This window comes from Mixophyes fleayi, chromosome 2 (assembly GCF_038048845.1).
Source record: "Mixophyes fleayi isolate aMixFle1 chromosome 2, aMixFle1.hap1, whole genome shotgun sequence".
Lineage (NCBI taxonomy): Eukaryota > Metazoa > Chordata > Amphibia > Anura > Limnodynastidae > Mixophyes > Mixophyes fleayi.
This window is the reverse complement of record NC_134403.1, coordinates 194,344,042-194,488,220: the sequence shown is the minus strand read 5'-3', so window position 1 is coordinate 194,488,220 and position 144,179 is coordinate 194,344,042. Positions and strand designations below refer to the sequence as shown.

General features: G+C 40.0%; 3 protein-coding genes and 1 long non-coding RNA gene across 5 annotated transcripts; 1 reads left to right on the top strand and 3 right to left on the bottom strand.

Moving 5' to 3' along the window:
- Positions 1 to 27,089: 27,089 nt before the first annotated feature.
- On the bottom strand, positions 27,090 to 56,652 carry S100PBP (S100P binding protein). Of its 2 annotated transcripts, XM_075195240.1 has the most exons (6): positions 56,539 to 56,652; positions 54,343 to 55,751; positions 48,086 to 48,183; positions 41,812 to 41,912; positions 32,333 to 32,417; positions 27,090 to 27,506 (listed from the first exon to the last, which is right to left on the bottom strand). In XM_075195240.1, the coding sequence occupies exons 2-6, from the start codon at positions 55,726 to 55,728 to the stop codon at positions 27,356 to 27,358; spliced, it is 1,821 nt and encodes a 606-aa protein (XP_075051341.1). In that variant the 5' UTR covers positions 55,729 to 55,751; positions 56,539 to 56,652; the 3' UTR covers positions 27,090 to 27,355. The 2 variants fall into 2 exon arrangements, with proteins under 2 accessions (XP_075051341.1, XP_075051342.1); XM_075195241.1 differs by lacking the exon at positions 32,333 to 32,417 and having other exon boundaries at positions 27,363 to 27,506.
- A 2-nt stretch (positions 56,653 to 56,654) lies between these two features.
- On the top strand, positions 56,655 to 74,288 carry YARS1 (tyrosyl-tRNA synthetase 1). Its single transcript, XM_075195242.1, has 14 exons — positions 56,655 to 56,758; positions 59,135 to 59,245; positions 61,289 to 61,435; positions 61,643 to 61,818; positions 63,128 to 63,257; positions 63,358 to 63,438; positions 68,093 to 68,185; positions 68,709 to 68,844; positions 68,941 to 69,026; positions 69,756 to 69,891; positions 70,443 to 70,540; positions 73,194 to 73,387; positions 73,685 to 73,826; positions 73,958 to 74,288. Exons 2-14 carry the CDS (start codon positions 59,189 to 59,191, stop codon positions 74,066 to 74,068), a joined length of 1,587 nt encoding a protein of 528 aa, XP_075051343.1. The 5' UTR covers positions 56,655 to 56,758; positions 59,135 to 59,188; the 3' UTR covers positions 74,069 to 74,288.
- A 45-nt stretch (positions 74,289 to 74,333) lies between these two features.
- Positions 74,334 to 101,249, bottom strand: NHSL3 (NHS like 3). The gene is made up of 7 exons (XM_075195239.1): positions 100,794 to 101,249; positions 88,478 to 88,627; positions 87,862 to 87,911; positions 82,268 to 82,376; positions 79,667 to 79,783; positions 76,399 to 79,227; positions 74,334 to 76,253 (listed from the first exon to the last, which is right to left on the bottom strand). Exons 1-7 carry the CDS (start codon positions 100,966 to 100,968, stop codon positions 76,249 to 76,251), a joined length of 3,435 nt encoding a protein of 1,144 aa, XP_075051340.1. The 5' UTR covers positions 100,969 to 101,249; the 3' UTR covers positions 74,334 to 76,248.
- Positions 101,250 to 115,496: 14,247 nt separating this feature from the next.
- Positions 115,497 to 116,875, bottom strand: LOC142140274 (uncharacterized). The gene is made up of 2 exons (XR_012688368.1): positions 116,778 to 116,875; positions 115,497 to 115,779 (listed from the first exon to the last, which is right to left on the bottom strand). It is a non-coding gene; the product is annotated as an uncharacterized LOC142140274 (long non-coding RNA).
- Positions 116,876 to 144,179: the final 27,304 nt, after the last annotated feature.

The window sequence follows — 144,179 nt, the reverse complement described above, 5'->3', positions numbered from 1 at the left end:
CAGATTCTGGCGAGCCCTTTGTAAAACCTTGGGCATACGATTAGCACTCTCATCTTCTTACCATCCACAATCCAATGGACAAACCGAACGTGTCAATCAAGATCTTGAGACTTTTATAAGGATATTTTCATCAGCCAATCAAGACAACTGGGTAGAGTTACTCCCTTGGGCTGAGTTCGCCCATAACAACATGTACCATGAGTCATCATCCAAAACTCCATTCTTTGTGGTCTACGGTCACCATCCGTCTTTTCCGGAATTTCCTGCCCTCCCGCCCACCCAAGTTCCTGCGGTGGAGACTGTTTGTCAGACCTTTAAAAATATCTGGTCTCAGGTTAGAACCTGTTTGAAGAAGACATCTGTCAAATATAAATCTTTCGCTGATAAGAAGAGGCGGGCTATTCCACCACTAAAAATTGGAGATCGTGTCTGGTTATCCACAAAAAATATTCGTTTGAAGGTTCCATCCATGAAATTCGCCCCTCGTTTTATTGGTCCATATAGGATCATTCAAGTTATCAATCCAGTATGTGTGAAACTTCTTCTTCCTAAGAGTCTTCGGATTTCTAATGCCTTCCATGTATCTTTGCTCAAACCTCTTATTATCAACCGTTTTTCAACTCCTCCCTCAGCTCCGCAGCCAGTTCAAGTCCATCAGGAGGAGGATTTTGAGATTACCGAGGTACTAGATGCAAAAATTTCGCGAGGAGTCCTCCACTTCCTCGTTCATTGGAAGGGCTTTGGTCCTGAGGAGCGCTCTTGGATCAAAGCTGAAGATCTTAATGCTCCTGCCCTTTTGAAGAAGTTTTACTCCAAAAATCCGGACAAGCCCGGTTCCAGGCGTTCTGTGCCCACCTTTAAAAGGGGGGGTACTGTCACTCACCGGACCGTGAGTGCCTCTTCCCGGACATTTAGGAACCGTGGCCGTCCACCTTCCTGAGGGTCTGCGCATGCGCAGCCCTTTTCTATACTTCAGTGTATACCCCTTTAACTTAATTGGCAGATCAGGCAACCTCCCTATATTAAGCACCTGTGGTCACTACCACGTTGCCTGATCTTGGAGTCTCATTCCTCATGAGTCTCTGAAGGTGTTCCTGTATTACTTGTGTATTCAGTGCTGCTGATTCCTGTGGTTTCCAAACCACTTCTACTACTGTGGTTCCATACCACTTCTACCATCAACTTTATCATCATGACTGTTTGCTGATTCCTATCCGCTGCCTCCGTGCACTACAGTCTTCTACACCACTTCAACGTTATTTTATATCAATGTGACTGTTTGCTCATTGCTATCCGCTGCCTCCGTGCACTCCAGCTTTTACCTCACTCACCTGCTTCTCATCAAGTCTGTTTGCTGATTTCTATCCGCTGCCTCTGTGCACTACAGTCTCCTGCTTGCAACTCGCCTGTGTTCAACATCGTGACTGCCAGCTGACTACTATCCGCTGCCTCTGTGCACTACAGTCTCCTGCTTGCAACTCGCCTGTGTTCAACATCGTGACTGCCAGCTGATTACTATCCGCTGCCTCCGTGCACTACACTCTCATCTCATCTTTGCTGTGGCTTCCTCGAGACTGCCGCTTTTCATTACCATCTGCTACACTTCGTGATCTACAGCTCCTGCCCTGCGCTGCACTCCTGTTTCCCATCGCTGTTGGTTCCTGTGGTTGCTACTGGTTACCTCCGTGTGCCGCTGAGTCCTGCCGCTGTGGTCAGCGCTATCGTCCATCTCCTGCTGATCCACTCTCCACGCCTTCACGTGTTCCACTGGCCTCTACCCTCCTGTCAGCATTGGATTTGTATCTCTTCTACTACCCTCTGCTGGATCATCTCCATTCTCCTGGGTTTCCTATGAGTCCAGTTCCACGTGTTGCTGACTCCTGTGGATTCGTGTCCCTGTCGGTCTACTCACCTGTGCGCTGCACCTGCTAGACCGCTGCTTCTCCTATCCAGGGACTTCCTATCCAGTCGGTCTCCAGCCGCTCAGGTACCGCTGCAATCCCATCTGACTGCTACTGCTGAACCACGGTATGCATACTTCTCATTGACTGTGCTGTGTATTGCATATCTTGCTGGACTGTGTTTGGTTCTCTCTGGAGTCTGCTATCCGCTGAGTCTATTGCCATCATTGACTGTGTTATCATTGTGCTGGACTACTTCAAGAGACTTTCTAGATTGCAGACCTGATCAGTCATTTACATATATATATACCTATATGGTGCATATTACTGTGGATCGTGTATAAGGTGCCTGTGTATATCCTGTGTTGCAGTCTTCCCCCGTGCACCTCCTCACATATATATGCAGTGGTACAACTTGCTGATGTCAGACCACTGATCCCTGTTTCCGGTATCACCTGTTCCATTATCCTCTCACATAGCAGTGGTACAACTTGCTACCGCAGACCACTGACTACCTGGATACCTCCACTTGGATTCCATTCCTTCACTCAGACAGCGGTACAACTTGCTACCCGCAGACCGCTGACTCTCATCACCTCCTTGTTTCTGTTGGACATTCCTCCTCACTATAGCAGTGGTACAACTTGCTATCGCAGACCACTGACTACCTTCACGTGTCCTTGTCCATACAGTTCCTTGTGTATCATTACTTCATTATTACCAGTGTTGCTAGTCATAGACTTTCCTGAGCATCTCATCGGTCATCATTTCATGTTCCGTGATCACCCAGCTACCAGAGTACCCTATTACCATCTACATTGCTCTGGTAAGCCTACCATCTGGTGATCCCTGGGTAAAGACTCCTAGTGCCCGTGACATGGTTATCATCGTGGGATCAAGTTCCGTGTGCCCCGTGTATTCTCTGCATTCCATTCATCTCCTCGTGTCCCTCCTCACATATATATAGCAGTGGCACAACTTGCTGAACGCAGACCACTGACTCCTGTTTCCCATTGGCACCAGTTTCAAGTATCCTCTCACATAAGCAGTGGTACAACTTGCTGTACGCAGACCACTGACTTCCCCGTTACCTACTTGCACCTGGAATCCATTCCTTCACTATAGACAGTGGTACAACTTGCTATACGCAGACCACTGACTTTCACTACCTCCTCTCTACTCCTGGACATTCCTCCTCACATAAGCAGTGGTACAACTTGCTGTACGCAGACCACTGACTTCCCCGTTACCTACTTGCACCTGGAATCCATTCCTTCACTATAGACAGTGGTACAACTTGCTATACGCAGACCACTGACTTTCACTACCTCCTCTCTACTCCTGGACATTCCTCCTCACTATAGCAGTGGTACAACTTGCTGTACGCAGACCACTGACTCTCCTCACATTTACTTGTCCATCTGGTTCCGCGTGTACATACATCTAGTCATTACCAGTTGCTGCTAGTCATAGACTTTCCTTGAGCATTCTCTCACCATCTGCCGATTCTCCTGTTCCGTTGTCACCCTGCTACCAGAGGACCATAGTACCAGCTATATTACTCTGGTAAGAACATCATCTGGTGATACCCTGGGCAAAGACTCCTAGTGCCCGTGACAGCGACAGAGTCAAGTGCAGCGGAAAGAGTGCGATTGTAAAATGAAACAGCCTTATCAGGGCAAGAAAGAGTTGTGATGGGGGAGAGGAGCGAGCCCAGGGAGGAGGAGAAACTGGTAGGATCAACTGTGTCAAGATTACGCCTAGTGAGAGTAACCTTGGGGGACGGGGATGATGAGAGGGGTGGAGAGATGCTAAAAGAGAGGAGATGGTGGTCCGAGAGAGGAAAAGGTGAATTAATGAGGTCAGAGACAGTACCGAGGTGTGCAAAAAACAGATCTAGGGAGTGGCCACTGCGGTGGGAGTGAGAGGAGGTCCATTGAGAGAGACCAAGGGAGGAGGAGAGGGAGAGACGTTTGGAGGCAGCAGGGTCTGAGGGATTGTCTATAGGGATATTAAAGTCCCCCAAGATGAGGGAAGGTCAGAGGAGAGAAAGTGAGGGAGCCAGGTGGCAAAGTGATCAAGAAATTGGGAGACAGACCCAGGAGGACGGTGGATAACAGCAACACGGAGGTGGACTGGGTGGAATAGGCGGATAGAGTGTACCTAATAGGAGGAAAAAGAGAGGGAGGGTTCAGGGGGAAGAACCCAAAAAGAACAGCAGGAGGAGAGAAGTATGACAACGCCACCACCTTGCCGTTCCCCATGTCTGGGTGTGTGGGAGAAGGACAAGCCCCCGAAAGAGAGAGCAGCTGGAGAGGTAGTGTCCTCAGGGGATAGCCAGGTTTCAGTGATGGCATGCAGGTTGAAGGATCTAGAGATAAAGAGATCATGGATAGAGGTCAATTTGTTACAGACTGATCTGGCATTCCAGAGACCACAGGATAGTGGAAGGGAGGGAAGAGGAGAGATGTGGATGAGATTGTAGGGGTTGCTCCTCTGCAAGGGTAAGTATGATAAGAAGCGAGGGGAATGACAGGAAGAGAGGGTTGGAATTGGACGAGATGCAGAAATAAGAGGGGATTTGTCAGCAGACAGGAGATGAGGGGCATGGGAGCAAGAGGTAGGAGAGGAGTGGAGATGGGGCAGATAAGGAGTTTATGAATGGGAGAGGCAGAAGGTAGGAGTGACGTGAGGGAGAAGATTAGCTGGGGGGAAAGAGAGGGAGGTGGTAGGTAGGAGCAGACTGACGCTGAGAGAAGAGCAGTGAAGGGGACAAGAGGGAAAGGGTGTGAGTGGGGAAAGGGAGGAGAGAGGAAAAGATGGAAGAGAGGGCAGCATGTTAGATCAGGGGCCCAGAGGCACAGAAGAGAAGAGAGGAGTAGGAAGTGAGAGGGGGGAGTGAGGAGGAGGAAGAATATGGAAAGGTTGGACATGGGAAGCAGGGAGATAGAGGGAGAGGACAGAAGTGAGAGAGGAGTAAATCATGATAACGCTAGAGAAGGTGTGGAATAGACAGTAGAAAGAATTCAGAAATCAAGAATGGTAAGGGCTTACAAGTGGAGTGAGGAAATGGTGAGAGCACAAGAGGTGAGTAAAATGAAAGAATGCAAAGGTAGAAGGAGAGAAAAGAGGGAGAAGAGATGTAAAGTAAGAAAAAAGAAGCAGAAAGGACAGCAGAGATACCAGATGGGTGTGTTTATAAAAAACAGTTAGATTAGACAGTGACATCAGGCATGATTGGAAGGCAATAGTATAACATATGGCATAATACAAGGTGCACTGAGCTGGTTATACAAGTCCACAGGACAAATATGTGTGTGTATATATATATATATATATATATATATATATATATATTAGTATAATTAGGAGGCACTCACAGGACTTTTCCAGATTATTAAAGTATTTATTCCATGAAAAATTGATCAATGTCTCAGGCTCCACACAGCCCTTTGTCAAGTCTTGATAAAGGGCTGTGTGGAGCTTCCTAATTATACTATTTTTTACATTCATGTTATTGGAGTTCCTGCACCCAGGCTGCAGAAATATCTACAAACGTGAGTGCCTTTCCTGTTATGTGGTTTATATATATATATATATATATATATATATATATATATATATATATATATATATAAATTGTAACCGCCCCACCCTCCTCTCAGCACCCCTGGGCGCCATCTCAATAATCAAGTCATATGATCCTCCTCCCAAATCATCAGCCAGCCTCAGAGCTAGACACCCTGAGCTAGTTCCTACTTTAATTGAGTATCTATATCTGTCCCCCTTTCATAGTGCAACCCACGCCCAGGCTGGCTAGAGCTGGGCTTTTGCCTCTATGGAACCCCACCCAGAGATTAGTTAATGTGGTTCAGGGGGAATTGTGAAATGTGCTTTAACACTCTCTGGGGCCTATTTTGATCAAGTCTAAATCAATACAAAAATGGCTGTTTTTCCATTGTTTTGTTAATTATTACTATAAGGGGTAGTTAACATTAGTCTAAAGCAGGAGATATCAGATAATTCTCCTGTGTTAGAAAAATTATCACAGAATACAGTAGTCCCCATTATTCTCAATTGTAACTGTGTTCTGAACCTATTTACCAAGCCCTGAAAAGCTTATTTTTTGGATCTTGTCCCTGATTGCTAATCTTCAGATGGCATTAGCAGTTCCAGCCTATGGGCAAAGCATTGTCAGAGGGAGAATCTAATCCCTCCTCACGGTAGCTTGTCCTCCACCCCCTAACTAAAATGACACCGTGCATGCGCTAATCTAAGGTCGTGCATGAACAGTAAAGACTGGGCCAGAAACCGGAGTTGTCAGTTAATGTCAATGCCAGGACAGCCTCTTATCGGATGCGCTGTCCTGGGATGATATTTTCAAAAATAGACCAGAAATCCCATCCCTTAATTAATCCTGAAAGCAACGATAAGAGATGATAATTTCCAGGAAGCATTGCCTTGGGTTATAAATAGGCCCTTTGTCTCTTTCACTGTTGTAGGGTGAGATACTTGTGAAAGCTTTGAAAACCAATGTGTTAAAAATGGCGAGGGAGAGAATTTATGCTATTCTAAATAAACCCATGAGAGTTGTTCTAGACCACTCTAGAACTTGGGAGAGCATCATTGCCTGGTATTATTATTATCTTTAATTTATACGGCGTCACAAAGGGTCCACAGCGCCAAACATAACATACCAAAAACTGTGAGCCATGACACAACATGATACAAAAATATATACACAGACACAGGTAACATGGTAATGCAAATCAAATTATTACTGGGACAATAAGTGAAAGTGATGGTAGAAATCAGCGAGAAGTAGGCCGAAGCTTAAGAAAATAGGGCTAGGGAAGCAGGCCCACAGGTACAGAGGATGATGGAATAGTAAAAGGCGCACACAAGAAAAGAGGGCCCTGCTCCTGAGAGCTTATAACAGCTTGAAAATAGCTGCAGTTGTAGAGTTTTTGTTTGCGTCTGTAGGGGTTGGGTACGTTTTAACGATCGTTATAAATCCGACATCGCTATTGCCACCAAAAAAACCCAAAAACAATGGTAAAGCGTCTTGAAAATAATCAAAATTTAAAGCGCCAATGTGGGGACAACTAACGTTAAGTGTTTAAACACTTAACCTCACATAGTCGCTTTAAATTTTTAGTGACAGACGTCATGATGACGTCGAGCTGCATTGCCGGTCAGTTTTCCAATTGCTTGCTGTCATTTTGCTGCTTTCTTCGGTGATCTCCAGCGTCTTCTTGAAGTTAAGTCTGATTATTTTCAAGTCGCTTTTTCATTGTTTCTGGGTTTTTTTGGAAGCATTAACGATGTCGGAATGGTGGTAATCGGAAAAACGATTACCTCCGGTCTGTAGAGAATAGCATCAGCTAACTTTTCTTACTTCTCTCCCAGACAAACTGGCTGCTGCTTAGTTGGAGCTACACACATTTGTTTAGCATATAATATGCAAATTTGTACTACGCATGCTCGGGGGTTTTCATGGGGTCCCCTGAAAAAGCCACATCCATTGCAAGTTTATGACAGGCTGGGCTGGTGACACTACAACAGAAAAACCCGCAGCATGTGGTCCTCTTGCCATAATCTTTCACTCACTTAAACTTTTCCCTAAGGGAAAAAAAATTGTGGGCTCCTCCCCCAGGTAAAACAGCCCCTTGTAGTAGCACAAGAACTCTTCTCAACACTTGCAAAAATATACTGTTAAATAAAAACAATGGCACTGTGAAAAAAGAATTTATTTAAAAAAAAAATACCTTCCCCACCCAACAAAATAATGATGAGGAGGATGATGATACGCTTAATGTGAGGGTGCTAGTCAGATATTCCTTTTTTTGGTGAAGCTATACTTTTGTCCCATCACACTAGATTTGGGAGTCATTATGAACCCAATTTAACAGTCTACAAAATACTTGATAATGAATGATGTTGCTTTATACATTCAGATGCATTTTACATACTATGATAAGTTGCATTTATCTTAAGATGTCATTGAGTATAGATGGGGGTGTGGTAATTTAGGGCAAGCAATTTGAGTAATTCATTTTTAAATGAGAGAGTTCACTAATTCCTTGAACACGATTATAAGGTTGAGAATTGAAACCACTGGCTTTGTGATTACTGCTAAAAGATTGTCTATAAACAAAATCTAAACAGAATCTAACTGCATTATACCACATTAAGTGCCCCAAAAGAATGCAGCTCAATTATCTAAAACATGCCACTACACTTATAAACAAAAATATTGAAATGAAATATAGATAAATTATAAGCGCTTTCTCCGTTTATACATGAATGAACAGTCAAATTCAAAAAGCAATAAAATGCCAAACAAGCCTGAAATATAAAATGTCCAATGTATCTCACAACAAAGTCCCAATATGTATCTCAGAGTCCTCATTTTCTCTTGAGACATTCTTCAGTACAGGTAAAAAAAAATCTTTCTTTAGCAATGCAATCAGATTGCACTCTGAAATTTACATAAACACATAAAAAGAAAAAAAAAGAAGAAAACTTTAGTGCAATAAAATTCTTAAAATATGTGACTTTAAACCAACAAGTGAATGAATTTCTGTTTCCATTCAGAAAGATTCTTTCTCAAGGCATATGGGGGAGAATCTGAAGCCCAAAGTATTTGCCAATACGTGATATTCAAAAATTGTAATAAAAGAAACTTTTAATAAATAAAACTTAAAATCATATTTAAACACATTGTAAGATGTGGATACATGTTATAAAAACAAATTGCATGCAAGTCTTCCATGACAGGCAAAAATACAGGCAATAACATATCCAAACAACAACTCCATTACTCCTTTAGTTGATTTCTCATTAGGCAGCAGAACATATCTTTAATCAAGACAAACATAAATTTGTTTGCCAAAATGATCCAATTAAAAAGTAAACCCTGAAGAAACATGCATGGTTAACACTTGAGCAGATTAGCTATTATATATTAAATAAATGAATCACAATTGGAAAATCAGAAATAACATGCACAGTCTTATAACACAAGCACTGATCGTAACACTTGCAGTATACTGCAGAACGTGATTTAAAATCTGTTTGAATTAGAGATGAGCCAAAATATTTTTCCTGCATCAAAAAACAGGTATATAATAAAAATAGGCATTGTACCCCTCAAAATTTAAGGATATATAACAGCTAAAATCACATGTATAGTTGACGCTTAATCAGGTTTGTAGGATAAAACCAACCGTATAACAAATGTGCTAATCGTAATAATAATAGAAATATAATGCAAGACATGATAACTGAGCTGTTTAAATTACAGATGATACAAAGAAAGGGGTACTCAAAAACATTGTTGGAAACTGCTGTTAGACAAGCACAGACTACAGACAGAGAGATAAGGAATCGCAGGTGCAGCAATAGCGCCCGAAGAGGAATAAGGGAGGATGGTCGCTAGGCGGCCCCAGGCAAGTGGCTTGAATAGGGGTGCAGATAACGAAGTTCTTCCTATTTTGTTACACCTGAGCAGTGCAGGTAGCCACTCAGGGAAAAGAGGGGGCGAGACAGGAGGCAGGACAAGGTGAGGGTAGTTAAAGGAGAGGGGGAAGGAAGTTTATTATACATAGTTTTTCAGTCCCCTACAGTACATGCAGGTATTTCTTTAAAAATAAATAAATAAAAATAAAATGTAAAATATAAAAATATATATTGTATATTAAGCACTTGACATGTGTAATCTTTGTTAATAGTTGACAAGTAATGTTGTCGTCATTGTATGCTTTGTAAATATAATTTATTGCTCAAATTGCTTTGTCACAGTTGGAAGGGCGGGAAAGCGGCGACCAAGGCATAGAAAGGGGGGAGCCAGCAGGGCCGAGCAGTATCACCCAGGGTAGACGGCCGCACGCCTGGTTCCAGCTTTAACGGTTGGGCCAATACGGGCGGCGTACCTGGTTTCAGCAATTTATGCCAAGGTGCTGGTCTCTAGAGGATGTTGTTGCGGTGCCTACATGGTAGGCAGAAGCCGCCCTATTTTTCCAGATGGAACTGGAAAAAATGGTACATTTTATTAGCCTTGCATGTTCCTTGTCTGTCAAATACAAGTTTGGAAGTGTTCATTTTAACAATATTTATCCTCCCTAGCCAGGAAAAGTCACTGGAACGCCATTAACAGAGCAACACACGTAATATGGAAAATAGAGGCCCAAAGTTCACTAGCAGCAAATCCATGTTATCTTTGATACGTGTAGGGTGCCAGGTGAAGAGGAAGGCATGTAGAATAATGTGGAGGGAGGAACGGAAAGGGTCAAAGCTATTGATTTAGAGTATTTAAGTTGAAAGTTGAAAGTTAAAAAATAAATAAATTTTAACATCAGGTTTAGAAGGGAGATTACAGGATTGTTATTAATAGCCAACAAATCATCGACAAAAAGAGCTAGTTTGTGGTTAGTCCACCCCCACCTGGACACCGAGATATCAGGGTTGTTCCTTATCGAGTTAGCTAGGGCCTCCATGCACAAGACAAAAACCAATGGGGATAAAGGGCAGCCATGTCTAGTACCATTGCAAATGTGAAAGGGATCTGAAAGGAAGCCTTTGATTTTAATTCTAGCTCTGGGATCAGTATATAAAGGAGGACCTAATCTCAAGTGCTCCAGCACACCTTAAAGAAACAACCAATCTACCCTGTCGAACGCCTTTTTCGACATCCATCAACAGATGTAGGGCAGGAGTGCATGATTTGCCAGCAGAGTATATCAAGTCAATCATCTTAGTGGTGTTGTCCTGAGCCTCACGGCCTGGAATGAAACCAACCTGATCTCTATGAATTAGTGATGGTAAGAAGAGCTTAAAGCAATTTTCGATCATTTTTGCAGACAATTTCAGCAAGGAATTTGGTCTATAGCTGTTGCACTGAGATGGATCCTTCCTCTCTTTTGGAATGATCATGACATGTGCCTATAATGACGGCTGGGCGAAGCCTACTTAGCCAATATCTCCTTAACGGCCCTCAGGAGTAGGGGGTTCAACTTTGATCCAAAGGATTAATAATACCTTATGGAGAAACTTTTAACTGAGGGGGTGGACGAAATTGGTGCTTCCACATCTGATAAGGTGAAAGGTTCAACTAGGGTATCTCTAGCGTCTTCAGAAATTTTGTGGAAATTGCAATGTTGAAGGTAATCAGCTATTGGCTTCACTTTGCTTTTTAATGAAGGAACCCAATTGGTTAAGTTTACCACTAAGACACACGGGCCTTCCAAACGACTACTTTGGATACATCAATGGTGAACTCCAACTGAAATTTGCAACAAGGGTCTTGAAGAAGTAGTTTGTTCAGTCTCCACGTCCCTTGTTCAGAGCAGCTGTCGCTGTGAGATAGATGGGTGCATGGTTAGACCATATCATTTAACCTATAATCGCTACATCCTATACCAAATGTAAATATTTGTGATTGACAAACAAATAATCTATTCTAGAGTAGGCAGAGTGGGGATAGGATAAAGGTATAATCTCAGTCGAATGAATGCAGAAGGTGCCAGGAGTCAGCCAGCTGGATGCTGTGGAAAGTATGTCTTACCAGTCCATGCATTTGCTTCTGTTGTCTCGGGCACTACCAGAAGTGTAAACAAGAGGTTCAATTGCCAAGATCAGGTAACCACTCAAGATCCCAATACTCTCCACACAAGTTTCCAACAACTCCAGAACTCACACAGCCTGAGCTAGACAAGACTGGAAGAATCCTTACAAAGGGTTTCCACAGATGTGGAACCTGTGTTGCATGATAGGACAAAAAATTTACTATCAATCATTTTATAACTTGCCATAATAGCAATATTATACAAGGTATATCTCCATGAATGTGAATGCAACCTATATTATGGTGATTGGGTGAACACCTGAATAACATCAAAAAAGGGATGGAAAACCCTCTGTATCATGTCATTTGGTAAAGTCCATAATTATTCTGTACAATCTCTAAAAAAAAATTTAGGCATAGACAAGAATAACAACTGGAAATATAAGGACAGGCAGGTTAGGCTTGCTAAAAGTTAAATGGATACATAAATTAAAAACATTACATCTGGAGTTTCTTAATCAGGATTTTGAAATTAAATGGCCCCAGTTGTTGTTTAGTGGCTATATATTCTTAAATTTTGAGTGATCTATGCCTATTTTATATCATATGGCTATTTTATGATGCAGTAGAAATGTACATATATAGCTTTACTTGAATCATCTGTCATTTAAATAGCTAATTTGAACAGCTCATTAATCGTGTCTTAGAGTATATTTCAATTATTATGATTACCACATTTGTTATACGGTTGGCTTTTTCCTACAAACCTACTTAAGCCTCAACTCTGCATGTGATTTTAGCTGTTATAATATCCTTAAATTTTGAGGGTTCAATGCCTGTTTATATTATATGTCCATTTTATGATGCAGGAAAAATAGGCATATATAGTTCCATATATTTTATTTCATCTGTAATTCAAACAGATTTTAAATCATGTTCTTTAGTATGTTGCAAGTGTTACGGTCAACGCATTTGTTATAAGATTGTTTTGATCCAACATATCTGTTTAAGTGTCAATTATGTTTCTTATTCCTGATTTTTCAATTGCGATTAATTTATGTTATATATGATTTGCTTAACTTAGCTAATCTGCTCAAGTGTTAACCATGCATGTTACTTCAGATTGTAGCTTTTAATTGGATCATTTTGACAAATTTAGGTTCGCCTTTATTACACATATGGTTTGAGCTTTAATAAGAGGTCAATTAAAGGAGTAATGGACTTGTAGTTCAGATAAATTATTTTCTGTAATGGAAGATCTGTTATGCATGCAATTTGTATTTATAACATGTATCCACGTTAAAATTTTATTCAATATGCTTTTAAAGTTTTATTTATTAGATGTTTCTTTTATTACAATTTTTGATTATTATTGGCTATTACTGAACAAATAATTTGGGCTTTAGCCCCTCCCCCTATATGCCTTGAGAAAGATTATTTCTGAATCAAAACGCGTTGTAGGCTACATGTGGATTTCATAGCTCCTTAATATCCATTGAACCGATAAAGCTTCTCTTCCTACAGTGTATATCATCCCGGGTAAGGTACCTTATTCTGACACTGGAAATGTCGGCACATGTCGACAGGCTGAATGCCGACACTTCTATTGCGCTGACAGGTTGACAATGTCGCCAATCACAATGATTGATGACATTGGGCCTGATTCATTAAGGATCTTAAATGAAGAGGATCCTTATTTCAGTCTCCTGGACAAAACCATGTCAAATGCAAGGGGTGCAAATGAGTGTTCTGTTTTACACATAAGTTAAATACTGACTGTTTTTTCATGTAACACACACATATCAACTTTAAATTTCAGTGTACAAATAAGCTATCAAGTATTTGTGTGTTACATGAAAAAAACAGTCAGTATTTAACTTATGTGCAAAACAGAACACTCATTTGCACCCCTTGCATTTAACATGGTTTTGTCCAGGAGACTGAAATAAGGATCCTCTTCATTTAAGATCCTTAATGAATCAGGCCCATTGTGATTAGCGACAGTCACAATGTCGCCAATCACAATGCCGACATTGAAAGAGCAATGGTGTTGGGTCCGGGAGATATAGCCGTCAGACCCGGCGGCATTGGTATTTCAATGTCGGTATTGTGATTGGCGACATTGCGAATGTCGCCAATCACGCTATCGACATTGTCAACCTGTCAGCACAATGGAAGTGTTGGCATTTAGCCTGTCGACATCTTCATGTGGACAAGTGCCGACATTTCCAGTGCCTGAATTATGACACCACAATCGTCCCGGGTTTCATCATAGCTCCTGTGGATATTAGAAGTGCAGTCTTTCCATCTGATCTCTGGTAGGAGGCTCTCTTGTAAAGAAAAGGATATTTTAATGTTTTTTCAGTGTATAATATATGGTCACTTAATGTGAGTGCATTGGAAACATTTCTTTTTTAATGTGTTAACAATAAAAAAAACAATAAAAAAAAGTTATTATGCTAAGATTGCTTTCCTTTTTCCTTACTACATTTGAGATGAATTAATTAATTGAGGAGGGCTCGTGTGGGATAAGAACAACTAATAATTGTGTTGTAGATTTTGTTTAAGAGATGCAATCATTAAAAGCTGAGCTACATGCCTAATATAAGTAACCTTTAGTGTGAGTGCATTAACAATAGGGAGCACTGTTGTTGGTGTAAGACACAATTGGCAGCTCGTTCACTTGTTGGTTTAAAGTCACATATTTATAAAATTTTAATGCACTATATTTTTCCTTTTTTTTCCCCTATGTGTTCGGAATGTGAGCTGATTGCATTGCTAAAGAATTTTTTTTTTTCACCTGTACTGAAGAATACCTTATGAGAATTTAGGACTCCAAGATACATATTGAGATATTTTTGTGATATACATTGGACATTTTATTTTTCGTGTTTATTTTTCACATTGTTTGATCTTTTTTTTCTTTATTTGAGCATGTTCATTTATGTTTACACAGCGGAAGAGCATATAATTTATTTATATTCTTTTAAAAAATTCTGTCTACAGAGCCATTTACACCTTAGTCCTGGCTCTGGGGTTCTTGTTGAGGGCAAGGATTCCATTTAGAGAATTTTCACCTAATCCCATGTGTTTTAGCAAGCACAACAGGGAATGCCAGTCTACCCTGTCGAACAGTTTCTTGGCATCTGTGGACAACAGTAAAGCCAGCCTCCCTGAATGGGACATTTTGTGGATCACATCAATTAATTTCAAGAAGTTGTCTTTCGTTTCTCTGCCAGATACAAAACCCATGTGTTCTGAGTGGAACAATCTTTGTAGCAACGTCTTGAGACAATTGGCAATTCATTTTGGAAAAAGCATTACATCAATATTAATAAGCGAGATAAGTCTATTACTAGGACAGTGGGAGGAATCATTGTCCTCCTTAGAGATGATTGAAACATGGGTCTCCATTAATTGATGAGAGAAGTTGGCTTTTTCTGATATTTCGTTAAAGGCCTTTCAAGCTTGAAAAAGTCCGCCTGGACGGACGAAACGCGTCGCTGCTTGTCATTTTTTCTACCTACGGAATACCCACTACTGAGTATTAGCTCTGTTTAGCCTCATCTACTGGGAAGACATTTGATACAACTTGATACATTGTCTTCAGAGGCTCTTACGTACATTGTGTCCTTAAGAGGAATATATCCACAATCAACTGTGTTTCAATCCGGACGGATTTAGGTGGTGCGCACCACAGAAGACACATCGTGGAGTCTCCACTCATCTGAACCGCTTGTGTGGCGGGACGGGAACTTGGATCTATATTTCCCTTTACGGGTAAGATCTGGATGTTTCATTTATATGTTAGCCTGACTCATATATTGGCATAATGAACACCACCAACAGCGGATTGCTCCACTACTAATGTATTTCAGCTATTTACTATGGAGCTTTATATTTGAACATACCGCTTAACTCGTGGGAACTTGTCATCTCATTTCACAAACAGTATCGGGCGCAACCAAGTTGCTTCATTCATATCGGTATACAGAGCTCTTACTCCTATGGTCATTTGGACATTCCGTTATACATTAGCCTCTGGCTCTTTGTTGTGATATCTTTTACATCCTCAATATAGATTCATATTAGCTATAGATACACGAGTAATTTGGGAATCTATCTGTTGTTATAACTTTATTATTATTATTTTTTTATATATTATGTATTTATCTACTGTTGGAGTAAACATATATATATTTACCCATTGAGCCAATTTGTTTGTTTACTTTCATGTATCAGTATTTTCAATGGAACATCTTATGCGCAATCTATAGAGGGAGGCCGCCTGATTAGGGCAGGACAGGGTGGAAAGGGGAGAGAGGAGAGTTTCGAGAGAAGAGGATAGAATAGCAGGATCAAGGGTGTCGAGATCGCGCCTGGACCGGGTAGATTTGGGTAGGGGGAGGGGTGTAGGAGTAGAGGAGAGAGAGAATGAGAGGAGATGGTGGTCCGAGAGTGGAAAGGGGGAGATAGAGAAGTCGGACAGACTGCAACGGTGGGAGAAGACAAGGTCAAGGGAGTGACCAAGGCAGTGGGTAGAAGAGGAGGTCCATTGGGAGAGGCCAAGGGAGGAAGAAAGGGCAAGGAGTTTGACGGAAGCAGGGTCGGGGGGTTGTCAATAGGGATATTGAAGTCGCCAAGGATAATGGAGGGGATGTCAGAGGAGAGGTGGTGTGGGAGCCAGGCAGCAAAGTTGTCAAGGAAAAGGGAGGAGGGCCCAGGGGGACGGTATATGACAGAGACGCGGAGATGGATGGGGTAGAAGAGACGGATAGAGTGGACTTCAAAAGAGGAGAAGGAGAGGGAGGGTTCAGGAGGAATGAGTCTGAAAGTACAGGTGGAGGATAGGAGTATGCCCACTCCACCGCCTGGGCGGTCTCCAGGTCTGGCGGAGTGGGTGAAGGAGAGGCCGCCATAGGAGGGAGCGGCAGGGGAGGCAGTGTCGGAATCGGTGAGCCAGGATTCGGTAATGGCAAGAAGGTTAAGAGAGTTAGATAAGAAGAGGTCATGGATAGAGGGGAGTTTGTTGCGGACGGATCTAGCATTCCAGAGGGCACAGGAGAAAGGGAGGGAGGGGAGAGGGGAGATGGGGATAAGGTTGGCAAGGTTAGCGGTGCGCGGGGGAGTGCGGGGACAGGAGCGTGAAGTTGGGCGAGGTGAGAGTATGGGTATGGCAAGTGAACAGGGAGGCATGGTGAGGTGAGGGAGGGGTGGGGGAGGAGTGGAAGAAGTAGGGGGGACCGAAGAATCGTCTGAAGCAGAGGGGCGGGAGAGGAGGACAGGGGGAGTCAGAAGGTAGACAAGACGAATTGAAGTTTTTTCACTGCACAACAATCCCCAAACACTCTTTCTGAATGGTGACATTCCCCACCTCTTGGTTCAGTGGATTTCTGCTCAATTAGGCCAAAGAATGCTACTGTCCATCCAGCCCCCATGGCTGAGTACCCCTGTGAAGCATCAGTTGGATCCATGCATCAATGGAGAGATATTAGACCAGTTCACTCGGAAGTCTTTTGATTAGTTAAGATTTCACAGGGGAAACTTTCTCTGCTAAATATCCCTAGCACCATGTCTGCTACTTGTTCCACAGTAATCATGGACAGAGCCACAGCCTAAGGAAACTGTGTGGCATAATCCACCATGGAGCGTATTTATCTATTTCCATTTCTACTGGCCAAAGGCAGGGGATCTACAATTTGTATAGTCATTTGCTGAAAAGGTTTTCCAACTATTGGAAAGGACCTGACACCTTTCCTGTAGAGCTTGTCGCGCTCACAGGTACTCAGATGTCCCCAGGTCTTAGCTCTAGCGCAGTGTAAGCTTATGAGCAATATCGCAGCAAGGAAATAGGAGGTGACAGATAGGATGGTAGCGGATAGTCAGAGGCATGCCGAGGTCAGGGGTCCGGAATAGATAGGGTAATCAAAAAGAGGGAAAAGGTCAGGGCTTGCAGCGAGCAACAAAATCCAGAAAACAAGCCAGAGGTCAGAGCAATCCGCGTACAATCAGAATCCAGAACAAGCCAAGGGTCAGTAACAGGTAATCAATCAGAAGACAGCAGTCAATACAAAGAATATCAGCAATCCACAGGGATAAACACTATAACCGGCAGGGAGGCTAAGCCCTCCCTGCCTTATATACATAGGGAGACCAATGGAAAGGAGAGGGGCACAGATGAAAAAAATCAGCCTCAGAAGGCTGTTAATTGAAACAATACATGCGCACGTGCCAGGTTGCCTCAACATACTGGGACAAAGCGCTAAGGAACAGCGTGTCCCGGCCGTTGCTTAGGTGATGGTCGGGACATAGCGAAAATGATGTCCTGGTCATCAAGGCAATGGCCAGGGTACGGATGAGGCACCGCTGTAGCTCGTAACAGTATTCCCACCTTGAGGAGGGGTTAAGGAACCCCGACATCTGGGTTTTCCAGGGAATCATTTGAGTAGCTTATTTGCATGCAGATGTTTCTGAGGTACCCAAGAACGTTTTTTCGGGCCATACTCCTTCCAGTGCACCAAAAAGTGAACTTGGCCCTGGACTCTCTTGGAGTCAACAATCTTTTCAACAATGAACTCCTGATGCCCACTGACTTCAGCAGGATGAGGTCTGTGAATTCAATGAGGCCTGACTTTATGAGACAAAGAAAAAGGTTTGAGGAGTAAACAATGAAAGGTATTCAGGATTCTGTGAGAACATGTGAGATTCAGCCTGAAAGCCATAGGATTGATTTGCTTAATGATGAAAAATGGTCTAATAAACTGGGGAGCGAGTTTCCTGCAAGGGTTGATGAAGTTTAATATTTCGTGTAGAGAGCCAAACTCTGTCTCCAACTTTAAATGGACATTGTCTGTGGTGCAGATCAGCAAAACATTTAGATCTGAACGTAGTTTGCTTGAGGTCATGTGCACCTTCTTCCAAATCTGGGTGAGCCAAATGGCAGTACTGTAAACATTTGACGAACTTGAGGGCACTAATGAGGCCAAGGAGCTAGCTTCAGGATGGAAGCCGAAGTTGCAGATAAAGGGAGACACCCATGTAGATGAATGACAGGAATTATTGTAGCCAAACTCTGCCCATGGGAGAAGGGTAGTCCAGTTATTTTGTAATTTAGAGACATAAAGGTGGAGAAATTGTTCTAGAGGTTTATTTACCCTTTGAGTTTTACAATTAGACTGTGGGTGATATGTGGAGGACAGAATGAGCTTGATTCCGAGCAGAGTACAAAATGATTTCCAGATGGTAGCAACAAACTGGGAGCCACAGTCAGATATGATATTGACAGGGAGTCCATGAAGCCGGAAAATATGCTGTGTAAACAAAGAGACCAAAGTTCTTGAACATGGTAGTTCAGCTAGTGGTATGAAGTGGGCCATTTTATTGAATCAGTCCACGGTTACCCAGATGGTGCTGTAGCTGGAAGACCTGGGAAGATCTACAATAAAGTCCATTAGCAAGTGCATCCAGGGTCTCCCCGGAATGGAAAGAGGCATATGTGGTCCTGCCAGATAACTATGAGCAGATTTGTTCCTGACGCAGACCTCACAGGAAAGAACTCCCTAGCGTCAGCAGACAAGGAAAGCCACGACACCACACGAGACAGTCTTGGACATTCCAGGATGACCACAGGTTCTGCAAACATGAGCCTCAATAAGAACCGCTCTTCGAAGGTGGTCAGGAACAAATAGACTGTCAGCAGGAGTCTCAGGAGGTGCCAAATGCTGGAGCTGGTGAAGTGTCATACCCAAATCTTGAGTGAGGCCATAAACAATAGCAGAAGCTGGGATTATAGACAAGGGATTGGCAGACGAGGACTGAGAGGATATGAAACTGAGTGATAAGGTGTCAGCCTTGTTATCCTTGGAACCTGGACGGTATGTGATGTTGAAGTTGAAGCAGGTGAAGAAGAGAGCCCATCTGACTTGCCTACAGTTCAGTTTTAGCAGATTAAATGTATTGGAGACTCTTGTGGTCTGTAAAGAATGTAATCAGATGTGTATGCCTTCCAACCAGTGCCATTCCTCAAAAGCCCATTTGATGGTGAGTAACTCACAGTTACCTACATCATAATTGGCTTCTGCAGGGGTAAATTTCCAGGAAAGATAAGCACAGAGACGCAGTCTCTGATCCTAAGGGTCCTTTTGGAAAATGATAGCACCTGTCCCCTCATCTGAAGCGTCCACTTCAATTTCAAAGAGCACTTCAGGTGCTAGGGACAGGAGCATTACTGGGCAACCCCACAGGAACACATCTGTTCCAATTGCCACTGTAATTCTGGTAATGCAACCCTAAAATACAACAGCAGGATCAACAAGGTCGCTGTTCACCAAATTGATTGAGGTCCCCAAGTCTCTCATTCGGAAAATAATATACACAAGGAGAACAGCAACGATAATAGAAATAATTGCATGCAGCAACTTATTTCTTCCGAGGGGCAGGCTGGGCCGGATCTAAAATTACTATTTTGGGCCAGTGCATGAACCGGGGAGCATTACTAGGCAACCCCACATGGTCTAACTGGCTGGAAATCTACTGCATTACTAGGGGACATGGTATTACTAGGAGACATGGTATTACTAGGGGACATGGTATCGAAAATTACTATTTTGGGCCAGTGCATGAACTGGCCCTAGTTGGAATATGCATCATGCTAGGAACAGGAGCATTCCTGGGCAACCCCACATGGTCTAACTGGCTGGAAATCTTCTGCATTACTAGGGGATATGGTATTACTAGGGGACATGGTATCAAAAATTACTATTTTGGGCCAGTGCATGAACCGGCCCAGTTGGAATATGCATCATGCTAGGGACAGGAGCATTACTGGGCAACCCCACATGGTCTAACTGGCTGTGTCACGGGCACTAGGAGTCTTGCCCAGGATTTCACCAGTTGACTATGCTTACCAGAGAGGCAGAGTTTGCACAGCGGTCCTCTGGCAGCAGGGTGAATAGTGGAACGTATATAACAGCAGATGGAGAGAGGATGCCAATGGAAATGATGATAGTCAGTGACTTGCAGCTATACTGGTAAATGAGTCAGCGACTTGCAGCTATATTGGTAGATGAGTCAGCGACTTGCATCTATAGTGGAAAGGCAGGTTTGAATCACGGAGACCAGGTTGGACGTGAGCAGGTGAAGGAAGGTAACAGAAGAGTCAGTGGTCTGCGTACAGCAAGTTGTACCACTGCTATGTTGAGAAGACTTGTCCAGGTGCAGGTAGGTAGCGGGGAAGTCAGTGGTCTGCGTACAGCAAGTTGTACCACTGCTATGGTGAGAAGACTTGTCCAGGTGCAGGTAGGTAGCGGGGTAGTCAGTGGTCTGCGTACAGCAAGTTGTACCACTGCTATAGTGAGAACACTTGTCCAGGTGCAGGTAGGTAGCGGGGAAGTCAGTGGTCTGCGTACAGCAAGTTGTACCACTGCTATGGTGAGGAGTAATACAGGTGCGGATGAGTGGAAGCATGCAAAGAGTCAATAATGGTATGAAGACACTGAGAGCACAGAGGAACTTGATCCAAACAGATATGCAGCGTTGACAGCTAATAGTCTATAACGGTATGTATACCGCTGCTGAGTAGAGAGGCTTGCACAGAGCGGATATGAGGGATAATAACTGATAGTCAATCACAAGTATGCATATCACTGCTGAGTCGAGAAGTTTGTTCCAAACAGATATGCAGCGTAACAACAAATAGTCTATAGCGGGTATGGATACCGCTGCAGGGTAGAGAAGCTTGTCCTAGGCGGATATGCAAGGTAACAGTTGATAGTCAATAACAAGTAAGCATACCACTGATGAGTAGAGAAGCTTGTCCACGAGAATATGCAGGCACAGCAGGGACGCTGAACGGCTGTAGCGGGTATGGGAACCGCAGGTGAGCAGGGCAGGTAATCAGAAGCCAGCTGAGGACATGAGCAGGATACAGGAGACTGTAGCGGGTATGAGAACCGCTGATGAGCAGAGCAGGTAATCCAGGAGCCAGCTGAAGACACGAGTAGGATACAGGAATCAATAGCGGGTATGGAAACCACCGATGAGTAGCACAGGTAATCAGCAGGAAGCTAAAGACACTAGTAGTACACAGGAGATACCTTCAGAGACTCACAGGGAATGAGACTCAAGATCAGGCAACGAGGTAATGAGCACAGGTGCCTTAAATAGGGAGAGGTGCCTGATCCACCAATGAGATTTAAAACAAAGGTCATAAGTTCTTGGATGCTGCGCATGCGCAGTGCATCAAGATGGCGGATGGCCGCGGCTCAGGACAGGTGCCAGCAGGAAAACTAGGGAACCACGCACCAGCGCAGAGGCACTCACGGTCCGGTGAGTGACAGGCTGGAAATCTTCTGCATTACTAGGGAACATGGTATCTACAGAGACCAAGAGCATGCTGGTTCATTCTGGTTTTCTGGCAGCATGAGTTTTTTTCTCTGGGTGAGTGCTGGTGGTGTACCTCCTAAAGATAGGATAGTTTGATTCCGATAATTTGATTCTGGGTAATGGGTTAATGTCTGCATCCTTTGGCCAAGCTGTTTCCACAGGAATACATCTGTTCCAATTGCCACTGTAATTCTGGTAATGCAACACTAGAATACAAGAGCAGGTTCAACAAGGTCGGTGTTCACCAAATTGATTGAGGTCCCCAAGTCTCTCATTCGTTTTCTCCTCAGGGGTCCCATCTCTGACTTACCTCCTTTGGAAAATAATATACACAAGGAGAACAGCAATGATAATAGAAATGGCTGCACTCTGTGTGAGCCCGCAGGATTACTCAAACTTATCTTTAATACTTATGTGTATTACCTCATCTAGTTGTTAGTTGATTCTGTATTCGGCGCTGGAATCTGTGGCGCCTTACAAATAAATAAATAATAATAATCACGTATATCTATGTGGATATGGAAACACATCAAGCTATATAGATCAGTGGATCTCAATCTTTGTATGTTTCCCCGGTTTTTTTCACATTGCATTTTACTGGAACACAAAGGAGGTGCATGTTTTGTCCAGGCACAGAATTTTCAGCACACGCTTACTATGTTACAATGAAAAGGGTGCCATTGCAAACATTTTTTTTAGGCTGTAGAGCAAATACTGCATTGCTCTTGCATGACGCACACACATATTGGTCAGCTCTAATTTTATGCTGCATTTTAAAGTTGCACATTGGGACTTACGTCCAACTCTAAGTGAGCCCCTGCGTGTTTGTATTATATATAGTTTTTTATATTTATTTACAATCAATTTACTATGTGTGTGTATACATTTATATAAGTTATTAAAATTAGAACATAAATATAAAGGAATTAATTTACAATAATATATAAAGAAAATCAGAAAAAATTGTCTTCTATAAACAAAGCTTGTTTTAGCTCATAGCTATTACCATGTTTGAAACTTTAGTTGTGCTATAAACAATGACACATTACTTTGTGATAGACATTTTATCTGTGCATGTCTATCTTCTTCCTAACTGCACTGGCACATCTTAAATGACCTTTAATATCTAGTTTCTCCTATTTTATGCTAAGGTTACCTTGTAATAGTAATATGAGGATTAAACATTGTGGTATATATATCTGGGTCAAACTCTCTCTTGTGGTTTCTGCACTCAATGTTCTCTTCATAACCTACTTGATATAGTAACAGTGCATCCTCATGGGGTGATAAGTATGCATTGTCCTAAATGAAACTTTGTCAATATGCAGGTGTGTGCACATATTGCATTATATGCATATGTAAGTTACTGATGGAATTAAAAACCGTAAAAATCATGCTCCATTTCTCCTTAATTAGTAAAACTATTTTCAAGATGCCATAGAAAACTTAAAAAAAAAAAAAAAATCAATAGCAGCAGTAACATACACTGTTATTCTAAACAGCCATGAAAATAATGTGGAGCTACATCTGAAAAAAAAAAAATGTGTTTAGCGGAGGGTAACCCGTTTCCTTTCCTTGGATATCCAAACAGCTCTGGCTAAATCAGGAATTTAATCTGAAATTGCTCACAGCAAGAATATTTCTGTGCAAGTCCAACGCACGTTTAGTCTTTAGTAGACTTTTATCAATGAATGGACAGGCCTCTTAGCTTATATATGCCTGTTTACAATCAAACTTTTACCAAAATAAACGATCTGTCACAAACTTACCAGCTCCACACTCCTGTGCTGCCAATTCTTCGGCCTCTGTGTACAGTTCAGCACTTCCTGGTTCAGGAGGGGGGTCACATGATCATGGCTGGGGGGCGGCATATACAACCTGCAGAGTATATAAAGCTCGCCTTGACACTGCAGCCTTGTCAGAGCAAGTTTCCACTTGGCATCTGTCTCTTCCTGTGTATTCTTGTGCTGCATTCTGGCGTTTCCCTGTGTATGACCTTTTGGCTTTAGACCTCTGCTTCTGGGCATCCACTCTGCTGCCTATGCTCCTGTGTATCCGAACCAAATTTCCATAATGACCACTTTGCTGTCTGTGCTCCTGTGTATCCAACTCGGCTATCTATACTGACTACTCTGCTGTCTGTGCTCCAGTGTACCCGACCTGGCAGCTGTGTGCGGTTTCTTCAATGTATTCAACCCGGTGTTCCACTGATTACAAACTACGATTCTTCTGAGTGTGCTATACCACTTCAGCTAACTAAATCCTACTTTGCCTTACTGTACTACTTTACCGCTAGAGCCTGCTCTCCCTGGTCCAGCCTTGGTCTCTTACTAAACGTCTATCATCTATCACGTCAGTGTTCTAACCTAAGCCATCAGGTAGTAAAAATCCATCCCGCCTTGCGTTGGTTCTTGGTAAAGACCGGGGGGTACATTAAGCTCTGCACCTTGGGAAGCCTAGTGCTCCCACTGACTGATAGAAAACTCCTGAGAATCACAACACCATCATTATGCAATTTCTGTGCGCTCAGTATATACAACTGTCCACGTACAGATCTATCCTTTCTATTCCTATTCAGTCCAAGTGTTGAGTGTCAGGATCAATAACCAATTTTACCACAGATGTGGTCAAACAGTGGCCAAATGAGACACAATCCAAATAACTGTGTCTGACAGGGACCATTTAGTGCAATCAAAAGATAGAGGACATCTGCCTTTACCTTTCGGCCGCATTTACCAACTTTCCTAATGACGATCTGATCAACTGCAATCAATGTATCAATCAATTTTAGGACACACAATTGCCTGAAATCGGCATTAGAAATAGCATCGCCTACCTTGAGAGAATTACAGCTCCTAGTTAGCTAAGTCGGAGATAGCAAAACTCATATTCCAGTAAAATTTTTTAACCATTTATGATATATTTGAACAAATGCCTCATATACGGGGATTTAAAAAAAAAAAAAAAAAAAAATGCTTTACTTTTTCTTTTAATTTAGTTGCACTTTAAATGTAGGGCTCTGCATGTGTTAGATTACATGCATTACATAAAAAAAAAAGTGTGGTGAAAAACATTTTATTTCACTATAAAATTCCCTTTACTGGTGACCTATTAATGTCTAGGTGCTATATAAATAAATGATAACAATAATAAATGACACAGCTGATAGCATGATCTTTATAATACTTCCCCCAGCAGTTTAAATGATTTTCTAGGACAACCAATGTAAAAATTGAAGAGAAGCCAGGAGGTTGGATACACTCTCATATAGTAAATGAAGAAGAGACTTATGTTCCCAAAAATGTTATATTTGAATATACAGCAAAAAATGCAATTTTGACTTTACTGCCCCACAACCTAATGAGGGTAGTGTTTATAACATGCTTCTCTTTGATGCAGAATGGATATTCACCATTTCTTTATAAGTCTACTCCATTACATGTAGACATTGCTAGGTTAATGCAGGTGTATGTAGAAAAGAGTAAATAATCAGAAGCCTTTTAATAGAGTAAAAACAAAGAATTTTTGTACTCTATTCTATTATATTCTGAGAGTTTTCACCACTGGAAGTGCTAAATATTTACTACTACTTGCATGTTGCAAATGACTACTCCGCTCTTCAGCCTCAAAGTGTGTTTGTGAATGACACTGATTGCGTCTAGATACATTATGTATTAGAAAAGAGAACAATACCAGTTAGAAAGGTCTGTTGCTGTGGCTGAAAAATATTGCCAAGGAAACATTGTGTGCGCAGCACACATTTCTAGGGTGTGTTTAGGCTTAACGCTACGAAATGTATGACTGAAACAATCTATTTTAGGGCACAGACCTCAAATGTATACAATTCTAAATATGTTACACAGTACACACTTATGTGTATGTATAGTGTGTATATCAGAGTTTATATTATCCTGGACCGGATTAATCCATGAACTGGTTTTTCAGACTCTAGATAATCTGTTAGGATTACAGTATATCTGAACTCAGATTTTATATCAATATTAAACCATCAGTGGTATAGAGGGGGATGGGTCAAGCAAGGACACCAGGTCACCTCTATGCTTGAGTGAAGCATACAATGCAGAATGACATGCGTCATTATATGCCGACTAAGATTTGTAGTATATTTCTGTTAAATATAAACAATTCACATAGCTGCTTGTTACAATATGTTGGCTTGTCTTTCACATTTCATTAATGAGTGGCTGACAAACCACCTGCTAAAATTCTGTTTTCCTCAAGCATACTGTGTTTCCATACTACAACCATCCCTAGTATGCAATTATTGCACACCAAGAGACAGAATGTCCTAGTGACAGCTATGTGCTGTCACATTGTAGTTGCAATTTGCATGCTGTATGCACTTAAGTAAGATTGTATAACATCATTCTGAGCCTGAGATTGGGGAGGGCAGATGTGCAGCATTGGAGGTGATACAAATGCAGGTGCCAATCCCCTGGGGACAGATGGCATGGACAGATTGGCACAAGCAAGTGGTATTCATATTGAACTGAAGCCACAGAAAATCACCCAGATGTGTTCCTAGAGAGGCTATAAGAGTACTAAAGCAAATGACATACACCAATAACTTGATCTTTCTTCCAAAAGTATTAGAAAACTTACCTTATTGAACACCCCAATTTTAGGTATTAGACTGTATTAACTGATTTGGCCACTTATTTTGATTAGATTTATACTTAAGAAAGCAACAGTATAAGCCCTTCTCTGCAAAGAGTGCATTTTTAAATGTCAATGGGGGAGCCCCTCCCTCATTATGTGATACAGTTTTTAGTGTCACTTTGAAAACGGCACAGTCCATGATATTCTGAATATTCTACTTTGTATTATTCCCCCACCCTCTCCAGAGTGGTACATTCATAGTAATCATGCATTTTTCTTTTAATCCGACATGAAGTGGGTGGGAAAGCAGTGAGGGACACTGATCTACATCAAACTCAATTCCAATTTATAAATCTTCCCTTAAACCGACATAATCCGCAGGCTGGGACCAAGCCCAACACAGGAGAGCGAAAAAGGTAGAAAGAGACAAACGGATGATGGGTGAGGAACAAAAAAAAGAAAAGGGGACAGATGGGGTAGTGAACTGGAAAATTAAATAACAATAACATAAGATACCGACACAAATAATGATGGTGTAGAATACCAGAATAATACACAGAACAGTACATAACAAAGTGACCAAATACAAGGAAATATGGGAAAAAGAAAAGATGCAGACATAACTGTGAAAATGTACATTTATTATAACTGAACCAAGGAGATAACCAACGCAAACATAAAAATCCTGGTTAACGACAATAAAAGGAAAAACATGGGGCTTAATATATAAAACTGCCCCAAATTTTCATAGTTATTAAGGCATTTGTTAGAACTCAAAACATTATGGCAGGTGCCAGTTACTGGTCATGTAAACACTTCTCCAGAGTGGATGAACAACACAATAGTAAATACAAAAACAAAAAACTAAATTCACATTTTTCAGTCATTAAGAACCAAAAGGGAGAACTTCAGGAACTGAGCTTCTGTGGAATGTAGCTGGTAAGTCCTGAAAGCGTGGCTTAGAACCTCCATTTTTTGTCACCCATTGATTTAAGTGGTAACGTTTAGATGGCTTCTTTCCCGACCGAGGATAATTCCTAAAAAACATTATTATTAATATTAATTAATTATTAATATTTCTGAATCCTGCAAGTAATGCTGAAATTGTAAAAATAAAAATAAAAAATGTGTATACAGGTCCATTTGTTTGTTGGGAGTATCAAAGCACATTTAAAAGGCTTTAAAAATGCATGTTAAACTCAAAATTAATGCCCAATCGTAGAACGTCTTAAATTCAATCAACTTACAACAATTATTCCGAAAGTGTGTGCGATTTTTCAAGCTGTAAGTCTTCTTATGACAGAAGGTATTTACATTCTCATAAGTAACAACTAGCATTATTCTACAGGGCCAAGTAGTAACAACCGGTGCTTTTTAGGTCATAGAACTCACCGGAACGGAGTTCCAGCACCTATTTTCAACGGATTTTTCAAGTTTTAAAAGTACCTTTTGAACATTTGATGTTTGGTTTACAAGGACTTGAATTGCCCTGTCGAGCGTAGCAGGTCGGCGGCAAAATTATTAAAACAGTGCACGCGGGCTGCTTGTGTGTCGAGTTCGATACATGCGTACTTTGTCCATGCTAGTTGTAACGGCACTGCTCGGCTTGTGGCGCTGCTCAGCTTGTGATTGGTCATGTGGTCGCGCGAAGTGCTTACTGCGGGCGGCAACAGTTATGTTTCGTTACACAACTGACGTGTATGAGTGTGTGTACAGTGATTGACTAAGTGATGCGAGTTCTGGCACCTTTTTTTGCTTACAAAAAAAGCACTGGTTACAACTTAAGCATCTTTTTTTAATTTCTCTTTGCTGCTTCTATTAGCTGGTGATACCACCAAATCCAGGTCCTCCACCAAATGTCTGCCAACGAAAATCTGTTTGCAAGACGTATCTTACGTGAAATAGTTCTTCTCATGCTCCAAAAACAACCTTATGCTAATGAATGCAATTACATGCAATTCATGTTCAAAAGCAAATGACCCTTACGACTGCCTACAACTTGAAGGGCGGAATGAGCTTGGGAAGGGGCGACCATATGTAGTCAACATACAGGAAGGATGTGCCGAGGGGGTTCCGATTCAAATCCTGGGTTTCTTGTAAGTATGCTTGTTTCAGCAGAAGAACTGGCATCAGTTACAGATCAGGGGGTAAATGTATCAAGCTGAGAGTTTTCCGGCGGGTTTGAAAAACCAATCAGATTCCAATCAGATTCTAGCTATCATTTATTAAGTACATTCTACAAAATGACAGCTAGAATCTGATTGGTTGCTATAGGCAACATCTCCACTTTTCAAACCCGCCAGAAAACTCTCAGCTTGATACATTTACCCCCTGGTGTAAGTGCAGACTGATAGTGATGACTGTGATGGCATAGTCTTTGTTTGAAAGACTAGCTAGCACAGAGCATGTGCCTGCAACTAAAATAGACAATAAAAACGCTTTGCATGTACAGTATGCATTAAGAACATCTTGATTTATGTCTTGAATGTAAAAAAAAAAAAAAAAAATTAAATCTATTTTTTTTGCCAACCATATTTTAATTAAGGATTATACTGCATAATTCATTTATTTTATAACATAATTTTTTTTAGATGTGTTCTGCTGTGACGTTATATTACACATATGCTTGTGCGTATACTGCACTCTGTTCTTGCCTGTTAACATATGGCAGGTAATGTTTAAACAGAGCGTACTTACACCCAGATTCAGATCGAAACGCATCTTGAGATCCGCTTGGATTTGAAAACGGCAAAAATATGTTCCAAGTTTTGTGCTGTGCGTTTTGGTTTTTTTAACCGCAAGTTGCGTGCGGACTTGTATCAGGCCTTATATTCACCATCTAGGCCTCAACACTATCAAATTACCAAACCCATTAAATGTAATCTGTTACGGGAAGGGTAATCAAGCCTGTCTTGTTTGTTCACTTTCCATCTTCCTTGCTTGCCGCTGTCATGCCTGATGCCGAACTGTTTCTGTATGCCATGCGATTTGCTGTCTTATTTGCATCCACACATTGATTATTCTGCTTATCTCTGTCCATGTATGCATACTGTTCTTATGTATGTCTTTTTTTCTATTGCATGATTTGTCATGTACTTTGTACTATGTATTATTTCATTTATAAGTGTGTACTCTGTTCATTCCCCTATGTACGGCACTGTGGACACTTTACAACACCGTATAAATAAAAATAATAGTGACAAATTATCCCAAATTCCTAGTGTGAGGTTTAGACATGAAAATCAATCTTCAGTTGCTTTTACTGACAAACAATGGATATTTCTGCTATAAGAAAGTTCTTACTGCACTGTTTATAGCCTCCTTCAAGACGCTCTATGATTACACTGTTAAGTACACTTCACCTAGATTGATTGTCAGTTAGATGTTATTATAGAATATAGAAAGTATATGTGACAGGTTAGCTAAATCTGTCATGTGTCTTATCTCTCAACAGTTTGTTTGGGGTTCAATCTTACCATCAGTATCATGCCATAATCAGTCTATGCTCACCAGTTTCTTCATGGTGCAATACCAAGGAAGTCTGGCCTGGGTTTCTACTAATCTAGGCCTCAAAGGACTGTAGCACTGACTCCAGCTGCTCCCTGATAAAGGCACCTAGTTGTTCTTTTCTAAACACTTCCTCTATAACACCTTCATCTTTGGCATCAGAGAGGCCAGGTAGTAGATCACTTCCTGGTTCCTCCATTAGAAAGCAGCAAATCTCAGCTACCGACTCCACATACTCGCGGTATTACATGGTAGGCCGCCACCTACTATCGCTATCGAATGTAACTCATGTGTTTTAAGACAATGTATGGTCCAGCCCAGGCAACCTGGAGATTGTTCTGATGTGTCGACATCAAAACAAGCAACTTCTGCTGAACCTCTTGGAGCTTTAATAACTACTCTAACAGAGAGAAATCCTAGGTTGCTAGCTGCTCTTTCCAAAACTTCCCGAAAAGAGGTTGAAAAACTCCTGGAAAACTATATGGCCTCTGTGGAGGATCCGGAAGGTTATCACAGGTACCTCACTGGGTTTTCTACTGGGTTATCCTCTGTTGCTGTCAACTTCATCCACCTCTAACCTGTGTTGTTCATCCAAGCATATGAGCTACTATTTCATCTTGTAGACACAGGATTTTGAGTTTGTGAATCCAGGAAGTGTCATTACAAGCCTGTCCTGCCCTCTCCCATGGGACCCCATGCATGAGGGGCACATCTGGAATCACAGCACTCTGGTTCTTATGGACACCTCTGTATATATTTGTATTTACACTCTGTTCACAGCACCATTTTTTAACCCTTTCAGCACTCGTAGCACCAGGTATGATTTTATCATGGTGCCTCAATGCCACACATTGCAAACAAACTATAATACATTTACTTTAATATACATTCTTAAACTGTACTGTACATACATCTTTGAACCCTCAGTGTATCACATTGAAGGTTATCCCATTCGCTGTCGCTTTTCTGGCGATTCACTTTTCTGGTACAACGTCCACATGTGGGGCACGGGGGGCCAAACTATTATTGTTTTCGATAAGGATTTTAACAAAAATAATTTTAAAGTAAAGTTACACTACAGCAGCCACTAATCCATATCTTGCACTCATGAGTTTAAACAAGATTATAACAAGCTGAGTGATGTTTACTGTGTCCATGCTACCAAGCAACTGGTTCTGGGTGCTTGGTAGGTGAATGACTAGCAACGATTTGACATTAATACATACTTGTAAGTTAATTGGCTTTTGACAACAATGGACCTTAGTATGTGTGGTAGAGAATTGCTATGCTAGGAAGGAAGTGCTTCTCAAACAGTCACTCTGCTATTCTAGCAGACATAGTTGCCTAGTATAAATGCACTGTTTGGATTGGTGAAGTGATACACAGGTGCAGTACCAGTGATGTCACAGCAACTCAAATAATTGCCGTTTCAGTTTTCTAACCTTCATCAGACTCTAAAAGATCAATTTCCTAAAAAGATGTTGGAGTGGAGTGAGCCACAAGTAGTGGAGTCGATATATATATATATATATATATATATATATATATATATATATATATATATATATATATATATATATATATATATAGTCTCCCACTTAACTTCCTACCTTTTTCTGCCTCTTCCCCCTCCCCTGACTCTGCCCCGTTCCCCCTTCTCTCCCTCTCATCCCTGTGTCTCTCTGTCTGTCTACCCCTCCCCTTAGATTGTACGCTCCCTTGAGCAGGGCCATCTCTCCTCCTGTTTCCTTCACTTCTAACTCTGCTCTCCAGCTACCTTTCCCCCCACCCCTCTGGGGGTCTCCCCGTCATCCGTGCCCTTCCTCTTGGGCTCCAGCGCTTGCTGGTCTTCCCTCCCCCTCTCTCTAGCTGTGCTTTGAGCTTACTGAGTTACTGTGCTTATTGTTTACTGTACCGTGCTGTCCCACCTTGTATTGTACTTGTTTGTCCCTGTACGGCGCTACGGACACTTTGTGGCGCCCTATAAATAAAAATTAATAATATATATATATATATATATATATTTATTTTTTTTAAAAGACCTGAAGGGGAACAGCAAGTTAACAGTGAACAATGAATTTTGACTTCATTGTTCATATTAAAACTATAACATTCTGCAGTTTAGTGGTCCATTAGCTTGTCACTCTGTGTATGGGAGAATGCTGGTTAATATAAATTAGCTCTGAGGATTCAAATACCTTTGGTTATAGGAAGGGTTGCTCTTTGGCTTATTTCCATTCCTCTTACCATTTCCACAGTATGGAGAATGTTTATAAGCATTTCCTATAATTGCAAGACGCAATCATTTCCAAGGCACACATAAATATGTTGAAAAATAAATTTTTGTCCTACATACCTCCTGGTAAAATTAGATGTATGCTGCCAGTTCTGATTGTGTTTGTTGATCTGGTTTAATAATGAAGCCAGCTCATAACGGGGATCTGTAAACAGTTGCAGGAATAGTCAGAGAGATTAATGTAAACACCTACAATAAAGAGAATTTAGGGAACACCATGGTGCTACAGCTCCCACTGCAAACTAAATAAGTTCTTAGTACAAGACAGATCGAGGTCTTCACCTATAGCAAGCCACCTTTCCTGTAGAGCGTGATATGCTCACAGATACTTGGATGCCAGCCAAGTCTTGCCCTAAGAGTAGTAAAAACTTATCTTAGTAACCAAGTAGCAATAGGGGAAGGAGGCTGGGAGTACTAGTACACCAGGCGGTGTACACAGGGTAACCAGTACAAATGGCCGAGGGCAGGCAGCAAGCAGGAAGGTCAAGGTCTAGGTAGAAGGTCATGGCAGGCAGCAAGCAAGGAACATCCAAATAACAAGCCAATGGGTCAAGACAGGCAGCAGACAAGGATAATCCAGGAACAAGTAGGGTCAGGCAACAGGTAGACAAATAGCAGGATAGCAGCAACACAGCAGTCAAATGTAATGCAGGGTAAAAATGCAATAAATAACAGGTAGGCTACCCGGACCAAGAGGGCTTCCTAGGGGGCAAGTCCTTCCCCCTCACAGTAATAGGTGATTGCAGTCATAATACAGAGTGTCTCGGCTGCCTAGCACACAGCTTGGACGAAAGAGGTAGAACAGCGTCCTGACTGCTAGGCAACATTCAAGATAGAAGAGACAGTGGCTGCTCAACATCCAGGCTCTGGTAATTGTTTGAAAAAAAGCATTGTTTAGTCTTTACGCATGTACATTTTTTGCAGGAATCCACAATCTCTCCTCAGGTACATAGTCCTTCTAGTAAAATAAAAACAAAAAAGAAACAAAAAAGATATTGGTAAAGGAATTGCAGGCATTGTTGTAAGCAAATTCAGCCCATGGTAAGTATTCCACCCAGTTATTGTGAAATTTAGAAATATAAACACCGTAGATACTGCTCCAATACGCAGAGGACAGGCTGTGATTGATTCTCAATAAGGAACAAAAGGATCTCGAAAACTAAGCAACAAGTTGAGATCCTCTATCAGACTATATATCAAAGGGCAGCCCATGGAGTCTGAACACATGTTGGATGAAAAAAAAAGGCCAGCAATTTAGCATTAGGTAATTTGGTGATGGAAACAAAATGGGCCATCTTGCTGAACCCATAAACATAGACCCATATGGTATTGTGACAAGTTGCAATGGGTAATTCAATAATAAAATACATGGAAATATGGGTCAAGGGTTTATTGGGTACAGGCAGAAGCAAAAGCTGTCCGGAATGAACATTCCTAGGGGATTTATTTCTGGCACATATCTCACAAGACAGGACAAATCCATCTTCATACATGGCCACCACACAGATGAGACAAGTTTCTGTGTTTTAGCAATTTCAGAATGACCTGAGAGATTGCAAGAATGGAGCTCAGACAGCAGTGCTTTCCTAAGACCAGCAGAAACAAATGGAAAATGAACAGGTGTTTCAGGAGGGGCTTGATCTTGCCTTTGAGACAATTGAGTAGATAGATCCTGTGTGAGCCCTGCTAAAATGGAAGTAGCAGGAATAATTGGCAATAGAACAGACTCAGGATTATGAAGGAAGCTTCAGGATAGAGCATTGGCTTTAAGAGCCAGACCTAAATGCAATAATGAGGTTGAATTGTATAGAGAATAGTTCCCAACGTGCTCATCTTGAATTTAGTTTTTTAGCTGACAATATGCAGCAAGTTTTTGTGATCTGTAATGACTGTAATGGCATGACTGACGCCTTCTAACCAGGGCCTCCAGTCTTCGAGGGCCAATTTTATGGCAAGGAGTTCCGGGATACCACCATCATAGGTAGATTCAGCAGATTAAAATTTTCAAAAAAGAAAGGCTGAGTTATTTAACCTCTTATAAACAGGATCAACTTGGGAAAGGATGGCTCCAACACAGACATCAGAAGCTACCACTTCCACGATAAAAGGTAGTTCAGGTTTGGGATGACGAAGCACTAGAGCAGAGATAAATGCTCATTTTAACACAGCGAAAGATTCCAAGACTTGGGAGTCCAGTTCATAGTGTCAGTCCCCTTTTTGGTCAAGGCAGTGATAAGTGTAACAATGATTTGGAATGATCGAACAAATCTTCTGTAGTAATTGGCAAATCCTAGAAACCTCTAGATTGCTTTTAAGTTGGTGGGTTGTACCAAATCTAGCGTGGCCTGGAGCTTACTAGGATCCATAGAGAACCTTTGAGGGGAGATAATGTATTCAAGAAAGGCAATCTTAGCATCTTTAAATTTGGATTTATCTAGTTTACAAATAACTGATGATTCTGAAATTTCTAAAGGACTTTCTCAACATGAAGCCGAAGTAATTCTAGACATGAAAAATAGATCAGACTATCAACTAGATACACATCAGCAGATTTGCCTAGTAAGCCTTGAAGAACGTCTTTGAATAATTCATGAAAGACTGCAGGAGCTTGTAGAGATCAAAAGGGCATAATCAGATATTCATAATGTCCAGATTACATATTGAATGCAGTCTTCCACTTATCTCTCATTTTATACATATTTAATTATATGCTCCACAAAGGTCTATTTTGGAAAAAATGGTAGCTCCCTTGAGCTGATCAAACAAGACTGAGATCAATGGCAAAGGATTCTTGATGGTAATTTTATTCAGACCCCCTAAAAGCAATACAAAAAGTCAGTGACTCCCTTTTTTTTTTTTTTAGAGACCAAGAAAAATCCTGCTCCAGCATGTGACCTAGAAGGCCATATGAAGCCTTTACTGCAAGGTTCTCCTGGATATACTCTTTCATGGCCTTAATTTCAGAACAAGACAAAGAATAAAGTCTCCCTTTAGGCAACTTGGCCCCTGAAACGGTCATAGTTCTGATGCGAAGCTAGAGTGTCAGCTGCTTTTTTGGAGAATACATCAAGGAATTCATGATAAGGATGAGTAAGAGTTGGAGGGACAGGTTGGAGTATCCGTATGGTTAAAGAAACAAACTAGGTAGAACAAGTAGAACCCCAATGAATAATTCCGCCTTCAGCCCAGCAAATAAGAGTCTTGTTCAAAATCTGTCCACATACAAGGGGATTACCATCAAGACCACAAGCAGCGGTAATTGGATCCATATTGAGGAAAGGAATTTTAAAGACTTTAGTTAGACCAATGTTCAAAAAGTTTGCCGCTGCTCCACATTCCAGAACGTCAGCGACGTCAAAAGCTTGATCACAAAAACAAAACAAGCAGGAACTAAAAGAGAGATTCTAGAAGAGACCAGTTGTATGCCCAAGTGGACCTTTTCCAAATCCACTAGGCTTGGTCATTTCCCAGCTTATTGGGACAGGTGCTGGCCATATGACCCCGACATCCACAGTATAAACAGACACAAAGAGCATATCCTGGACTTTTCTTCCTGGGAAAGTCTGTAGGCCCTCAACTGCATGGATTCAGTGAAATTATCTGCAATAGGAGTGGAGGTAAAAGATTAAGTAAATGCACCTTCTGTCTCCATCTTCCTTTCTTTAATGCACCTATTGATTTTAACTGCTAGGTGCATTAATTTCTCCAAAGTTTCAGAGGCAGGGTACTAGACTAGGGAATATTTGATTTCTTTTGTGAGCCCCAACCGGAATTGGAAGCACAGAGCTGAATCATTCCAGTCACTGTCTGCAGACCAGCTTTTCTTAGTAACCAGGTAGCGATGGGTATTGGAGGCTGGGAGTAGTAGCACACCAGGCAGTATACACTGGGTAACCAATAGCGATGCAAATGGTGTTGGACAAGCAGCTAACAGAAAGGTCAAGGTTTAGCTAGGAGGTCAGAAAAGGAGCAAGGAAGGTCCAAATAACAAGCCAAGGAATCGAGACAGCGAGCAGACAAGGAGAATCCAGGAACCAGCAGGATAAGGCAACAGGTAGACAAAGAGCTTAGCCTCCAACAGGGAGGCTAGGCCCTCCCTGCGTTTAAACCCATGAGGACCAAATCAGAGGGCTTCCTAGGAGGCAAGCCCCCCCCCCTTCCCCTCACAGTAATAGGTGATTGCAGTCACAACAGTGTCTCGGCTGCTAGACAAAAGCAGAGCCAGAAGAGACATGGTGAGCTGCTACGAACAGTGCGGCTGCTCCAAGGTGGAAGGTAAGTACACTAGTGTGAGCAGTAGCTATTATTGCGGCGGCTCCTAACACATGGTTTGTTATTAGGAATCTAATTGATTTTTCACCGCACCAAGCTTTTAACCCCTTAAAGATGAATTACATAACTAATGTTTTAATCGTATAGGGGAGGTGCTCCACTACTATGTATCAACAATTTATTATTGGAAAAAGAGAGAAAGAAAGGAAGGAGTAGTATATTGTGTGCACTCTTTTATACAAATGGTTGTAATATATAATGGTATTATAAAAACAAATAAACTTTATTGTTGATTATATTAAAAATTGTCACAGCGAAATATTAAAAATGATGAATGACATGTTGAAACCTATAATAATTCAGTTAAAAGGTAGATGACTACCAAGCTGGCTTGCTGCTATGAATTGATGTAGTTAGCGGTAAACGAGTATATAACAGTACACTCAATTGGTATGGATCTATAACTAGGAGTTCCTATAATGGGTCTCTGCTGCTAAGGTATCAGCAGGGATCCATGAATAAGGTTAATAAACAAAACTTGGTGTCTATAAACCAATTTACTAGTTGTCACTTAGATAGGTTTTAGCTTAATAATATATGAAAGCTAAAAACTTGTAATTATCTATCCAGTGTGTAGTTATAAAGGGCTGGTTCCTAACTATTCCTGATGAATTCAGCCTAATATATGGCTGGTAACGGAACCTCAATCCCTTAATTGGTGTCTATAAACCAAATTACTAGTTGTCACTTTAATAGGTTTAGCTTAATGATATATGAGAGCTGAAAACTTGTCTATCCAGTGTGTAATTGTAAAAGGCTGGTTCCTAATGCTCCTGATAGATTCAGCCTGATATCTGGCTGCTAATGGAACCTGATGCTAATCTCCTAGCTAACAGTGTACTACCTATCTACCTGTATTAATATAGTAGTAAAAATAGAGCAGCAAGCTCAGCGTAACGCCGACGCGCGTTTCGCTTCTGAGCTTTGACAAGGCAACCCGATGGACAGTTGTGGTAGGCTCTTTAAAGGGGAAATTCCCGCCCCTTACGTGACGTACATAGATCAGCTGAGCCAAGAATTCAAAGGCTCGTTATTTCTATGAGTCTGTGAATGGTGCTTTGTGTCACATGATACATCATGTGATCCTATGACGTTATTTGTTAGTATCACCATGGAGATAAGGGCTTGTTATAGGATTATTCAGCTGGTTTTCCGTATCAGCCACAATAAGATATTTGGGAATTGCATAAAGTATGACTTTAACTTTAACATTGTGTTTGTTATATGGGCCATATATCGGAGGGCTTTAATAGTTGAAGATAATAATACTATTTATCCGATATCGCTCATATGTTGTGTTAATTGAGTCATTCACAAGACAACCAGGTAAGTAGTTAGCATTTCAAAAAACATAGTGGATCTAATTGCTTGTCAATGACAAGTAGAAATGTGATATTTTAAAAATTAAATCTGAATTACTATAAGTTCCATATTGTAATATATAGTCATGTTATATTTGCAGTATATTAAAAGTGGGTATTAATAGCTTCACTTTAATTATAATTGCTATAGTTCACCTTATATTTATTACATGATCTTAATATCCTGAAAAAATGAACATTGAATTAGTCAAAAATGTAGAACAATGTGACTAGTGCAAAACATATTAAAAATGTGATAATAACATTATTCATTGTGTATTTATTGTGTTTATTAATGTTATTATTTATTTTTCATTTTTACTTTTTTGTGTATTAGTATATATTTTTCTGTTATTTATTGTGCATATGATATTAATTTTATATTTTATGTGTTCGATTTTTTATTTGTTGTTTTTTATTTTTTATTGTTTATTTTGTTTTTTTATATATATTTTATTTGTTATTTTTTATATTATATTTAATTCTATAAGTGAATAGTGCTGATTGAAAAATAAAATAAAAATAAACTGTGCAAAAACCAAAACATAAGTGATACTAGATATCTAGGTTAAGACTGATCCAGCAACTCTAGCTGATACAGATACATACATATTGAGGTGCTTAGGTAATCAACAACACTAAATATGTGAATTTAGTTCTGTGGTTATTATTAATTCAAAATCCAGTAAAGTTAAATATATTGGACCCAAATTTTAGGGTTTGAATTATTGCTTGTACTTTTAATCAGGTAAACACCATGTAATTACTATTATCATTTAAACCATTGGGAATGAGGCTTCCCATCAAGAAGATTTTTTTGGTTTCATGTTTAAGGAGCTCAGTTTGTATATCCCCCCCCCTAAGACCAAGATTTATCTGTTCCATTGCATATGTCTTAAGGTGTTTGGGATCATGATTATGATGTTGTAAGAAATGTTTGGCTACTGTAGTCAAAGGTCTCATATTGGTTCTATCCTTAATAGCATTCCGTATATTCCCCACGTGTTCAAGAATTCTCTTTTTGAACGGTCTGCTGGTCATTCCTATGTATTTCAGCTTACATGGGCATGTTAGACAGTATATCACGTTAGGTTAACCTAACGTGATATACTGTCTAACATGCCCATGTAAGCTGAAATACATAGGAATGACCAGCAGACCGTTCAAAAAGAGAATTCTTGAACACGTGGGGAATATACGGAATGCTATTAAGGATAGAACCAATATGAGACCTTTGACTACAGTAGCCAAACATTTCTTACAACATCATAATCATGATCCCAAACACCTTAAGACATATGCAATGGAACAGATAAATCTTGGTCTTAGGGGGGGGGATATACAAACTGAGCTCCTTAAACATGAAACCAAAAAAATCTTCTTGATGGGAAGCCTCATTCCCAATGGTTTAAATGATAATAGTAATTACATGGTGTTTACCTGATTAAAAGTACAAGCAATAATTCAAACCCTAAAATTTGGGTCCAATATATTTAACTTTACTGGATTTTGAATTAATAATAACCACAGAACTAAATTCACATATTTAGTGTTGTTGATTACCTAAGCACCTCAATATGTATGTATCTGTATCAGCTAGAGTTGCTGGATCAGTCTTAACCTAGATATCTAGTATCACTTATGTTTTGGTTTTTGCACAGTTTATTTTTATTTTATTTTTCAATCAGCACTATTCACTTATAGAATTAAATATAATATAAAAAATAACAAATAAAATATATATAAAAAAACAAAATAAACAATAAAAAATAAAAAACAACAAATAAAAAATCGAACACATAAAATATAAAATTAATATCATATGCACAATAAATAACAGAAAAATATATACTAATACACAAAAAAGTAAAAATGAAAAATAAATAATAACATTAATAAACACAATAAATACACAATGAATAATGTTATTATCACATTTTTAATATGTTTTGCACTAGTCACATTGTTCTACATTTTTGACTAATTCAATGTTCATTTTTTCAGGATATTAAGATCATGTAATAAATATAAGGTGAACTATAGCAATTATAATTAAAGTGAAGCTATTAATACCCACTTTTAATATACTGCAAATATAACATGACTATATATTACAATATGGAACTTATAGTAATTCAGATTTAATTTTTAAAATATCACATTTCTACTTGTCATTGACAAGCAATTAGATCCACTATGTTTTTTGAAATGCTAACTACTTACCTGGTTGTCTTGTGAATGACTCAATTAACACAACATATGAGCGATATCGGATAAATAGTATTATTATCTTCAACTATTAAAGCCCTCCGATATATGGCCCATATAACAAACACAATGTTAAAGTTAAAGTCATACTTTATGCAATTCCCAAATATCTTATTGTGGCTGATACGGAAAACCAGCTGAATAATCCTATAACAAGCCCTTATCTCCATGGTGATACTAACAAATAACGTCATAGGATCACATGATGTATCATGTGACACAAAGCACCATTCACAGACTCATAGAAATAACGAGCCTTTGAATTCTTGGCTCAGCTGATCTATGTACGTCACGTAAGGGGCGGGAATTTCCCCTTTAAAGAGCCTACCACAACTGTCCATCGGGTTGCCTTGTCAAAGCTCAGAAGCGAAACGCGCGTCGGCGTTACGCTGAGCTTGCTGCTCTATTTTTACTACTATATTAATACAGGTAGATAGGTAGTACACTGTTAGCTAGGAGATTAGCATCAGGTTCCATTAGCAGCCAGATATCAGGCTGAATCTATCAGGAGCATTAGGAACCAGCCTTTTACAATTACACACTGGATAGACAAGTTTTCAGCTCTCATATATCATTAAGCTAAACCTATTAAAGTGACAACTAGTAATTTGGTTTATAGACACCAATTAAGGGATTGAGGTTCCGTTACCAGCCATATATTAGGCTGAATTCATCAGGAATAGTTAGGAACCAGCCCTTTATAACTACACACTGGATAGATAATTACAAGTTTTTAGCTTTCATATATTATTAAGCTAAAACCTATCTAAGTGACAACTAGTAAATTGGTTTATAGACACCAAGTTTTGTTTATTAACCTTATTCATGGATCCCTGCTGATACCTTAGCAGCAGAGACCCATTATAGGAACTCCTAGTTATAGATCCATACCAATTGAGTGTACTGTTATATACTCGTTTACCGCTAACTACATCAATTCATAGCAGCAAGCCAGCTTGGTAGTCATCTACCTTTTAACTGAATTATTATAGGTTTCAACATGTCATTCATCATTTTTAATATTTCGCTGTGACAATTTTTAATATAATCAACAATAAAGTTTATTTGTTTTTATAATACCATTATATATTACAACCATTTGTATAAAAGAGTGCACACAATATACTACTCCTTCCTTTCTTTCTCTCTTTTTCCAATAATAAATTGTTATTAGGAATATAAGTGGCAATTGTAATCAGCATTGCAGTAACCGGTAAACAACATCAAGGCAACACTATGGCAAAGCAATGCTATGGTAGAGCAGTACAATGGCAAAGGTAATGCAGTACAATAATAGTAGAGATAAGAGTGAGAGTGAATCAGGATAAGAGGAAGGAAATTTATAATTAACAAGTAACAATGTCCATCCAGTGCAATTTACTATTTATCAAATTGCAAAACATTTTTGACATGTTTAAATAATTAGCAATGATGCATACAAACATGTTTTACACAGCAATCCATTAATACATGCACACAGATTAATTTGTTTCCCAGCATGGGCAATACATTTTTGTACTATGCATACATTTGAGCAACAGCTTGCATACAACCTTATGCATTGGATGGGTTACTTACCTTCCCAATTGTTCACTCCCTCCGATTCCCGAATGTGTATCAAAACTTGATCACAGTAATTGTTTTTATTTGCCTCCAACTCAAAATGGGATATAAACTGTCTGAAATACATAAATAGTAAAATAGCCAAGAGAGCATAAAGAGAGTACATAACCTAAAAAAAAAAGGGTAATCAGAATTGCATTGGATATACTGTAGAATGCACTCATGGAACCATGTGTGTGTGGCAGGGAATTTAGATTGTGAGCTCCAATGGGGCAGGAGCCGATTTGAATTATTTCATATTCTCTATACAGTGTTGCGTAAAATGGAAAAATATTATGTACTTAGGTTAAATCTCTTTCTCTGAATATGTCTGAGGGACACTGCTACCATAGGGTTGTATGTGGGGAGCCTGGGAGTTGGCAGTTAAGTTAATAAATTTGTTTATACTTGGTGACTAAACTCCTCCCCTCTGCAATCCCTCCTAGCCTCAGTGTAATACAAAAGCCCAAAAGGAAGGGAACTAAAACAACTAAGACCAATCAGTAGAAGAACAGAAGGGAGGGAACGCAGTGTCCCACATATGGATTGAGAAAAAGAGATGTAACATAAGTCCTCCTTTCTCATTCATACTATCTGTGGGACACTGCTACCATGGGGACTTTCTAAAGCAGCCCATTAAAAGGAGGGAATGCTCTGATAATTCAGCAAGCAACACTGTGGGCTAAAAACGTTAAGTGGGCCCTGGCTTGACACCTTACATCAAGGTCTTAATCAAGGAACTCCACGTGGAAACCATACTTCAGCTGAACCCGAGGCGATAAGGAAATTGTTAGTAAAGAACAACATAGTGTCAGGCCTCCTCCTGGAACCACTGCAGGAACCATGGACCGAATCCTTAGAGGGGACAAACATCTCGCCCATTCACAAACCTCTGTCTTTACGGAGGAAGGCAAAGAAGGTGAGCAGATACTGGAACGGTCAGGGACTCACCTGCAATCTTCTGTGGAAAGTGAGAACCAAGAATAGGGGGTAGATGTGTGAAGGACTAATACTCTCACCTCCCCATGGAGCCCCTACACACCCTATGTAAGCCATGGGCCACGTTCACTTTTTTGGATGAGAATCTCCATAATAGTCAGAAGCCAGCAATAACGATCCCGATCAAGAAGGATAGCAGAGGATGATCACGGCTGGAAGGGAGGCCCCAAGGAAGAAGGACTGTGTTAAGCCAAAAGACCTCTCCACCACAAACACAGCATGATTAGAATATTGTATCCTGATCCAATGGCCCCTACTTGAAGTCATAAGAATTCTAAACAGATTCTCCTCTATAGACCCTCCGTATATTCAGGGGAATCTGCATAGTGAAAGGAACGGTTCTCCCCTTCAGGACTTCCACTACATGAACATAACAGTCACCTCAACAGTAGGGACTCTGGTCCTGAACAGATTACAGGTCGTGGTGACCGTACCAAGGCACCCTGAGATGTATATTGGGTAAATCCACTGCCGGCACAGCCTTTGAAGATCTGCATAGAGACGATCCCTTTCCCTGCAGGCCCATTGCGACAGAAGTCCACCCAATAGACTAAGCTGTAATTGAACACCCTCATGCATTGCTGGTCCTGTCCTCTGTTGACGTATGCCACGACCCTGGCATATTCAGACCAAAGGAGGACTGGAATTCTTCAAGAATGACCAAGCCTCCCCTGCTGGGACAGTAAAGTTACACTTTGGTCCAACCCGTGAATGTAGAACCCTCTCAAAGATCAGGTTCCTTAAGTCGGATACGGAGCCTCCCCTAGACAAAGGACACTGCTCTCCAGCCTATAGGCCGGCATTGGTGTCACCATGTACCGTGTGCCTATGGCCAAGGCATTGTCTGTCTAGAAATGGTCCTGTAAGGGGCACTCATTTAAGAAGGGCCTCCTCTTGATACGAGTTTGAAAACTTAGCATCTTGTCTACCCAGTTGAGAGTGAAAACCGATCCTTTGCTTACCAGATCCCCTGGAAGGAGTAGGATGTAAACTCCCTTCAGGGAGAATCACAAAGTAGAATACCATTCCCTAAGAAACCGCCTGTCCCCCAGAACACACTCCGGCCGAACACCTTGGCCTTGGTATCACAAACGATTTCCATTCTCGGTGAGGGAACCAACTGGAATGGAGGGAGATAGAACGGTCACTCATGTAGTCACATACCTTGAAGCCCAGGTAGGAAGCCGTTACGCAGGTTGAACTTGCCTTGATAATGTCATCCAGTGCTGACAAAGACCAGCCGAGGCGAAGATAGGAGGCTACCGTTGCTGTGGTCTCTGTAAGACCGTGGCTCACATGAAAGGCCAGACTACAGAAGAGAGGGCCTTGCTGTAAACAGGGAAGAGGTTGAAAAGACATCCAGATGGAGCTGTACTGTTCTAGGCAAAATCGCCTAATGCTGGGAGCCAGGGACTCCTGTGGTTTATATACCCGTTCTTACCTACTGGTACAGGCCACACTTGGAAGTAACCTAATATAAGAAGTGGAGTAAAAGTCCTGGGAGTACTGCCATACCAGGTCAGAGCCAGGGGTAGCCAGAGCAAGCTCTTCTACCCTCTCCATGTATTATCAGTCCTGTTCCTAATCTGTTCCCAGATTGAAAGAACGGAGACCACAGTATATCTGAACCCATGGTTCAAGAAGAGATACAGGATTAGGGCATGTAGGGAGAGTGTGGGACTGACCAGCCTATCTGACTAGGGATGTTGATTTGTTGTAGTATCCCGAGTAGTAGAGTTGGTATGTAGTCAAGTAGGATCCAACCCAAGCTCTTGACACCCTCCGGAAGCAAGGTCTCTAGGTGCCTCCTATGAAAAAGAAAATTATCCCCGGGGATCGTCCATGGCCGAAGAGGCTGCTTCTGAACTACCAAACCTTTGTCAGATTGACCACCCCGGGGGGGAGTCAGTCTCCGAGCCAGAGTTTGTTCAGAACATCTATCGGGAGGAGGGTACTCGTCTCCCTTGGGCTACTATTGAATGTATGTCAGTTTCTGATCCTGTAGTCTGCAACCATTTACAGACACATAAAGAAATAAGGTTGCGTTCTGCGTCACTGCCGTAAGCACCAGATTTCAGTGGTACAATATTTCAACTCAGCATGGGATAAGGGTAATAGTGTTATTACCCTTATGCTTATAATTTTTTTTTTTGTATGTTTCCAATTAGGTAAGGACCTAGGCTTGGAGGTCTGCCACAACCAGATCCACAAGTGTTTGTACCAGAATCCTCCATACTTTTCTTCAGACCTTTTGTCGATGACAGAATTCAGGGACAGGCCCGAGGGGACCCCTGACACTTACGTTCGTGGAGTCCGTGTGGGTAAAACCAGGAACCAGAACAACCGGCTTATGGCCTCCCCTAACTATGGAGCGATGGGGTTCTACTGGGCGGAACCCCGCTGACACGTGACCAAGCAGACGCAGGCCCGGATCTAATATAGGGACCGGTACCTGTTCACTTTTGAGTGGAGTACGGAAATGGAAAGGGCCCCGGCACTAGCTTGTATCACGACTGGGCCGCAAGTAGCTGAACATGTGTCACTACTGACTGTGTCCGCTCAATTGAGCACACTGATTATATATATTAAAATATAATGATATTTATACACACACACACACATCTGGGGTGGCGTGCTACCCTGGATTAACTTCAATGGGTAAGCCCCCCTAGTCTTCACCGGGTCCTTAGTCCACATCAGGAGTCTTATATTTACATTGTCAACATTAAATCATTTTACCCAGGCACTCTATAGTAGCCACTGTTCATGTAACCAGGTAACTGCAGCACCGATCCAGTTCCTTTTGTTTTATATACCTTAGCAGACAACACTGTTATAAAAGGGGCAGAATGAGTTAATACAGAGGATACATGTTTTCTTTAGCTCTCAGCCAAAACACTATCTCAATACGAAAGGAGAGAAGTAGATGGCACCTGTTCAGGGTATACTTCTATTTCCAGATAACTCTAGACAGGAGTTTTGTACACAGCAAAATTGTATATAAACTGTGTAGGACAATGTGTCACTAAATCAACAGAGCATCTCATATACATCTATACTGAATATAAACTGTATAATAGAATATTCATATACATGAAATTTGTGCAGATTAACATAATAGTGACTGTACACACACAAACACACAATATCAATCAATATCTTATTCATATATATCTATGCAAAGAAATTCATGAAGTCCTTAGCTCCTGATAGCTAAAGACTGTCCGCGCCATAGAGAAGAGGAGTTTGTAACCATGTCTGCTGTTCCCGATTCAGGAATATACCATCCCATTGCAGTGTTGACCCGTTTTGAAGACCTCTGCAATTCGCCCTGGCATGCTGTCAATCAACTTCTGGGCCACATACTGACTGATGGCCGTCCATTCTTGCCTAATCAATGCTTGGAGTTTCTCAGAATTTGTGGGTTTTTGTTTGTCCACCCACCTCTTGAGGATTGACCACAAGATCTCAATTGGATTAAGGTCTGGGGAGCTTCCTGGCCATGGACCCATAATTTCAATGTTTTGATCCCCGAGCCACATAGTTACCACTTTTGCATTATGGCCAGGTGCTCCATCATGCTGGAAAAGGCATTGTTCGTCACCAAACTGTTCTTGGATGGTTGGGAGAAGTTTCTCTTGGAGGATGTTTTGGTACCATTCTTCTTTCATGGTTGTGTTCTTAGGCAAAATTGTGAGTGAGCCCACTCCCTTGGCTGAGAAGCAACCCCACACATGAATGGTCTCAGGATGCTTTACTGTTGGCATGACACAGGACTATTGGTATCACTCACCTTTCCTTCTCTGGAGAAGCGTTTTTCCAGATGCCTCAAATAATCTGAAAGGAGATTCATAAGAGAAAATTACTTTACCCCAGTTGTCAGCAGTCCAATCTCTGTACCTTTTGCAGAATATCAGTCTGTCCCTGATATTTTTCCTGGAGAAAAGTGGCTTCTTTCCTGGCCATCCTCCAAAAGTCTTCGCCTCACTGTTTGTGCAGATGCACTCACACCTGCCTGCTGGCATTCCTGAGCAAGCTCTGCACTGGAGATGTCCCGATTCCGCAGCTGAATCAACTTTAGGAGATTGTCCTGGTGCTTGCTGGACGTTCTTGGGTGCCCTGAAGCCTTCTTCACAACTATTGAACCTCTCTCCTTGAAGTTCTTGATGACCCGATAAATGGTTGATTTAGGTGCAATCTTACTAGCAGTAATATCCTTGCCTGTGAAGACCTTTTTGTGCAAAGCAATTATGACTGAGCCATGGTTAACAGCATGACAGAGTGATCTCCAGCCCTGTCTTTGTCAACACTTGCACCTGTGTTAACAAGAGAAACACTGACCTGATGTCAGCTAGTCCTTTTATGACAGGGCTGAAATGCAGTGGAGATGTTGCTTTTGGGATAAAGTTCAATTGCAATTCATCTGATCACACTTCATGACATTCTGGAATATATGCAAATTGCCATCATAAAAACTGAGGCAGCAGACTTTGTGAAAAATAATATTTGTGCCGTTCTCAAAACTTTTAGCCAAGACTGTATACCCTATTCAATTAAAATGGCATTATTATAGTTTTAATTCCTTTTCTCAGAATCCAAATGGGGAACACTGCTAAGATGCGCTAAAGAGGATGTACCAGGAGGCTGGCACTTTAAAATTTATACTCAGCGTCTGTTTCACCCTCCTGAAAAGAGGCTCAGCTCCCTGACCTGGTAGATTCACATCCCAATGCTGCATTTGCCAGGGCTGGGAGTAGTGGAGCAGAACAGGGAGGTTTCTTGTTCCGAACCAGTGTCCCACATAGGATAAAAGTAAAATATGGCCATATGTCAAGGCTATACTCTCTCCAATTACATTGTCAACCATTAGCACTACTGCACTGAGAGAGTAGTTTAAATTTAAACCCACTATGCATGAATCACTTATGACTTATGAATATAATAAAAATCAGGTGAACCTGTAATAAGATTCGAGTCTGCATAAATGGACTTATTGATAGGCTAGTTATTTTAATTGCAGAAAACATATTTTTTGCGTACTTATCTTGTGTATTAAGTTACACTAATTGTGAAGAAACTAATCTTAAATAAATGGTTCAAAATACAAGTATACAACCTTAGTTCCTATTAAGACTGTGTGGATAGGCAAATTAATGTTGCATTTTGTAACCTGAAATATTCTATTTGCTGGTCCTGTTATGTATAACTGAAGGATTAAAAGAAAACAAAGCCAAACAACAACCAATGGTACCTGGAGGCTGGTCTAGGTAATGGAGTGACTGCAGCCTGTGACTTTTCTTTGGCTGATGCTGGAGAATCTGGCTTCCTGCAACCTACAGAGGCTGAAATCTAAGTGAAAGTAACAAAGTAACACAGAATTACATTAATGGCATGACATTTTTTTTTCCCAAAATCACAACTTCCATGGTATGTGAAAATCAATAGTTAAGAAAACTGTATGTATTCCTGCTTATAGCCTCTAAATGCAGAGAGAGATCTTATTATTTCATTTATATTCATATAGATGTCTTTACAGGCTCAATATCTTTACCAGTAGACATATATATGTATATTGACCTAAGCAAATAACTAAACAGCTTTGCTTCTATGAGCAGGATTTAGACATTGTATTTTACAGATATATTATCCAGACAAAATGACATCATATACAGTATGTAGGGATTTAATTATCTACACCAGAAGCTAACTCTAGCAAATATAAAGGACTTCCATGTCTGCAGTCACAGACTGTAATTGTGCAATTCTGAAGGCAAACAGCTTCAAGTTGCTGCCAGTCTTACATCTGGTAACAGCATATCACTGGTTTGTAATATCTGTATAGAGTATTGCCATTTAAAAACTGCAACTCCCTCGGTGTAAGATATCTGTATGTACATATGTATTTCAATGAAAAAGCATAGCCTTGATTTAACATCTAATGGTCACTATAACGTTGAATCATCAGGACTCGCTTTATAGGTAGACTGCTAGTAACAGCAAATGGCTGTCAAATTAGCTGGAGAGTGTGGATACAGCATATGTCTGTCAACTGCATGGGTCTGTCTGTGTAGCATCCAGCTGAGAAGTGGGTGGGGGATTTCCATAGAGCTGGAAATTGGATGTAGGGGGTTTCTGCGACACATGGCCATCAATTGCATGGGTCTATCTCAGAAGCATATAGCTGACAATTGGATAGAGGGGTGACTGTTCACCATACAGTTGACAACTGGATCGAGGGATGTTTGTGCAATATATGGCTGTCAATGTGGGAGGCAAGTCTCTGCAATATACGGCTGGCAATGTCCGAAAAATGTGTGTCTGTCTGTATCTATAGTTTTTCTAGAGCTGTTTAGATGGAAAAAAGCAAACGTCTAATTGGTTGCCATGATTTACAGGACATTTGTATAAACAGTACTATGTCCTGATATGGTCCCCAATTGGCTATCTGCATGTGTGGTTTTAGGTCGTCATAGGAGCTGTTGGTAACATTCCAAATGTGAAATCTGCATATACATAAAAATGCAACTTCTTATATGTGACTATATAAAAGAAAATTAATTTCATGGTAAGTCAGTTAGGGCAAAACCTAGTTCTGCACTACTGAGAACTAGACTTCCAATAAATCCTGTTTTGTCACAGCAGAGTGATAAATATCTACCGTATATACTCGAGTATAAGCCGAGTTTTTCAGCACTTTTTTTGTGCTGAAAAAGCCCTCCTCGGATTATACTCGGGTGATGGAGATGCAGAGGATGAATGGGATGTGAAGCGATGAATGGTAAATGAATCATCGCTTCACATCCCATTCATCCTCTGCCGCTGCAGCGCTGGACTGCACTGACAGCCTGTTTAGTGAGACATGAGGAAATCAGTAACAGCCGGGACGTCAGGAACCTCCTGCACAGGCGCGTCTGAAGAATGGAAACATCACTACTTCAACCAGCGCTATTGGAGTGGTAGGACCAAACGGAGCTAGGAACTTTCCTTCAAAAGACTTTGTGTCTGGACGTCTATTATAGTCAGCGCACCCCATCTGTTTGCTTGCAGTCTTTAAGGAATACCGCGGACGGACTGAGAACTGCTATCAAGAAATCGTGAGTTATACACTCCAACACTGCTCTGCATTGTTCCTTATTGTTATGTCCTATACAGTTTGGAGCCTCCGGATATACCACCATTCCCTTCAGTACTGTTTATTGAGGTCTGCATCTCCTATATATCCTTTGTGATATATTACATGTTGGTATTGCTACACCAGTCAATCATCCTATTTATTTATCTAGTCTGGGAACAATACATTTGTTTTTATAGATTGTATATATCATTTTTATTTTTGAAATTTACTAGTAGCTGCTGCATTTCCCACCCTAGGCTTATACTCGAGTCAATAAGTTTTCCCAGTTTTTTGTGGTAAAATTAGGTACCTCGGCTTATATTCGGGTCGACTTATACTCGAGTATATACGGTACATTAAAATAGAAATCAGTATTGCTCTCTAATATTGGAGTTGGATAATTTAGCTGGAAACTAGATTGTATTGTTGTACCCTGACTGTACCTAATGCGTGGATGCTGCTGTCTCCACAAATTAAAAAAAAAAAAACTCTTCCTGGCATGCAACTATGATTTTGCAATACTTGTTTCAATCCTTTAAAAAACAAAACAAAAAAAAAACCTCCAAAAAACAACAAGTTATGCACTCCTTATGAACTGTCTGTATAATGGACAAAAACATCAGATGGTGAAAGACTGCATGTTATAAAGAGAACATTTTTACTTCTCTCTGCTCTCAGCTAAAGGACCAACACTGTTCTGCCAGATAACTGACAAATTATAATCCTGCTCATACTTGACCATGTTTAAACATATTTTTTGATCCCTACATGGGTGGAATACTGGCAGATATGTTTTCTACAGAATATTTTAATTGGGCTGACATTGAAGAGAGCGATACTTTGGCAAAGTGGGGGTACTTGAATCGAGTGCTGCAACTAAAAAAAAATAAATGAAAAAATGTACAGTAATAAAAGCAAGAGACTTCTGTATCAAACAGGTTAGCAAAAAGCAAGAGGAAAAGGAACCGAACTTGGTTCTCAAAACTTGTATCAAGTATTGTAAAAGGAAAAAAGATGGATTTTAGAAAATATAAGCCGACTAGAAATGAGGTACATCTTGCTATGCAGAAGGCGAATAAAGCAATGAGATGTGCAGCCGCACAAGCTGAGAAGACATGAGTCAGTAGGAAACATTTTTCTTTATATATATATATATATATATATATATATATATATATATACACATACATACAAGTTAACCTGTGCATGATACTCATGCATTCTAGTCAAATCAAGCTACTTAAGGTGTTAAAAAGGTTCTTGTCATGCATTTGGGCCTAGCCCAGGCCTCCTCAGGGGAAGAGCGTTACTTCCCGACGCAAGCGGCCTTTTTTAACAAGGTTTTGTCCACATGTCACCACCTCATCATTCTTCTCCATCACCTCATCCTTCATTTTCATCGCCACATCTATCCAGATGTCTATCCAGACACAGGGATCTCTCTCAGCGGTCCTGAGTATCAGACTCCTCTCGCTCTGTCACCCCCGGCAACCACCAACCACTCCCCACTGTCACCCCCGGCAACCACCAACCACTCCCAACTGTCACTTCTCCTTCAAGAAATATATATATATTTTTTTTTAAATCTTTATAAACACTTTTAACAATTAACAAATTAAAAACATCTTAGTATACCAAATTTCAGCCCTTTGAGGTTTTTTTTCCACACACACTAAGAATTTAGTAGGTCAGTGTATAACTCTGCCCAGCAGGTGGCGCTGCAGCTTGGTTTTATTTTTTCCACACACACAGACAGACTAACACACGCCACTAAGCATTTATATTATAGATAGATAGATATATAGATTATATATATATATATATATATATATATATATATATACATATACATACACACACATATATACACACACACGGTCAAGGCCAAAAATATTGACACACTTGCAATTTTTTTCAGATCGCTCACAATTTCCTTTAAACATAAGTTGAAATTAACAATATTTGTTCTCTATTAATATACAGAACATTTTATTTTTGATTTTTAATTTATTACTGGATCTCCTTTTAAAGTCATAAAATTACTAGAAATGGTATTGGCAAACTGATTGACACCTTAAACTTAGTATTTGGTCAAAATAACTGCAACTCAACCTCTTTATATTGCCATGGATTTGCTTCCTGCAATGCTTTATTGGCAGTATGATCCACTCCACTTGGGCAAACTCCTGCAGTTCTCCCAGTTTGAAAGGTGCCTTCTCTCAACTGCTGTTTTCAGATCTCTCCACATCAGGACAGTTCAAGTTCAGCATCTTGTCTTGAGCCACTCCTATGTGCTTTTCGAAGTGAGCTACGGGTCATTATCCTGCTGGAAGACCCATGACCTTTGACGGAGACCCAGCATTATAACACTGGGATCAACACTGTGTGCCAAATGGCACGGACATTGCACTGCGTACTTTGCTGCCAATTATGGTAGGACTCTACGCTCATTTTCCCTCACACCTCTATATCCATATGTGGATACCAAATGTATTTTTTAATTTCAACAATTTTCTCGAAGATATATTGCATTATTAGCAAAAAACTGAAAGCGTGAGAATATTTTTGACCACGATTGTATAAGTACAAGAAAATCAAAAAGAGGAATAATAACACTAAAGACAGAGGGAGAGGGAGAGGGACTTGATGATGGAGACAAGAGAATAGAAAATCATCTTACTGCTTATATTTGTTCAGTATTCAAAGCAGAAGTAGAAGAGAACAGTTAAGTAGCAATATTATTGATACAATGAGGCAGACATAAGCTCAGTAACAGAGAAGAGAATTCTCAAAACTGACATTCAAAAATGAATGGAGTCAGATGGGATACATAAGGCCGTAATGAGAGGCCATCTTATCCAGACAGCTTCCCACACAAGATGAGAACAAGCCCAAACCCCTCCATAAAACTAAATTTAGCAAACAGATCTTCATCAAACTTATAAAGGTTAGGGATCCTTTTACCCTTCTATACAGAACAAAATCTGAAATGGCTCAATCAAAAATAATATGAAAATGGGTATAAGGTAAACAAGCTACTGGCTCATAACCTTGCAAGGTACAAGAAATAAAAGATATTATAAAAAAAAATCATGGCTTCAAGTTCAATGCAGTTAAAGCCGTCACACACTTTTTTAAAAAAAAGAAAAAAAAAGGGGTTGAGGCAGAAGTTCAATAAAATAAGGTTGACTAAGCCACCGATGGAAGAACTGTCTGCTAATTGAAGATCGTTGTTCAGAAAGATGACAGACAGTTATAGGAAACGGATCAGGATGGACTCCTAAGGAGACAGTGTAATATGGGCACAGTGATGAAGGAAAACAAACTCCCATCCCAGGAGACAGGCATCTGTAGAGACTACTTTTCAGAACACAACTGAGAAATGTCTCCATTCCGTCAAATGTGATGGACTCATCCACAATTTGAGGGAGGCAGCCACCTTGTGTGACAATCAAATGGAACATCTGAGCCTCCAAGTGCATACTGAATGGAGTGCAAGTGCAATTAGGCCTATAGTACCTCTTATAGAATTGAGACCCTAGTCCTCACCATGCTTTGCAGTACCGTATGGTAATGCATTGTTTGATCAGAAGTGGCAAAATTAGCTCATGAACAAAGTAAGCTTTTTCCTGGGAATGGAACATTCTCTGTCCCAGGAACCCCATGAAAGTTTATGGGGGGTCAGCAACAATTTGGACCAGTTTATAATCAAGCCATGTGACTGTAGGATCTGGATACTAAGCTGGGAATTATGAATCACCAGCTATATGGATCAGCCTTTACCAGGATATCGTCCAGATATCCCCAAATGCAGGAGTGCCTCTATAACCTTGGTGAAAACCTGCGAAGTTGACATTTCAAAAGGGAGCTCCTGTTCCTCTAGTATAGGCCTGTCCAACCTGCGGCCCTCCAGATGTTTGTGAAACTACAAGTCCCAGCATGCTCTTCCAGCTATCAACAGGTTGTCTACTGGCAAAGCATGCTGGGGCTTGTAGTTTCACAACTCCTGGAGGGTCGCAGGTTGGACAGGCCTGCTCTAGTAGGACAAAAAAAAGTAAGGAGAGACGGCCTTGTGTTCACCTCGTGTGCAGAGCACTTGAAAAATAACTGGGGAGTAGAGGGCTATATGAATGAGTAGGAGCCATTTATTTTTTAAGTGCCCAGCTTCCTATAAGTGATACATAACCCACTGTTTATGTTTCCATTCTGAAGTTAGAGAATTGTTTTGGCTATTGTCGATTTAGTTCACTTACCTGTGTGAAGTTCTGATAAAATGCAAAGAGTTGGTTCATATATTTTGGTTTTAACTTTTGATTTCAATGTCATTATGTTTAGGATATATAGATTTTTTTAATTTAATATATACTAAAATGAGGGTGTAATGATGAGATTACCTGAAGCTGGTTGCTGGATATCAGTGTAGCACTTAGACTTATAGGCAGTTCAGTTGGGCTTGTGGTGGACCCAACTTCTGGTCTCTCAGTAGTGTCTTCCATCCCTGCATTACTGGGTCTTGTATCTCGTCCCACTGCTGATTCACCTGTGCTCGGATGAGGTTCAGGGATGACAACCGAAGATGTTGAAGAACAAATTTCTTTTAGAGTCTCAGGTTTAGTAAGAGGATGAATCCTGAGTGAATCTGGTTTATTATGGGAGGATACAGAGTGTTCCTGGACTAAACCATGTGTACTGAAGCATGCAGCAGGCACCTGAACAGAGTTTAAAGGCTGCAAAGGTGATGTGGAGTGTGTTATTTTAGATATATCTTTTGTGCTTGGAGCAGCGAGTTCAGAGCCTCGCTCCTCTTCTGATAGGAAGTCTTCTCTAGGACTAGTTGCTAAAAGATCATTAATGTCACAGTCAAAATCCAGCTCCGAGTCCTCACTAAATTCCTCTACAACATCCTTCTCAGACAGCGAGGTGGATAGTTGCAGAGGTTTAGGGGAACAAGCACCGTGAAATTGAACTGCAGGGGCTTCCTTCAGGTCTGACAAAGGCATTATCAAACCAGACACTCCACCCACAATTGTGCTATATTGAAATGAGCCAGGAGGAGCACTTACTCCACACATACTGTAGCTTTTTTGTTTTGTTAACTCAACACTCTGTACATCATATATGACTGAATGACAGGGCGATGGAGCCATGGCAGCATAGTTGTTCTGGTCTTCGTCACACTCTGATTCTTCAGGCAAAGTGTTAGAAAGTTCCAGTTCCTTGTAAGGTGAGGCACTCACCTTTTCTCCATCACTTTTTGACTCTAAAGGAACACGTTTGACCATGCAGGTATTATTCTTATCGTCCCATCCTGAAGGTTCAGCAGAACTGCTGGAGTCATCTTCTAGTAAGGACTCAATCTCATCTAAAGTCAAGTATAGGGGGGAATCATCCTCATTATCAGAAGGCTCCAACAATGAGTCATCCCACTCATCACATAGTTCGGTATTTTGTTCCAGTGAATGACAGGGAATATCAACATGGCCCTGCTTAGCACCATCAGCCTGTGTGGTGCTGGCAGAGTTCCATGACTGGAAAGATGTAGATCGAGGTGTGCTACACCTAAACACAGCACTGCGCAGTTTCTTAGAGTCCGGAGTCACTGCAGTAACTTCATCTCGTTTTCGCTTGGATCCAGTTGCTCTTTCATTAACAATACTGATCTTTATCTCTTCCATGGTCCCAGGAAGAAGGTCTTTGTAGTCTGATGGCAACAGCAGCACCTGGCGTTCAGAGCATGCTCTGTGCTTTGACTGATCACAGTTTTCATTGATGGCTCTCATTAGATAGTCTGCACCAGGAAGTTCTGCAGAAGGAAGTTAAGATGATTAACAGCACTGCGGAACATGTACTGCTTTCTGCCAATTGTTTCAGCTTGAATAGTGTGTGAGTGTGTGAGTGTGTGTGTGTGTATGTATATATATATATATATATATATATACACACACACAAATATAAATATTTCCTTGTACTGTGACTAGAAATTGAGCACACATAAAGAATTGTTTCCTTATTGATTTTGTGTCTGTGTTTAGATAGATAATATATTTTGAAAGGGAAAAACTATAATCACAATCCCGTCAAAAAATTATGCATTTTTAAGTTGTTTTATGACTATTATGCCATTCATGGAAGAAACCATATTTCAAGCATCTTCAGTTTCAACATTTTAACGTATAGATTTGACAATGTGGCCATTAGCTCTTTTACACTGGTGTGATTGAATTTTAATATTGGACTTGCATACAAAATTACCTTTTCAAAAACTAAAGTAGAAATAGGCCTACGATTTATACGAAGTCACATAACATTAATCTCGTAAAAAAAAGCTATTCGTTCCTTAATAAAGGACAGATACATGTTAGGACCTGTATGCTTCCATTCTAAATCACTTTTACCACATCAGTCCCACACACCCCTGCATCGGTTACCCACTGCTGAGCATGGAGGCTGGAGGAGTGGATCGGAATGTGAATGCAGAGGGTTCAGTGTATATAAATAAGGAACATCATGTTTTGGGGTAACTACAGCGGACTGTCTAATACTACCCAATACACCCTTTAATAATAATGGGATGCTGGACTGTTCCTCACCCCTTTGTAACCGCTCTTACGCCTCTCTGCGGCCGGAGACATGTCGGTTATAGATATGATGCCTGTGCCTTTAAGATTAACGCGCGCAAACTCACGTTGCAGCCTTGCAGTAGAGCAGGAGCAGCCCTGGCTAGGTGAGCGCCGAGCTAACGGATCTGACGTCTGACGCAACCAGCGGCGACTAGGAACTGGGCTCGTCCGGCGACACGTGTACCGGCTGGTAAATAACACCGGGGCGGGCTGTCTACGGGATATTGTGCACCATCGTGTGTATTATAACTCTTATTGTAAAGGAATAATTCATGTTTCATTTATAACAGACGGCGGAATAATGTTCCGTGGTGGAGGCGATTGTCCAGTGCAGTCTATACAGCATTTACATACATTAGTGATATTGCAGTATGTTATCGTAATGTGTTTTCTCTAATTACATTCCGGTCTCCCACGTAGGCCGTGTCTGATGTACTGCAGAGATGATCAGCTTTAGTCTGATGTAGTGGGTGGCATAGCCCAATTAATTCATTTGATGGGGAGTTCAAAACTGACAGCTGCTATAGTCCTTACTCTCCCATTCCGTTGGAGATTATCAAAGAGGTATTCGTTTAAGAAACTGGATGGACGCTACAAATTGTAGACATCAAAGCAGCATATGAAATTTTAATAGTACGCTATCTTTAGTCTGATCATAGCAAATAGGAATGTGAGTTATTGGATCGGATCTAGGTAAAAATAAAGGGATTTGTAAATCTGTTGTTAACGTCTTTTTAAAAAAAATTGATGTCCATGGGTAGTGCATACTTTGGTCCATCATGACATGTTTTTTAACTCTGGTCAGAGTCTTAACATTAGGTTAACCTAGGCGATTACCTAGGACTTCAATGGTTAGGGGCGCCTAAACCCTGAAATGAGTTACATAATGTCATTTATCCGGTGAATTTAATGCTCTTGCTGCTCCTCCATGACCTTTTTACAATGGGAGTATGATACTTGGCTATGATGTTAGAGCCTTCTTCATACAGCAAGTCACAGCCTCGACAATCCACTCAGGGTCGCTGGTACTGGGATGCTGCTGTTCTTGCACCGACTGTTGTGGGCTTAATGGGTTGTCTCTTCTTAGCAACAGTTTCAGTACTTGTAAACTAAACTAGAAGCTTCACTGTTGAGTAACCAGTGGCAAAGCAGCTGTTATCAAATCCCCTGCTGCTTTTTTGCCTTAGTCATTTCCTTCACTGACTTGAGCTTGGCAGCAAGATATTTGAAACAGCAGTTCAAGTGTAAGCAGTGCAGCACTGGGGAGTATCTTTTCTTCTTTCTTTTTTTTATTTTATTTTTATTTGGTCATGTGAAATGGTCCATCACAACTTTGTTCAGATTGTTGTAGTTCCTCATAATGACCACATTTCATAATTTGTTTTTATAAGTTAATGTTAGTTTCCGGATCACATGTGACATAATTAGGACCACCTGTGGATCTGTTACAATGTGTCAGTCAGTAATGATTACACCTGTGCCCCAGCAAGGGGATATGGAAAACCTGCACTGTTGGGGAGCCCTGAGGACTGGGTTTGGGAAACCCTGGTTTATACAGTAGCAAAATTATAGCAGCCACTCCCCTGGAATCCCTTTTACCTGATAGTCAGTGAACAACCAAGCAGTGCGCAAAGCAAAAAGCAGTTTTTTCCCTTTAGAATGTAAGCTCTCATTTGCAGCGGCCTTTCTACCTATTGCAGTGGCGGATCCGAGGGGGGGGCGATCGGGGCAAAATGTATAGAAATTTTCTAGATCCGCCCCTGACCTATTGCCTCATGTCTGTCTACTGTCCCTCTCCATCGTATGTCCTGTCGTATCTTTTGCTACATTGTATGTGTGTCTCCACAGTTTTACTCACACTAATATGTGCTGCTTATGCCTAACTGCCTCATTTATTTGATTTTCAACTGATTTAAGCATATGTTGAATACATTCTAAATTCCAGTTCATAGAAGATTCCAATTACCCATCCAATCTACTAGCTCTGGAGTGTACTTTTTTTTTTCAAGCCTTGCAAATGGTGTGGTTTGGTGCTAATAGGTGACAATGGAGCAGGGGACTCAGGGATTTTCTTTATTGGGGACAATATCTAGAGATGATGTTATACCAAAGCAGACAATCTCCCTAATTGCTCCTTCTCTAGAATGTGTATTAGCTGCCACAAGAATGTATGTGAAAGAATATGAGGTCATGTAGCTTATCTAGAATAAAAATGAATGGGGAGTGTAAGCCCTTTCCATTATATTAAAAACATGTGCTCTCATTCTATATTCAGTGTCGTAGTATTAAATGCTATTTGGTGGAATGATGCTTCTGTTGGGCAATGTATCAAATCAACCACAGCATCTAGTAAGGGAAGATGTGTATGATCAATATATTCTAAAAAACTAGCTGATGACACAGGCCATGGTATTTATTTTAGGATTAAATCAACTGTTTTTGCCTTTAAAGATGAGATTTATAAAAAGGACATTCTTTTGAGGCAGTGCATCACATAGGAGAGAAAAGACTATCAAAATTTCATGAATCAATTAAATACACTTTTAATGTGTCCCTTTTTTTCCAGCTTCCTTATCCTGCCAAGTGTCCTTCTAACTAGGCAGCCTTCTAACTAGGCAGCATGGGTGACTGTCTGACCCCCGAGGAAAAGGCGCAGCTCATTACACGCAACTTGCAGGTATTTTATACCTTATTTATTTTTACACAATATATTTCTAAATGTAATTTTACTGTAATTGTATGCTTTGTGAATTTGTTTGCATGTTTTTATTGAAACCGTGAACTAAATTCAAATTAAGTGCAACATTTCTGTTTAAGCTTAGTATTTTTAAAGGTAAACACACTCTGTGTATAAGAGTGATTTTAAAAACATGTTCTAAGGTTTCATTACTTTCAGCTCAATAGTGTACAGATTCCTTACTTTCATTTGGATTATCATGTTTCTCTGCATGGAGAGGCTTCTACCTTTACATACTTGCATGTATTAAAGTGGACCAGACAGATTTAAATTAATGTCATAGCACAATTGTGTTTTAATGAAGTATAGTATATGCTCACAGGCCGTATTCACACGTCTTCCTTAGAAGCAGCTATTGGAATGCGTTGCATCAGCAATTGTTTGTCTTTTGGCACATCGTAACATCTGAGCTGTAGCAATAGTCCTGAATATGCTGCCAGGCTTTTGAAAAATATAAATATTTTATTTTTTATTCTCAAAGGTACTGTAGAATGTACTATATATTATATCCTAATTTCACTATAATGCAATTTATCATTTTACTGGTCCTTTGTAAAATGACTGAGACCTTCCATAACACTGCTTGGTGTGCTTTACATGTATGTATGTTTATAGAATTGGATATATTCAGCTACCTTACAATTACACTGTAAGGGACTCACAGGCAAGTAGGCCTTTACTTGGGCGGAAAAGGGAAAATGAGTGGAGTCTAGAGCTCCTGAGCTACCAAACCCTTTTATGAGGAAACAGCGTCTAGAAATGCTGTTGCCCTGGTTTTTACAACAGGAAGAGCACTGCAAAGAATGCTTGTTATTTTTCAAAATGAGTTGGCATTTATTTAGTACATTCTACAAAATGACAGCTAGTATCTAGAAGCTAGCTATAGGCAACATCTCCACTTTTCAAACCTACAGTTCAGTAAATATAACCCTAAATGTTAAATTCACAAAGTGGGCACCAACTACCAAATTAACTTGTAACACACCAAAACCAACTTCACAACAAAACTAAACACACAAATTGTTGTTGGTATTATTACAAATTATCTACATAGCAACACCATACTATGCAGAATTTAACAATTGAAAAGAGACCTCCTAATAAAACAAGACTGTTTATTAACAAACAGACATGAGAAATTGTTCACAAGCCGTCAATATATAGACAATGCATCACATAAAGCCAGTACATAAGACATCACAAAGTAAATCCAAACTATATTTAACTGAATCTTAGTTTGACGCGCTAATAATGAAATTCTCTAAAAAGGAAGTGGGAAACAGTTGGACTAGTTTTCTCACCTTTTGTAGCTAACTGTATCCAGCCTATTGTACGATAGTTATCCTTGTGATATTGACTTTAAAAATTCACATAGAGGTTTGATTTTAAATATTTGGATGAGCAACTGTTAGCATATTTACCTGGTACGCTTGCTATTTTCTCAAACTCCAATTTTAATTCGATATCTGGCTAGAAAGAATACCTGTAATAGCTTGTATATGCAGTATATTTATTTTGGAATACAGAATAGCACCGTTAGTAGTGTGCCTGCAAACATATTGTGAATTTGGAATTGTAAATGTTCACTCTATTATTGATAACTTGCATCTGTAATAATATGTGGATGTGAAGAGAACAGTGCTAATTTGCTCACTTGTGTCTTTATTAGGCGCAACAGAGTGCATTCATTATGGAAATTATGTGCAACAATTTTTGTTGTACACACCTTAATTATGCATTATTGGCTACACTTAAATAATGTCAAAAAAACTTTGACACCCCTTACCTGAAGCCCCATATCATCTTTACCAGGGCTCTGTAGTTTCTTTTTTTTTTTAAGTTGGTGGAATTGCAGCTTTAAAACATGTGCTTTTTGAGACTAACTTTCATATTTGTGCTGTCCCCCCCCCCCTGGTAATAGGATCTGTCGGTTGTAAAATGAAGTGTAGATTTGGAAACCGAAAAAAATTATTTTCGTTACAGGAGGTTCTTGGGGAGGACAAGCTGAAGGAAATCCTGAAAGAGCGAGAGCTACGACTGTATTGGGGCACAGCAACCACAGGAAAACCACATGTAGCTTATTTTGTTCCAATGTCCAAAATTGCAGACTTCCTAAAGGCTGGTTGTGAGGTGGGTACTGGCTTTAGCATTTGTAGTATAAGAGGAGAAGGGAAGATGGGAATGTAAAACAAAGCAACAAAGAAGCAGCACATTTGCTTGTTATTGAAGGTATTGGCAAGGATCACTAAATCTGCATAGTACTATTTTGTCTACATTTGCAAAACACGTGATTCATTTTTTTTGTGTGTCATTAATGGTGGTTTTTTTTGTCTCTAGGTAACAATATTATTTGCAGACCTCCATGCTTATCTGGATAATATGAAAGCTCCTTGGGAACTTCTGGAACTTCGCACCCGCTATTATGAACAAGTTATCAAAGCTATGCTGCAAAGTATTGGGGTTCCATTGGAGAAACTGCACTTTGTTAGGGGGACTGAATACCAGCTTAGCAAGTATGTGTTATTCAAGATTAATCAAACCACAATTCATCATCCATCACTTATAGGTGCAACTTTCCACAATAGCCACTTCAATCACTTAAATTAAGGCAAATCTGTGTCACCATGATGACATTTATCCTGGTGACCTGGGCATCTTCTCCCTTCTCTGAAGCCAACATGTATACCTCCCTACAGGGTTCAGTGACATACACTTTTGTTCAGTGTAAACTTTTGTGGCGGATTTATGTGTACACTTGTGGCTTTGCTTTGGTTGATTTAATGACGCAGAGTTATAAATCTTGGGACCGATTCTAAATAGCCTCCCATTCAGCTCATGATTTCTTTCTCTTTTTTTCCTTTTAAGTGTCTAACATTTTATGTTACAAAGTTTACATTTGGAATAAGTTCCTGAGGCCTAATTTATAAACGTTTTAATAACTGTCTTCTCCTTATCACTGTACTTTTTCTCTTGATGAGACCGATTCCTGAACGTTTGGAAAGAGAGAGCATGATAGTGTTGATGTGATTATGTTCCTTAGAAAAGACTTGCACCTGTATACTCCCATACCATGAAATGTGCAGTCTTTTAGCAGCAGTGGACAATGAGCCCTAAGCCTGAACATATCATGACTGCATCTATTAAATACACAACACCAGCTTTGAACAACCCAGCAGAACATTACATCCTATGATCTAGATCAAGGCTTCATACTCAATATCTCCCATTAGCAGTTACTTCATGTAGACTATTAAAAGGGTTTACCAATCTTCAACAGCCACCCTTTTCATATAACTCCAACTCCACCATGTAGTAATTGGGTAATGGGTCACTCCCCCGGATCACCTTTTAATCCTTGCGTCATTTACAGTATGATAGTTACTGCAGCTCACAGTTCAGGAGGACTCGATCCTTCCATTCAGATTTACTTTCTTCTAATGTTCTGTCTTATTGAAAAAGATGACTTGAGTCTTTGCTGTTTGTAAACTGCCTTGTTAAATATGTCTTGGTCTGGCTGCTGGCTTCAGGTAAGGGTGAGGACCTTGGGATGGATCATTCACCTAATTGCTGCATGACAGAACATTGGTAATGCATGCAATTCTACATGGATGTAATACGATTCAATATGCAAAGTTCTTTGACAAATTTCCAGTTATGTGAGAAACAGACCACCAATTACATCCAAAGTAGCTCCCACTGCCATCTGAGGAAAATGTTGTGTTTCATATAATACATCAGGAGATCGCTCTTCCTTTTAACTCTTCTACAATATTTTTCTCCTTTTTGTTTTTGCCTTGTCATTCTGCCTGTTCCGGTTTACAGGGAGTATACACTGGATGTATACAGGCTATCATCAGTAGTCACTCAACACGATGCTAAGAAAGCTGGAGCTGAGGTGGTGAAACAAGTAGAACACCCACTGCTCAGTGGTCTCCTGTACCCAGGATTGCAGGTGCGTTCAGCCAGGACCCAGAGACAAGTAGAAGCTAGGGGTTTCATCTGATTATGTTGACTCGTCTCTGATACTCCTCTGTTCTTCTTAATCTCTGAAGGCCTTGGATGAAGAATACTTGAAAGTTGATGCGCAGTTTGGAGGAGTTGATCAAAGGAAAATTTTCACCTTTGCTGAAAAGGTAAGCATTACATTCTAATGTAACTTTTTTTGTCAGCCATTTAAATATTTTTACTTTAACTAATTAGACTTTGACACCAGAGGGTATATTTACTAAACGGCGGGTTTGAAAAAGTGGAGATGTTGCCTATAGCAACCAATCAGATTCTAGCTGTCATTTAGTGCATTCTACAAAATGAAAGCTAGAATCTGATTGGTTGCTATAGGCAACATCTCCACTTCTTCAAACCCGCAGTTTAGTCAATCTAGCCCCAAGTGTGAAAATCTAGTAACACAATGTTTAGGGTGAAGCAGTAATGCTCTTGTGTTTCAGAAATGTTTTGTTTAAATATTCTTGGTAATGCATTTATGTACAGATATATGCTTCAGTGTTTCTTGACAGTGTGGGCACTAAGTGCTACAGTTATGTTGGTGCTTTATTGGTGTTTATTACATGCCCTGCCATTAGAACCTCCTCCGTTTTCGGCTCTTACTTTTGTCTTTCATGTATTTGTGAACGTGTATTTACTGTTCTTTCCCTATTAACTGTGTTGGTGAAGAGAGCTTGTGGCCCTGGTATATTTGGTCATTAAGGCATGCTTTATTGATTTATTTATTTTTTATATTACGGGTTTGTTGTTTAGTTAGTGCTGGTGATTGGATTTTACTATATGCTGGCCATATGCTGACCACGCTTGCTGCGATACCTTTCATGTGTGTCCCCAGAACAATCGGCAGCCTTGAAGATGCTCCAGTTGAAATTGATCGGTCCTCTTCAAGCTTGCCCAGATATCCAGTCAGCCCCCATCGTGACTTTCCCCACCTCCAACATGCACCAGTCACTGGCCGCTCAGGAATGTGTGCTGTGGCTGATAGGTTGTGAGGAGTAGAACAGGGCATCACTCTTTCTGCTGTCATGAGCTGGTGAACAGAGGGGCATACAGCAGAATGCTAAATTGCAAACTTATAATGGCACTCAGTCCATGTGACTGGACGTTTGTGGCCACATTAGTCAGAAAACACACATTGGGGACAGCTAATCTGTTCTGATCAGACAGTAAATACTGTAAGAGGCTGTTCCATATGATTTATGCTGGACACACAGGTTGTGAAATTGCATCATTCTTAATAGGATCCAATCTATGATCATGTATTCATGTATGCATAAGATGTGTTCGGCTCTTTTCATGAAAAAGTCAGACGTTATTGCTCTAGAGAATATGCATTGCTGGTCACTATTGTGTTAGTAATGTATAAATGTAGTCCTCATAACCTCTGCATATTTGTGAGATTATTACTTTCCCTCCCAGTCCTCAGATACCAGGAAATCATTATATACATTATCCTCCCTATAATCTGCACATTCTGGTATGTAGATTTCTGTTGCTGACTGACCCTAATGTCCTTACTTCCCAGTAATCTTCTTAAATTACATGGGATTTTAGTCCCAGAATTTGGCTCAGTCGTACTTTTGGTCAAAAAGATTATTGTGGGAAAAAGATTATTCCAGAGATATTATGAAATAGAATTGCAGGACATGTGTGTATGATCTGTCAGCACTGTGTGACTTTGTTACAGAATTTGATAATGATTGTGTGTATGTTTGTTACTGTATCAGTATTCCCTGATCATACTGCTGGTTAAATGCAGCTTTAATATGTTTTATTTTAGTTGTGTGTTAAGAAGAAATTTGTGATCACTAAGGGAAATAATTACCATGACAGTTGGCAAGTGGTACCTCCATATTTTTCAAATACATTAGCAAAAAAGCCCCATAAACTTTTTTACTTTTAGCGCAGAGGCAGTAAAGTCCAATAAAAGTATGGTGAAGGTGACCAGACTGTGTAAAGCATTGAGAATGTCACATGAAATTCTCCTGTGTCGGGTTACTATATTTTAAGTGCTCTTGGCTGCCCCCTGTGGGCACAGGGCTAATATGGTTAACTTTTGAACTTCATCACTTTTTCATTTGGATAAGACCTGTTTTTAGGGTCCCATTTAATAATAATAGTTTTTTGAAGATTACTTTCATAAACGTAAATCTCTCTAGAATCTAATGGTTATTTTTGGAAAGTCTCCCTACGTGATACATTAATTTTAGATATATGTTGTATTCAACAGCTGGAACTTTCTTTGACTGCCTAATGTTGTGCTTGGCAATCATTGATCTGCTGGGGAATAATCTATATAGACAAACACCGAGCAATGTCACATACCCAACATCTCTGAAATTAGAAATGTTCAGTGTCGGTCTATAAATGTTAGTGCCATTTAGCACTTACGTGTGGCGGGCTGGAAAACGAGCAGGTCTATTGGCTTCATATGCAGTTTTATTATTTTCTTTAACCTCTGGAATGGCTGTGACTCTTGGGTGCCAGGACATGCCCTGGCAGCCAAGTGCCCAACCACTTTAAGATGGCCAGAGCTTTCTGGGACCAGTAGTGCACCATGTCAAAATGCATTACTGCCACTTTTATTTTGGTGAGTATTCAATTATTTTAAGCACATTTATATGTTGTATAGGCATCATCATTGGACAGCTGATGACTGTTGTCTGTACTGATTAGTACGCGTAAAGTTTATTATACACTTTTAGCGTATCTTACTCCAATATATCATCATCATCATCATTTATTTATATAGCACCACTGATTCCGCAGCGCTGTACAGAGAACTCATTCACATCAGTCCCTGCCGCATTGGAGCTTACAGTCTAAATTCCCTAACACACACACACACACACACACACACACACACACAAACTAGGGTCAATTTTGATAGCAGCCAATTAACCTACTAGAATGTTTTTGGAGTGTGGGAGGAAACCGGAGCACCCGGAGGAAACTCACGCAAACACGGGGAGAACATACAAACTCCACACAGATAAGGCCATGGTCGGGAATTGAACTCATGACCCCAGCACTGTGAGGCAGGCAGAAGTGCTAACTACTTAGCCACCGTGCTGCCCTATATACAATTTGCCTACTATGCAGCCTTGCTGCTCTCAAGTTATTTGTGACTTTGCATACTATATTACTACATATAGAGATGTGTGTGTAAAATATACATGTAATGTGTGTGTATGTTAGTGGATTTACTTGTACATCAAGAGATGTATAAAATAATTATTGTCTGAGCAGCCATTGTTATGGGCTACTTGCAAACATCCAGGTCACTCTCTGTTCAGATGTTAAGGGCACATATTGTGTGATTCAGTTGATGTGTTGTCTGTATCAGATCCCTCTTAATCTCATTCTGACTCAGCTGTGTTTGTGGTTTGGAGAGGAAAACATTGCAGAACCAACCATGTTATTTGTGACCTGTAGAGTAACATATTGTTTGCTTGAATCCTTGACAGTATTTATGTGACAAAAGGAGTAGTTCTCGCAAAGCAGAAGTCTCCAGTATCTATCTGTTTAAAATGGACCTATCACCTACACACAGTGAATTAATCCATTTTTTTTTTAGCTTGTCATTTATAAATTTGATAATAACCAGTGATATCACTGAAGCACATCATCACGTGCTGCCTAATATATCCCACCCCTTGACACACTGTCCTATCTATCTCGATCAGTCACAACATTAAAATTACTGAAAAGTAAAGTGAATAACATTGATTGTCTCTTTACAATTGCACCTGTCAATGGGTGAGATATATTGGGCAACAAGTGAACATTCAGTTCTTCAAGTTATGTTTGAAGCAGAAAAAATGGGCAAGCGTAAGGATCTGAACGAAAGGCCAAATTGTGATGGCTAGACGACTGGGTCAGAGCATCTCCAAAACGACAGGTCTTGTGGGGTGTTCCCGGTATGCAGTGGTTAATGTCGACCAAAAGTGGTCCAAGGAATGACAACTGGTGAAGCTGCGACTGGGTCATTGATGCACATGAGGTGCTGTGTTTATTAGGGAGGAGGCTTTAGTACTTGAAACTCTATTTGCATTATGTTTTGATATATGAATTAAGAGTAGTGTACCATGTCGAAATGCATGACTGGCACTTTTATTTTGGTCATTTGTTTAAAAACTGTATACTCGTGTACAGGAGGATGCTCCTGTGAATGAAATGCTTTTTGGAATATATGTTTGCTATATGTGATCTTTTACAATTTAGTGCTCTTAATTTTTAATTTTATTGGTTGTATGATATTAACCTATTAAATCTGCATTTTAGATAACTTTGTTTTGTCCGATTCTGCTCTTTTATATGAACTAATATTAAATAGACTAGAGTGCTGTATCTTGTATTAGGGTGGTTTTTCTATGTCTATGATGGATACTTTGGAGTTTTCCCTTCCTGGTTCTCAACCGCATACAAATTAGGATTACTCGTGTTTCCTGTCAAACCTTCGTTATGAGCTGTGCTTTAAAGAGGAAACAGAGTTTTTGTTTTTTGTGTAGTAACATGCTGTTCATACACCAACTAAAGAAGACCTTGAAACACTGTAAATCTACTCATACACCTGGATGGCCAAATTTGATAAGATCGAGGTGTCTGCTCCGGGTAAGAAGCCATATTTCAATGTGGCTTGATAATATGGTTGGCAAATGACAGCAGTGGTCACCTGTCTACCACATTTCTGCATCTGTCTGATCACCAGATTGCAATAGAAGAGTATAAAATATATGCAAGTTGGTCTATATAGGTCTAATTACTTCCATTTCTCCTATGCAGTGCCTTCCTGCCCTGGGTTACACTAAGCGCATTCATCTGATGAATCCTATGGTTCCTGGACTTACCGGAGTTAAGATGAGCTCTTCTGAGGAGGTAATGTAGGATAGCAGAATGGAGCTGATGAGAGCAGACATCATGTTACACCCCCAGGTCCAACATATTTTCATAGAGCACACTGAATATGATCTGCTAACATTTTGTTGGGATCTTTTTTCTTTTTAAGTTGCTGTTATGCTGCCATTGATTATAGTAAAATTAGTTCTCCTTTATCACTTTGCACCATTAGAAGGTTATTAAATAAAATTAAATATTTCAGATTTGATTGGGTCTACATTAACTCTTGTGCATCTAGGAGAAATCTTTAGGCACCTTCAATCTCCCCTTTTCCTAGCTGTTTTTCTTCCTCCCATGTTTACAACAGTGATATTTAGACCACTAAAAGAACACTTGCATGTAGACGTGTGAATATTACAAGGTGCAGTTTTATATTAAATAACTTTTTAGTGGTGCTTTAACACATTCAGAATGGTAACAATTAGTGCTTGTTGTTTTTGGTGTGTTCACTGATGTGTCCCGTTGTCTACTGCCATTCCCAACTACCTGCATAATGTGTCAGGAATCAAAGATCGATCTGCTGGACTCTCCCTCAGATGTAAAAAAGAAGTTAAAGAAAGCTTTCTGTGAGCCAGGAAATGTAGAGAACAATGGAGTCTTGAGCTTCGTTAGACATGTCCTCTTTCCCCTAAAGTCAGGTAAGTCTGTATATTGATTATAAAGGGAATTCCTCATTAGATCTGTTGCTGACATTTCACATCCGATTTTTTTATTTATTTTGCTTTGTGTTTTAGAGTTTGTCATTCTTCGGGATGAGAAATATGGTGGGAATAAAACCTACACAGACTTCCATACACTGGAGAGAGACTTTGCTGAACAGGTATGATAATGATGAGGTGCAGTAATCCCTCTACTGATTGGTACGCTGTGTGCAGCTTTTCTTAACCAGAGTTGAAATATGTGCAACGTGTTTAACATATATATGTATAATGCTTGTAATATTGATGATAATGCCAATGATGATAAACCTTACAACACAACAAACCAGTGTTACAAGCTGTAACAAAAGCAGAAACAAGATGGGGGCCACAGGTGAAGGCTCGGAGGGCTGATCGTTCCCCATTGCTGCATTAGAGCATGCTGTCAGCACAGTTCACACAGCTAAGCTAGTAAAAATAAACTATATACCAACCAATGTGTGTACATTATGTAGTCAGAACTGTAAACTTTGAATATATGTTAATTGTAATCTCAGTGAAATGATGTAAGATCTGCACCACACCAGACATTAACCCAGTGAATCCCAAACTTTTTCAGTTCAAGGCACTCTTAGGGTTTGCATAATTTTTTCAAGGCACACCTAAGCCAAAATAACTACCAAGTAGTCCCCCGCCTTGCTCACCACTGGCCCTGGCCGAGGCACCTCAGGGGAGCCTATACACACTGTTTGGGAACCACTGCATTAACCCAAGCCCCCAGCAACACATTGACATCCATTTTTCATTTTCTTTGTGTCCATGCACAGATGAGGTCTGTGTATATCAGAAGAAGGTTTCAGAACAAATAGAGGTTTATTTCTTATTATATCTTAATTATATGATTACTGCAGCATATTCATCCTGGAGATCTTAAGGCTTCATTGGAGAAAGCTCTCAATAAATTGCTGGACCCAATAAGAGAGAAATTCAATAGCCCAGAATTGAAGAAACTAAGTAATGAGGCATATCCTGACCCCACAAAACAGAGTGAGTTTTGTTTCCACTACTTTCTGTTTATCATCTTCTATACCAGTTTTTTTTTTTAAACCTGGTCCTCAGGACCCCTAACAGTGCATGTTTTCATATCTCCTTGCTTTAGCACATGTGTATTCATTACTGACAGACACAGATGGTATAATTATTTCCCTTGTCACCTGGAAAACTTGCACTGTTAGGGGACTGGGCTTGAAAAACCCTGGTCTTTACCATGCCTGTCTAATTAATCTGCTCTCATATTACAGCAATACTATCATTTTTAAATAGTGATTGTTTTGTATAAATTATAGTTAACCTAAAAATAATCTAGCTCTGTGATCTCTTGTGGAATAGTGAGCGCCCCGCAGATAATTTCTATTTGTGCAGTCATTATACAGGCACTCCTGCATAACAAACCTTTACCATGGTAGGCAGAGGTAAGCTGCTGAAGATGGCCAGTTTTGGACTTTTTTGTTTTTTATGAACATTACATACACTGCTTTTGTACAAGTTTGTGTCTGCATGCGCACTTATTTTGTTGGTATCTCCCCTTTTATTCTTAGAGTCTGTGTCTAAAGTCCCAAATAAGAGCACTGATCCAGAAGAGCTTATTCCATCTCTTCTTGATCTGCGAGTTGGAAAGGTGCTGTCTGTAAGCAGGGTAAGCATTTTTTTGAGCATAATGATATATAGAACTTCATGTTGATATTTCAATATACATGTCAAAATGTTATTGGAACCTTCACAATGGCAGGGTTGTACAACTTTATTTCTGAAAATCTAATAAGGCAAGTTCACCAATGATCACTCAATTTGTTAGAGCTAAATGGTTACTTAAAGTTATATAGTTTGTGCATATAAGTATTGAATACAATCGGTATTCAAAGTAATCGTGTGGCTTTTATTGTATGGCCCAGTTATCTTAAATTATGGTTGGTATTTATGGAAGAGTCTGACTTGGTGGCTTTTTTACAATAATTGTTTAGAAACCTTTCGCAATAGCTATAGTGACCAAGACTGATAAAGGTTCACAAGTAATATTTTCTCAATCATTGCTCTTCATGTTGGCTTGGACTGCCCCTCTTCTCATACTGCCCCGTGCATACACTTGGTTGGTTTCATTCCTATGCGCTTCTGTTTTGCAAAATAAAGGATCCACCAGGTAGTCTTACTATGTTGTGAACACGTAGAAACAGACAGTCTCCTAGTTAGGCAAATCAGTGATACTCTCGTTGAGAGTTTAATTTTCCTGCAAAACAAGTCTTGTGTAAAAAATGACATTGTGTTAAAGGGGGCTGCAGAATTAAAATGCCACTGATATAAAATGCAACCTGTAACATTCACAAGTATTTGGATGAAAATGCTGTACCATAGTAGAAATTAATTTTACACTTAATTGATTTATATTTATAATGAAGCAATCTTTTGTCTGTAATACTTAGGACTTGTGGATTTCCAGATATGGGGTTTTACTTTAATTTAAAGCACTGCCTAAAACATACTTAAAGACATTTAAAAGTAATTTGTCTTACCCCACACGGCCCTTCAATTACCATTCAGATGAAGTTATTTAGCAGTGCTCCTCAGTGACTGGAGGAGTAGGCACATTGAGATCATGTCCGGGTAATCAGTAGAAATTGTGGTTCTAAAGACATTCTGCATGCTGGTTATCTGATCCCACAAGTAATTGCTGTCTTTATTTATTGTGGCCATCATACAAATGTTTATAGTTCTGACAATTGTACACATTTATGTTCACTTTAGAACAAATGTTAAATGTGGGAGCCTGTCAGATAGCTTCTGATTCATGGTCACTCCGGGCTTCCAATACCATTTATTACCATTCAGAGACATTTACTGAGTTCGCAAGTTTTGTTGTAGGTATAAGTGCATAATATTATATGGTGGTTTTTTTGCTTTCGATCAAGTTGTATATTCATTGTTTTATTGCAGCTAGTAACAAACACTGAAGGACAGTGTTCCTCTTTGTATTAATACTTCAGTAGTAACCTCAATTTATGGATAAAGGTGTTTAGTGGTGATTATCAATTCAATAGTAAGAAATAAGGTTCTGAGTTTTTTGGTAGTCCTTTCTGATGAGTGGGCGAATGTTGAGGTATGAGAAGATCCACGGTTAATAACTTTGTGGGCATGAATCTGTTTTCATTCACTACTAAAAATGTTATATTATCTACAGCAAATTTAAAAGAAATTTCATGTATTTTTGCCTTTTATATGATTGCTGAACTAATCCTAGCATAGACCTCTTCCCATCCATCCTATAGTAGATATATGTCCTGTTGTGCTAGGCTTTAGCATAATAGGGTGTAGTTCTGCACCCCTAACAGTCGGCAGATGCTTTCCGCCTTACTCTGAATTACAGAAATTTGTCACTGATCCTGTGCACACCATCTGTATTACTCAGTGCTCTACGTGAGCGCTGTGTTGTGCCCAATGTGAAAATGGTACTTCCATATTGTAGTTGCTATGTTAACCTAGCAACGGTATAGTCTGAAGTCTGGGTTGCACCGCAAAGGGCGGAGATGCATTACGAATGATCTGCTGTTATTGCTATGGTATAGGACGAACCTGGATCAGGTCCTGCCTCACCCATTGTTGGGGGTGGCGGTACTTCAGTCCATAAGCATACTGATGGTTTACTTGGCTTCTGATTAAATTAACCCTAATGTGTGTGAATGTACAGCAGAGAATTTAGACTGTAAGCTCCACTGGGGCAGGAACTGATGTGAATGATCAAATATCTGTCAAATATTATCTGTGATGTACTACATTATATACTTGAAATATCTAAATGTTAATAATAAGGTTAATAAAGTATTAAATTATAATCTCTGCCAACTCGCTCCCCCGGATCATAAAACCGCATTATCTACTCTGCCTGATATTGATGCATTTTGTATGAGTGTCCTGCATTTATACAAGTAGATGGCAAACATGAGCTTTGTTCCAACCTCCCAAATTTTGCCCACTTGGCACTGTCTTTCTCTCCTAAACACTGCCATAAAGACACTTGCACCTATGCAAAGTCACAGCATACAGTTTGTGTGTGTAAGTTGCAAAAGTACTATGGGAAAATAATGGAAAGTAATTATTCCTATCCACAGGCACACATAATTTTGCCTGTTTGTTTCCATATAATCCCCATAAAACTATATTTACTTCATCTTGCTGTGGATAAAGAGCATGATCTATCCCAAAGATTAGATAGTCACTGTACCCTCTTATATTTTATATTGCCTATCACTTTCTAGGGCATTTATGTATTCTGTAAAAAAAAAAAATTTTTCTGACAGCATCCAGATGCAGACAGTTTGTATGTGCAAACTGTGGATGTGGGTGAGGAGAGTCCACGTTCAGTGGTAAGTGGACTGGTGAAGTATGTGTCTTCGGAAGAGCTGCTGGGACGCTCCATTGTACTCCTGTGTAACTTAAAGCCACAGAAGATGCGAGGAGTGGAGTCACAAGGCATGCTGCTGTGTGCATCCATGTGAGTCTATCCTACATAATTAGATATATATACATACCCAGCTTTAGAAGAATGACTGTTAATAAAACCAATAAATTACCACTAAAGAACAGTGATATACTATATGAATTTTAAGGTGTCTGGCTATTTTTAAACTGTGTATTACTTGAATTGGGTCTAGTTATGATCCTTAATGAAGTGCTAACATATCCTGCAGAACTGTGCAATAGGTTTAGATTGTGGTCATATTTCCTCCTTCTGTTCTTATTTGGCATAGCAGTTGTATCTGTTCATTTACTACTTGTATCTCCATCTCAGAGAGGGGGAGAATAAACAGGTGGAACCTTTGGACCCTCCTGCAGATTGTGCTCCTGGTGAGCGAGTGTATATCGAGGGATACGAGAACGCAGAACCAGAGGGGGAGCTCAAACCGAAGAAGAAGGTCTTTGAAAAGTTGCAGGTATTTTGCAGCATTTCTCTCCAGCCTCTGCTTGTACTTGTTGTTCATCCACATGCTCTTTCTGCCATGCCTTACCGTTTACGGTCTCCTTTATCATACTGATTTCGATATTCCACTTTCTCTATCTCCAGGCTGACTTTAGGATCTCTGAGGAGTTGGGTGCTCAGTGGAAAGAAAAACAATTTCTGACTAAGCTGGGGCCGGTGACCTGTAAAACCCTACGAGGGGGCAGCATTAGTTGATTGTGCACAAAATTTTATCTCATCCCATAGCTAGAGTGTCCTCTTTTAACCTTTTCACTGTCGGAGGAATGTAACCGAAATACAGAGAGAAATGAACTGTGCTCCTATTTATATAGAGGTGTTCATGTGATAGGTCAGCATCTACACACACCATTTCCAACCACCTGGCCATGAGCAATGCTTGTATAATATGAAATGAAATAAAGCACTATTCCATTCACTGTAGTGTATCTATTTCTTGTGCATCTCCAATAAACAACACAGATTTTGTAACAGCATTTATAAAAAGATTGCTTATTTCATACAGATTTCAATCAAAGCTTATGACAAATATATATAGTCAACTAAAAGCAGAACCTCAATTTGGTCTCTATTAAGGGGGCCTGGCAAGGTAAAGGTTTGTGTATTTATTTATAGAAACTCATTTGTTTTGTCCTTACCGAAACCAGTACATTTGCAATTAATGCACAGCCCCCTTTGTGCCCATTTAACCCTGTGAACTGTTTAGAACATTCCATACTTGTATGTACCATAATGCAGATAAGGTTTGACACTCCTGAGAGCAGAGGTTAAATACAGTACCAATATAAAAATAAATTTAGAGCGTGTTTGGGATTATCGACTAGCAAGGTGAGATTTGTATGTGCCAATCCACATTTGCTGAGAATGGAATAAGTTGGGAAACTAGATAAAGCTATATAAAGTATAATTTTCTTCAAGTAAGAGGTACATTTTGTTATGCTATATGCTAGCTGTGTTCAAAGGTAAAGGCAGTTTGTTAAGCTTTAAGGCAGTGTGGTGATCTGTATTTAACCACTACCCGCTGCAGCACTATATTTTGCAGACTTTGTACAGCCAAGATGCTAGATGTAGCTATGGGCAATTTACACAAAAGCTTTCTGATTTTGGGTTCTAGCTAAATAAGGTGATTAAATTGCCGAAATGTAGCAAATCTGTGACCCTCCCTGCTGAATGCTGAAGTAAAGAAAAAGTAATGTTCACTACTCATTTCAATGTAATTACAATGAGAGCATGCCTATAATACACACAGTGGATTGTCTGTTTGATTGTTAGAGTATTTTCCAGATCAGCAGGACATGAATATTTACACTGATCCTCTGCATTAAGCTTCTATTTATTTTAAGGTAATGATTAACCCATAGTGTGCTATGAAACTTTAACACTGAACCATAAGGTGCATATTTGAATAGAACACACAGGAGGCGTTCCACAATGCTTAAATGGAAAGGTTAGATGGGTCCTTTTTAGATGCATCTTTTAACTATCAGGATATTTATATTAGTGTTACTGTGCTTACTCCTTTCCGTAACATTAGTTTCTGCATTGCCATGTGGAGAAGCAGAACAAGGACACTGATTTAAGAAGCATAGCATTAGCATGCAGCTGATGCAAGTTGATAAGGCTGCTTTCATACAGTGTGCTTTTAAAGATTAAAACCGCATTTCAACACTCACTTGCCCCGCTATGTGCTTGTATAGTTTAGACTAGGTTCACTAGTTAATGTGCTTGCTAGGTCTTTATAGAATTCATAATAGGATAATTTGCAGTTTTACTAAACACATGTAAAAGTTTTTAAAATGTACTTTTTCAGTAGAGATAATTAAGAAAATAGTTCAGTCTTCGTTTGCCAAAATGGCTCCAAGTCTGAATTGATTGTTTGAATACCACAGGGTTAACGCTGCAGTATTGTAGGAAGAAGTGCTGATTTAATTTTAACAATGTCTTGTGCAGCAGTCTAAACCTAACACCAGCATTTGTAGATTTCCTAGTCTATTAAGTCAGCAGACATGACACCTCTGTCGCACAGAGCTGTCATAACTGCTTCAGTAGGTTATTATTTTTTTAAAAACTAACATTTACACCAAAATACAGCTTTGTGCATTGAATTCAGTTCAAAGGTGCAGTACCACGATGCAGGCTGTTGTCTTTCCACCAGATGACACTCCAACCACAGTACTTCAAATCGAACCATTACAGTAGTTCAACTATTGCAAAGTAGATGTTCATCAAAACAAAAACCAACACCGACTGTTGTATAAATACCAAGACTGTACACTGTTAAGGCAAATCTTGTGAGTCCAGCAGTTCATGGGAGTTTAGCAGAGCATCACAGAGGTGTCCCTGAGAAGGCAGAACCCTGAATATTCCTCATGACATGTTTAGGCTGAAAGAAAGAAGATTTATTTACGGATTATGCCTACAGCTATTTATCAGTGTAGTTGTTAGATAAAGGAAATTTAACAACTGCTGTTTCTGTTGTGACCCTATAATTAGATACTTGGGAATAATAGTGCATTTTGTATAGTTACCTTGTTCAAGCTGGCTTGTGTGTGGCTTCTCATGTCCTGCCTGGGTCACCGTTGCATTAACTCCAGATGCTGGGGGAACGCATCCTGCATCACAGGGTGTGAACACACTGCCATTTGTGCCCACTGTAGAGTTTGCAGGGCTTGTGGGAGTCCGGGGTATCCCAACTGATGGTTTCCTTGCTACAGGTGGGGGAATCTTGCTGGGTTTCTTCTGTAGTGGGGGTTTTCCATCTGGGCTGCGAGGAACCCCATGTGATTTGAGCTCTTCCACTAAGTCTCTCTTCAATGAGGATTCAGCCTCTTGGGATGCAAGAGGCTCAAACACAAACTTCTTGGATCCTCGAGCAAATACGAAGCTAGCAGCAGAAGCTGGTGATCTGTATGCGGAAGGTGAATCTGGTGGTTTATGTGGAGACTGAGGTGATACTGTGGGGCTTTCTGCTGGGGATGATTCGGACCCCTGAGGGGATCTTAGAGACAGGGATTTGCGAACAGGTTTTTGAGGGGCGGGAAGTCCAGATAGGTGATGAGATGATGGAACCTGTGGACCTCTGGCTTGTACAGATCGCAAACGAACCATCTGCAGCAAGGATGGAGTTACTATAGGTAAGTTTGCATCTTCTTTTTGGGCAGCTGCAGTGCTCTGATTAGTTGCTGGCTGCTTTCTATAACTTGGTGCACTGGCTGGCTTCCACATGCTTGACTTGGGACGGGGTGAGCCTGCTTCTTGTGGAAGGGTTACGTTAGTAGCAATGACAGATGATGACACAATAGACACAGATGATTCCACAGAAGTTGATGAAATAGTGGGTACAAAACTTGTAGTGGAAACTTTAGACTCCAAAGTGGTTACAGTTGGATCCCCAGTAGCTTTTTGTGGCACAGTGGCTTCAAGTGTTTTTTTGGACTCAATGGTTGCAGTTGATGGGGTAATAAAATGTGGCTTATAAATGATTGAAGGTACAGCAGTAGTAAGTGAAGAATCTGCAGCAAAAGCAGGCGGCACCACTAGAGGTTCTGTAGAGGGTGGCACAACAGACCCCGGGATCTCCGTTGCTACTTGAGTCACAGACGTAGATGCGGTCTTTATAACAAGGGCATGTATAGCTGTATCTGGAGACTCTGTTAAAGTTAAAGGCACAGATTCAGGTTGTGGACCCACAACAATGTTCAAAGGCTTCTCATTTTTAGAAGTTAACACAGGCATTTCTGCTTCCAGCACATCTATCTTATCATTGGTGATGACAGTGAATGTGTCTGAACTTGTAAGACTATCGCATACAGACTCGAAAGATGGTGGTAGAGATAAAAAGATTTCCTCATCAGGTGGAGGGAAATCTGCCATGGATAAGTCCTGAACATCAGAAGTCTCTGGTGGTGGAGGGGGCCACAAGGATTCTTTTTGAGCAGTCTTCTCCAGTGTCAATGGTACAATCTCAGTGTCTGACTCAGACTTTCTGGCAGGTGGAGGTGTGGGATGGTGAGATGGTGGTGGTGATGGGGTTGGAGTTGCAGCTGGTGTCACAACCAGGTCAGTTGCTTTGCTAGGTGGGGGGCAAGAAGGGGCAGGCACATTTGGGTGTGGGGGGATTAGATCTTGTCCTTCTTGGTCTCCCAAAGAAGAACCAGCTCTTGGGGGACTGAAAAGAAGGGGGGTATTGTTATCCGTAGAAGATGAAGAGCTCATGGGCATACTTGAGGCTGACTTAAGACTAGTTCTCTCTGGTTTGGGTGGAGTTTTCCTACGAGAACCTGGAGACTCGAGCAGTGATCTAACTGGCAATGTCGGCGTCCCACTCTGGCTGGAGTAACCACTGGATGGAGATAAAGTTCGATCTGAGCGACTAGGGGAGCTTAGATTTGTTCCAGCCAAAGAAGGTAAAAACACATCATTTTCTACTGTACCTTTGTCTGTTCGCAGCACCCAAGGGTCTCGAGCATTGCTAGTTTTGGTTGTGGGCTTTTTATCTGGCCTGGGAGGAAGCCCCATTTCTCTCTGCTGTTGCAGTGAATAGGTGCGTTTTGGAGGTGGAGGAGCCTTTTTGCTTTTTCGCAATGAAACACTACGTACGGATGAGCGGCCGCTACACAAGCTGACAGCATCAGAACCATCTTGGGTGCCTGTGCTAGGGGCAGGAGATGTCCTGCCAGTGCTTAATCCAGACTCATGTGTCTCAATTGCTTCCAGAATATTCTCACCACCTCTAGAGGAGATAGTAGAAGAGTCAGATACTATAGTCTCTGTGGATTGGGAACGGCTCCATGTGTCACTGGAGGAAGACCTCCCCCTCCCCCTATGCAAAGAACCACGAACTGAGGCAGGGCTTGCTGTAGCCAGACTGCATCGGCTTAGAGTTCGGACACTGGATCGGCTCAAGGCAACAACATCAACCATAGGAGGAAGAACTGCATTTGGTATGATCTTAGACATGTATGTGGCTTGGGGTGATATGGACATCACAGGACTCCTAGGGTCACTTTGAGGTGAGTGTGTAGTCATCCCAGGGACAGCCAGAGACTTTGGGCGTAGGAACAGGGGTGACATCTTAATGTCAGACTTGCGACCAATGCAACTGTCATCTTGATAAACCTTGTTAATGTGTCTTTGCAAAGCGGCTTCTGTCTGCTCTAGAGCAACCAGTGAAATGTAGGCTCCACCATGTGGCACTGTTGCAGGAGTTCCATCTACTGTAGGAATAACCACAAATTCTTCCTTTTCTCCATGGAAACCATTCGCCACAGGAATTGCTGAAGACTTTTCACCTGGCTTATTGTTTCCTCTAGGGAACAGCTCGTGGATGCCACGGTGTGAATAAGAGGAATGGAGACCTTCACATAAAGGGTAGAGTATAATGAATTAGTATTTAATTTGTTCACAACAATTTTAAATATCACAACTAGTCTGCGTAATATTATATGCAACCAACTCCTTAAAGGACTAGCAAATGAAAAAAGAAAAAAATCATGTAAAAATACTATCCTAGGGTTTCTATTATTCTGAACCACTAAACTGGGCCACCAATATGACATTTTACATCCTTGTTTATATTTTTCGGTGCTTAAATACAATGAGTCATAGAATACTATTCTCTCACATTGTGGTTCTCTATCATTTGAATTTTTGCAAAACTTTTTTTCTTTACAGATTTCTAGTGGGAAAAAAAATGCACTTTCTTGGCATAACCACATATGGACTCAATAAGGTTATGACCTGTTAAGAAAAAAAAAAAAAACCCTTGAAAATACATCATCTCCATGAAGCTCTTACCAAGCTCTGCTGCAATGTGCTGTGGAACTCCCACAACCGTAGCTCTCTTCTCCTTGCGCCGCCGTCCTGTCCTGTTTGATGGAGTTCTGGGCGAGTCATGAGGTTTAAATGTGGAGCCTAGAAATGAAAGCAGGAAAGTTTGTGCAATGTCAAAAATAACAATTTCTAAAAACTAAAGTTCTTAGCCTTTTTTTTTTAAATAACAAATTTATACTAAATCACATTCATCCCAAAGGGAATATGAAAGTCTGATATGTCCGATTTATCCTCCAACTGCCAAAAGGGTTCAAGGGATTGTCCACTTTCACATTGCTATGATTTATTGATGTGTACATGTCTCTCCTGCAACTCTCACTATTATTATTATTTTATTCTCCTGGCTTGTTTGTTATGATTTCTAACAAGACCAGTGTATTAGCCAGGCAGTGTATTATCATTGACCTTCAGTATAACCCAGAGCCGCTAATGTGCATTAATTACTTACTCAAGTGTAACAGAAATAAACAATTGAGTCCAGTGCATTGAGCATAGCAGCCCTTTGGCATGTCCAAGGGCAACAAATAAATCCTGCCTGGCTAATATGCAAGCTTCGCTGGAATACAGTCAGTCAGAAAGATATAAAGAAATATGTTTAGTGAAAGTTGCAGGAGGAGAATATGCAAGCGAATCAATTAACTGTAGTATAGGCCTGGCACAAAGTTATTGGAGGATATTGGTTCAAGATTCTGGTCACTATAAGCAGAGCTCCATTATTGTAAACCTAGTTCTGGAGAGTATTTATTATAATCAGTGACCACTTTATTATGTCCAACTTTCTAGTATTGGGTAGGACCCCCCTCTGCCCCCCAAACAGCTTCAATGCTTTGTCGCATGGATTCAACAAAATGCTGGAATTATTCCTTGGACATTCTGGTCCATGAAGACATAATAGCATTTTGCAGATTTATCAGCTGCATATTCGTATTAAAAATCCGGCAACATATTACCATCTTGGAGTGGAGTTCATCTGGTACGATGGCACAAGACTGCTCTGCACAGTCGGATCATTTTTGTATCCAATAAGTGGATATTGTTTTTAATTCATGTGTGTGCATTAATTACATTTTATTACTAAACTCTATTGAGAACGTATTACGCAATTTTTTTCCATTGGGTATATCTCCTTTAAAAGTGGAGTTCTCAACAGGAAGAAACTAGAAATACTCTCTAAATATAATCAGAGAAGCCTGATTTAGTCACATTCACATTTGGGGGGGTTGGAAGATAATGCATTAATAAGCGCCTTCTGTTTCTCTTTTTTTTTACTTTTACAGATACTGCCTTGATCCACAGCAGGACACTCAGAATTTGGCTGCCCCCTTGTTGTTTTGTGAAGGAAGTGCATTTCTGAAGATTTTTGACTTAACTTAGTCATGGCCAAAAGTTTTGAGAATGACACAAATATTGGTTTTCACAAAGTTTGCTGCTTCAGTGCTTTTAGACCTTTTTGTCAGATGTTACTATGGTATACAGAAGTAAAATAACAAGCATTTCATAAGTGTCAAAGACTTTTATTGACAATTACACTCACAATTTTGCAGAAGAACACAGCCATGAATACAGAATGGTACCAAAATATCCTCCAAGAACAACTTTTCCCAACCATCCAAGAACAGTTTGGTGACAAACAATGCCTTTTCCAGCATGATGGAGCACCTTGGCAAAAGTGATAACGGAGTGGCTCAGGAATCAAAGCATCAAAATTTTGTGATGGTCAGGAAACTCCCCAGACCATAATCCCATTGAGAACTTGTGGTCAATCCTCAAGTGGCGACTGAACAAACAAAAACTCACAAATTCTGACAAACTCCAACCATTGATTAGGCAAGAATGGGCGGCCATCAGTCAGTATGTGGCCCAGACGTTGACAGGGCGAACTGCAGAGGTCTTCAAAAAGAAGGGTCAACACTGCCAATATTGACTCTTTGCATAAACTTAATGTAATTGTCAATAATAGCCTTTGACACTTATGAAATGCTTATAATTTTACTTCAGTATACCATAACAACATCTGACAAAAAGGTCTAAAAACACTGAACCAGCAAACTTTGTGAAAACCAATACTTGTCATTCTCAAAATTTTTGCCCATGACTGTACATGGTGCCATGGTTTAATTATTTTTAAAATATATAGACAATTTATTATTCTGAGGTCCATTGCATATTGGGTTTATTAGTAATATACAGAACAGGCGCTGATACGTTCATCTTGCATGGCTGTATTAAAGCTGCTTGGCTGAGTAGCTTCTAGTCCCCATGTAGGGTCCTAGACTGCTGTTCAATAAGGAAATCCTTAGTGATATGCACGATTATGTTTCACAATTTCACTTTTTAATACAGAAACATTAAGTGTATTGTGCAAAGCATTTTTGTTTATAAAATTATATATACTTACCATTGCAGGCCAGTACAATCAGAAATTTAAGTTTGAACATGACAAAATAGGATGCATAAAATGAAAATGCAAGGCACCATATAAGCAGAGACCAAATTAGACACTCTAGATATCCACATGCTATCACTGACACAAACAGGTTTGTGTTTTCACACTACGCCTCTAACCTTTGCGTTGGATCATCTCTGACCGAACTGACATTGTATCATCTGTATTCTCCGTGGTACAGGAGAGCGAGCGAGTACGGAAACCACCATCATTCGTGTCAGGTGTGGGCTGTGGGATGAAGAAGGAAGATATAAAATAGGAGGTTGTGGATATAAAGGAAAAAGGTTGATGAAGGATTGTACTATGAAAAGGATATACCGTGCCTATAAAACTTATCCACCCCCTCTTGGCAGTTTTCGCATTTTAATTTCTCACATCGTGTAGTCAAAATGGAATTGCTCAGAAATCTTTTAATGATTTTAACATGATATACTCTTAAATTATTTAAAAGGTGGGAGGTTTTTTTTCTTCATTGCATCAAAAAAATCCAGACATCCTATTGCCTAACCCCCCCTGTTTTTTAAACACTAAAAGCATCTGTATCTACAATTAGAGCTGTGTCCACTAAATAATAACCAGCCTGCACATCTGGATGCTGCAATTTTTGCCTGTTTGCAAGGTTCAGTCAAATTTTGAGCATCAATCTTCAAAAATCTTCAATTGATTCTCAAAGGGATTTGGGTCTACAACTTTGACCGGTCTACTCCAAAACACTGGTTGATTTATATTTATTTATGTTACTATTCAAACCAACCATATGCTTTCTGGCAAACTATGTTATCTTTTTTGTTACATCTGCTTTATTTTTGCCACCAGTACGATAAAATGCAGATTTGTGAAGTGCTCAACTACTGTAGTTGGACTTTACCCTCCCTATTTCTGCATGGAAGATTGCCATAGACTTCTTGATGGTCTCCCCAACAAGTGCCTCGGGCGCTGAGTTTTTGGGAGGTCACAGGCATATTCTCTTCATTACTCTATGATGGTCAGTGCTCCCAGGAGTTATTTAAAAAAAAAACTCTTGAAATCTTGCGGGCATTACCTATGATTTTCCAAATTTTTTTCTTGAATTTGCTTTAAATATTCCTTTTACTTCATGATGAAGCTCTTGTTGGAAAAGCACTAAGAAATTGTGTCCTCTCACAAACAGGTGTGTCTATTTTGAAGTCTATTGCAATACTGCTGCAGGAACTTTGGTGGATTTGCTTTTATTCAAGATGGCAAATGCTGTCTTCCTGCTCATGTTTCCTGTTTCAGTGTGGTAGGAATTCCCAAATTAATACATATAAATAAATTATGTAAAGCAGAATGGTGTGGATGTTGCTAATTTTTTTTATTTATTTATTTATTTTTTTAAAAGAGAAAGCAGGCAAGTAGACCAAGGGGAAATAGCTCAATTGATGCTAATATTAAAAACCGTACAACTTTCATATAAGTAGTAACCTCAGTTTCAGCTACTCTCCCTTGGTCAGCTTTTTCACTGCAACTCTTATTATGTAACTAGTTACATTGAAGCAACTGCTTATCCTAATCTGTGAGTTACGAAGTTACAAGTTACTACATTTGATATATGTATACAATCTAGGTATTCTAATGGTTAAATATATCGCTTTGACAGTGCTGTCTGTGCCTATATGATTATAGTAGAAATCCATCTTGATTTACTTTTATGCATTTTTAGATGACACATGAATGACACCTCCATCACATCCCACTTGTTTGTTCACTTTAATTTTTTCATTTGGGATCACTTTTGCATAGGTTTTAATAATATCTTAATAGCTTCTATTTTTAATCTTGGAGCATTTCGTTTTTGTACAGCATATACATATTTTTGAATGACTACGTCCATACATTGGTGCCCCGTGATAAAAGTGGACAGAGGATGGGTTACGTTTTCTCCTAGGACGCAAGTTAATGAAAAAAACAGACAACTCCTGCTCATTCCCCTGCATAGGAGCAGAATAGACACAAATTATTTAATATCTGCCACAAGAGCTTTCCTTCCCTGAGCTGAAAATATGAGACCATTCCTTGAGATTCCAGGCTACCTACGAAGAAGCTGGTTATGACGGTAAGACTTACTGACTATCTGCTAGGACCAGAGAGTGGAAAAGTGGTTGGGGTTCATCTCCTCCTCTTTGGTGATTCGTAGTTGCACTACATGCCTCCCCCCACTTTTGCTTTTAAGGAAGCTCACTTCCACTTTTGGGTGTTCCCTGTGGGCCTGTCATCAGTTCCATAGGCCTTGCGGGTCCAAAACTTGTTCCATATATGAACAGACGCTGGTGAAGTCTCAATGCAAGGAGCAGGTGGTTCACTATCTTCTGCTTACTACCTAGCTCTTAAGAGATGCATGTCTAAAATATATACAGGCCCAAGTCATCACTGATTATGTTGCACTGCATTGTGTTGTGTTCTTCAGTCATTCAGAAAGTAGTCCTTCAAAGACTGTTCTAAGCTGCCCCTGTACATCACCGGAACCAATGATATTTTTTATTGATGCACCAATGGTTCTGTGGCTCCTTGGGAGTTCTAGGGTTGAGGAGAAGTTGACTCTTTTTTTTTTTTTTTTTCCAAAGTACTCTGCCTCCAAAGGATAAACATCATACACTGTCTTTCTCCACTCAAGGTTTAATAGGGAGTACAAAAAAAATAACAGTTATTGTGTGTGTATATGTTGTTGTTCAATACATATTTCACGCATCCCTGGTGAATGCCACTGCTTGTGTATTTCTGTGTGACTGCAGGAGGACCTCTGTTACAGTGTTGCTCTCTGCTTTATACTACTATTAAAAAATAAATTGTAAATTCATATCTACAGGTTTTGTGAAATATTGTGTTTTGTAAAGTGTGTTCTGGGGAATTGTATAAAGGCATATTTAATACGCCTGTTCTTTTTTACCATTTCCCTTAATGCAACCACCCTCTCTGATCATTGAGGCAGTACCTCTCGTCCCACCTCACTGCTTTCTCGCCCCACATGCATATTCATTACAGACATATTAATTACATATCACATACAAAACATACACATTAAATAATGAAATAATCAATACACAAGCAGTACTGGCTGTAGCTACTCTGGGGTGTGATGTGATGGCTACACAGTGATTATGGATGGTAGCGGGCACATGAGAGAACGGGCAAGATCATGTTGTAGGGTAGGAGAAACGAGGGACCAAAAGATGAACAGGTTTATAATGTAGCGCCAGGATTGTAGGCATTGTTGTCCACATTAAACCTTCATACACATGAGTGTTAAAAAGCAGGAGTTTAAAGTTGCTTCAGCTGCTCTGATGTAGGGTGACCAAAAGAAAGTAATGTAAGAAAATGGTCTCTTACACGCAATTTCTGATAAGTGTTAGTTTATCGATCGCAAAAATAATCTTTACTGATTTCACATTAAATGGTCATGATCCTACTTATCTTGGTGAAATATGTTTAAAATATAGATGTGATAGAAAAAAAGTCACTTATTTTTCTAACTTTCACATCTTTATTTTAAACATAATTCGCTAATATACATAGCATCATGATTTTTTTTTTTTAGTATGAAATCATTAAAGATTAGTTGACTTTGTTTCACTGTGGGCTTTGGAGCTCCTCCACATCAGAATACTATCAATACTACAATACTACCCTAGGGCAGTGGTTCCCGATCTGTGATCCACGACTCCCTGGGGTGCCGTGGTGATGTCAAAGGGGTGCCTCGGCCAAGGCCGGTGGTAAGCAAAACAGGGGACTACTTGGTAATTACTTTGGCTCAGGGGTGCCTTAAAAAAAAATTGTGAGAACCTAGGAGTGCCTCAAACTGAGAAAGTTTGGGATCCACTGCCCTGGGGAATAGTCCTCTCCTGCGCAGATAATTTTGCAAAAAATTGTTCATATTGTGTCAATTTCAAATGCTGCCTGCAGCTGTCAGGATAGTTAACACTTTGTACAATATAATGAATTTCTATAGGGACACTCATTAAGTACTTTGCTATAGGGATGCTTTGAGAACATGCAACTAATAATCTTTTTAAAAGCATGGACAAAGTCTAAGGTTTTGCTTTTAACAGGGTTTTTTCAGCTCCTGTGTGTACAAGCCCTAATAGAGGATAGTGGGGGCTTGATGCTGTGGTTAAAAGGGTGTGGTCCTACAATTTCATGCTTAAAGGCCATCGTTTGCTGTGGATTAGGTAGGGCTTAATAGAGTGTGCAATCTCTTCAGGTATTGTTCAGTGTAGAGATCTGGGTGCTTGGTTTCTATACTATGAAAGGCAATGAGGCTTGGCTGCTGTGTAAAGAGTATACAATGTATTATTATACCCCTGTTTAGCTTCCATATTGGTTGTTAGACTTTTGTGATTATAACATGACCTATAACTTCCTTCAATGATACATTTCTGTTATATTAAGTGAAACTAACCCAGTTAATAGAAACACATCATTAAGGGCATCAATGCACACATGAAAAAGTGCTAAATAAGAATTTTAATAAATCACATTTCTATTATTTCAGCTGCCATAATGGTTTTTCTTAGTAGAGGTCTTGTTTTGTGGAGCAAAGACATTTGTGTAAGTAAAATATTTTTGCTATTTTTAAATGCGTAATAAGTAAACATAAACAATGTGCTGCTTTTTATATTACTGATGTAGCAGTACAGTTTATTGCTTAATCAGTGACGACAGAAACAGAAATATGGTAGCAAGAAGTGAACAACTGTAATTAGCGCACAACTGCTCTCGTATTAAAATAACGGCAAAAACGGTTTATCCTGTAAACTTTTAAAATGTTTAAAGGTTTGCTTTGCCATTAACTTCCACTTGAATGTAATATAGAAAAAATAAGAAGAGAGGTATCTGTTGGCTAAAGTTTTTGATTATATGGAATCTCTATTGACAGTAAAATGACAAATAAGATCATCCCTACATCATCAGCAAAGGATGTGTAATACTTAAATGTTAACTGGAAAACCCCTATAATTGTTAAAAAAACAAATCACAGCCAGTCCTCCAATAAGCAGCTAACTTTCATTTTCAGCTGCTGTATCAGACCTCTTCTCCTATGAGCCACAGGTGGGCAGCAGAAAGATATGGGCGTTTTGGGACCCTGCCAAGTACAAACCGTGTTAAGATACCATGGAAAGGGACCCCACCATTATGGGCAATGGAGGGTTTTGTGAGAAATTAACTGTAATGTGAAAATGCCCTTTTTAAAAGGAAAAAAAATAATATAAGTCCACTTATTTAAAGACTCTGCTAGGTGTCGCCAATATGTTGGACTAGATACCTCTAAGTAAAATGTAGTCTGCCATTAACCTGTATCTCAAAGTTGATAACAAAGTTCTGAGAAACAAAGAAAAGCCAATATTAACGGAAACTTATTGCTCCATTTTTTTTCTCCCTGTGTTTAATTTTATGTAAACAGTTAATTAGAATCAATGGAGTATGCAGTAGTGTATATTGCTGCTAACAGATGTTTTCATCCAATTCGGTGATTCAGGATATTGGACAGACTTACCCAGAAATATGTCTGTCCAATGAGAGAGTTTCTTTTTCTTTTCCATCCTTCTCTACAACAGGTGCAAACATTTTTTGTGGGATTTAGCGCCACTTTGCACTAGACTTACCCCCAGTTATTATATAACATTGTAATAAAGCACACCCTTTTCTTTTTTACCATAGTATTAAATCAGACTATTCATTTTCATAAACAGACTCTTACCTCAGGGATATTCTCTTCTTCCTGGGAGGGATGTTTGTACTGCTGTTTTTCTGAGAGAGAAAGTTTTATTTTTACTTAGAACAACAGGACTGTGAAAACAACACAAAACATATTATGTAATATTTAGGACTGCTATAAACAAAATGGGATGGAAAACAGGCATGACTAAAGAAAACTCCAACTTTATCTGCACAAATCAATTTGTGATTATGCATGCAAGTAATTTGCAAGGAATTTTAACATCAAATAATATCCTTATTTTCACTAAATTTGCTTTTAACACAAAGTATTACAAATGTTTTCTGCAGCTTTTGTATATTTCATGTTATTTTAAACGTTATTGTGACCTTTTTAACATCACATTTGTAAGTTAGATCAAGGTGAGAAAATCAACATACTTAGAGCTGTAGTATCATTTAGAACAAACTGGGGGTAAATGTACCAAGCTGAGAGTTTTCCGGCGGGTTTGAAAAGTGGAGATGTTGCCTATAGCAATCAGATTCTAGCTATCATTTTGTAGAATGTACTAAATAAATGATAGCTAGAATCTGATTGGTTTTGCAAACCTGCCGGCAGACTCTCAGCTTGGTACAATTACCCCCTGGTGTTTTCCTACCTCTCCTCTGCAGAGACTTGAGCCCCTCTTGGGCCTGGTTGTGAATCTCTTCAAGAAGGGGTGTGCGTCCAATGGGGAAGAACGCATTGTCAGGCGATTCATTTTCCTGAGCTGCAATTGGTTGGGGATCATCATCAGGTTTTGGATTATCTAAGGGAAACATAAGAGGTGGGAACCACATAAGCCTTGTGTTTCTAAGGTCATTACAAATCTCTTTTACCAATGTCACAGTGTGATGCATTGGGTAAGTGATGGTATAGTGAATCACTAACTACATCTACTTGTATCAGATGGGAAAGTATTTGTACAGAAAGCAATAACATGTTAAAATATCAGCATGCTCTCTCTTGCAAGAGATCTATCATCAGACAGCCATCTTACATCTGATCACACGTTATCTGGCAGTTGACTGCTATATCTTATGATGAGTCACTCTCAGCCTGGAGGACACAAGCTTTTAATGTCACGAGTACAGTATCAGCACAGTGTGAATCAGACTGGCTGGGACTACCCACGGTGCAGTTCCCCTGGAGTTCCAGAAACTAAAATAAATAACAGTTGTTTCTGATAATCTTAATGTTCATACTTTGGTGGCTGCCTTTAACCATGCTAGGATCTCCAATGTTCCCACTGCATTAGCAGGCCCTTGAGAGTACCCCCTGCACTGAGGCCCTCCTCTAATTGTTAACACCTCATGAGTCAGCACCTCTTGGACCCTAAATCATCACGGAGTATAAATGCAACATAAGATACAATTTACATATTCATGCATACAGCAAGTTTACATGGAAATTGTGGAAATAATGCTACTTAATCTAACCTTAATTCCTGCATCAAAATGCTCAGATCGTGGACATGTACAAATTCTGCTGAGTTACGTAAAATGTTTAGAGATATTGAATAGTTATAAAATAGAACTCTTATATGTCCCTACATTTTAATTATCACTGTCCACACAATCATCAAATCTACTTCCCATGCTCATGTTCTGGTGATAATTAGTGCCCCTAAACTCTGCTTCCAATCTAACGTCCAACCTTGGATCAAATGGTGTTGCTCTCTCACTTCCTTCGGCAATCTCTCTAAAATATTCCTTCTAAAACATGCCACCAAGGTTTTAGTTTGTCCAATCATGGGTATGTGCAATGAATAGGACATGCTCCTCTCCAAAAACAAGTATTGAGTTTAGAATGTAAGTAAAAACAATTGTGTGTACTACCCACTACTTATCTATGCACTTTTCAGACAAATGCTCCAAGAAGCACTTTAAACTTACAAATAACTGACCTTACCCCCCCCCCCATCCACAAACTGTCCCCACTTTGTCTATTATCAATACTTTATTCACCTCACCAACCATACAACCTTAGCTTTCCAACTCTGCCAATCATTCCACATGCACTCTCTACATTTTAGAATAAATTAAAGCTGTTATCATTTACCTACAAAGCCAACCACAAGTCTTATTTTCTCTTACATATGTAACTTATGTATTCTTCCAACAGCCCATTATACTCAAGTCAATATCTTTCATTCACCCTTTCTATTGTTACCTCCTCAAAAGAACATCTTCAGGATTGATTTTTTAGAGTGGCTTCATTCTCTGATTCTCTCCCTCACTACATTATACCCCTCCACAAACTCAAAACGGTGTGCCTTTGGATGTCACCACATTAACTCCGCCATTAGTGCCACCACCCCTTTCCTTCCTATAATATAAAGGAATGTGCTGTATCTGAGCAGCACATCCTTTGCTGTGTTCCAGTAATTACCACTAATGGAGGTGATATCAGAGTCTGAGGCAAATCCTTAACTGCTTGAGGAAGCCCTGGGGTTTTCCTGGAAAACACTCTGGTACATAGATTAATCCCATTAGTGCTGATCACTAAATACTAGAAGTAAATATACCCCAATAAAACACCATGGGTTATATTTACTAAACTGCGGGCTTGAAAAAGTGGAAATGTTGCCTATAGCAACCAATCAGATTGTAGCTGTCATTTTGTAGAATGTACTAAATAAATGATAACTGGAATCTGATTGGTGTCTATAGGCAACATCTCCACTTTTTCAAACCCGCAGTTTAGTAAATATACCCCATGGTGTTTTATTGGTTTTCCCATTAAAGATACTATAACCTATTAGTAAGTAGGGCAAATATTAATGTTTTGTTTCAAGCAAAAAGAGAGGGGCATTTATTGTAGACATTGCAAAAAAAAAACGCACCAATGCCAAAAAATATAAAGCCTGAGATGCACGTGCGCTGTTGTTTTTTTAAAATGTACTTTTGGTACCCTTACTCTTCACAATACAGATGTAAATGCAATCCTATATGGCATATTGTTTTTCTCATTACTTTTTGCCTTGCTTTTTTCCTATGGAGGGCAAAAAACACAGAAATGTTAGGACACTGTCTCACAATGCTGCCTGCTTACAAAAATCCTCCAGGTAATGTTGGTAACAGTGTGGGTCCCATTGCATTGTCATATGACTTGTGGAGTGGTGTTCTCTATTGTGGATATTCCCACTAAATATACACAGTATGGAAGCATGCTGATGCTGTAGTTGGAGAGTGGAGAACTTTTAGTGTAAGTTTAAGAGCAATGGATAAATGGGATCTGTGGTTTACTTTCACTAACAGAAAAGCATCCAGGGAACTTGTTCCTACTTGCAATTGTGATACAAGTACTAACAATGCAGCCACCAACAAAGGCAAATGTGTCTCATGCAGAAAAGACGCTACAAAAATCCAATGTGCCAACAACATATTATACTAATGTGTGTGTGTGTGTGTGTGTGTGTGTGTGTGTGTGTGTGTGTGTGTGTGTGTGTATATATATATATATATATATATATATATATATATATATATATTATAATATTCCGCTGCGGAATTAGTGGTGCTATAACAGAATAAGATAAAAGGGAAAAGCAGAGACAAAAGCAAAAATAGTAAATACTTTTATATTTAGACCTCAGATGTTTGTATATTAAACAAAAATTCATTGGACCCTCATATATCCCCACGATTAGGGGCTTTCATTACGCTGCTGGTTTTTCTTTTAAAAACATGTTTGTTGTCTTTTTGTTATCAGACTTTATATTCTCTAGATGGATCTACAGGTTCTTTTTTTATATTCTATGGTTCTTTGTGTATTCAGGAAATAAGTGTGCCGAGCTTGTGTGAGGTAATGACCTATGCATTTGTGTAAGTGAGAACTGGTCTGCATCTAGCAAGGGAAGTGTCATTAGGTGATGTTGGGAATGGCAGCAAGCAGTATGGCTGAGAGGTATGGTAGCAGGGTTCCCAGTAGCACACATTCAAGCTCCAGTCACACTGGTGCAGGAAGATTGTGGTGTTGAAAGGCATCACTATCTAAAATCAAGTTCATACATCAAACTTGTTTGTCTGGTTTTCATGCATGTAAATAAGTGGTGCATAAATAATCAGTATCTCTGCAGACTGATACTTCTGATATCTTAATATGTGAGCACATACCATAACTACTTAGGGTAACAAGCAATATCCTTAGGGGTTTCTGTGTTTCATGGCCTGGAAAAAAAAAACCTAAAATAATCTAATTTGCAAATGTTAGGCATTTGTCTTGCACCAGATACAGCAACACCACAATCTAGTTGTTTACATACATGCTTTGTGCTTGGATCCATATTACAAATAAGGACACTACATTTAAAATACAAGCTGATGTGATATAAAAAGACACAGTTTAACATTCAGAAGTTCTTACATAGAATACCAATCCCAATAAGAATACACATTTAATTATTTATTATTTATGAAAACAAGTGCATGGAATGACTGGTGCCACCAATAATAATCTAGCTGTAATTTTTGTAGTGCAGGTTAGCAAATGAAAGCAGACATCTGATTGCTATGGGTAACACCATAGGTTTCCTGTGCACTTGTTGTCATGACATAAGTGTCCAGAGTGTATTTACAATTTTTGCAATATCAAAACTTTTGCAGTTTTCAGCAATTTTATGTGCCAAATGGCTCCCCTGTAGTATCCTGACTCCAACTGTGCATAGAAATAAACATTTTTATTTATTCTGTGCAGGAAGGGAGCCTGGTGGTACACCCCACTACTAATTAGGATGATCTAATTTTATGTTGTGTGTCTACCTGACCTAAATTATAAACTTGTTTCTATACTAGTAATGTTTTTCACTTATGGGAATCGTACAGTGGTCCTTTAGTGACTGTTTTTGTATCTTTAATACATAAAACAATGTCACATTTTTGTGACGCCTGGTTAATCATTTTGTTATTGTTTGGTGAGACAGATAGGGCTTTCAGTAATATATTGGAAATATTTATTTTTATTTTACTTGGCCTACAAGTGCATAAATAGGCAAACATAGTAACAAACTATAATTGTCCATGGTTATTATGCAATTAGTGGAACTCGAGCTATACCTAAAATACTCTTCTACTTATCCTGATTATATGAATACCAATAAGTTGTGTTTTATTCAAGGTTTTCATTTAACACAGTGATAGGCAACTGGGAAAAGGTGGTGTGCCTAGGAATATCACAGTACACACCCTCCTCCGGGTATGCCGTGTGACTATCCCGAACTGTGCAGAGGAGGTCATGTGAGGCGGAAATCGCTGCCCCAGTTCTGATGAGATCGGAAGCAGCCAACTGGTGGACTGCAGGTGAAGGCTCAGTGGGCCGGTGGTGAATTTTGGAGCATGTGGGGATAATTTGGGATGAGTGATGTAGGTGCGTCGTCATTTCTGGCTGGCTTTTTTTCCCTCCTCATTCTTGAAATGACCTGTAATAGAGGGCACATGAGGCCCATGAAGTATATCAGGATGTCCATCACTGCTGTAATACAATATCTATTGCATTGATAGTTAATAGATGTAACTGTTCTATGCATAACAATCCAACATTGTGTAGCTTGATCTACAAACTGCCCTTCAACTGTACTTTCCCATACCACTCTTTTTGTAGGTTTGAGTTTTATGCCTACCCTGTCCTACTTAGGTTCATAGCAAGGAGAATCTGGAAGGTTAAGATGGAACTATAAGATTTAGCACATTGGAACGCTGTAGGTAAAACTATCAGGGTTTAGATTGCTTTGCTTAGGATAAGTATGTAAGTAGTTATAATGACTATAATGCAAAATAACTTTTTTTTGCTAAATGGTTAATTTTTTTTACTGTGACTGAAATGTAAAAATAGGTGAGAAAAAAACTGCCCTTTGTGGATGTCTACATTTTGTGCATCATTTAAGAGCGACAATGTTGTTCATCTCAATACCCTAGCGACAGGATCACTGTCCTATTTGGCTACTTCTGATGACACTGGAGCCTGTTGATGTGGTTGGAAGGTGATCACATACACAGGATGATAGTGGTCATATTTCTATCACATTTACCATCTTGCCTTATAATGATTCAATCAATTTCAGTCTGGTTTATTTTGGCGCCACACATGGCAAAATTTGGCCAATCACCCCCATATTGCTGCTGATACCAGAACTTAAACCTAAGGTATCGCTGTCTGGCCAATGCCTAATATAGTTTTGTCAGAACACACTATATAATTGTTTTATTTTTTTGGATCCATTTTGCGTCAGATCATCTGTCTAAATAAAAATCACCTTGAGGTTTTTAACACTTTGTTTTTGGAGGTTATTACAAGAGACTATTTTACCTGGATCATTTCTACTAATGAGTACTAGACTAACATTTCTATGTTAAAGGAACTTTTTAATTCCGCTAAACAAAAACTAAAGAAACCAGAGCTGTCCGTTCCTCCCTTTTACTAGAATGTATTTAGAACATGTTTATGCCTTATGTTCATATAATGCCACTTGTATCAACTGCCAGCAAGAGAGAAAATTCAGACAGTCTATAACTTCTTATGTCCTATGTCAGAAAATATTAACTCATGGTGATAGTTCCACTTGAATCCATAACAAATTACTGTATGAGCAGACACAGTTATGAATACTATATGTATATGTAGTGGTCAAAGTGTAAATACATCGGTATATCATACAGGCACTTTTCATCCCTGCTCAATCTAATGGGCCTATTTATAAATGTGACCCCTAATCTGGAAAAACTCCACTAATTAAGAGCCTAAGCTTGTCTGTCCCAGTGAGTTGATGCATGCTCTTTACTATAAAGAATGAAATAATGATGATACAGTCACTTTTGTTACTGCTTTGTTTAATCGATGATGCAGTTACATATGTCCGAGGGTGACATTTTGCCAGTCAATTATTTACATGTATGTATGGGATTTTGCTCGTTTTCAACACTTTGATAATTGTAGGTATGTCTATGGACATAAATCAACGGAAATAACTGTCTTCCCTATTGAGTTAATATGTTTAAATGGCATCAACACCAAAGTGACACATCTTTGTTAATTAATAGACCCGTAATAGACTGATCTGATCACAGTTTTTTCTCTCTCTCTTCTGCTGCATAAATGCATTGAATGAAACTATTGACACAACCCCAAACCATCCTTGGTGGATGGGGGTGGGATGTTAGAATATATGAAGAGACACTTGAACACTGGAAATAGTACATGTAAAGCATACGCTGTTTTACTATAGCGCTTTTCTGCCCCGTATATAATGTTTTCATTGTCCTAAATCTAATGACTTTCTCTCTGGGGAAACTAGGAACCAAGACCTAATTGATTCACATTTTATAAGAATACACCCTACAAAACATCATATTTTCTGGTAAAGGTAACTTTACCTCAGGATCTTTTGGGACCGCAGTGTTATTGAGTTTGAAAAGGCAGAATATGACAATCTACCAATGACTGTCAGCCAGAACCGGAACTACCACAGGAGCAGCTGGTGCGGTGCACCGGGGCCCATGGAGATGAGGCCCGCTGCACGAGGAACTAACGAGCTGTGGGCCCTGGTTCACTCCTCTCCATTTAACTACACAGGGTCCCACAGCTCGCTAGTTCTACCTCTGTGTCAGGCACAAGTGAGGGACATCACTTCAGTTTACTTTTTTTTTGGCAAAAGTCCTCACTGAAAATGAAGAAGGAAGGGAGGAGCTGGCACCCTGCGGAGGAAGGACTAGGAAGTGGTGAGTTGCCTCTTCTCTTTCTCCAATGGTGGCGATCTGACATCCATAGATGGCGTTATCTTCAAGAGATAGAAATATCACAGAAGCAAATGGTTAACCTTTTCAACCCTAGATAAATTGTCCATTTTCACTCTATGGGGACAATGATACTCAGCAAATACAAGGTTAGCTCCGGCGCAATACGTCATTTTGCCAGCATCAAACCTTTTAGAAATCGGTTAATGCGAAAAATAAGACTTTCTTCTAGAAAACAGACATTTTTAAGGCTTCCAAATGGATGAAAAATAGACCCCCAAATCAACACTTCGTGATCAAATGTCACAATCAAATTTTTCTTCAATGCAGAAGCTACAATGGATGAACTATTTTCATAGGCCTCAGTCCAAGAAAAATGGCTGCCACTTGTACAACTCAAAGTTAATTAGCCTGAAACTGATGTTTTGGCAACACTTTATTTAGGAACCACCCCTCAGCAGAATGAACAAACCAGGTGTTCTACTATTTATATCTATTACTCAACACCATTTGCAGTATCGATCTCAAGTCACAGGTACTTTTAGTGATAGAGCCAGATTTCTGCTCAGAGGATTTTATTCTCAGTGTCTGTTCTTTGCATGTGTCTGTGTATCATCTGCCTGTGTGTCCCATGTGGGGGACACAGAACCATAATTAATAAAGTTAGTTAATAAAGTGCTATGACTTAATGTCTTTGTATTTTACTAAATAGTGTTAAAAAGCATCTTAAATTAGGGCTAAAATTAATTTAAACCTATCAAAATCCAAAAAACTTTTGGGTTTAGTAATCCCCCTGCCAATGAGTTAAATTCACCATACTGCCACTGTTAAATTTCCACTTTGACCCAGGTATATATGAATTATTTAAATAAAGCGTAAATATATAACATATATCTACATTTACCAATTAAATAAACAATAATGAATTCTTCTACCCAGTCTCTTTAGCTGTGATTCCTGGCAGTTTCAAACACAACAGATTTCAGGAATTCTGCATCTCAAGCGCAACTCTTTTCAGTTACCAGTGTCTGTCTACAAATAACTATTTTGTGGGGGAGTTTTTTTGTTTTTTAATGAGAACACCTTCAAAGTCCCTAATTGCACTTTTTTCCCCACATGTAATCTTTATTTCTAGCTCTGAGACACACAAACATAAAAATTTTATTTTATGCTGTTCATGAAGGGGTTCATGGATGGGGGTCTCTAAATAGCAATGGTTGTCCTCTCTAATTTAAAGTAGGCCTGTCATGTAGACACTGTCAGCACAGTGACTAAGTGGTTAGCACTTCAGCCTCACAGCACTGGGGTCATGAGTTCAATTCCTTGACCATGGCCTTATCTGGGAGGAGTTTGTATGTTCTCTCTGCGTTTGCGTGGGTTTCCTCCCACACTACAAAAACATACCGATAGGTTAATTGGCGCTGCAGAATTAGTAGCGCTATATAAATTGATGATACATTTGCAAGCTGACCTAATATTTATGAGAATGTAACCAATCATTTCTCTATGAAGTGTAAATATAAGTGATGATGTACTTCAGCGATGTCACTGGTTACTCTCAAATTAATAAATAACAAGCCAACAAATTGGATTCATTCACTGTGTGTAGGTGATGGGTCCATTTTAAGCTGATGGATACCTGAGACTTCTGCTTTGCAAGAACTACTCCCTTTGTCACAAAGACACCGTCAAAAATTCAAACAAACATTATGTTAATCCACAGGTCACAATTAACATGGTTGGTTCTGCAATGCTGCAATGTTTTCCTCTCCAAACCACAAACACAGCTGAGTCAGAATGAGATTAAGAGGGATCTGATACAGACAACACATCAACTGAATCACACAATATGTGCCCTTGACATATGAACCTGGATGTTTGCAAGTAGCCCATAACAATGGCTGCTCAGACCACCTTTCTTTTCTATATATTTTTTAATGTGCAAGTAAATCCACTAACAGTAAACATACACATATAAATAATATATAAATATATCAGAGTCATGTCTTATTGAAATGAAAAATGTACATTAAATAACTGAGGCAATGTTAGGAGCAAGGTGCTTCTCCTACTAAGTTGGCAGAGTTTGGGTGACAGTTTTGTAGACTTACTGTGACAAAATGCTTTGAATGGATAAGTTGGTTCATAATGACAGGAAAGGTGATATCACAGTAATTCAAATGTCAGAAAAATCATCTTTATTTTTGACCTGTATGAGATCTTATGAAGACAGTCTATAAATGTGGGGGAGTGGCAGCTGTCTGTTATGGAATGGGAAGATATTTTACTTTTACTCTATGGTAAACCTTATTGTCTCATGGGCTACACTGTAGCACAGTTGTTAACATTGCTGTCTCACAGCACTGGGGTCATGAGATTGATTCTGACCAGGGCCCTATATGTATTAAGATTATATGGTCTCCTGTGTTATGTGGCACAGTTATCTCTATAACTGTATGTACAACCCAACAGCAACAGCCCTGTGCATAAGCTGTTTGCTGCTAACCCAACCAATTGTGCTCGTTTGACATGTAATACTATGATTATACAATTTCAGTCATAATTGTCACAAAAGTATACAAAGAGAGAAAATATTTTGTAACAAGTAGAGTTACTTGTAAATTGCTGGAACAACTTCTGAAAACTCACAGCTGTATGAATAACAGAACACATACTGCAGCAAATGTGACCTGTGATATCACAGATACACCCAGCATGTGGTGCAAAGCTCCGGGAAAAAAGGGTGTGTAACAAATGCAGGAAGGAAAGTGTTTCTGTGTCACATTGGACAATTTAGAAAATAGGAAGATGGAAAATCCCATACATGCACACATATGCATGTTCACATTTACTATATATCAATGTAACCACAACACATCAAATCGTATTCAACGCCACGCGGATATTATGGTATGATGTCTCCACAGTTGCTATCATCCCCAGGCTACAAGACAGAATCCATAAGTATAAACGGCGCTCATCATCTGTGACAACCTGACTGTACCAAGACACTGAATAATTGTTGCATTCCATAGATGATAAGCAGCAAGTACTGGGATATATACCATGGGTGCAGGTGTGCAGTACAAATGGTCCGTGAGACAAGAGGGCCCTGTGCCATCCCTTTGGCTTGTGGGCCTCCACACCCATAAGTCCCAAATCACTTTAGCATAGTATTGTTGTCCTTTCCTGCTACTAACAGATATAGTTTTGTGTACAGCCGCTGTACTGTCCACTCCGCTTCCCTTCTCTCACTACGTTATTGATGAGAGCGGGTACATATGGTCTGACACCACCAGTGTCACAACCCTCTCCCACTTTCTTAGTTACAATTTACAGAATAAACTGGGGGGTACAAGTATTTGTCTTGCACACAAGTGCATACAAAAGTGTGATAAATTTAAGGAAAATCTGATAGGTTTTGGTAGTTATTTCAGTTTTGTTACTGCAGTCTATAGTAAACCTTAATCTCTCATGGGCAGCACTAATGCACACTGGTTAGCATTGCTACCGCACAGCTCTGGGATCATGAGTTCGAGTCCAAACAGGGGAAATTGGCTTCTGACAAAATGGACCTTAGTCTGTGTGTGGGTTGTAGGGAATTAGACTGTAAGCTCCAATGGGACAGGGACTTATGGTAAAAATGATCCTCTGTACAGTGTGGGCAACATGATTGGCACTATGTAAATAAATTATAGTAATAATTGTACATTTTGATTCCACTGATACCTGTGTATATAAAATATTGAACTTCATTGCCTACAGAAAAGAATGTATGAGCGTCAAAAACAATATGTAATAGCCTGCTCACAACAGTATGCATAAGCGCAGACATGTTGTGGCCCAACCTAGAGAGCTGTATATAACAGCATACAGAACATGTACAAACGTGAACATGGATCTACATTGCCCCAGGTAGGCTAACTATTTATATATTCCTTAGTAATAGGAGTCTCTGAACTAATAGTATATATAAATCTTTATCTTCTGTTTGATACAATTTGTGCGTAACGTCTTTGTATTATGATCAACTCAATGTACAGTGCTAGTGCTGCATATGTTGGTACTTTATAAATAAAGGATAATAATAGATCATAATATAGCCAAATGTTAGGTTTTAATTCGCCACTTGCGTCCATTTCGGAGAAGTTCATTACTTTACTCATTGTATACTGTATACTAATAGATTAATGTGATCCCTGTGGAAGGATATTACAACAAAATAATGCTAGCTTAATTAAACAATGTGCATTTTAAACAGTGTGCAGATTTACCGACCATCGCTGTTTCAGTGTGTGTGCATATGCAGTCTCCTGATATTTCTCTGCACAGTCACTGAAAGAGCTGCTGGAGATGGCCATTTTGCATGTCATTTGACCTCAATTATGTTTGTGACTTTTATTCTACTGCTTAAACAGAAATTATTTATATGGTAGATGGCCACGCTTAGAAAACACATTGTAAGAAACATTGTAAAAGAACAAGTATATTTGATTAAAAAGTTTAGCCAATGTATTAAATGTTTTACTAATATATTTTTTTATCTACTATGAATATAATTTCAGATGATTTACATTTAAGTTTTACATGTGACATTAGGTACTGGCATTTGAACATGAAAATGTGTTATATTTCAATGACAGCTCCATCATTTTCATTAATGTGTTGTGTAAGAGTGTCTTCTTAGTAAGGATCAATTTCCACTTTTTGAGTTAATAGTTTTCTATACTGTATGTTCCATAAAAATGTCTCTTATCGATAACAACTATAAATCTGCTGGTTCATTTCTCCCAGTGATGAGCAATAACTTGTTTAGTCAGAGGCATGGGCACCTCTGTGAGGCCTGGACCCTGCTACTGATCACCCTTCTTGGCATTAGATTTTCGCTGGAAAAGCCTCAACATCCTGAGACGTTCTAGCAATCTATACAGAACAGTATTTATGCATTGGTCACCAGATTTGCTGCCTCACCAGTCTGGCTTTCCGCTAGATAACCGAGCTGCACCTAGCTTGTCATGTACAGTCCTATACCATAGTAAAGGAATGTAGTACAACGTACAAGACAACCTACAGCACACTGTACAGGTCCATATGGCAGCATATACATATAAGCAATGAAACACCTGCCACGCATCTGTACCCGTCGGTGTACCCTCTCTATGCCCCCGAGTGTGCCCAGCACCTCCTCCCATGCAGAGCTCTCACCTTTGCTCCCCCGCAGCTTGGCCTCTGACTTTTTCTTTTTGCGACCACGTAGCCAGCTCAGTGCCCGCCGCAGAGTGCCAGTTTTGTGCTTTTTCTTCTTGGGCTCCAAGGCGCCCGAGTCTGGGATAGGGGGCAAGGGGTCATGGTCAGGGGGGAGGGCTGTCTGGGCAGACATGGCTCAAAGGGCGGGGGGCATGGTAGTGCTGAGGCTGCCAGACTGATTCATCGGGTGTACAGTCCCAATTCGGGCGGCTCCCTTGGCCAGTTTCTGTGTGTGATACACTACTCCACGTGTCCCGTGCTGCTCTCTAATCTCCTCCGGTACTGCAGGCTCTGTCTCGGGTGGCCCCCCAGTGTCCCGGGCTGTCTCTCTCCAGGAGTCTCCCCGCTAGTTCTCTCCGGACTCCTCCTCCCACAGCTTCCGCATTCCAGCCCCGGAGGCGGGGCCCGACACACCTGGGACACCGGGGACATCAAGCCTGGGACACCAGGGCCTATCTCTTCCTCACCTTCACTCCCTGTACACCCGTGATACCAGCGAGGTCTCACCCAGGCACCCACATACCCAGCTGTGACACAGCCTGGCACTGACAGGTTTCCTACCATCCTGTACCGTAGCCCCCGTTCTAAATGTGCAGGTCGGTCACTATAGCCAGTAACATACAGTACATATATGTAGTAATGGTGACACATGTACATGACCTAACAGTGCTTTGGAGGTGTGAATGGTGACATACATGAGGTATATAATCTATACCTATAGGCATAGGTTTATGTTGTTCTAGTTGTACCATGCTTTAAATAGATAAGGGTTAAATGTGGGCTCAGGCCAGGGCTGTATCTTATTAACCCATTGTTTTCATGCTCCTCCCTCAGTAAACACGATCCGTTGTCATAACATTGGGCTTGTCCTAAAATCGCTTCCAGCCACATCAGACCAAGTTAGAAGAATAGCTCTACTGTCAGGAGAGAGGAGAGGGGAGGTTACGTGGATACACACAGTCCCACACAACAGCGAGGTCACACAAACACATAAATGACACACAAGTCGTTTGTAGGGTGGATTTGTTTGAGGTGACTTTAGAGATACAAGGTCATATAACTTTATCTTACATGATTCACAAAAATAAGAGACAGAAAATAATATAGAAGTAGCTCAACTTATTTATAAGCACAATTAAGAAGAACGTAGACACAAAATAAAACCAGAAAGGGGTTGTTTTTGCTGAAAATAAATAATAATAATAATAATAATAATAATCTTGTTTTGTGGATGACTGTGGTAATATGTATCTATGCGGCCAGGTTTTCATTGGAACAAGGCAATATGCTGAAGATCTATACAGCCCTAGTAAACCCATAATATGCAAATTATTAGAATAACTATAAATAGAACCTCATGCAAAAGTGAACCATAATGAGATTTGCCTGTTGCAAAGTTATATGTTTAGAACCTTTTCCCAAACAAACAATTGCTTTTCACTACAGTCTAATCCAGGGTCGAAGTGAAAATTTAGAAGTGGCAGGAATTAAAATGTAAGTAAATATAATTTAATAGTTTTACATGAAGGCAGTAGGAGAATTGGTGGCATGGCATACCACCATATACTGGACCAGTTCAACCACTGATCTAATCAATATCCAATTAAAGATGTTTTCCCAGGATGTTTAACTTACATTGTTTATTACCCATAATTCAGACTACTAATGCACCCAAATAAATAGAACACGTTGGAATAGTTTCCTATAACTGCTATATTTTAATTGAGACCTAAAAGGGATGTATGAAGTTGATTTCATGGTCTGATCAAACTTTAGGTCGGGTGCATGTCACAGTTTTTAATTTAAATATTATCAGATCCTTATCTGTGTGGAGTTTGTATGTTTTCCCCATGTTTGCGTGGGTTTCCTCCGAGTGCTCTGGTTTCCTCCCATACTCCTAATTGCCCTTAGTCTCTCTCAGTCTGTGTGTGTGTATGTTAGAGAATTTAGATTGTAATCTTCAATGGGGCAGGGACTGATGTGAATGAGTTCTCTGTACATCGCTGCGGAATAAGTGGCGCTATATAAATAAATAGATGATGATGATCCCTAATTAAATAATACTTAATACATTTAATTCTCCATCAATGTGAACTGCTGCACAATCTACCATCCCGGTTTAAGATATATATATATATATATATATATATATATATGTGTGTGAAGGACAGTAAAAACAAGTGAACAATCCTATAAGGCATACACAATTTTTTTTATTCACATCTTTAGTAATCCCATAGTTTTTGCTTAGCTTGTTTATCTACACTTGATTCCGTTTCAGTTTATTTTGGATTAAAATATTTCACTGAACGCAAGCTGATCATTGAGTCATTTCACCATCTACATCTCAATATATTGAATCCATTGTTATCTACACACTTGTCAACTATATGCAATTCTAACACGCGTGGACAGTTTAAACAGCTTAATGGTCAATAACAGCTGCTGGGTATGAAAAACAGACCATCAAAAATATTACAGAGGAGGAACATAACAAAACAATAAATACACCAAAGAATTTTTGTTCTTTATAGTTGATGTACAAACTAGCTAAATACCTTTTTTATTTTTGTAACAATTTTATTTTTAAATGGGATGTCCACAGAAATTCAGAAAAAAATACAAAGTGCACTCACTTTACATATTTACTCCCAAATGGGCTCCTGTACAGGCTCAGAACAGACCAACATCCATAGGTTCAAATGTAGTAATCACACATAATTCAGGAACCACAACACATACTGCGAGTTAAAAAGTCTCCCTTAGGAAGTTTAATCAAAGCGCATGGAAGGCAAAGTTTTTAAGCATGTGACATCTTCCTCAGGTGTTGGATACCTGTGTGCTTGATCTCCACTAAGGGTCATTTTTCCTGAACCACATGGCACTCCCTGCTTAGTGATATCGTGATCTTGTGTCCATATCCTAGGAAATTATTGTATTTCATCCAAGCCCACAACTCTATTTATCTCTCCAGACATCTCTTCCTGGATGAATGAAAGGGCCCTGTCACATCTAAGCTCCTTTAATGTGTTGAAAATTTGTTGACTTAACCAACTGACTTCATTCAGGACTGTATCTACTTCTTATTCCACTATCCTTGCCAAAGTATTGTGATTGTAGATTGAAGTTTAGTGATTTTGCTTGCTGAAGCAGTCTACCTGGCTCTGACCTTTGCATATTGTGGTTGCAATTGCTGTCGTGTTTGATGATCCAATCATTCAAAACCACCTTGCTACATCTCTGTCAGGGTTAGCACTCAGTTTCGTACTATGCCACACAATTTAGGCTGAGGGGTGCAGATATCACCGGCAACCCGTCACTCTCAAAAATTCAATTTCTGCATTGGATTATTAGAGACATTTAAAGATGAGGGCATAAGGTGTTGTTACATAAGACCTGGATGATTATATTCACCTGGCAATTAAGATTGACCTACACCTGCAGGAGAGGAGTGGAGAGAGCAGGTGGTCAAGGAGCCATACTTCGCAATATCGGGGCCTTTTCTCTCAAGGCAGCCAAAGTAAACTCTAGCCAATCCGGGTCACCATACAAAAGAGGAATAGCAGCGTTGATAGGCTTACAATTTGTTTAAACTGCAGTCTTATTATTATTATTATTATTATTATTAATTTTTATTTATAGGGCGCCACAAGGTGTCCGTGGCGCCGTACAGGGACAAAACGAATTACAATACAAGGTGAGACAGCACAGTACAGTAAACAGTAAGCACAGTAACTCAGTAAGCTCAATGCACAGCTAGAGAGGGTGGGGAAAGGGGGAGGGAGGATTGGCAAACAACGGAGCCCAAGAAGGAGGGGGCGGAAGACAGTGAGACCCCCAAAGGGGACGGGGGGAGGAGGGTTTGTCGAGGAGGAGGGCAAAGTAGCTGGAGAGCAGAGTTAGAAGTGGTGGAAACAGGAGGAGAGATGGCCCTGCTCAGAGGAGCGTACAATCTAAGGGAAGGGGTGGACAGACAAAGAGACGCAAGGGAGAGAGGGAGAATAGGGGGACAGGGGCGGGGAAGGGGAAAGAAGGAGGAGAGGCAGCAGAAAAGGTAGGGAGTTAAGTGGGAGACTGAAAGGCTTTAAGAAAAAGGTGGGTTTTTAAAGCCCGTTTAAAACTGGACAGATATGGGGAAGTTCTGATGGAGGGAGGGAGCTTGTTCCAGTGGAGGGGGGCAGCGCGGGCGAAGTCTTGGATACGCGCGTGGGAGGAGGTAATAAGGGGGGAAGAGAGGCGACGATCAGAAGCAGAACGGAGAGGGCGGGATGGAATGTGAATAGAGAGGAGGGTGGAGATGTAGGGCGCAGTGGAGTTGGCGAGGGCCTTGTATGTGAGTGTGAGGAGTTTAAAGAGGATTCTGAAGGGGAATGGGAGCCAGTGAAGGGCTAGATAGAGTGGGGAGACAGAAGAGGTGCGGCGAGAAAGGAAAATAAGTCTAGCAGCAGCGTTAAGAACAGATCGAAGGGGAGCAAGATGAGAGTGGGGGAGGCCAGTGAGGAGGAGGTTGCAGTAGTCTAGGCGGTAGATGATCAGAGAGTGGATGAGACATTTGGTGGCATCTTGGGAGAGGAAGGGCCGAATGCGAGCGATGTTACGCAGCTGGAAGCGGCAGGATTTAGCAAGAGAGAGGATGTGGGGGCAAAAGGAGAGAGAGGAGTCGAGGATGACACCAAGGCAGCGAAGTTGGGGGACAGGGGAGATAGAGGAGTTGTCGACAGTGATGGAGAGGTCAGAAGGGGATGAGGTATGAGAGGGAGGAAAAACTATGAGCTCAGTTTTGGCGAGGTTAAGTTTGAAGAATCGGGAGGACATCCAGGAGGAGATGGCAGAGAGGCAGGCGGACACTCTAGAGAGGAGGGAGGGAGAGAGATCAGGAGAGGAGAGGTATAGTTGAGTGTCGTCAGCGTAAAGGTGGTAGTTAAAGCCGAAGGAGCTGATGAGTTGACCCAGGGAAGAGGTGTATAGAGAGAAGAGTAATGGTCCGAGAACAGAGCCCTGAGGGACCCCGACAGGAAGGGTGGACGGGGGGGAGAGAGACCCAGAGGTGGTGACAGAGAAGGATCGGTCAGCAAGGTAAGAGGTGAACCAGGACAGGACTGGGCCGGAGAAGCCGAGAGACTGGAGGGTGTGGAGGAGGAGGGGGTGGTCAACGGTGTCGAAGGCTGCAGAGAGGTCAAGGAGGATGAGAAGGGAGAAGTGGCCGCTGGCTTTAGCAGAGAGGAAGGTCGTTGGTGACTTTAGCCAGGGCAGTTTCAGTGGAGTGAAGGGGGCGGAAGCCAGACTGGAGAGGATCAAGGAGGGAGTGTTCAGAAAGGTAGGAGGTGAGACGGCTGCAGACAAGCCTTTCGAGAATTTTGGAGGCAAAAGGGAGAAGAGATATGGGGCGATAGTTCGAGAGAGAAGTGGGATCGAGATTAGGTTTCTTAAGAATGGGGGATACGAGAGCATGTTTGAAGGAGGAGGGGAAGATGCCAGTGGAGAGGGAGAGATTAAATAGGTGAGCGAGGTGGGAGCAGGTGGTGGGGGAAAGGGAGCGAAGAAGGTGTGAGGGGATAGGATCCAGGGGACAGGTAGTGGGGGGGGGGGATGAAATGAGAGAGTGGACTTCCTCACCCGTGGTGGGGCGGAAGGAGTGGAGGGGAAGGTGGTTGGGGGGGGAGGACGGAAGAGTGGAAGGGAGAGTGGAGGAGGAGATTTCAAGTCGGATGGCCTCGATTTTAGAGGAGAAGAAAGAGGCGAAGTCGGAGGCAGTCAGGGAGGAGGGGGGTGGGGGAGGGGAGACGTTAGTGGTCATTACGCTGATCTTTGCCCTGCTAAATTCCAGAGTCATTTACAGCGCTAAAGTACGTTAGGCTAAATGGCTTTTAAATCCAAACTACAGCTTTAATGCTTGGATTTTTGTTCATGTTTGTTCATCAGTGGAATAATCCTTGCATTCTCAAGAGTCTGCCTACTCAAACTGAGTTATTGATGGAACCACTTTTGCTTCTGGACCTGTCAGAAATCTCCTTTTGGTTTGCCTTCATCATCATTTATTTATATAGTGCCACTTATTCCGCAGCGCTGTACAGAGAACCCACTCACATCAGTCCCTGCCCCATTGGAGCTTATAGTCTAAAGTCCTGAACACACACACAGATAGACAGAAACACAGACTAGGGTCAATTTGATAGCAGCCAATTAACCTACTAGTATGTTTTTGGAATGTGGGAGGAAACCCACGCAAACATGGGGAGAACCTACAAACTCCACACAGATAGGGCCATGGTCAGGAATCTAACTCATGACCCCAGTGCTGAGAGGCAGAAGTGCTAACTACTAAGCCACCGTGCTGCCACAAAAACACATACAAAACATAAAGTTGAACATTAGTAACGTTTCTTTATTTTCATGTTATCCTGGGTATCACGTGGCTCAAACATCATTGCTCCAAACTCCATCTATTGGGTGCATGAGAGACATATATCCATTCCTTCTGTTGTACAGCATCTGCCAAATATCTTGTTGATATTTGACTTCTTGCTCCATGTTAAAGACAGGCTCTTTTGACACAAAAAAAATTAAAATAATACAGGCCAACATCTTACCTACACACTAGCTCTGTGACTGTATTATTGATCATCTGATGGGGCCCAAAAATCCTTTTGGCAGAATATACCCTCTTTCAGCTCATGAACTACAAGTTTTTCAAGAATACATTGAAGATAGTCTCAAAAAAAATTATTTGACCTTCATTTTCCCTCGAGGTAGCCCCATCTCTTTGTACAGAAAAAAGATGGTTCTTTATGATCTTGCCTTTAATACCAGAACTCCTGAATCAAGTCAGAATCAACTAAGAACTGTCTGTTATTTCACAAAGTTGGATTTGAGGGGTTTAATCTGGTCAGAATCTATCACTGGGAGAAACGGAAAGCGGCCTTTAGAATGAGATACTGCAATTTATTTTTTTTAACTCCAAAAAGTTTATTATTGAATTTTACAAAGAAATAAACATACAGAAAGAATCAGAGATACTTCAATTTTTAAATATGCCATTTGGCTTGTGCAAACCTCTGGTTTCCTGCCAACAGCTGGTAAAGGACATGTTTTGAGATCTCCTTCACAGATAAATTATTATATAATTTTTTTGATGCTGTCTTGAACTCTTCTACTTTTGACATCAACAACACTTTAAAAATGTTCTAGATCGCCTGCAGACCCACATTTGATATGCCAAGCTTGAAAAAAGGGAATTCATCAAGTCCGGCTTTTATATCCTGGGTTACGACGTATAACGGAATGATATTAAAAAATCTAATCTATTGTATCTTGCCCTAGTCCTTTTTTCATTTACAAATATTCAGCACTTTGTAGGCTTAACTAATTTGTATGGAGGCCTCATATGAAATTTTTCCTAAGAAATTTCTTCCGTCACTAAGATCACCCACCAGAAGACCATATTTGTATGAACATCTGCTGCTCAAGAGACCTTTACTTGCTTAAAAGTTTATTCACCATGACACCCATTCTTGTACACCCAAATCCAGATTCGTTATTTGTCCTGTAAGTAGACGCATAATGACGTTGCAGTATGAGTTGAGTCCTCTCAGAAATCCGTTCCAAAACAAATACTTAACGCTTGTGCTTTCTTTTCCTAAAACTGTCTTCTGCTGAAGAACATTATGATAAAGGGAATAAGGACTAGTCCTATAATAATGTAGACATCTGCTACAAGGAGTTACACACCCCATCCTCACCTTTACGGACCATAGAAACCTTGACACTTTTAAAAGCACTGAGATTATCCACCCAGCTGTATGATTGTGCCCAATTCTTCCTTGAATTTTACTTTTCAATCACCTTCCAACCAGGTTCTCGGAATAAAAAACAGATGTCTTGCCCTGATTGTTTCATGAAGGCAATCAGGAGGTCATTTCACTAAATTCTAATTTGCCTGAAAACACCTTTCTGAATATCTTAGTTTAGTCATGATTCTTAAATTATGAGGCACTAATTCAAATAAATTTCAGCTCAAGACTTTCAATTACATAAACAATATGTATGGTGGAACAAGTATCCGCTGGTATAATTCAGCTTTATGTGCTGTCCGTATTACACTTTAAAGGTTTACAATTGTGCAGTGATAAAATGACTTCTGGACATTTTGGTATCCAGGGTTACCGGATGATGGAAAGAATTTGTTGCTTCCTGTGAGATCCGTGCTCGCTACAAGACTCCCTTCTACAAACCATGTGGCTTATTAGAGCCACTGCCAATTCTATCTCAACCTTAGGGACCCATTGTGTTGAATTTTATTGTAGATTTACCACCTCCTCAAGCTCACACTACGATTTTTGTAGTGTAGATCATTTTACTAAAATGGCTCATTTTATACTTCTGAAGAAGTTGCCTTCAGCTTTGGAAACTGCAGGACTCATGATAATTACCTCTGATCAGGGGTTAGTTCTTTTGCTGTCCTACACAATAACTATCTTCTGGATGCCAACCTCAAATCATTGGACAGACCCAAAGATCCAACCAGTCCCTCAAACAACATCTCAAGGTACAAAAACAAGAACAAGTGTTATATTTTGGTGCACAAGCACTAAACAGTCTAAAGTTTTATTACATATGGTTTCTGATCATTTAAAACAACACAACTTTATTTCTCTTTATTAAAATACGGAGCTGTGTTCTTTCAATGAGAATAATATTTCAGGGAATTTATCAAAGTCTGTAAAGTGTAGTAAGTTAAAAATCGTACGTTGGGGATAATCTCATTATTTTAATGTCTATCCAAATGATACGTTGTAATATGTCCTCAAGTTAGAATTTAGTGTAGGCTTATTAAGAATATAGTATGATCTTTTTTAATTTTTAATTAGGGGCTGTTAGTTATGCTTTATGAGTCATAACTAATTGCACCTTGCGGACCTAAACTGGTATATTTCGTAAAAGACAGCCAGTCCACTCTAACCACCTTTTATTCAATGACTCACTACTACATAAGCATAGGGGTACAATACGGTTTAGTCCCACGAGGAACAACTAGTCTGCAACTTTCTGTAACAATTAGCAATTCGCTATTCATATGTGACAGAGTATTTATTATAATCATAGGTATCTTTTAAATATTTACTGAGATACACCCACAGAGTTATAGTTATTAGACTGTGCCATGGTCTGTGAGGTAAAGTTAGTTTATCATTACCACCTACAAGTTAATGACTTGCCACTTATGAGAAATTGTCAATTTATAAACTAAAGATTATTCTTTGAAATATTATTGATAAACTTAAAATTACCATTTATTTTAACAATAGAATTGCACAATTTACAGCTCCCCTACCAATGCTATGCAATGTATGTCTCATAAAGCATAACTAAAAAACCCCTCAATTAAAAATGCTAAAAGATAATACTATATTCTTAATAAGCCTACACTAATTTATAACTTGAGGACTAATTACAGCGTATGATTTGGATAGATATTAGAATAAAGAGATTATCACCAACGTACGTTTTTTAACTCACTGCACTTTACACATTTTAATAAATCCAGTGAAATATTATTCTCATTGAACGAACACAGGTCTATAGTTTAATAAAGAGCAATAAAGTTGTGTTGTTTTAAATGATCGGAAACCATATGTAATAAAACGTACAATGTTTAGTGTTTGTGCATCAGAATATAACACTTGTTCTCTCTTCTGTGTTTGTGAATTTACACTTTTAAGTGGTAGAACTTCTCTGTGACTATATAATTTAAAATAATCTGATAACATATTAACAAAATCATATAACATTAAGATTGGGGAGTTAACTAAAACAACTATACACAGATCTATTGCGGTGGTACCATTTCACTATGATTTATTAATCATCAGCAAAATGACTGGAATAGAAGTTCATGGGTCTTTTTGTAATTATGGCATACTACATTCATGTAATCTATTAATTACAGCTTCCTCCCACTCTCTGGATTCACCCAATTTTCCAAGCCTAATTACTAAACCCTTTGAGCAAACACCTTTCCAACTCACATTCTTCCTGATCCAACTCTTGTTCTTATACGTGGAGAATCAGAACTTCAGTAGGGTAAAATATTGGGACTCACGTTTTTTATTTTGTACCAGTTGCAGTATCTCATTCATTGCAAGGGCTACGTGTCAAGTTTCAAGAAAGCCACTTTGCATGTTTGTGCTCCGTTTCGTCTGTGCTCTTCAACTACATTAACTAGGTCCTAGGATGCCCTGAAGTAATTTTAGGATGTAGGGAGTAAGATGTGACTGCTTAACTTCAACAGATTGGCTCCTTCTTCCCACTCCTCCTTGCCAAAGTATAGTGACTATCCCTGAAGCATTCTTCCTGTTTTCTGTGGATAGTCTAACTGACTTTGACCTCTGGTTCTGTGGATTGGTTAGAAGTTGGACTTCTAGCTCTGTGGGCTGACTGACTGTCCTACTATTTATGATGCTGTCAGTTTGCTTGTCTCTGCTGTAAGAACAACCACACCTGTTATATTGCTGCAACAGTGCTTACCTTGTTTACTACTGGCTATTCTCAGACAGGCAGACTTGGCTCCTGTGAGCTCTCTTCTTCTCATCTCGAGGACGATAAGGGATTACGCCACTACTCAGAGCCGGCCTGTTTCCATTCTCTGATGCATCACTTTGGAGAATCTCTGCTCAGCATTTCAGATTCCTGAGCATCGTTGCCATTTGCAACAGCAGTAACACAGGAATAGTCCCTGCACAATAGTGTTTACTCTGATTTAGCACTTGTAAAAGGAACTTCAGCCTAAGGGATATCTATAACCTGGAGCAATATTGAGATATTCATACTGATTTCTCACCTCAGCGCACTCTTTGGTTCCTCTATGCAACAATTCACTTAATGTACTTTTCATGCATTATTCAACAGGAAAAGGTCATAAAAATGGAACATTGTTTTCAGTGGTGTAGTTCACACACGGATGCATTCTGCAGTCCTATACTGCATTGAAACCTTAAAAATACAGCATATTAATATATTTTTTTATTCATTAACCCATTTTATTAATTCACAGTATTGGATTCCTCTTAAAATATGAAAAGGTGACAAATCCTATTTGGATGGCTACTACACTGTTCAGTCAAAGTCCAGAGATGGTACATCCTAATTGGATGACCACTGTATCTCTTCAGTTAAATGCCACCTGCCATCTAACACAGTTCTGCCTGCACTCAACAGTCTCCAGAAAGAAAAGCAAATATAATTAAATCGGGAGGCAATTTTGGACAGTGATTTACAGATAAAAGTAAGGGTACTTGGGATGGATTCCCATCGTAGCACTATTTAGTTGAGGGGAAAGACACATAATAATAATAATAAAAAAAAGGTAATAAACCCCAAAATGTAGTTACTTTGTGAACGATATTGCTGGACATATATGAAATATGTAAATGAAAAAATCCCTATTTGAACACAGCTCTAGGCATTACACCTTGTAACACTGCTTTCTCAGCTGATACATGGAGCAAAATTGTTACTACCCAAAACATTTTTCTAACTTCTAGTCTAAGGCAGAAGAAGCAGACTCCATATCAAAACAAGTATACTGTTATATCAGCACAAGTGTCCAGAGAATGATAGGAGGACTGTGTTTAAAGCAGCAATCCCACATAGAAGGTTTTTTTTCTTTAACTACTTTTAAGCATGCCTCATTTTTCTTAAGTATCCTACAACTCATTATCCATACTTGCCTACTTTCTTCAGCTCCCTTCCGGGAGCCAGGCAGTGGAGGGGGGTGTGAGGGGGGCGTGACGGCCAAAATCGCGTCATTTCGGCCCCGCCCCCTGTGATGTCATGACACAAACGCGTCATTTGACAGCGGGGCTAAACGCCGCGATTCACCGGGAATCGCGGCGTTTGGGATCTAATTCTGCCCACTTCACTAGGAAGTGGGGCACTTCCTAGTGAAGTGGGCAGAATTCGGGAGATTGCCACACTCACCCGGGAGTCTGGGAGACTCACGCAAAATGCAGGAAGTGAAAGAGAGGGGACGGTCTAACATTGGCTGACTACAGTAATTGCATGTTTACACCAATGCAGCTCATGCAGACTTGCAGAAACACGCATATATGCCTATTAGGAGGTGTATGTTTTCAACCTGCTATAAGGCAGGTGCAAATACTTGCAAATGATGATGTGCTGTAAACCAGGTACATATACTTCTGAAGTGGAGTTGGACACATGTGTACAGCTCTACATATGGGCGTTAATATGCTATTTTTCTATACTCTTTTTTTGTCTTTTTTTTTAAGAGTAATTTACTCCCATTTTGAGACCAACTTTGCATCCAGAATCATAAATCATTAATAGCAGTCAGAAAAAGGGAACAATGGTAAATTCCAACATTCTTCTTATAGCCTGTCACAGTGATTTATGTGGAAAAAAAAAAGAAGATTGTTCCATGGGATTGCTGCTTTAAGCCCACTGAAGAATGTATATGCAGTTTTGCTGCTTGTACCTACTAACAATCTATTAACTAAAGAGGGACACTTGAGATTTTTCATAACAAAATTATATAACTATTCTATTCACAAGTCCTATAGTAGTCTTTTGGATACAAATGATCATAAAAAAAAACAGATTAGTATACATAGCTACAAATAATGCAAGACCTAAGTTATATGTGCTGTGCATTTTTTTCCCCCATAATAATTTTATAGAGGCGTTTTTTTTATATGTTTTGCTTAAAAAGTATTGCCTTTTTATTATGTTTTCTAAAGGGTATAACATGTATAATTTATGATTTTCTTTAGGCTTCTGAAGTTTATTCTGTGGATAGAACAAAATGCCACATTTTTGAAACAGTGCAAATGACCTTTGTGTCCCCAGCTTGAATACTCCTAGAAAACAATTAACGGTAGTTATCAGTGCAACTCACAATTCTAACATGGCATAGTCACTATCCATTATACTGTAGTTGCCAGATCAGGTTTCAAGAATGGTGAAAATGAGAAATTGTGGTTTGTGTAGGTCAGACAATGCTCTGCCATGTATTGCTTCACATTCTATTCTGACAACATGACATTGAACTTGTGATAAATGGGACATTATAGCCATGTATACCTGTGGTGGGATAAGGCTGGGTACACACTCCAAGCTTTTCAGCCGACTATTGGGTCAACCGAGCAAAAAACGTCCGTTCAGGACAATACTGCCTTAGTGTGTATGCTTACACAATGAACAATAGTTATTCCAAAGTAACAATCGTGGTTTCATTTGATTGTTCAGCAGAACTGTAAGGCTAGATACACACTGGCCCGTTGATTGCACTAAAAAACTCCAATCAGCCGACATCCGATATTTTGGTCAGAGATTGTGTGAGTGTGTATAGTGACACAATGATCTAAAGTCGCCCCAAAGTGCCGATCATCGTTTCATTTAGTTGGTTGTACTGTTAAATATTTTCTGACAAATCACCGACTGATTATGTAATGTGTATGCACATGCTCACAATCTCCATAGCGTTTACAGAGTCGTGTTCTTTTCAGCCCATGCTAGTGATGAATGTCCCGGTGGATAAATGTAGACAGTGCTGTAGAAGGAATAATTCATTTGTTCGTTCTGAGACAGAATGTTTAGTTTCAGTGTAACAGAAGCTAACGAAATTTGTTAGGACATGCGTATAGCTATAACAAGGCGTTTTAATCAGTGTGACAATGTAACAAGAATGAATGAATGAATATTGTGCTGTCATTCTTTGAAGACTAGAGGACCAAATGAAGGACCAGATGAGCACAGATCTGAAGATAAATCATGTCAGTGTGTATGCATGAATCGCCAGAATGATTGGACCTTCAGTAGTAGGTACAATCGTTTGAGATAACAAGTCGGTCGGAAAATTCTTCAGTGTGTACCTAGCCTAAATTTCGTTCCAATGTCATTCCAATCCTGCAGTGTGTATGCACTCACGATCAGGAACTCCATAGAGTTTAAAGTGTCATGATATTTTTGGCCAATTGTTATGAGAGATGATGAGCACAGATCTGAGGGTAAATCTTTTAAAACGTGTATAGTGCATCCGCATGAATCGGCATGCTGATCAGGACTTTTTTCTTGTTTCAGTCGTTGTTACAATCGTTATAGATAACACATTGGTCGGAAAATTCTGTAGTATGTATCCAGCCTAAGGATTGCTGGTTTCATCAATGGGCTGTCTACTAAACACTCATACAAAATGAGGAAAGTACATTGGAGGGATGGAAAGATGTAGTGTTAGATTCAAGCACATTATGTAAAATAGAACATTAATGGGTGGTATAGAGAGATAAAGAAAAAGCAAATTATATTCACCATTATCTAACTTTCTTGAAGTACTCCATGGCAGCCCTCACGAATGGGGTAACCTTTAGCTGAGTAGAGACGGGATACCCCCAGAACGTATATATTGTGACTCCTCCTTTCTTCGCTGTCTTTGAGTAACTCCCCAAGTTGTCTCTGAGACATAAACAGATAACATGTGAGAGAATATTATGGCTGCCAAGGAGTTCTTCAAGGAAATTAAATTTACAGCTTGTATAATTAGCTTTTTTTCTCTTCAGGCTCCATTGCAGCCCTCACTAATGGGATGTAGTCCAGAAATAACACAAGGTGGGTCCACAAAATCAAATCAACACTGATCAATCAATCCATCTAATATATTTTATTGATCTATTGCTTGAAGAATTTTTCTTCCAAACTGAGCATCAGCCGAAGTCACAACATCTAGAAGGTATGAAGCAATGACCAGTCTGCTGCTTTGCATAGTTCACTTGCTGAAGCCTGAGCCCTGTGTGCCCAGGAGGCTGGCAGTGCCATTGCAGAATGTGCGATCAATACCTTTGGCATCTCATGTCCATTCCACTTAGCTTGTGAAATGATTTCTCAAATCCACCATGCAAGAGTGTCTTTGGGGCTTGCCATTGATGTGGACCTTCAGGAAGTACAAAGAGATGATCAGCCATCCTGAATACCATTGATCTTGAGAGATACACTGAAATTGCTCTGACCACCTGCAGAGTATGTAATCATTCTTCACTCTCATTACTAGGATTTGGACAAAGGGACAAGAGCACAATCTTTTGATTGATGTGAAACTGTTATGGCAATATTGAATGGGATTATAAACCCGTAGAACCTTCTTCACAAGGTCTTTGCCTATAGCAGCCTCTTATCCAAGAAAGCAATATCTTCTAAAAGTACCTGGTTGCCTCCAGGTCTTAACTCGTAGTATAAAACACAGTATTGTTGGTGGGGTGGACAGGACATGGAAGGAGGTAACAGACAGCAGCAAGAGTTGCAGCATTTTGTCCAAAATACAGGTCTATGGTCAGGGCAAGCTGAGTTCAAAAGCTAGGTCAAAAGAGGAACTGAGGTCAGGACTGGCTGTATTCAATAGGTAAATGTTAGCACAGGCCGAGGCCAAGGCTGGCAGAATTCAGGGCTAAATCTAGTAAACAGGTCAAGGTCAAGGCAAGAAGAGGTTAATAACAGATCAAGAAAACATCCAGATGTCAGGGACAGGGGGCGGGGCTAAAATGATGTGATTCTCTGTGAATCGCATCATTTTATCAAGGGAATTGCGGGATGCAGGAGAAATGCTAGCTCTCCCGGGAGTCCGGGAGACCGACACGAATTTCGGGAGTTTCCCAGACTTTCCGGGAGAGTTGGCAAGTGCGGCCTAAAGTTCTCCCACTGTTCTAACAGACGCCACTAAGAGTATTACCTTGAGTGTAAGGCATTTAAATGAAACTTCATGTAAGACTTCACAGGGTTCTGTTACTTGAGCCTCCAAAACATGATTAAAATCCCACAGTGCTACAAAAGATGGATACAAGGATGAATCCTCTTAGATGATCTGGTGGAAAGATTCCTTCAAGCAGCTGATGTCAGTGTTGTGTCTAAGAATACACTAAATGCTGTAAAATATACCTTCAATGTACCGACGACCCTCTTGAAAGAAATCCAGCACCTAAGATATGTTAGCATCAGCAGGATTAATCTGTCACGAATCAGGGTCTTAGTCCTGTTTACACCACTCGGCTGTATCATATCACTGTACAGCTCCCTTTTGGTCGTATGCAGCATTCTATCCTGGCACAAGCGTGACCTCTGTCTGCAGTACTGGAGGCTGCCATCTTGGGTGAGAGATTTGCTAAACATCCTGCTAAGTTTGAACACCTGATCTCATCCACCAATTGGCTTCCTCTACAGACTATAAGATTGTCCTCCTACACTCAGCAAATTGCCAGTGCAACACTTTCCTAGTTCCAGATTAACACAGGTGCTGTTTGTTTGCTGTTTCAATCTGCCTGCTGTATACAGATTTCAACCATCAACCCACCTTGCAGGAGTTACAACTTTTTCTTGTCTTTAGTCAGCTGAACCCATTCATAAGGGCTGCCATGGAGTCTGAAAAGGTATACTTTCAAAGGTAATTTTTCAGGTGGTCATATAGGGTTGACAACTCTGCATTAAAGAGTTTCAAAGTCTTGTTTTGTAATTATGTAGTGACCTGGTATCATGCAGTATGAGAAATTCACCCCTACTACTATCCCAACCCATCTAATTTTGTCAAAGAAGTCACAGTAAAACAGCCTATCATTCTTACTGTAAAAACATTCTTACTGTAACTCTCCCTTGTATGGATGTGTGTGAGTAACACCTATGAATGAGTGCTCCATCTTGAATTCATGACAAAAGGCAGTGATGGGACCAGAGTATTTTAGAATCCTTCCTTTCAGTGACAGCGTCCTCCGAACCCTCTCTCTTTCGGTTCCCTTCTAGTCGGGATGAAAAATAGCACCAATAGCTGTGAGTAAAATGTCTGAGTGAGCCTGAGTTTCAGGAGGGCAGTTCCTGAACCCAATGAGTGGACTCAGAGATACTGCTGAGAGTTGCAGTGAGAACTCAAGGGAAGGGCGTCAGCCTGTCATCTCCTTGGTTGAGTGTCATGAGCGTAGATGTTAACTCAAACAGACATCCATACCTTATGGGTTCATTTAAAGTTGGACATACATAGATTTATTTTACATATTGTGCACACTCTCAAAAAATGTGCATGCATGCACCACATATAGATTTTTGTGAATCGTTGACTTGTGTCCTTTTATACTTGGACAGCTGGACTGGGGGTAGGTGTAAGCTGAGTTTAGTAAGGGTGTGTTCAAATAATTGTGACATGGAAGCATCTCCAGATACAACTTTTTGGAGGCATATGAGGGTGCTGGAATACTGGTGCAATATTAGCAATAAAGATGATGCCTATCAGCATCACTATCTAGCCACTTCTGATTACATATTGACCCTTTCAGCTGATAGTACTTAAATCATTAGCGCCTCAGCTATATTATATCAAGTTACAGCTGTTCATTCACATTACTTAATTGACATTTCTATTTGGAGTACTGAAGGAAATACAATTCTCTTTTGACTTTAAAGGGGTAAACCACAGATGTGGACGTGTTTGCATTTTAAATGTGACATTTTGCGTGCATTTTTTCCTGCGTGCATCTGCTTCTAAATTAGTGTGACAGGGCACAGGGGTTAATGGAGAAAGATACCATGGAGTGAAGTTAGCACAGGGCAGGTGGAGGGACCCTGGTGGTGCAGAGACAAAACCCAATCAGGGAGAGTGTCAGCTCTGGGGATTAATAATGTGGTGGCTCAAGTGGGATTAATGCAGCCAAGAACTGTGCAGAAAGAAAATATGTAACAAAAGTGATTGTTTATTTGATTAGAAAAATATGATCTGGCACCCTTTCATGTGCCACCAGTACATGTTTCACTCATATGAAACCTGCATGAATAGTGGCACCAGTTTGTATTGAATACCAACTGAATCTTGAGTTAAAGACTTGTGTGACAAGTCTCCAGATATTCTTGTACCCACAGCACCCCACAAACAAACAGAAGTTCTGCATATCCCTCCATCCAATTTTATTAGTCATCGCTCCGGTAGGGATTATAAAGAAAAAATATCAACTATAATAGTAACTGTGCTGTAACTGATAGCAAATTCAGAAGCAACCAGAAATTCAGGTTTAGAGTATGTCAGTGTAATTAAATTATTTCCAAATCCTCCCAGCAAAGCTTGACTCTGCAGAAAACAACACTTATAGTGTATGCACAAGAGCAGGGGTTAGGCATGCTGTATGCGTGAGCCAGCCCTTAGATTGCACATTCAGTCACAAAATAGAAATGGAATATCTCAGGGGAGTGATACCGAGGATGTGTTATTGATTGCTAGAGAAGGGAAATAAGAGCTTTTATCCACCATTACTAATGCTGTTGGGGGCTGGGCACTAACCAGCTGAATGTGTATTCATAAACATGAAAAGAATAATGTTTATTATATATTAACTGTTAATAAATAACAAAAATTATTATATACATATACATTAATATTATATCAACACAGAGATTCCACAGGTGTCAATAATTTTAAGCTACAGGCCATTACTTTGAGGAATTGTCCTTGGAAATGTTCCTATTTCTCAGCATTGATCAACTATACAGAACAATTTCTCTGATTCTCTGTACAAGATATAGGGTTACCACCACTTATTGCTGGGATAAAAAAACAAACTGTTATAAACGCAGTTTATCATTAAACTCTCGTTGAAATACCTGACAATACTGTTACCTTACCGCTGTGCCAAGCCAGTCCGAGGGACTATGTGCATGCATGAGCCAGTTAGCCAGTTCACTAGTAGAAGTAACTGCACTTGGTAAAAAAAAATATATGTAAAAAATAATTATCATAGAAACTAATTCACAGAATAAAGCAGTTTTAAATAATTGTCTTCATTTCATTCATTTTCTAGACAAAAGCATCAAGCAATAGCGTGGTTCTGGTTACCTGCTGCTCATTTAAGGATACCCATTGAACTATTATGTCACTACCTTTAACAAGAACTACTACTACACTTTCTGTTTGATGGGATCATTATCTTGTCAGATAAGTGTTTTTTTTTATCTTATTTTGACTAGGGATGTACACTGATCCCCCTGTTTTCGCTTTGGTATTGGATCTATATTAACTTTGTGTTTTAGTTTTGATTTTGGATCTGTCTTCTTTTTTTTTTTTTTTTAAAAATTGCAAAAAATTGCTAAAATCACATAATTTGCCTCTTTATTTGTTCCTACATTATTATTATTATTATTAATATTATTATTATTAATAACCTCAATAACATTAATTTTCAGTCAATTTTGAACACCTCACAGGTAACAATATTATTTTCATTCAGTTTAAGCCAAAGACTGCAGCGAGCAATGGCACAAACACACAACAGTTTATTGCACATCTATGAAACATTGTCACACAGCAGTGGCAGAAAAGAAAAGTGGTGCAAGATGAAGTTGTCCTTGGGCCCTCCCTTCCACCATTACATTAAATATTAAAAAGGACATGTACAGTTTAACAAGCCTTGCACTTCAGCGACAAGGACTGCCACTTTTGTGGCTGAGTGCTTGGTTTGTTTAGGTCCCCACAAAACAAGCTACCAATGGGCTTAAGGCAGCTAAGCTAACAGTGCTGTCAATGAACTCTAAAGTGGCATATTCAATTAGGTCTAAAGATCACGGATACGCGCTCCCACTGACAATGCATTACCACAACATCATGGATTTCCGTGCGCACCCATAAGGTTACTAAGGGAAATGCACGCTTTTGCGGTACCATACCGTCACTTTACATGCGCAGCTGCGTGTAATTGCAATCTCAGTACCTAATTCAATATAGCCTTAAGACTGCAGTGAGCTGGCTGGTTACTAAGCGACAGAGCAACAACACAAACACATGGCAGTTTATAGTACATCTATGAAATATTGCCATACAGCAGTGGCAGAAAAGAAAAGTGGTGAAAGGTGGAATTGTCCTTCGGCACTCTCACCAACCCTTATGGTGGATTGACATAATATGATTGATGGGCAGTAGACTAGACAAGGTTATAAAGTCGACAATATAATGACATCGACAGTATTATTAGGACAACAATTAAAATGTAGACAGTATTTATTAGGTTGGCAATGCAAATGTAGACAGTATTATCCCTAAACTCTAACTCTGTCCCTATCCTAGCGTCCAAGTTGCTAAGGCTAGCTGACTCCTCCCCTATCCAAGATTCCTCAGAAGAATCCTTAAACGATAGGCCCGCTGCTACTGCTCCTACTGCTGTGGATTCATCCCAGAATCAGACCAATAAGAAAACTACTAGTAGTTTTAAACAACAATTGACTGTTAAACAATTCATTGCAAGAGGAAGCAAGTATGACAGTTGTCGCCCAGTCACGCAATGGATCACAAGCACCATGGCAACTATGCTAGTATTAGATCTGCGTCCAATATCCACCATTAATGCAGCACGTTTTAGACAGTTAATTGAGGTCCTGTGTCCCCATTACCAAAATTCATACAACACCAGTTTACTAAACAAGCAAATCCTCACGTGTAGCAGAAGGTTATAAAACACCTAATTATTGAGCTACAAAATGCCATTCTACCCACTATACATTTAGCCACAGTTATGTGGACAAGCGGAACTGGGCAAACTAAAGATTAAATGACTGAGACAGCCCAGTGGGTTTGTAAATCATCTTCAGCAGCAGGAACAACAGCAGCATCTAACAAGCAACGTCAGATCTTTCTGAGGCAGGCTACTCAGTGTATCACCGACTTCATTAAGAGGCATAAAAACCTGTTAAAAAAACTAAGGGATGTCATTGCAACATAGCTTATCTCGCATGGACTCTACTCAGGATATGTGATTTCTGATAATGCCACCAATATTGTGAGAGCATTACAGCTGTGGGAATTCCATCACATTCCCTGTTTTGCTCACACAATCAACTTGGTGGTACAGAGTTTTTTAAAAAATGACAGGGATGCCGTATGTGGCCCGAAACATTTTGGGACATTTTGGCATTTAACAACAGCATGTAGGAGATTGCAGCAGCTACAAAAGCAATTTAATTTGCCCTACCACCAACTGAAGCAAGAGGTAGTAACAAGGTGGAATTCCACCCTGTAAATGCTTCAGAGGATGGAGGAACAGCGAAAAGCCATCCACGCTTACAGAACAAGCCATGACATTGGGAAAGGAGGGGGAATGTACTTTAGTCCAGCGCAGTGGATAATATTTTCCGTGTTGTGCAAGATGCTGAAACCATTGAAACTAGTCACCTATGAATTGAGTAGAGATGCTCAGGCTCGGTTTCCCGAGAACCGAACACACCCGAACTTAGCCGATCTAAGTACCGAGCCGAGCCAGCTCTGTACTTTTGCGCACCCTCGGAATTGAAAACGAGGCAAAACATCATTGTTATGTAATTGGATCTCGAGGGTTTTGGTTTCTATAAGTACCACCCTGTATGGCGATCCAGCGCCATTTCACAGAGGGACAGTAGGGGTAGCACAGTTATTGTCCGTCTCTAGTGCAGTTGGGCAGCGTCATAGATAGAAAAGAAATAGAAGGGGTAGCAGTGTTCTTCAAAGTCTACAGTGACATTCAGGAGAGCTCCATTGCTCCATTGCTAATTGTCGTTGCTGAAATAGAAATAATAGGGCTTCCAGGCTTGGTTTTCTAAATCTGCATTCACATTGTACTGTGTAATATAGGTGTGACTGAATCACTGATAAATAACTTCTGGTATAAATTTATTTAAAGGAAATAGCGCAGGGCACTTATTTATATAATTGCACAAGCACTTATGTTTGACATTGTGTATATGTTGAGATAGGAAATCGTTATTTCTAAGACCAGGGTAGAACATTCTTTTTTTCTGTTTAACCTTTCTAGAGGAAATGCATTATGTCTGATGTGTATATATCTGATACAATGAGCCTTTGTTTACAAAGCCTTTGGTGTATTGTGATGTGGGGAATTGGCTTGTTTGGGTTGTTCTGTGGGAATGTGTATTCGGCAACTGTCTGAAGAAGGTATTCATGTCAGTTAGACCTTTTGACTTGCTAGTATCTATCCTGCCTCTGAAATAAGACGCAGGATATCACAGCAAAGTTTTTAAGAATTTCATAGCGAAGTGTAAAAATTATTGGCTTTTGTAAATCCATGTTTGTGTAAACAGGTTATATCCTGATGCTGAAAATACCCTGTGTCTGAACTATATAAAAGGCACTAGCTTGTATTGGAAACTTGTTCTTCTGATTTTCATCTGACCTGATCACTGGTACCTCCAAACAGTGTGAGAGCAAATGAACATCACTTGATTCAAAGATCTACTTGAAAACATCTTCAGTATTGCTGTTTTCCTGTGATCTGCAGATTAGACCCTAAATCTAATGCGTTCTCCGTCTGTCTCTGAGGTTTGGACCCAAGCTTTTCCAGTACCACCGCTCTGCCTGCTACCCATGCAGCACTGGTCAGTGTGGTAGGCCAGGGGGATCCATCCACAGCTTCCCTGATCCATAGTAAGAGGTCAGAAGTACCAGCCCAGGTACACCAGCAACGAGATACGCTAGCAGCGTCAGTTACCCAGTAGAAACCCGGTTCTGGATGCCGGTAAGGAGTCCAGTGGTGGCAGCCTTTGTAAGTCCCTCCTACTGCGGCAAGAGGGCGCATTTGGGATAACGAAAGGGAATGGTGGCAAAGTAAGCCCAGCCGGTTACAAGTAACAGCATACAGGGTGGCATAGGCGGTCCATCCTGTCACAATAGGTAACACACAAAGAGGAGAGCTCCATTGCTTCATTGCTAATTGTCATTGCTGAAATAGAAATAATAGGGCTGGCAGGCTTGGTCTTCTAAATCTGCAGTCACATTGTACTGTGTTATATAGGTAACACACAAAGAGGAGAGCTCCATTGATCCATTGCTAATTGTCATTGCTGAAATAAAAATAATAGGGCTATCAGGTTTGTTCTTCAAAATCTGCAGTTACATTGTACTATGCAATTGCTTACCCAGAATTAGGAGAGGTGGCAGTGTTTAGTGCTGAAAAAGAAATTCAAATAATAGGGTTGGCAGTGTTATTAAAATCTCCAGTCACATTTTACTGTGCCATAGCTCATACAGAAACAGGAGGGGTGGCAGTGTCCTTGTCACTCTCCAGTCTTCAGTCACATTGTTCTTGTCACTCTCCAGTCTCAGTCATGATGATCCTCCCCTCTACCTCAAGCCTGTGTTCAAGTGCATAGTGGTTTTAAGTCAGGGAAACCAAAATGTAAATAAAAAGCTTGTACCTTATTATAGAAAAAAAACACCTCTCTAATAAAAGTTAAATTTTACTGTAGAAAACCATAAAATTGGCAACATGCCATTCTACCCAAAATATTACCAAGCATACCAGCATCACCTAGCTCCCTTCTCTCGGCTAGATCTCAGCACCTGCAATCTACAATGTCATCATATTCACCCTCATCAGTGTGTACATCATCCTTAAACAATACTAATTCATCCCCACTGGAATTCACCATCACAGAAGTCTGAACTTTGATGTAATTGCCGGTAATGGCCTTCCTCATGGAATATGTTGTTCATTTTACGGAAGAGCTGTCACGATTTTTGGGCAATTATTTTAGACCAGATCAAATGTCAAAATGTTGTGCAGACTAATCTGCATCAACACTGGGTGTCTTGGGAAAGCTAAGTTTTTTCCTAGCAGCAATTTCCAGAGAAACTGAAGGAGGAGACATCATTGTGTCATGTACTACTTTAGCTGTCAGCTTGCTGACCAGGAGCTCATTGCATCTCTTGAGATCTGGGTCAGTTGGAAAGAAAGATAATTTTTACACTTAGCTATGAAATTCTTTAAAACTTTGCTGTGATATCCTGCGTCTAATTTCAGAGGCAGGATACATAGCTCTTAAACCTAGGATCAAGCCTTCAAATCTTTAGATGCTCTTTGAAAACCCATCTCTTTTTTTAGAGGTGACCTTATCCTCGATAACACTATTCGCACTAATGCACTCTCACAACTATCCCAATCTCCACTCTGAACCACACTCGCTCCTCTTGTTTACCTTTAGAATGTAAGCTCTCTAATGAGCAGGGTCCTCCATACCCTACCCTTTGTTTTCATGTCTCCAATCATTTTGTATGCCTTGTCTGTACTTGTGTTACGTATGTCCTGTTTTATGTATGTCCTTGTCTTCCCTACTGTACGGCGCTGTGGAACACTGTGTTGCGTTACAAATCTACGATAATAATATTAATAATAATAATAATAATAATATGCGTCTTAGTGAAGCAGATAATACACAGAGTAGCCTGCCTCTGAAAAATGAGACGTTCTTGGGTACACGCTGCTGCTGTTCCTGCTGGTGAAGGCGAATCACCAACCCAGTGGGCTGTCACAATTATATAATCTTTAGTGTGCCCAGTTCCGCTTGTCCTCATATCTGTGGTAAAGTGTACAATGGTAAGAATGCCATTTTGTAGCCCAATAATTACATTTTTACAAACCTTCTGGTAGAGGTGAGGAATAGCTTTTCTAGTAAAATTGTGTTGTGATGGAATTTGGTAAAGGGGACAGAAGACTCCAAGTAACTGCCTAAAACTTGCTTCATTAATAGTGGATATTGGATGCAGATCTAATACTAGCATAGTCGCCATGGTGTCTGTGACCCGCTCTACTACTGGGTGACAGCTTTCATACTTGCTTCCTCTTGCAAAGGATTGTTTAACAGTCAATTGTTGTAAACTACTAGTAGTCTTCTTCTTGGTCTGCTTCCGGGTTGAAGATCCACCCCAAGTAGCAGGAGCAGCAGCAATGGGCCTAACGCTCTCTCAGCTGGATGCCAGCACCTGCAATCTACACTGTCATCATCCTCACCCTCATCAGTGTTACAGCATCCTCACACAATGTTAATTCATCCCCACTGTAATCCACCATTACAGAAGTCTCTGTACCTTCTTTGTGGAATTTTTAAAAAGGTGTTGATAACTCTTGGATCTCCACTTTTTTAAACCAGCAGTATAGTAAATATACCCAGGGCCATAACTAGGGCTGTGCGACAGGGGCGACCGCCCAGGGCGCAACGCTGAAGGGGGGCGCAATTTAGGAATATTTAGGTTAATTTGGTTAAAATTGAGGGCTAGGGGGGCGCAATTTGTCTTTCTCGCCCAGGGCGCTAGAATTCTAAGTTACAGCTCTGAATATACCCCAATGATCCCTAAATGACTTCTCCTAAGGCCAATGTTAGAAGCACTGCTAAACAATTTTATGATACACAGAATGTCAGGGGCACTATGGGAACAAACAGGTGATTTTTAACTTTATGCACACTGTGCATGTCACAATTCCCAAGTATATGTACGTGTGTGTGTATAATATATATATATATATATATATATATATATATATATATATATATATATATATATATATATATATATTCAAGTTAACCCGTGCATGATACTCATGCATTTTTTTGTCAAATAATGTTAGTATACCAAATTTCAGGTATTTCATTCGGATGAGCCCTTTCTGAGAAAATAGTTTTTTCTACAGACACACACACACACTAACACACGCCACTACACATGCAGGGGCGGATCTAGAAAATGTTTGTTCCCCGGAGGGGTGTTAGGGCGGGGCGATTTAGGCTCTGCCCCTTTCCGACTTCTGAGGCTGGCGGGGGCTGCACAGTATGTGCTGGTCAGCTCGGCAGTGACAGGCAGGGACAGTGTGCTGCCCGGCTGCTCTGATTGTGTTTAAAACACAATCAGAGCAGCCGGGCAGCACACTGTCACTGCCAAACGGACCTGCACATACTGTGCAGCAGTCGGCAGCAAACCCCTGCTGGGGGGGGGGGGCGATTGCCCCGATCGCACCCCCCCTGGATCCGCCACTGTACACATGTGTGTTCATGAGGTAAAATTACCTCACGAAAATGAGTTTGACCCCTCAACTCGTCAATAATGTCAGTATACCAAATTTCAGCCCTTTTTGAGGGTTTTTTTTCCACACACACTAAGAATTTAGTAGGTCAGTTAACCCGTGCATTATACTCATGCATTCTAGTCAAATCAAGCTACTTAAGGTGTTAAAAACTCCCCACTGTCACCCCCGGCAACCACCAACCACTCCCAACTGTCACTTCTCCTTCAAGAAATATATATATTTTTTTTTTAAATCTTTATAAACACTTTTAACAATTAACAAATTAAATTAACAAATTAAAAACATCTTAGTATACCAAATTTCAGCCCTTTCTGAATTTTTTTTTCCACACACACTAAGAATTTAGTAGGTCAGTGTATAACTCCGCCCAACAGGTGGCGCTGCAGCTTGTTTTTTTTTTTTTACAGACAGACTAACACACGCCACTAGACATTTATATTATATATATATATATATATATATATATATATATATATATATATATATATATATATATATATTATATTATATTATATTGCTCAGTGATATCAGGGAGTGGTTACATTACCTACTGATATAGCATAGCATATATAGCACACAATGTCATGGGTGTCACTATAGTTTCAGCACATTCAGTCCTCCAAACAGGCATGGAAATTAGTTGTCATTATTGCTAACCAATCTCATGTCATCTGCTGGGTGGCAGCCCTGTAATGATTGTGTGAAACCACTTGTGATGAAAAACCTGTTTTACGAATATATTTATATATGACACATGTAACAATATCCCCAATATGTAGTGTAATAGGTTCCTTATCAGCAAATATAATATATACAGTATCAATATATGCTATGGTATGTTGTTTAAGGCTAAAGTGGAATATATTTATAGACAGAGTTTATTATAGATTCATACAAACACAGACTTTGATATACATATATGTAGTAACCTTATATAGCACTGGATGTATATCATCAGAATACATAGAACAATAATGCTCAAAGCTCATAAAGGGTCACCTACAAATCACAAAATCTGCAGACCCGCAATTTATGTGGGTAAGCCCACCTATGTGTCCACCATATTACATGGTACACACCCACTTCACAATATATGGAAACTTTGCATCTAGATTGATGGGTTGGCTCAGCTAAAGCATAAAAGGTGCATGGTGGGAACAGTATAAACATCACATCTATCCAACCTACAATTTCTTTAGGACCAATGCTCCCTGTATTCATTTAAACTTTTCCATTTTCTCCTACAATACTGACTGTTTTAGCCTTCTTTGTGGTTTAGAGACTCTATTACTATATGGGTATATACTGTATGTGCCTATAAGTGCACTTTCCAGTCGAAGAGCAATTGGAAGCTACAAAGTGCGTCCCATTACAGTAATAGGAATGGGACCATTTGCACAGAGGAAAACGCTGCACAACTTACCATAAAGCGTAAATGCTCATTTTCCATTCCTTTACCTCATTTACACAATCTTACCCCACAATATGAAATCTTATTTTTGCACTTCAGTACAAAGAGGCATATTCAGAAAGAATGCGCTTGATCTACTTAGATCACTCCCCCAGTAGCTGCAAACATCTGCTCTCCAACAAACACTGCCACCTTCACACCTAGATCCATGTGTTCCAGGCACAAAACTGGGTGCACTCTTGCAAAAGTAGGCGTGTGATGCCCCAATAGAATATATATGCTGTCGTTTTCCAGTTTTCTGGCCTGTAAATGGCCTTTACAGATACAGAAGCATCACCTTGTTATCGTAAAGGATTTGGCTGCCAGAATAAATGTTTATTTAGAAAATCAGCATTGCACACTGCTATATTTTTGTTTCACCCTAAATCACTTTATTTAATTAATTAGTTAATTATTATTTATTTATTTTTATTATTACCATTTATTTATATGGCGCCACTATATCCACAGCGCTGTACAGAGAACACACTCACATCAGTCCCTGCCCCATTGGGGCTTAGTCTAAATTCCATAAAACACACAGACAGACTAGGGTCAACTTGTTAGCAGCCAATTAACTTACCAGTATGTTTTTGGAGTGTGGGAGGAAACCGGAGCACCCGGAGGAAACCCCCGCAAACACGGGGAGAACATACAAACTCCACACAGATAAGGCCATGGTCAGGAATTGAACGCATGACCCCGGTGCTGTGAGGAAGTAATGCTAGCCACTTAGCAACCTCTCTGCAAGCTAGTGACACACGGATGACAGAACTAATGTCCAATTTAGCTACAAATGTAGTGGCAACATTTTCTGAGATGCAGTCATTCAACACGTAGGGTCGGACATCCAGATCACTTCCACCGTCATTGGGGCCTGTAAGTGCAGCTGAAAGATGACCGCACACATAGGCTAATAGCAGTGCTTCCACTGTTTTACCATTACATATACCAACATACCTGATAATGAACCAATTATTTTGCGTTGTATTATTATGGTTATTTTTGGGCTATAGACAATGCAAAATTAGACTAATTACCTTAAATTGGCAGCTTGCATGGAAAACATTAGCTGCATTGTATGCTAAACTTTTTTCTACCATCCTTATCTTGTTTATATAGCAATTTTGTTTCTGTCTCAGTATATAAAACACAGATCTGTATACTTTGAGAAATGTCATCATAACAGTTTCTAGTCTGCAAAGTCATGATACATACCTCCCAACAGTCTCTACTTTGGTCCCGATTTACAGACCATGAAAGGGCGTGCAATGTTGCGTGGTATATGACGAGTTTATTACATGGTTACAAAAACATTGGTCAGAAAGAGGATTCTGCCCTAAAATATGCAGATGTTGTTTGTTTTACTGTAGTAAACTCAAGAAGCCATAGAATGTGACTAAAAGAAAGAAGTAATATCAATTAAATATTGCTTTCTGATCATTTCTAAGTCTGATTATGGCACATATCCTAATTGCTGAGTGGTATCGGGAAAAATAATGAATGTAAATGGTTTGTATGCTCGACATGGAGATAAATAATATGCTGAGCATGGGATTATGTAATTTGTTGCACATGGACCTATTTAAACTGCTGCTATATAAATTGCACCTTATGATAGGCAGACAATAGAGCTATGCAATAAACTGGACAATTGGGTCTGGTATACATGGCAAGTGAAGTACTTACTCACTGCTATATGCTCCACTCTATGTATAGTACCTTTTTGACTGTACTGTACTCATTTTACTCCTGCACTATGCTCACTGAGGGGCATATTTATTAAAGATGGCATTTTTAACATGATCAATCCTCATCCTGAAAACAGGAACAGCAGTCACGAAAAACTGCTGTTCCTGCGAAGATCCCTCTCCTATCTTTTCTATGGTCAAAGTGACCACCTTTGCGATACTGACCGGAGGGGACAGCAGTAAGGTGCGGTGAGGGATCCGAAGATCCCGCTACCGCAATGCTCTCCCCATAGAGCAGACCTGAAAATTTACTCATACGATATTGTACGCCAGTCTGTGCTGGCGTACAATACCGTATGTGTAATTGCATTTTTTGAACTTGTTAAATTGCGGTACGGAGCAGTCCCCATACACATTTATGGGGATTGCTCTGGATTCTGATGCAAAATGCAAAACAGCAGATATCTACGATATTTACTGCAATACACAGTTCATAAATTTGCACATTACTTAAATGTGCGTCGGATCCCTGAAAACTGATGTTTTTTTGGGAATTTAATGCTAGAAAAGAATTATAAATAGGCCCATATACACTTATTATTCCCTCAAACTGGATGCTCCAATGCATTCAGTTTGACACACTGGGTGATCTAAGTATTACTTTTGCAAATTCTTTAGTTTTATGTCATGCAAATTCCACATGACTCACACGGTGAAAACATTTAAGTTCTAAGTCTACAATTCAAACTAAATAATATAGTATTCCACTATAATTCTATAATTAAATTTGCCTTTATGGCTTACAGGGGGATTTAAAATAAGTGTTTCTATTTTTTTGGCTTCAGTTCAGTCTTAAAAAGCATAGAGGGTCATTTCCTAACACGGCTCAATGATGTTACTTTGCACTAACATCACACAATCCAGTCAGACATTTGTTTTTATTGTCTAACTTGCACTAGACAGAAAAAAAGCTAATTACATGTTGGCTGCTATAGATATTCTGTACAGTTGCAGCTTTGTTAGTAAATGGCCCTAATAACATACCTATATTATACTGTTCCATTCTCTTGCTTGTGCTAAAGGAGTGTGCAATAAACTTACACATGTTCAATTACCATTTACAAAGCAGCATGTTTGTGCAGAGGGAGAGGCTGTGTTGTAATGTTTACATTATGTAATGATTTGTTGGACAACACAAGGCTACAGGTGACAGTCGGTGACTCCCTGTGTCCTTCTCAAGGATCATCCTGTCCCCTCCCCTGTAGCATGACTCACACAGGATGTGGACTGGATAAAGCAGAGGATGGGGAACATGTTCTAACAACACATGACAATGCAAAGTTTGCTATGTAGTAATAACCTGCTTATGGTATGGAGCTGTACTGATCTATATAGACAGTACAAAGCACACAATTATGTGTGTAGAACAATGAATGAATACTGCTCTGAATAACATGGATACGTTAAGGCCTGGACTCTACTCATAACCACAACAGTGAATAATATTAGACATATATATGATTACGCTGTATTCAGTACACTAAATTGCACAGAGCTATGCAGTGTTTTAGACATGAACTGTGCACACAGATTGTGTACACCCCTGCCTTATAGCAACAAGATTGTAGGACGCACCCATGCTCCAGGCCTCATGCCAGATACGGTTATATTTATCCTGTGAGATCACAGATCATTAACCCCTTACCTACCCTACAGCAAGAGGAGAATGGGTTTGGAAGACTTCATATAAAAGAACTAGAGAAGGGCAGTGAGTATTTGTCCCAAAGTCCCAGATTGATCTCTAGGCAATAAGTAACCATCTGCTTTGCCAGGTCACTGCTCAGGGTGAGGTTTTCTCCTCCTATTTCCCTGAAAACCTTAATCATTGCAGTCAATATTTAACAGCACAGTCCAGCTTGTTCCAGTGTTGTAATAATGAGAGAGAGTGTGTTCTGCAGCTCTGTGTCAGTAAAATATATGCTATGTTGAAGAACTGAACTTTGATCATTTGCAGAAAAAGTAAAAAGTCTGTGTAGAAGAGGAATGTGCAGAAAGGAAATCTTGCTTATGCTGCCCCCTACATCACAGCACAGGCAGGTTGGGACAGGTGGGGAATATCTTGCACATCTGTTCCCTCCAGCATCTGCTAGAGCACATGTTCACGCCACCAGTTAGTGCCTTTAGAGTGACTTCAGGAGTCTCTCCTAACTTGCATCTACAGTAAGGAGAAGGTCTGTACACCTGCTGTGTTTCAGATGACACACAGACATTGTAAGTGTGCGTGGAGGGAAATGTGATTAGGGTTGAGTACACACCTCCAGCACTTTCATTCCTTGTAACATGTCTGTGCAGAGTACAATCCCAGCGTGCTATAGGCCAAACCGACTGATTACAGTGTAGACTGAAAAACCATCTGTGTAAGGTGTCGCATAATGAATGTACCTGAGCCTGATAGAGGACTACTTGCTAGTAATCCTACAGAAAGAATAGCAAACCCAATGGTAACATTGAAATTAATTTACAGTTCTCTTCCAGCTGTACCTACAACCCCAAATACTGGTCTGTCACAGTCACACAGTGCGTCTCCTGGCAGGCTGTTACTAAGACTGGCTAGTCAATGCCTTCTGGTAATTTGTTGCCTGTAACTGTCCGCTAGCTCTGGGATGCCAAAACAGATAGGATATGGACATTTTGGAACTTAAGATGAAAATCAGTTTGAACCCATTGAATTTATTTAACAAGGATAAGGGTTTACCAAGTATAGAAGGTTGGTTTTAAAACCACAATGCAGATCTTTGCTAACAACTGCAGTATGAGCATAAATGTATGGAGGCCCAGGAAGACATGAGTCCCAGCTTATTTGAGAGTATTATTATTATTACCATTTATTTTTATAGCGCCACTAATTCCACAGTGCTGTACAGAGAACCCACTCACATCAGTCCCTGCCCCATTGGGGCTTACAGTCTAAATTCCCTAACACATACACACACTAGGGTCAATTAAACTACCAGTATGTTTTTGGAGTGTGGGAGGAAACCGGAGCACCCGGAGGAAGCCCACGCAAACACGGGGAGAACATACAAACTCCTCACAGATAAGGCCATGGTCGGGAATTGAACTTATGACCCCAGTGCTGTAAGGCAGAAGTGCTAACCACTTAGCCACCATGCTGCCCATATAGAGCCTGAAGTATTTCAGTTTTTGTCTTAAACTGTTCTATTTTGTCAGCCAGTATCATGAGAGGGTGATTTGTCTCAATATTACAATATATCTCTGGCCAATCTCCCGACACAACATAGGGAACATGTATGAAAACAAGTGCACAGGAAAATTACAGTATTGCAACCAGGGCCGTCTCTTCCATAGGGCACGATGGGCAGGTGCCCGGGGGCCCTGCAGCCCAGGGGGCCCGTCAGAGGCAGCGAGAGAAAAAAGTTCCTGAAAAAAAAAAGAAGAAAATACTTACCTTGTTCTCAGCTGGCGATCCGGCTCCCTCCCTGGTGTCCTCCTCCGTGTGGCGCTCGCAGTGCATGTCGGGCATGATGTCATCACGCCTGCCCGACATCCATTGCGGAGCGCAGCATGGAGGAGGAGACCAGGGAGGGAGCCGGATCGCCAGCTGAGAGCAAGGTAAGTATCTTCTTTTTTTTTTCAGGAACTTTTTTCCCTCGCTGCCTCTGACGGGCCCCCTGGGCTGCAGGGCCCATATATATAATCTTTTTTTTTATTTTTATATATATATATATATATATATATATATATATATATAGGGGCCCCGGTGCACTGCTTTGCCCGGGGGCCCCAAATGTTGTTAAGAGGGCCCTGATTGCAACATCTAATCCTGAAATGGCAATAACAGAACAAGCATTGCGCTATCGCTGCGATCCCTGTTAAAAAGGCTTCACCACGCTATCACCAGCAGTACATTTTGGTATATTAGGCGAATCATAAAAAAAGCTGTATCGCTGGCCAAGACACCTATATTCAACGGCAATAGGGTTTTTCTCCAATTGATAAATAAACCCCTTTAATACAGTTCTGCCCAAAGTCTCTCTGCACCCAATCTATCTGCCAGTTTCTTGGCTCTCTTGTACTGCAGTATCTCTTTGCTCAATTCTCATGTGATACAATCTTGTGAATGTTTAATGAGAAGCATGAAAATCCTATGAAAATCTAACAAGATAACAGCCAACAGCACAGAGCTCAGCTGCCTGTCCCTCACCCTTTTCACATCACCACTCACTCTCCTCTCCCTCCAAGTACTCTTGTACACATTCTTATTTTCTATTTATCTCGGTTCAAATGCACCCAATATTCCCTAATTCAAAGCTTTGTTTCCTCCTTATTTTTCACCCCATTCAAAACTAATCCTCACTAAAGACTTCTCTCCTTCCTTTCTGTACTGTCCTCACATTCCGACCCACATCACATTACTTCTCAATCAGATAAGGTTTTATTTTCCGCCCTCTTCCCTACTGTCACTAGTGTCATACTGTTTACTTATACTGAGATGACACTTCCCAGAGACCTTAGTTCTTCAACAGTCCACATTTCAATCAAATACGTCATATTTCCAACAGTAATTGCAATGTGTTTCTGTTGCTGACACTGCTCACCAGGTTGGACTTATGCCTATGTGACTGTGTGGGTTGCAGGTCAGCATAATCCACACCTATGCCATGTACCTTGCAAAACTGGTTAAGTAAGTCAAAAACCCGTACAGGAGTGCCCAATTTAGTCAATAATGAAAGTAATGGCACACAGAATCACGTACAGTCCCATCAGTAATACAAAATAAAGATTGTTATTATTATGTTATTAATAAGGCACACTGAACTGTATAATTCACAGTGATGTCTAAACATTGTACGATCGATCATATAAACGCATTCACATACGGAAGAAAGATCTATTTAATCTATCTTACATCGTAGGTAATGAAAGTAAATACATCCTTTTTTTTTTTTTTTTTTTTTCATTGAAGCCCTTGGTGCGTGCTCCAAATCACCCAGTGCAGTCTGTGACTGTGCTGGGGGCTTGGGACTCCTCCTCCTTATCCCTCAGGAGTCAAAAGAGAGGGAAAAATATGTTTGGGCCTTCCTTCGCTGAAGCTGAGAGCCCCTTTACATTCCCGACCTCTGGAGCCAAACTGACCCTTGGGAAGTAAGGGTCTTCAGGACCACCTCCAACACAAGGCTCGGGCTGTCCCCTTCACCCTGAGGTTGGCCGAAGCTTCCTTCCTGGGAACTGGTTCTTCAGCTGTCCTAAGAAGGAGGGAGCCTCAGATGGCTTGAAGAGAGAGGGTCACCCATAAGGGTCTATACCCAAACCCCACCAAAAAACATGCCAATCAACAAGCAAACAAAAAGCATTAAAAAAAATGCTTTATGATAAGTGCTCCGTGTCCATAAATATATAAATAAATAAGTGCTCATCATAATGGCTGGTGGGTTTAAAAAAAAATTCTGGTCCAGCCAAAAGGCCCGGACCAAGAAAGAAAAAGTGAGGGTGTTGCAGGTTCCCCATCACCAGTGAAAGTAAATACACATGTCTAGGGTGCGGGACAGTAAAACAAATACCTTACATTGTCTTGCTAGATATGGGACATATATAGTTTTTCTTAGTCACTAATTTTCTTTTGTTATCTTTCAATATTTCTTTAGAAAATATGTTTTTTTTTATTTGACACATTTTTATAATGTTTGAACTTACCAAGATGGTGTTCTTTCTAACTCCCTGTCCCTGCACTGTACAACTTATTAAGGGCGAGCTGCTTTCATCTAACTGTAGTGCATGTTGCTTGCCCTTAATGAGCAGTACAAGTGTGAAGCTGGACATAAATCCCAACAATCGTTGCAGTCGGGACAAAGTCCTGAATGAGTGGGATTGTCACACAAAATCAGGACAGTTGGCAGACTGTGATGCGCCCTCCTACCTGTTCTTGTATTTTTCACTACCAGCTGCTGCTGGTCTCTTAAGCTCGGTTGCTGACGGTTTTGATAGTGTGAAATTAATTTTATATTCTATTTAACACTATATAGTATAATATAAAATATATTAAATTGTGCAAAGTAATCCTTAATATTTTCCTGCAATATTCCTATATTGAAAATTCTTTATTGGTTTAAAATAAAATAATATTTATCATATCTTTGAAGAAGTGCATACACCTATTGGTTGTTGGTTAGTGAAAAAAATAGAATGAAAAAAGCAATACACAATAAATATGATTGTTCATGACTTCTTATCCACCTCTAGTTGGGGAGGTTTGTGGGAGCAAAGGTGGAAGTAGGAAATGTGTATCAATATGTAGTAAGTTGTGTATGTGAAATCAATAATGTCCCGTTACTTTTAAGTCATTTGCTCCTGGTGTGTTGTATGGTTAGTGTAGTCCAGTCTGCAAGGGGAGAAATAGCCCCCTCCTCTTTCCTGGTGTGCTGTATGAAGCCTCGGTTTGCCATGCTCGATTGCTCTCATGGGAAATAAAACATCTCTTCTGAGAGTTCAAACACCAGTGACACCATGGGGTATATTTACTAAACTGCAGATTTGAAAAAGTGAAGATGTTGCCTATAGCAACCAATCAGATTCTAGACTCCATTTTGTAGAATGTACTAAACAAATGATTACTAGAATCTGATTGGTTGCTATAGGCAACATCTTCACTTTTTCAAACCCGCAGTTTAGTAAATATACCCCCCAGTGTCAAACACTAATACCAGACCTGTGACCTGTGCCCCCAATCAAGCCACTGGTGCATTTTGTCCTATGATTCTCCCATAAGACCTGGTCAATTGCCTGCTGTGTTATCTTAAATGTTATGCTCACACTCTGAGCAGCTCCAAATGGAGCGGGGAAAAGAAGTGTCAGTATAGCACTGATCTAGCTTAATTTTTACCTATTTTAGTCAAAATTGTTTGAGTCAATCCAAGTTAACTATATTCTTCTTATTGGAAACAATATTTTCCCTAACACTTGTTCATGAAGGCCTCTGTATACATATGTAATCTCTTCAATTTGTTATTAACTATTTTTTATACCTATAACCATTTTTGTGTGGGTTTTGTCATGATAAGTTAATAACATTTTGTCTTTGTGTTATTAAAGAATTCACATGTCAGGTGTGATTTTTTTCATTTTCTACATTTATGCAGGGAATTGTTTGGTTTACAGCAATTTTGATTAACGTTGGCTGTTTGTGCATTTTGGGATATGCCAATGAATTACAAAAGACTTACTATGGCTGTCAGCTCTTCAACTAAATCTTAGTGGTGGCAGGACATTGTGTATAACAATAAATGTGAGAGAAATTATGTACGATACCAGAATTGTAGCATTTGTTTCATATATGGCTGGTCAATATAGGAGAACTTTCAATCACCTCTAAATCTCATATGGATGTCAGCTAACCTTTGCACTAGTGATATTTTAAAATATATATTTTAACATTTTAGTAAAACCTCTTAAGGAGGAGCTCACAATCTATATGCCCTGCTATACACACACACACGCTCACTACAGTTATGATTTGTAAGGAGTCAATTAACCTATCAGTATGCACCCTGAAGAAAGCCAAACAAACACAGGTAGGCAAAACAAACTTAACACAGATAAGGCTGTGGTCGATATCAAACAAACACCCCAGTATTTTTATTGGGCTTACTATGCTAACCACTGTGCCACTGTGCTGCCTAAACGTTACAAATGGAATCAAAAGTGCTAAATAACTTGATTGCAAAGGTGTGCTATTTCAGATGACAACACACACCTGCTGATCTAAGAAATTTGCTGACTCAGTAGCTGGACAATGCATTTTAAGATCCAAGGAGATGTTAGCAAACTTCACAACGCATTTCATTAGCACATTATACCCAACAGTGCCCCCACACACTAATACCAGTTCTGTGTCCCCATTAAAGCAAAAAGTTTTCAGATTTGGATTAGTGATCGTTGGGGAAGGTCATACTTCAATGACTTCCCAAGTTGCTGGAAAACGAACTTTTTTACTTTGAGTAACACAATCTCTTTAAATAAATCAAATAGCTCAATTCAATATAGTTTATATTAATAATTGCTCTAAGGAAAATATCAAAGTGGATCCTAAGATTAAAACAGGTACTAAACATTACTCATGTTGAAACAATGTATTAATTGTTGAGATATTTGTACTGAATAACACAATAAATAAAACATCTCTTCTGATATTTATTTTATTGAATGATGATTTCATGATATAGTAAACTATGCATTGAAACCGAGTGTCAAACACAAACACATGCGGTTGTTTTACTTGTATTCGGAAGGTCATTGAAGGTTGTCCTTGATGCTTTTACATTGTATTATACACATTCATTGGAGCAGAGCAGTTAAGATTCAGAAGATTGCAAACTACCACAATGCCCCAGAATATAATTAACATTGAGAGGGTATGGATTTATTGGAAATAAAAGTTAAAAGCGCTAGTGCAACTCATAAAATTCACAGCAGTGAGTATGAGGCCTTAGTCTACTCTGTTGATCACACATTGCTGTCTTAACGTCTACTGTATATTTATAGGTAATGGTTTGTTGTATATATCCTGTCCATCTGTGGGAGGTGTATGTGCATATTCCATGCACCCTCCACTGATATCCACCTGTGCGTAGCGCAGTTCTTTTTTTCCCAATATACACTGGGTAGCTACACTGACACGCAGATTTAGTAATAAGAAAGTTAGATGTAGAGATGACACAGGGACTGTAGAGCAGTACAGTTATAGTTGACAAAATAAATGGGCACCTGCAGGGCCAGTGGAAGCGCAAGTGGTGCTCTAGGCGGTGCCCCTCTCCCATGGAGACGTCGCCCTCAACCGGCATTATTATTACCTTAGCAAATTGAAAGGAGTGGTGGTGACATTACCTGCTCCCTAGAGACTGGGAGGGATGCACTGGGCAGTGACATCATAGTCAATTGCCACTCACCCAGCCCATTTCTGACATTGAGGAGCAGCAGCCATCAGCTTCACAGGTAAAAAGCTGCCAGTTGCTTCTCCTCCATGGAAGCAGCCGACACTCTGTGTGGGGTGCTGTGGGAATATTTAAACACTCATAAGAGTGACAGTGATTTAGGCGCCCCTTAACCATTGGAGCCCTAGGTGACTGCCTAGGTTTGCTTTATGGTTGTGCCAGCCCTGGCACTTTACTATATTCCTAATACAGTAAAGGATTACTTTTTTTACATCTTTTCTTTCCTGCACAGTTCTTGGGTGCATAAATCACAGTGGCAATACATCACACAGTTTGTCCACAGCTCAGACACTCTTACTAATTGGGATTATCACTCTGTCTCTCTCTCCTTCTCCAGCCTCAGTCCTACGAGGATCACACTACTTCAACCGATCTCAACTCAATACAGAGTATGTTTATGCACTTTTGAATCAGTCTTCTGCACCAGGCAGCATTCATTGAGGAGCAGTCTTTACACACATGCTCCTATTAGGATGTTTTGTCAAAAGACATATCCGCGCACCTGCACTTGCTCTCTGACTAGTCAGACTGCACCTCTGCAAACTCAGTGGCATACACAGTACTATTGAATATTCTATGTCTCTCATTCCCCTTTCACACCAAGGCATGGACCCAGGATTAACCCAGGTTGTGTGCCGCTGTGAATGGGTCAACCCGGGTCATGTGATCCCGGTCTGCAACCCTGGTCATGACCAGGGTTATTCCCATGTTGAAGCCGGATACACTGCGGTATGAAAGGTGTTCCTGGGATTTTCTACCCGGGTTCATTTCAAAGCAGCACATTGGTGGGTCGTAAGCGCTCTCTGATGACGTCTTCTACATTTCTGGACATACACAGAGCAATTTAATGCAAACTATGGCACGTATAGGCATTTACGTTCCTTAATGAATCAGGCCCATAGTGTGATAGTATACCACAGAGATTACAGCAATAAAAGCATCTGGTCCTGGTTCTTTCCAAGATTCTGGCCCTTTATAGCTTAGATAATGTCTTCTGTATTGTTGTTGTTGTTATTATTATTATTATTATTATTATTATTAACATTTATTTATATAGTGCCAGCATATACCGTAGCGATTTACAGTTGGGAACAAACCGAGTAAAAAACAAGACTCGGAATTAACAGGCAGACAAACCAGTAAGAGGACTCTGCTTGTAAGCTTACAATCGATAGGAGTTTGACACATTAAATTAAGTGCTACATATTGCATATTGGTACAGTCAGATAACAAACGGGGAAAAGTGATCCAGTCACACAGCAATATTGGTTTGGGGTTAGATGTATAGAAATAGAATACATGGTTTGTGTGAACTGTGTAGAGGGTTGGTAATCAGATAGAGTAGCCAATGGAGATTACGAAGGTAGGTTGGGAATTTGATAAACATGTCTGAAGATGATAGTTTTCAGGGAACACGAGGTATTCCACAAAGTGCAACTTGAAATAAAGTCCTGTAACCAGGAATGGGAGCAGACAATAAGTGTGGATGAGAGTTGCAGGTCTTGCACAGAGTGTAGGGATATTTCGAAACAAGAGAAGAGATGAATGTTGGTGCAGTTTAGTTTATGGCCTTAAATGTTAGTGTCACGAACGCCCAGCCTGTCCCAGATACAGCAATCTGAACAGCCGGTCGTGACTGGTGTCACCTTAGTCACTTCACAATGAATACACCTGTCACCACAAAGGATTTATTATGGTGTCCTTACGTTCACCAGAACCACTTATTAATGTTTCACACTTAAATCATGTCGCATGAGCCTCCCTGGGCCTCGTAAGTTCACAAAGAATCACGGAGAACACACTAGATTCAATTTGTTTAATCTGAAAAATGTTTCCAAGGTTTAGTTACAAAAATTAATAACAAGACATACAATATGTTACATAAATAAGTTTCAGAAAATAACATAGGAAATAAAATCAGAGTTACTACTTACTAGTTAAGACCTGGTGTGTGAGGGAGCACAATTGAGAAAGATGGGATGTTTCAGTCTTGATAGACCCGCTCATGAAAATGCACATGTTATTGTCTAAGACAGAAGATTTTAAACCTTTCTCCACATAGCTCTCACCCCCCACCTTTGGAGTTTAGCTGTCAATAAGGACAGATTGATCTCCCAGATGTCACAGGGCTTTCAAAGTGAGCTATGGATGTCCTGAGCTCTGGAAAGTCCACAAGACCCGATTTCTCACCTCTGGTCGTTCGGCTTGGCTGGTCAGGTCCACATCCTCTGCATACCAATAAAAACTCCTCAGAGATGCCTATCTATCTCTGGATAATTTCAATAGATTAATGACACTTGCATAGGTTCAAGCTCATGTCATTTAGCAAAGCACACGTGGAGATTACATTACAAGGTTACATAAAATATTCAAATTGTCATACATGAATTCAACAGAAAATACCAATCAGTCATTAGATATATTACATAATCTTCACAGTTAGTTTAAGTATTTTCTATTGGGTTTGCTAAAAACAAATAGGCAACCGATGTAGGGAGAGAGCAGACCTGCGAAGATTAACGTTTTACAAGGAAAAGTAGTCTAGCTGTTGCATTCAAAATTGATTGTAGGGTGAAAGTGTAGTCAGCGGAATATCATTATAAATTAAGTGCAGCTCAATGGCACAGTAGCAATGGCATTACTAATTCACAGCAATGGCGTAATGGGTTCAATTCCTTATCTGTAGTAATTTTTTTACTTAATAAAATGGTTCTAACTTTGCCAGGTAGCAAGACAAAAGGAAGGAATATATGGATTTTGTCAGTTCAGGGGTAGGTTTGGCAGTATTTGGAACATTGTATAATTCTTTATCAGATTCTTTAATTATTATTATTTTATGTGCTAATAGTTTATCAGCCTTGTTCCACTTTACATATCATTTCTGTTTCCGCCACCTCAAAGCTTGTTCAGTGCAGGCAGATAAAAGTATATTTAGCCCTCTTCTCACTTTATTCAACGCCGAAAACGTTTGTTCAAAAAGAGAGGATTTATGTTTCTAATGGCTTCTAATTTATGGAGTTGATTAGTCCAGTTCCATGTTTATAATACACTCTTGTTTCGAATGAGAGGCAATCTGAGTCAGAGGACATTTACACCCAGCACCCTATTAGTCATGTGATCAAAGTATGGTCTAATAACTTGCTGGAATATTAGCTGGCTAAAAATTGGCCCTACTGTGTGTGTCTGTGGTTGGCAATTTAGATTTTAAGTTCCACTGAGACAAGAGTTGATGTGAATGAATATATATTTTTTTAATTGTACAGTGCTACAAATATATTGCCATTATATATAAGAAAATAATAATTCTGTAACGCATCCAGGGTGTTTGGAATCTAGTCACAATGGATCCCTTTGCAAAGGTTTTCAAGGAAATTTGTAATTAGGTATGTGAAAACTAGTTGCTAGTTTAGTTTAGTAAATGATTGTTGTAATTCACTATTCCAATGAACCCACCTCCAACTGGCTCTTGTGCAAGGTTGTAATCAGTCACAATATGCACTGATGAGCAAATTTTCAAGTCACAAAAAGCTGCTGACATAAGAACTATTCCTCCTGACTTCCAGAGAGTGCTTTTTTTTATGCCACCACAGGCCAATTTTTCATTTTCACTTCTTTATTCATCATTTTCTTCCTGCAAAAATAAAATAGTCAAAATTGCCAGCACCCATACCCTTTTTGCTATATGCACAATTGAATGCATGATTTTGTTTTTTTACAATTAAATGAGCTCTCCAACATGTTCTTTATTTCCTTATCCCTTTCCCCCTCCCAGAGCCAAGAATGTGGTCACATTCTGTAATCATAACATCTAGCAACTAGGATCCAGGAGCTATTCAAAACAATAAGAGTTTGCCAACCAAGCTCAATCGTTTACAAGGTCAATTTGAATACCGTGAAGTAGAATAATTTAACCTCGAATGGGAGGATAGGGATGATAAAATACGCACTCACACATATATTTCTTTACCCCATGCTCTCTCCACATGATGTCCCTAACCACTGGTGGGCAGTAGTTCAGCTTTCAAGATGGGTGTGTGGGGCTCAGTCAGCAGTGCTAGTTGTTGGTTGGGCACCCGGCATTCACATTAGCTGAAGGAGTGGATAACAGAATCCCATCCCTGGAATGAAAGGTGAGTGGAGTTCATGATAGAGTGACTCCTCCATTTTAAGTGCCATTAAAAAATACTGTAAAGTTTCTTCACATTAGAATAACACAAATAGTGAAATTAAAAAGCAGCCAGGGGCAAACTGAGAAGTTAAGTGGTGCTGAAAAATATGATGAAAGTGGCCTCATGTTGTAAGTGGGGTCAAATGTTGGTATCAGAAATGACTTCCAGCTTTTGAAGTCTTCACGTCGGGATAGAATGCATGCAGGATTATGGGCATAGTAATGTCACATTGGAGCATTGTCACACCCCCAAGGACATTCATAGCACTTCTGAAGTGGTAGGCAGCCTCTAAGCATTTCCCCGCCTCCCCTCTAAAACCTCACATGCATTGCCAAATGCACTTGGGGTGAATGGGTGCAGTAGGTGCGTGCACCAACTGTTCAAATTTGCTCTGCATAGGTCATACTCCAACATTCCAACAAGGGGAGAATCCAGCAATACAGACCATTAAAAGGAAGACTGGCTCAACTAAATTGGGACAGTTGGAAGGTATGGCATGAGGTGGGGACATGCATATGCCATCCTTATGCGGTGCCATGCACTGACGATGCATGAGGCTATATCTTTAGACAATGATGGGCCGCCTTATAGCCCCTTCCCTTTCTAACACATTGGCAGTGCTGTGTGAGCCACCTCCCTTTACACCAGCAGAGTAGTATGAAGTGAGAGATACTTGCAGGGTCAGTTGAGACAAAGTGTCGGACAGTTCCAAAATCGGGAATGATGGCAGACTGTGCTACTCTCTTCTACTTTTTGTTGCAGCTTTGACTACCTTCTGCTGTTGAGTCCGCGGTGCAGCACATACAACAATGTGGTCCTGGGGAGGAGCGGTCAACCATGAGGAAGCTCAGCATTGGCTGTCCAACAATGACAAACCTGAGCTGCCCAAACCAAGGCCCTATGTCCCAGCAGACTCCCCCCTCCCCTCCCTAGATTTTATTTAATTGAAGAAATAGAGAAAAAAAATAAAATATATAATGTCTCAGGCGGCCCCAGGGTATCATGGGGGTCGCCAGCCTAAAGCCAATCTGAATTTGGTAGCAGCTTTTTTCTGATCAATATTATGCAATTTGTGGCCTTTTTCCAAGTTAAACTTTTGTACTTTAAAGACTGTAAAATGATGTAATTTGATATGATATACAGTACATGCCA

Excerpts from the sequence above, each read along its gene's own strand:
- YARS1 (XM_075195242.1), top strand. The coding sequence starts at position 59,189 with ATGGGTGACTGTCTGACCCCCGAGGAAAAGGCGCAGCTCATTACACGC. Across the intron at positions 63,258-63,357 it reads TCCTGTACCCAGGATTGCAG|GCCTTGGATGAAGAATACTT; the intron begins GTGCGTTCAGCC and ends TAATCTCTGAAG. Across the intron at positions 73,827-73,957 it reads AGGTCTTTGAAAAGTTGCAG|GCTGACTTTAGGATCTCTGA; the intron begins GTATTTTGCAGC and ends CTCTATCTCCAG.
- NHSL3 (XM_075195239.1), bottom strand. The coding sequence starts at position 100,968 with ATGTCTGCCCAGACAGCCCTCCCCCCTGACCATGACCCCTTGCCCCCT. Across the intron at positions 82,377-87,861 it reads AAGAAGAGAATATCCCTGAG|CCCACACCTGACACGAATGA; the intron begins GTAAGAGTCTGT and ends TTCATCCCACAG. Across the intron at positions 79,228-79,666 it reads GCACATTGCAGCAGAGCTTG|GTCTCCATTCCTCTTATTCA; the intron begins GTAAGAGCTTCA and ends CTTTATGTGAAG.
- S100PBP (XM_075195240.1), bottom strand. The coding sequence starts at position 55,728 with ATGAGAGCCATCAATGAAAACTGTGATCAGTCAAAGCACAGAGCATGC. Across the intron at positions 48,184-54,342 it reads TATCCAGCAACCAGCTTCAG|ATTTCAGCCTCTGTAGGTTG; the intron begins GTAATCTCATCA and ends ACTTTCACTTAG. Across the intron at positions 32,418-41,811 it reads GGGAGTGAACAATTGGGAAG|ATCCCCGTTATGAGCTGGCT; the intron begins GTAAGTAACCCA and ends AACTGTTTACAG.